This window comes from Pelodiscus sinensis, chromosome 20, assembly GCF_052426305.1.
Source record: "Pelodiscus sinensis isolate ZL-2025 chromosome 20, ASM5242630v1, whole genome shotgun sequence".
Taxonomy (NCBI): domain Eukaryota; kingdom Metazoa; phylum Chordata; order Testudines; family Trionychidae; genus Pelodiscus; species Pelodiscus sinensis.
The window spans coordinates 13655048-13799226 of NC_143071.1; the positions used below are offsets into that span (position 1 = coordinate 13655048).

Below are 144179 nucleotides of genomic sequence, written 5' to 3' on the forward strand. Positions count from 1 at the left end.
GAAAATGAAGAGCTGGCTGGTTGGTACAGCTCTAACTATAAGGACACAACACAACTTTCCATTGTTAAGGAGTAATCAGATCTAAAAATGCACCAGAGTTATAGCAACTGATAAAACTGCTCGTGTCACTTGGGGAAGAAAAGAGGACAGTCCTCTGACTGCAAACTGGCTAATTTGATTCAATAGCATCCCTTTGCTATGCCACACATTTCGTAAGTACTGGATCCCACAGCAAATCCTCAGGACTATATGAATAAACAGACTCCTAAAAGACAAGAATTACAGCCCATCTTGGTCAGTTGAAAAAGCTCTAAAATGTCATGAATCCTCACTGATGTTTCCAGATCATGTAACGTTATTTGATGTGCATGATGACCCAGGATGATTCATTCAGGTCATAAATCAAGATTCTGCATAAGAGACATGGTGAGTGAGGTGGACCAGCTTTTTTTTTTTTATTGGACCAGCTTCTATTGGCGAGAGACAAGCTTTGGACCTTACACAGGGAAGGTCTGACAAGGAGCTGTGTGTAAGTGTAAAAGCTGGTCTCTCCCACCAAGAGAAGTTGGTCCAAGAAAAGATACTACCTCACCCACTTTTCTCTCTAATACTCTGGGACCAACATGGCTACAACACTACTGCATACATATGAAAAGCACATGATTTAAGTATATAGCACAAGTAACATATACTGCACAAGACCAATTAACAGTCAAAGAACACTTAAAAGGGTGTTTATTTTAGATTACAGAACATCCTGACTATCCTCATTCACAACAAAACAACAGCTTGTGACAGTTGAGTTCCTTTTGCAGACGTGAGTGTGTAAAATATAAAACTAGTGATCTGACTCGAGTCTGTGATGACATGTATTTGTGAATATTCTACATATGAATATTATTTATTGCATTGCACAGATAACACATCAAATGCTTTATAATCATGTATAAAGAAGGTTTCTCTGCTCCAAAAAGGAATACACATGAAGGACAGCTTTTTAGCTACACATCACCCTAGAGTATATACAGTAGATGTTAATCTGGCAAAGCAGTCACTACTCACATTTGTTGTTGAGTGGTAAAACAGGTAGCAATTAGTAACCAATGTCATGCAGACAGAGTACTTCCACGCTATATGTCAGGGAAAGGGAACTCTTCATTTATAATATGTAGACCAGAACAGTGTTGATTATGTTTCTTTGAGTTTAGGAGGACTATTCCACAAATTGCTAAATTAGCCATGTGCTTCAGCGCTTTGTTTTATCAGGTCCTTCGCAATCAGCCAAGATCTGCCTGTTTTTTATAATTAATGCAGCAATAACTAACAGAGCTTGTTGAGAATTGTGACAGGGTGAATCACACACAAATCCCCTTGGAGTTGTCCCCCCATGTGCTGATCATGGCACTGACTCCCACCTTCTAGCTCTCTGGGGTTCCCCATCATCCTGTCCTCCTTGGCAGATCCTCTGATCTTCCCTAGACAAGGCAAGCTGGGGTTACCGCCCCCTCCATTAGGGCAATGTAGAGCCTGAACCAGTTCAGCTCTGGAAAGACTCCAATCTTAGGGCTCAACACCCAAGAAACCAACCCAATAAAAGAGATATGCACAGTGGTTGCTTCCCCCACCCTGCAGGTAACAATTACTTACACTGGGCTTGGAAATAAACAAATGTGGTTTTATTAAGTAGAAAAAGTAGGATTTATGTGGTTGCAAGTGAAAACAGGTCAAGGTAAGACACTAAATTGAAATGAACAAAAATGTTTAACTAGTTCTAATCCAGTGTTTCTCAACTTTTTTTTTTTAATAAAATACCTCTTTTTCACACACACAAAATTATAAGTACCCCCAGTACCTACAGTTTTCAGACACAATTTTTTTCTACCATTGCAACACATTTGTTTAAACAACTTAATCGTAGTCAGGCGGGCGATGAAATTTTTGGATGTAAAAAGTACAAAAATAATAAAGTGCTATAAAACTTAAAACAAACATTCAGTTTTCTTCAAATTTCATTTGTGTTGACATACCCCCAGATTTGTCTCAAGTATCCCTAAGGGTACTCCTACCACTAGTTGAGAAACACTGTTCTAATTAATTAAGAAACTAGTTAGATGCAAATTCTTATCCTAAACAGCTAATCTTTTTACAGGTATAAGCTTTACATTAAAGTTGATATTTTACTCTGTTTTGGGTCTACAGTTTCTTCAAAGTTCTTTGTATCCTCATAAGGTGTGCCAGGCAGTTTCAAAAGCCAGATAAAGACAAAAACCTGATTGCTTCCCATTGCTTAAAAAGACTCTCCCCCAGGGCACGAACCCTTTGTTCTACGCTCCCCATCCTCAAGTAAAAAATACCAGGTTCAAGATGAATTCCAGTGCTAGGTGGCATGGTCACATGACTTTCTAGGACCAACCATAGTTTGGGCTTATATCACAAACACAGCCATTCACAATTTGTTGGTTTAAGTACTATGTCATTAAGTACCAGAGCACCAGTAATTATCCCCATTAGCATATTTAGAACTATAAACAGAGCTACACTTCATATTTCAAACTTCACAAACAAGAGTGATACATGCATAAAAAGAGGATATACAGGTATATCAATTTTACAGTTATAATCTACTGTGTTATATGACCACTTTTGAATAAAGCATCCTTGAATTATGCACATCCATAAGCCAATTTTAATAAAGTTTGGGGGAGCTGTGACAAGGATAAATACATCATCTCCCATGGAAAACATCCCAGATCTGGCTGTTTCATAAGAGATTTTCCATTACTAAGGCAAGTATCCTAAAGTCATTTTCAAGTTAGCTTCAGAGTGGCTTCTGTTCTAGCAATGAGCTGCTCGCAACATTATAACAATAATCACTTTGAGTTCCTTCTACTCTCCAATTAAAAAATGCCAAGACGGGAGACCTCAATATTAGTCCTCTGACACTGATCTGCCATTTAATGGAAAACTGACAAAACAAGATTTTTTAAAAAACAACAGAAAAGTTGAGGGGCTTGGGTTTTTTTGGGTGGGGGGGAGGGGTTACTATACAAACTCAGTTCTAGCACTCTATCTGTGGCCTCGTGAGAGCACTCTGAGGGAAGAAAGCAGACTTAAAATACACAGTCCCTGCTAAGAGAATTGCATAGATGGAGTTGATGCACATTAAGCCAAATTTCTGCAGCATCCCCACAATGGGAGGTTGATGGGAGAGAGGTTCACTTACCTTTCTCCTTGTGACACCATGGAGTACTGGAGTTGATGGAGACAACATCAGCAGTCAATTTAGTGGGTCTTTACTAGACCCATTAAATTGAACCCTGGGAGATTGATCTCTGGAGTGTTGAACTCTGTGTAAGTATAGACAAGTCCATGATGTGTGTCTAAATTTTCAAGGGGAAAAAAAAAAAAAAAAAAAAAAGGATGGCACCAGTGCTGCTGAGAAGTGATTGCCAGAGAGGAGTGATCTTTGTTTGAGGTGAGCATTGGTCTGGATTTGTTGGCTCTTCCAAAGACAGGGAAGGAAGAAAGCATATGACTGAGAATAAGTTTTCTGCCTTTAAGGGGCACTTGTACTGTCTTTGCTTGCAGAGAAATAAATAGCCGTTGCTGTCAAAACATTCACAACCACCACTGAAAGCAATTATTAATGAGATCATGGATATCACAGTCTTCCAGTAATGTTAATTCAGCAAAACTGCAAAGACTGTAATGGCAATCCCTTTACAAGTTGGCATAAGGAATCCTTGTGGTTTTCCCCACAGGCTTAATGAAGGACAAATCTTTGTGAGCACCTAAAAAAACCAGATTAGAGTGGTGAATTTTTATATTAGTTTTGTCCCCCTGCTTTTGTTTGCCATAATAAACAGAAGTGGAATGATTATCAGTGGTTGTCCTGGCAGGAAGAGGAAGAACACCACAGCACCAGCCGTGATGGTTAATTGAACGTGGATAAGTGTAAAGTAACGCACATTGGAAAAAATAACCCAAACTGTATGTACAGTATGATGGGGGCTAATTTGGCTACGACAAATCAGGAAAGAGATCTTGGAATTATCATGGATAGTTTTCTGAAAACTTCCACACACTGTGCAGCGGCGGTCAAAAAGGCAAATAGGATATTAGAAATTAAGAAAGGGATAGAAAATAAGACACAGAATATCTTACTGCCCCTGTATAAAAATATGGTACACCCACATCTTGATTATTGTGTACAGATGTGGCCTCCTCACCTCAAAAAATATATTTTGGCCTTGGAAAGGACTCAGAAAAGGGCAACTAAAATGATTAGGGGTTTGGAATGGGTCCCGTAGGAAGAGAGGCTAGGAATGTGTCCCGTAGGAAGAGAGGCTAAAGTGACTGGGACTTTTCAGTTTAGAAAAGAGAAGACTGAGGGGGGGATATGATAGAGGTATATACAATCATGAGTGGTGTGGAGAGGGTGAATAAAGAAAAGTTATTTATTAGTTCCCATAATAAAAGAACTAGAGGACACCAAATGAAATTAATGGATAGCAAGTTTAAAACAAATAGAAGAAGGTTCTTCTTCACACAGCGCATAGTCAACCTGTGGAACTCCCTGCCAGAGGAGGCTGTGAAGGTTAGGACTATAATAGAGTTTAAAGAGAAGCTAGATAATTTCATGGAGGTTAGGTCCATAAAAGGCTATTAGCCAGGGGATAGAAATGGTGTCCCTGGCCTCTGTTTCTCAGAGGCTGGAGATGGATGGCACAAGACAAATCACTTGATAATTGTCTTCGGTCCACCCCCTCTGGGGCACCTGACGCTGGCCACTGTGGGCAGATAGGCTACTGGGCTAGATGGACTTTTGGTCTGACCCAGTATGGCCATTCTTATGTTCTTACTGTGCTTTTACTGCTGACAACACATTTTCCCCTTAATCTCCATAGTCCTGATTCAGCAACACTCATAAGCACATGCTTAACTTTAAGTTAATCATACTTCAGCTTGAGGCCTTTGCTGAATCAACACCCAAGTGTTACAAATACAAATGGAAACATCTCCCTGACAACCAAGATGTGCCCAGCTAAACTTTGTGCAACACTGCTAACTTATAAGAAAACAACATCTCTGCATTTCTATTTATATAGCTGTGTTGAGAAATGGAACCATTAGAGAAAAAGTCCAGAACAGAATTAGGAGCTTTTCTCTCCTGGCTGAATATAAATATTTTTCCTTTTTAAATTTTTCCATTGTCTCCAAGGATGGCGTCAGACCCACATGCTTCCACTCTTTAGCGCGCATGTGCATTTAATAGACAGATGGGGTGTCCCCAGTCTTGATCTGTAAGAATTTAGTTAAATTTGATATTATTAAAACAGCTACCGCATATAGAACACCTATAGGGACAGTAATTATGGGAACACGGGGTGAATAATTATGATATAAGTGCTTAAAAATTCTCATTAATTGCATACAAAGAGAAAGAGATTATTGTCATTCAGTTTCAGGAGATGGTCTGTGTATTTTAACAATCAATATGTTTCACATTTTACAGGGTCTTTAGACTATAATAAGCATGAGGCTCGGGCTTCACATCTGCTGATGGTATTTCCATTTTTGGCAAAAGGGAGAACAGATGCTTTGTGTATATGTTATTGGCAGGTTAATATTAGTGTAGCTAGCATTTACCTTCCCCCGCCAGACCTGGGAATGGTTTATTTCCATTGCATCGAGCAGAATTTCAGCAGAGAATGGGGATGGGTCCTAGACAGGGTCCTCCTTACCCATATGCAGAATATGCGGTGGCATATAGCGCTGGAAAATTTGGGGCACCGCTGGTCTTAATATCTACCCCCCAACCTGCCTCTTCCTATCCCTATTCTGTGGCTCTGCTTCCTCCAAATAGGATCAGTTTAATTAAAAGTGAAAAAGCCTGCCCAACCTGTTAGCATAACATTGAACCCCTGAAAGCCATTTAAATGGTAATGAAGCCATTTAATAGGCATTTGCCATTCTCAGGTATATACACTGTCTGTTACTGTATTTATTGCATTAGTCTGCAGGATCTTAGTTTAAAACTTGCTTTAAAATATTTTATTAGTGTGTTGCTGAAGATTATAAAATCACATTTCTTAAAAAAAAAAAAAAAAAAATCCACTGTCCCATCCTGGCTGCCACTGGGCTTAGGGGCACCAGTTTAATAGCATTATGTAGGGGTGAATAAATTCTAAGGATGGCTCTGGTCCTGGAGACAAATTCAAGCGCTCTGATTTTCATGCATCAGTGCCAGCCCCAAACTATTGTTTCTTCTGGGCAGCTCCAACTTACACCATTGATGCAGAGTCGTTAATGGACCCAACACCAGTGGAGGACTGCTGGGATGGAGGGGAGAGCTGCTACACACACCTTCACCATCCATGACACACCCCTTTGCATTCCCAGCATGACATCTCTCGTTGCAATTCTCGGCTAGGCAACTGCTGCTCGATTTAAAGATCTTTTGTACCACAAGTTGCATAGAGTGGCCATAATAACCCTGAAAAAGCCTGCTCCATGGTCCCCAGATGTGTCTGCCGGAAATACTATACGCCCCGATTAAAGTAATTCTTTTACTTAGAAAAGAGGGAAAGCACTTGACAAAATAAATTGAAAAAGAAGCTTAATGCAAAACTGAACAATCAGGATACATTCCTTTTAAGAAAGTCAGAGTATTTTATGCAGAACAAGGCTGGCTTCTATCAGTACTTGTTAAAAAACATATATTCCTCTCTTGGACAAGACCAGCTCACTGTTGCTGGATTGTGTATGCATGCAAACAATGTAAGAAATTAAATATTGTTCTACCATGGCTAAGAAATACTTTCAAATGCAACAGGTATAATTATATGAGACGGGAAAAGACTTCAAAGGGGTGACCTTCAAGTACTAGTGGATCTAATGCAATGGATTTTAATATTAATTCAGATTGTCCACTGTGACAAGGGTCTAATGTAAATAACATTTTAAGAGTGATTACACCCATCTTCGAGATTTAGTTATGTACTATGATAGTTTTATATGTATGAGTTTATTTTAACCACCAACCAATACCAGGGCTGTTAAATAGCGGAGGAGTGTCCATTTAATGCTCTCAGAGGGCTATTTCATTTTAATCATTTCTGTGCAATAAGATGATTTCTGTAGCTGTTTACCTTCTTGACCTTGAAATCTAAAACTTCCTCAAGCCTTGCTCCAGTGTGAATCTTGTGTTTCTTTTCAGCTACATTGCCATGAGAAAGACGATACTTTTCTGATGTTAACTTGTGCAATGAAACTTTTTGTATAAGACTGAAAATATAAAACGATTGCTTATCGCTTGAAAAGACATTGCATGAGATTTCTGTATAAAATGCATCGTCTGCTGTTACACACTTGACTTACACGTCCAAAAGGTTTCAGTGTTCATGCCCACAAGTTGAGAGTTCCCAGCTCCATATATTGAGTGTGATGATTTTGTTTACATTTATAGCATTGGGATCAGCAGGGCAGATCTGACCTAAATGATGTGCCTTGGTCCAGATTAGGGACATAAGCAATTAGCTGACCATCCAATAAGCATAAACTTATCGGATAATCGACTAGTCTGACTAGTCACTTCTCCCCGCCTTGCTGCCTCTGTCAGAGGCAGCAAGTGCAGGGCCGGCCCACAACATTTTGGCACCTGAGGCAGGGAGCTCAACTGACGCCGCCATGCCCTCTTGCTGCACCAGCAGCAGACACAATTTTCTACACTCTGGGTCCCCCCCGAGTCTGGCACCTGAGGTGGCCGCCTCAGTTCGCCTCATGGTAAGGCCAGCTCTGAGCAAGTGTGGGGAGCAGGAGCCAGTGCTGGGGGAGCTGATTTAAAAGCCAGCTCCTTCCAGCACTATCTCCATGGGAGACAGGGGATAGCGGGGACCAGGAGCAAGCCGGAAATCAGCTGATTCCCAGCTCAGGCCCAGTCCCATATGCTGTGCCTCTGCTTTTTAAATATATTAAAGAGCCAGCAGACTCTTAATACATTTAAAAGGCTGGAGCACAGTGGGGAGGTCCCTCATTTAAACAGCAGACATTCGCGGCTCTTAATACATTTAAAGGGCAGAACCACAGAGGGGTTAGCTCCCAGGATGTGTCTAGACTACAGGATTTTTTTGGGTTTTTTTAAATGGCTTTTTAAGAAAAAACTTCCCCTGCGTCTAGACTGCCGCTGCGTTCTTTCGAAAGTAAATCGAAAGAATACAGCAGTTTTTTTGACCACGGAAAACCTCATTTTACGAGGAATAACGCCTTTTTTCGAAACTTGCTCTTTTGAAAAAAGGCGCTATTGAATGCAAACTGTGCTTTTTCGAAAGAGAGCATCCAGACTGCCTGGGTGCTCACTTTCGAAAAAGAGAGCCACTTTTTCGAAAGAACTGGTTGTAGTCTAGATGCTCTTTTCCGAAAAAGCCTCTTTCAAAAGAGGCTTGCAGTCTAGATGTAGCCCCAGGGCCAAGAACTAACTCCAATGAGGCTCCCCTGCTTATCAACTGATTGACTACTCAATGGAAATTCCATCAACTAGTCAATTAGTTGATTAAACTAAATTTAACATCCCTAGTCCAGATCCCAGAATCAAGGCCCCATTAACTCTTCTGGGAGCCTGGGACTATTACATTTTATGATACCCTTAGACTTTGGGGTGGAGCAAAAATGAGAGGATCAGTGTGGGAGGGGATTGTGGATTGGGGCAGTGTGTTGGGTGCATGGGGAGTGAAGGCTCTGACTGGGGGTACAGGGTCTGGGGTGGGGTTGGGGCTAAGATGTTTGGGGTATAGAAGGGACTCCAGGCTGGGGCCAAGGGATTTGGAGTATGGGAACAGACTCAGGGCCCTGGGCTGCAGCTCCTAAAGACCCTTTCTTAATCCAGCCCTTCCTAGAACCTCTAGGAGGAACTTGCAGGGGACTTTCAAAGACACAATTAGCAGTTAGGCATCTAACTTCTCCTGAAAGGCAATGGAAATATACATCAAACTGCAATTTGTGCCTCTGGATATCTCTGTGGTCTCTATGCACCCCTCTTGGTCTACTCCTTTGCAACTATAGCACCATCAAGAATGCTAATCATGGCTGTGATTTCTATGATGTGGATGGATCCTTAGGTCACTCGGAAGCACCAGACTCATTCCTCCTAGACCACCAATCACTTTTCAGGTGGCCTTACTAACTCTGGACTCTCCAAAGGTTGTATATGCAGTAGTAACTTAAGATGTGGACGACTCTGTAGCCTACTCTCTGCCACAAGTCTATTTACAAGTGTAATTAGAACTCTTTTTATAATTTATTTTTCTCTTCAGAAAATGGCTGCAAACAGATCACTTTTGATGACATTTCTCCAAATTTTAGGTTTTTTCTGCCTAAACACTGAAATTTGAAATTCCAAGTTTAGCCTGGGTGTATGGTGTCACACAGTTATCAGCTCTGCTTCCTGACAGGATGAGTATCTGGTGTGAATGCTTATGGAATTTCAGATTTGCTTTCCAGGAGCATTCTAGCACACAAGCTCAATGTATACTCCCTGCTGATCATTTAAGCTACTAAAAAACAGAGAAGACAGCAAAGAAGTCCAAATGTACTGGAAGTGAAGTCATTTAAGATTCTGAATATTCATGAAAAAAATTTTCATTGTTCGCTCAGCTCTAATTGGGTTCATAAAAAGGAAAGCTTCATTAGTAAAGGCAGTAGCATATTGCACAACACAACAGAAAACAACACACAATCCTAGTTACACGATCCTCTTACAATTTTGGAGTGGTTTCTGCAGGTTTGTCAGTTACTGGTGACAAAGGAAACATTTCAGAGTCATAATAAGCTCATTAAATATTCACGTGAACAATTTAAATTCATAAAAGTGAAAGGCACAGTTTGAGCTTCTTGCAAACCTAGTAACAACACTGCAAACGTTGGCATTGACTATTGAGTGAAAAAAATCAGATGCCTGGAAGAGCTAATATGTGGATAACATTAGAGAACCGTTACACACACACTCCATGTAGTACATTATTGTGCAATGATAATGCCTTCATACAGTTTATGAATGTTTCCTTCTAATAGTTTACTATATATTTTAGAGAGTTTGTTCATCTGTTTGATCAAGAACGCCTCTAAACGGTAAGAGCTAGGACCACCACATTTGGTACACAGCTTCCTCTGCTCATATTCTAAATTAACACACAGGTTTGGTTGTGCCAGGAAAATGGGATGTGTCTGGAATGGGATTGTTTCTCATAAAACCAAACAGAAAAAAAAAAAAAAAGAATCACCAAATCAAGTACAATCCTCAAAACTGACATCATTGAACAGATGTTGAAAGACACTGAACCAAGATGAGCCAGGAAAATGTGAAAACAAGACAACAATATCATTGGAAACCAAATCGACTATAACCTTTTTTTGTTAAAACATAGCCAAAGAGAAAAACATGTTGATGGAATTCCCCTTTTAAAAAATGCAGTATAAAAATTAGATGGATGCATTTTAAGAAGTCCCTTTAAAAAAATCAAAATACAAATTATTTTTATTAAATTAACACTTCATTTTTTTAAAATACAATAATTTAATTACAGCATTTACTTTTTCCTTTCATTTTCCAAAAAAACCCCACCAAACAAAAACAAAAACACCACTTAATTGAGTTAAGGGCCTAAGCAATGCTGGAGGAAATCTGCTAGTTGGCATATAAAGAGGATTTAAGCCTTAGTATTACTGCCTGGCTGTATTTTTGGAGCATATCATCCCAAATTCTGCTTACTATTGGCATATATAGCTAGCCTTGCCTAAGAGTAGGGTTGGAACTTAAGACCTACAGAATTAAGAGCAAGGACCAATGCTGCAGGACAAGGAACGCTGTTCTCCTAGAAGCTTTAACGAAGAGAAAGTGGAGATGCAGCATGATACAAGTTACATTCTGTCAGGACATGCCAATGTTGGGATGCACTCTGATGATTTAAAAGTATCACCAGGCTCCAAGGCAAAAACAACTGACAGAGTCACAACAATGCCACAGCAAACTCATGTTAGACTAATAACTGAAGTCATCCCTTGGAATAAACTCCATAGGTGGACGCTCTTGACTTCCCACACACATGTTGGTAGTTCTAGCTGGAGGTGACCATATATTCATGGACAGGACCACCAACTGGGAAGGTAGTGCAAAGGGGGTGAGTGCCCCACCACTGCTACTGTGGCAGTAGCAGCAGCCGGAACTCTGGTCCCTTTCAATCACTGCCAGAGCCCTGCTCCCGGCAGCTCTGAGGGCTGGTTTGGAGGAGTGACATGGCACAATGCAATCTGGGCGGGGCTAAGGCATGACTTTCCTCAGTCCCGCCCCTTCCAGGAGAACAAAGCAACTTCTCCTCCCCCACACGTCTTGGCCACGGGTCTCACAATTATTGGCCTCCTGTACATGGATATTAAGAGAAGATATGATCAGAGAGGAAGGGAAGACAGGAAATTTAACCTACTCTACTACTTTCTGTGTGACCTTGGGTAAATCACTAAGGATAAATCTGCACTGTGTGCTCAGGGCATGATTCCCCTGCTCATGTACACACATTCATCCTCATCGAACTAGTGCGAGAATCATCACAAGGTAGCTACAGTAGTGACAAGTAAAGGCATAGCATAGCCACTCAATTTCAGGTGAGTTTGTAGTCTTTATCTCTGTGCCTGCAAATGGAGGATAAGTGCCCTGCCCTATCTCACAGTAGTGTTACGAGGATAAAGACCTTAAAAAGCATGAAGCACTCAGACTGCTCTAGTGGAAAGCACATAATTTCCCAAGAGAGCTACACAGACCATTATGATCCTCTAAAATAATAATGCAGGTCATAGAATTTCACCCAATTATTCCTGCAGGGAGCTCAATAATGTGTGGAAAGGAAGGACATGTTAGAAATTCAGCCAGGCTTCATTTCAAGATTCCAAGCAATCAACAATTCCCAGTGTATATGGTGGCAGATTCAAATCTATCTAGCCTACAATTCTTTGTTTTGAGACATATGTTTGAAAGATAACAAACATACAGAAACAATCCCAATTCCAATATAGTGGATCATAAAAATGGCCATACTGGGTCAGACCAAAGGGCTATCTAGCCCAGTATCCTGTCTTCCAACAATGTCCAATACAATGGCCACTCCCGAGGGAACGAACAGAACAGAATCATCACATCCCATTCCCAGCATCTGACAAACAGAGGCGAGGGACACCGTTCCTAGCCATCCTGGCTGATGGTCATTGATGGAGCTATCCTCCATGAATTTATTAAGCTCTTTTTTGAACCCTGTTAAAGTCCTGTCCATCATCATTTTTTAATTTTTTTAAAATACAAATGAACTACACATTTTTAAAATTATTAGTAATAATTTTTGGTTCCTGCCTGAGTTTCTTCCCCATAAATGCTGCTGATGGTAAAGCTTAGATCCAGCCCGCACCTTAAGTGTACAATACGATGAATCCCCTTTTCACCTTCAGATCCCATCCTTGGCCCAGACGTGAACATTTTGAAGTAATAAGCACAAAGCAGTTCACCTAGTAACACATTTCTTATTAATGAAAAATGAGTCAAATTCCAATGTGTTTCCCCCAATGTTTGAAACCAATGAAGACGAACTTTGGCATTTTTTGTTTTACCAACAGCAATTTACAAAAAGAGTTCTGTACTAACATCAGGTTTCAAATGTATTATTGGATAAATGCCATGTCTACGCATCTCTCTCTGTCATATGCTTCCTCTTGATTTATGTTCTAGTTCATATCAGCATTCTGTTTACCATGAGGGAGGAAGCTGAAATGCTGAATTAAATTTTTAGTGTGGATATTTGCCCACAATATGTGCATCAGTTATTTTTATGTGCATTTGTGTTCTGTGTGCAACAGGCTCTCTAAAGAATGATTCTTAGAGCTATGTTTCACCCTAAATGGCTTATTATCTAGGATAAATATTGCCTTTTTCTCTCTTTTTTCAATTTTCCCTTGCTGAGATTTGAGATTCTCATTTTATAATCACATTTGCCTTATTCATCAGGCATTGCGCATATTGCTATGGCTGTCTTTCAAATATCTGAAGCCTTCAGCTTCAGGAGATTTAGGTTAGGCTGCAATTTTATATTCCCAGTTCTATCTGTGTATCAGCTGATATAAGGGGAGGGGGGTGACAAGAACACCTGCAAAGTCTCTCAGTGATAAATAATGTATGCATAAGCCTCATACAACTTCTAAAAAGACAGGTTTTTAGGGAACCATCATATTTTTTCCTGTCTTTCTCGCTTGCTGAATAACCACTCCGGGACAAATTCTTGCCACATCATATCCCTCACATACCAACACTACAGTTAATGGTGTTTGCATAGGATCAGGAAGGAAAAAGCGCTGGTGATTTTAAAATGATCAGGAAGACTGGTGTTGGGATATGTAAAAATTAATACAGGTCTGGGGGGAAAAAAATACAATAGCGGTAAGAAGCCCAGCCAGAGCAGGCATTACCCTTTGAGAATATTTATTCCCCCTTTTCCCTAGGCTGCAAGGACATAAGAACATAAGAATGGCCATTCTGGGTCAGACCAAAGGTCCATCTAGCCCAGTAGCCAGTCTGCTGACAGTGGCTAGCACCAAGTGCCCCAGAGGGGGTGGACCGAAGACAATGATCAAGCGATTTGTCTCATGCCATCCATCTCCATCCTCTGACAAACAGAGGCCAGGGACATCATTCCTGCTGAACACTGTTTTCTTTGGTTTGTCTTCACATTTGCTCTGTAAAAATACTTTCAGGGTCAGAGCTCTTTCCCCCTCCCTGTAAGCTGCTGATTAAAACAGTATGCAATGCTGATTTAACTAACAATCAGTAAACAACAAACAGGGGCAGGAATAATTGTATTAATCACCCGCTTATTAATATCCATTGTATGGGAATTAACTTTGCTAAATAAGGGTTTGTGAAAAGGGATGATAGACGTATGAATTAACATACTAAAATTAATAAAGAAGTGTAACCAGTGCCAAATCATTGACACTCGGAACTTTGTGCAGACGGTCCGAGATAAACGTGCATCAGCAATAAAGTGGTCTGTTTACCACCATCCACTCCTGGGTTGCCTATTTCTTCTCTAACATCAGGCAACAGTGCATTTAATGGCAAATATGCTGGCTCAGTTGGACTCATTTGAATGTAGATACGTCAAAGCAACACATACCTGTATTCAGGTGTGTGTAGAATCAATATTTTATATTGATTTTAATCATAGTGATACTTCACTCTGTCATGAAGAGCTCTCAAAGCACTTTACAAAGGAAGCTAGAATCATTAGCCCCCATTTTACTGAGGGGGAAATTGAGGCATAGAGAAGTGACTTCCAATGGCAAAACCTGAAACAGAACCAGGTCTCATGGTTCACTGTTCCATCCAAAAGACATCCCTGCCAATGTGAATGTTGGGCTGAAGGCCCAGATAGACGGAATCAACGCTGACAACAATAGAGACCTCACCAGCCTTTGTACTGATTACAGCCAGTTGAGTTTATTTGCAACAAATGACTGAGTAATACGATCCTCTTGTCCACTGAGGTGAATCAATCCCTGTTCTAAGGGCCACTCCAACACCGATGTAGCATTTATATCCCACTGAAAACTAGTTTAAAGGGCTAAAGTGAAGGCCAGCTATCCAGGGTGCATTTCACCATTTGAAACAAAAGACAGAACTATGTAGCACGGCTGCATCTCTATTACTTTTCACCATTTATAAATGGCTTGTGAACTGATCCTTACTTGTGCTAATTTATTCTTTACTAGGCAACCACACCTGGTCCAAAAAAAGGCAGGGAAAACAAAATGTTCACTAAAAATGGGAATGAAATTCTGCAGACATTCTTATAATGATTTGCTCACCTGCAGGTCCCTAGAGCAGCTAGTCTTTGCAGCAATGTTTTATGGATTTGCAGACCAGAAGAGATCACAATTACAGACCTCTAGTCTGATCTCCTGCCGCATCTTAAGCTCGTTAGCACATCTAACATGAGGCTGTTAAATGCCTGCCCTGGGCTTTCATATTTTACCCATACCAACAAAAGGAGGAAATGGGCAGAAAGGCAGGTTCTGAGCCCCCCAAAACTTGGAATTGAGTTGCACATATTAGGATGGGCATCTGGGATGAAGAAAAAAAAAACATTCAGTTCATGAGATGGGGCTCTTGAAAACAGCATGAGGACAGACCTGAATTGGAGCATATGAGATCATAAGAACAGCCATACTGGGTCAGACTGAAGGTCTATCTAGTCCAGTATCCTATCTGCTGACAGTGGCCAATACAAAATACCCCAGAAGAAGAGAACACAACAGGTAATCCTCATGTGATTCCTCTCCTGACATTTCCAGACAAACCGAGGCTAGGGACACCATTCCTACCCATACTGGTTAATAGCCATTGATGGACCTAACTTCTATGAATCTATCTAGCTTTTTTTTTTTAATGCTGTTAAAGTCCTAGCCTTCACCACAACCTCTGGCAAGGAGTTCCACATGTTGACTGTGCGCTGATTGAAGAAAAACTTCCTTTCGTTTGTTTTAAACCTGCTGCCTATTAATTGGTGACCCCTAGTTCTTATGAGTTCATCCCCTTTCCCCCATTTGAGTTATAACTTGTCCCCATTATGCTTCTACCACAGGAATATGTTATCTTTATGGAAATAGTAGCTATTCTCTCTTTTTATGAGCATCACTGTTTTGCCATTTATTCTACTTTCCCTCTCCCGTCCCACCTACCTTCAGATGTTATTCTTCCTCCCATGGCTCTCTCCTCTCCCTTCAATTCACCTTTGTCTCAGACAGGTTCATACTAATCAAATCCAGACACTTTCACAGAAATATCTAAAACTAACTAAAGAACCCAACAACTGCTGTGCTACTGGAGAATACAGATTTATTTACCACATCTTAAGAGCTCGGGCATATTGTGCCCTTTGGCATGAACACCTGCTTTTTCCTCAGTCACCGGGTTCATGGATATGGTAAATTTCTGAGGATTTCAGTCTTTGCTTGAGGAAGCACAGACTTTTTTCCCTAGTGGTATTATGCTTTCCTCACTCTCTGTCTCTGCCAAAGGCATTGCTGAGTAGTATTCCTCTTCTGTAGGAGTCAAAAGACTCACCCTGTAGCTAAAAATCATACTCCGAGTTATTTTGTTGTATGCTCACATTTTCTTATTGGTTTTAATTTAACAGCATCTCTTTAGTATGCAATCTTTACGCCATTAAAAAAAAAAACCCACTACACTCCTGTCCTGAAACTCCCCCCCCCCAAAAAAAAAAACCCTGTGTATTTATTTACCAAAACTCATTGTTTATGCTCAATTTAGGCTGCCAGGCAGGAGACATTTAATTTTAAGTCTCTAGGATGATTTGGAATTGTTTGGTCACATCTGGCTCTGAGTTCTCTTTACATTAAGAACATGGAACCCCTCTCTGCAAGTGGGGCTCAAGCCACCTCCCTAATTCATGCTACTTGGCACAGTTTCTCCCCTCTCCACACACACAGACTGGGTTCTGAGTTCTTTTTAATGACACATGATGCCTCCACCGATGGTGATTCCTGTCTGTGCCTGAGATACAATGGGGCATTGTTGCTTGGGAAAGCATCAGCAATGCTATCACTGCTGCCCAACAATATAAAACCTACTACACATGAAAAACAGAGTAGACCAACACAAATCCCCACATCACAGAGCACTCTAATGCTGTGTCCCAAAGCTAAGCTGTCACTGGTTAAGGGTAAGAAAATGGACTTTGCACAGGAGCTCGCTAGGGATCAAGGGATAAACAGATTCCTATACCCTCTTGCTGTAGATCAGAAAAATGGTTCTACAGAGGCCTCTGGATTACAGTAGTAGTTGCTGACCCTTATGCTCTTCCTCCTTGGGTTATGTTAGAGCCAGTGGTCCTGCGTAGCTATGAATCCATCAGCCATGCCCTCCGCTACCCTCAGATCCCTGTACGGTGTGGTAGTGGGAGCTGGCACAGAACTCAGCTCTACTGCATGCATCATCTGGGAACAAGGGTGCTGCTGCAGTTTTGACAGGTCCTTTACTCTCTACTCCATCAAACTTTGAGGACTATGATGAATTGATATTTTGTATTTTCACTCCTCTGCTTGCTCCTCTCAGACATAAGCCATGAAATTTACATATTTTTGCTGTCATCTCTCTTCAGTCACCGGTGAATGGACTTTATCTGACACACGCCTAATGGCAGCTTTCATTTGCCATCAAAAGCCCATTGAGCTCCCAGGAAAGGCTTCTTTTGAACTCCAATGGGAGCTGGAGTGAGCCTAAAAAGACGAGAGAGAAAATCCTGCTTGCCTTTTCAAGCTGACCCATTGAAATAAATGAGATCTCCTGTGAATAAGGTGCTGCTCTACATACACTGAGAGTGGCATTTTAGAAAATGCTTAAGTGATTTATGTCACTAAATCACACAGGCGCTTTTAAAAATCCCACTTGACATGAACTACATCTCCTAATTTTCACAACAATATTTACCTTCACGCCTACTTGTGCAGCTCTCTCAATATAAAAAGAACACAAGTTTGGTCTGGTCTCCTGGTTTTAATTTCAAGTGACATCAGACAGTGGTCTCAGACAACATGTACAAGTATAGATACCATATTTTCTCTCTCTCTATTTATATAAACAAAAAGTGTCCTGTGGGACGACAGAGTGATGTCATCACATTACTTTGACATCATCATGCCACTCTGTCCCCACAGGAACAAGCCCCACCCACTTCCAGCCTGAGCCTGCCCAGGGCCCACATAGCGGGCCAGAGCTGCCTATGACCCAGCCCTCCCCTCTCCTTCCCAGAAGCTGGGGGGAAGCCAGGCCCAGGGCAGTTTGGGCCTGGACCATCTCAGCATCTGGGGGGGGGGGGGGGGAAAGCTGAGCCCAGCTCTTCCTGGTGGCCGGGAGGGAGAGCCTGGCGGTGTGGCTTTGACCCACCCTACCCCTGGTTGCAGGGGGGAAGAGCTTGGGGCAACCTAGTGGCTTGGGAGGGGAGGGAGAATGTAAAGAGCTAGGGCCAAGGAGGGGCAAGAGGCCGGGGGAAGGAGGGGGAGGCTCCCCCAAGAGCTAGGGCGGCCTTGGGACTGGGCCCTCCCCAGCAACAGGGAGAAGAGCCAGGGCCGGGGCAGGTTTGGACCCTCCCCGGTGGTAGGGGAGGAGAGGGAGGACCTTTTTCCCAGCCCCTTTTGGTGGCTGGGGCAAAAGTCTGGCCTGGCACAGCTTTGGCCCAGACCCTCCTGACGTAGTCCCCTAGTAACATTCACATTTCCTTATTCCGGACTTGCAGTCACAATCAGTAACCTGAGATCCAAACTGCATTCACAGTTTTGTAAGGGGCAAATACAGGGAATTCTGGTAAGGTCAGGATGAAAACGTAGCCTTGTGTATTGTACTATTTGTGAAGGACTGTGAAGTGGATTGTCTAAAAGATCTATAGATAGGAGTAGTAGTCCAAAACTTCCTTTCAAACTAGGAAAAAGTTCTCAGTGATCTATCATTAGGAATATTAAATCATAGCTTTAGGATAAAACAGCCTATCTTGTTTCCAATTTTTTTCAGGATATACTTAGAGATGAATTAAAAACATCAATGCTTGTAGCACATATAGAATTGATGGGTGATATTATGACCTCAATTATACCGGTGCAAACTTAGAACTGCTGTACTGACTTAACTACAGTTACCGTGGATTTACACCAGAGTAATTGAGATCAGAATCTGGTGACTTCTGTATTTGGCCTCTATTCCTTAGCGCATGAGCCTTTTGAGTGCTGAAACAACCCCAACCTTTCATTCTGAACATTTTCAGAAAAGCCATTGACATAAGATGAAGTTTCAGAATTGTCTAACAATACCTTCTGATCTTGACAACGAAAATCTTTTTTTTTTTTAAATTCCCATTTTTGTCTTTTGCTGCGTGTGTTAAGTCATGACAAGACAGGTATCCATCCTTGCCAGCTAACTCTAGCGTGAAAATAAGGAGGCCCTGGAGACTAATGCTGTTTCAAGCAGTAAATATTAGCAAATGGCTTCAGAAGAGATGAAAATATTGTATTAAGCAGAACTAGATTTGAGGAAAGCATTCAGTTCAGATGCAATATGACCCAAATTAGAGCTGATCACTACAGCCTGTCAGCTAGTCCTCCTTTTAGTACATTATTAAGAGGCCTAGGCTGCAAGCCTCAAGCAGGACAAGGACTTTATGTTAAACCTTGCCTCTTCTCATGCACCATCCGAAAGCATTTATATTGAAAAATTTTAGGGTAGAAACCATCTTGTCCTTTGCAGCAACATCATCATCTTTTTGTTCTCTGCATCAATGAGAATGAAATTCTGCAGAAGTTCCTATGATATCGGCTCATCTGGTTCACATGGAGGTTTCTAGAGCAGCCAGACTTTGCAGCAACCTTGCATAGATTTGCAAACCAGAAGAGATCACAATTACAGGCCTCCAGTCTGATCTCCTGCCTCTGGTTTAGGTATATAACGTACAGCATGAGGTAGTTGCTATGTGTTTCTACAGCCCCAGCACAATGGAGTCCTGATTCCTGGGTCATTATTGGAGCTCATAGGCACTACCACATTACAAATATAATAGTTACTAACAGATTCATTTAATGAGCTTCCACTTAGCAGTAAGTATGTCACTGATAGAGTGAGTTTACATGACTGGGCCCTCAGTTAGAAACCTGGAACAGAGAATGATATTTCCATGCATAAATAAAATTACATATTGATACCAGGGTATTGACAGAATAAGGAATGCCTTAATTACTAGAGGGCCGTTCAGTATGCTTACGATGTCCACATTAATTGATAAGAATGAGAAATATGCTATTGCATCACGGGATAATTTCCACCTCACTTCTGGTACCTCGGACAAGCAGCATGTGTTAGCTTTCCTGGATACACCTAGCAGGGATGGATGACATTGCTTTTAAGTGGATCCATTCCTAGCTTTCTCAGAAGAGGACAACTGTGGGCTATTGCTCTTCTGTCCCAAAGGTTCTCACATGCCATGGGGTTCTAATTCGTCATCTCTTGAGCGATAAATGTGAACACGAGGCCACTGGCAAAGGCTCATGGGGGAAGAGACGGACTGTGATATATTCAGTATATTGACACCCAGACCTATGTCTAACACAAAAACCAGATGAAGTGTTAGACAATGGCTCACAGGGCAAGACTTGTTGATTGTGGCCCAATCCAGACAAGATGGGGTTAACATTAATCAACTGGGGAAGCTTGGAGACGATCCTATTGGTGCTCTGGGGAGTTTGTCACACTGGGGCATAATCCAGAGGTGCTACTAAACCCTGGGCTGCTCCAGAATATGCAGGTAGCATCCCCAATCTAAGAGTGAGTCTAGGCAGCACCCGGATCTCAAAGTAAGATACACAATTGGTGCTACGCAAATTGCAAAGCTTATTTCAAATGTATTTCAAAATAGCTTATTTTGAAATTTGGTGCCATCTTCACTGTTTTTGAGACATCCCTTAACCCTCGTGGAATGAGGGTTACAGGGATGCTGGAATAGTGTGCCCGTTATTTTGAAATAATGGGCATGTGTAAAAGAAGCAGAATAGCTATTTTGGGATACCTCTGGTATCCCGAAATAGCTCTGCTGTTTAGACGTAGCCTAAGGGTATATCTACACAGCAGCATTATTTCAGAATAACTATGCAAGCATCTACACAGATAGCCCATGATTTTGAAATAATGGGAGGATTATTTCAGCGGTTGTGAACCTTATTCCATGAGGAATAAAGCCTTTTCCGAAATAACTATTTTGGAATAGCAGTAGTGCGGATGCGCCACTGCTGCTATTTGGAAATAGCTGCTCCTGCAAGCCAAAGTAATTACTTCCCAGTGCTTCCTGGGGCTCTAAACTGAGGTAGCACATCCACATTATGGGAGCCTGCCTCGGACTAATTTACAGGCTTCCCTGTAGTGTAGACGTGCTATTTTGAAATAAGGTATATCAGAGTATCTCTTCCGGAATGGCTTATTACGAAATAATCGTGAAATGTAGATGTAGCCTAAGGGTGTGTCTAAACTACACCCCCGTCAGTCACATCGAAAGTGCAAATGAAGTGGGGATTTAAATATACACTTAATTTGTACAATGGTGGCCGCTGCTTTTTTTTTTTTTTAAATGGGGCTTTTTGAAAAAACCTGGGCAGTTTTGAAAGATCCTGTACTCCAAAAATGCCCCATCTAAACTCCCAGGTTTTTTCCAAAAAGCCCCATTTTGAAAAAAAGCGGCGGCCACCATTATGCAAATGAAGTATGGGATATTTAAATCCCCGCTTCATTTGCGCTTTCGATATGTCTAATTTACATCCCTCTGCTAACAGAGGGGTGTAGTTTAGACACACCCTAAGAGTGCTTTATCTCTGCACAGGGGGAGGAAATCATTATTCAACATGGGTAAATGTGGCAGGATCTTGCTCTTAGAAATTAGCCAGTAATAGAATCCCACTCATAGGAATTAGCTAATTTCTTAATCGTTAATGCATATGCATACCTCACAATCACAATAGGAACTGTGTGTATGAAGCAAGCAAAAACATACCGATAAATATTACTCAGCCTTGGGAAAAACAGTATGTTATTTCGGTATGCTGCTATAATGAAGAGAACAGTATGGGAGCTATGCAATATAGAACATAAATATACTTATTGCTGATAAGGAATTCCTCATTATTTGTGCTTGGGCTATATCTAACAATTTATCATTGTATTAGAGGTCTCTTCTTGACACAAATATTGCCAGACCAAACAAAAAAAAAAAAAGAATCAATAAATCTGTTAAAGAACCCAACAGATTTATCACCTACATATTGGATCTGATATTTTCACATGCCCTGTTCTAAAGAGCAAGCTTTTGCCTATTGGCATTTTCTAAATGTGAGACATTAGAGAGAGAGTCAGGAACTAGCATTTCTGAAAAACGGGATGCTTACTAGTTAAATAAAATTAGGCTCACATTACCTCATACAACTAGTGCATGTTCCAGTGCTTACTTTTTGGACACACTAATCAATGAATTATACATTCAACTGAAACATCACTATGAAATGCTTGTTTTAATTAGTTACCGGTGACGGCAAAATGATGGGCTGAGGTTGGGTGGGTCTCTGGATAGGGAGCATACTTTTCCACCTTCAGAACAACATTTGTAATCAGACGGAGGAAGAATCAGAATCTAAAATATCTTCGCCATGTGAAACCAGCTTTTAAAAATGATATTGCCATCGAATGTACACAAGAGATGGGTAGGAGGAGGAGAATAGGTGATGAGTCTTGTTTATAAAAGTCTTTGCAGAACCAGAATCTCTGAGCCTGCCAGGCACAATGGAAACCTCATTGATCACTTGGACACTTGCATTAGACATTGCACTAAGGACCTCATCCAGAGAAGTGCTGAGGGTCTATAACTCTCATCGTTTTTTGGCATTCAGTGCTCTTCAGGCATCCGTAGGGAGCTCTGATCAGCTTTCTAACAGAATGGCTATTTTGTACGTTTATTTGTGTATAAATGTAAGGTAGGCATGACTTATACTCCCACATATTAACCAAATGAATACCACCTCTAACAAAACAGTAACTTTCCATATGAATCAGCATTTACTGACCGCCTTAAAAATGCCATCAAATGAGGGGGAGGATGGAAAGCAAATTGCACTACATAACTCTGGGGGAGTTTGAAATGTTCAGATCCAGAAAACTAGAACAGAAATCACACGGGCACAAGTTTTTGGATACTCTGCAAGTGCAGTTAGAGCTAGAATGTCACGTGAATGGTCTCGTCCGCACTTTGTTTGTTTTGGTGCTTCCCCTTTAGCTCGTGGTCCAAACTAAGAAATGCGGACATACCTGAAAGTAAAAGACAGAGAGAGAGAGAGAGAGAGAGAGAGAGTGTTTTGTAAGGCATTTTGGAGATTCAAATATCATATGTTCATCTTTTAAATATTTATATAGAGAGATTTATATATATTAGAAATGTACATCTCTGTCCAACTGCAAGTCTATTTTTTCAAGAGCTTCATATTAATATGTGCATCTGTCAGAGTCCATCTGTCCGCGTGCCTGTGTCAGCCGACGATCAGGGCGGTGTGCGCGTGTGTGTTACACCCAAGTCTTCAACTGCTGAGATGCAAGGTCTCGTCGCAGTAGGCAACCTAGGAGGCTGGAGGGCGCCCCAAAAAGAGTTTAACGTCCGTGACTTTACTGCTAGGACCGGGGTCCCGTCGCAGAGGGCAGCCAACAGGCTGACAGACGCCCCGAGTTTATAGGAAGAGCTTATTCCATCTCAGATTTCAGCTGCTAGGATACAGGATCCCTTCGCAGCAGGCAGTCTAGGGAAGACTGAGAGATGCCCCAACGGATCTGTAACCTGGGAGTGACACGATCCAAATGCCCAAGCTCTTCCTATACCTGTCCCTTATGACCGGCTGAAGTTCTTTTAAATTGTGCTTGATTCTGTTATAGCAACTGAAGGAGTCAGGTTAAAGCTTAAACAGTTACAGGTTTATTAAGGAAGCTTATAAAATCATATGGTTACAATGGCTATTGCTCTATTTCTTAACTGCTAGCAAATACAGATCTTATGGTTACATAGGAAAAGAAGATAGAAAGTAATGGTACCAAGTGACAGCTTAATCTTTAAAAAGCTCTATTCTATGCATGCACTAAAACAAAAGGACACATACGGGTACAATTTTTACCCCCTTTTGCGTCACTCAGTCCCAGCATGTCAGGCCAGGATCGACCTCAATTCCTCGGAAAAATGAAAATATGAGGTGGGCATCCCTGTGGACCTCGGGAGGTCAAACATCTAACCAGACCAGCAGGTAAATGGTAGATTGACACTCAGAGTGAGTGTGCTGCTGGACCCATCTTTATACCTATGGGGTCACGTATTTCTCTTTCTTATCTGCGATGCCAAATGGTGGTGGTCTGTCTTTTGTGACGCCAGTTCTTACAAGGGAGTTGTGAACTTAATTTACACTTGTAAGGGAGATAACTAAATTGGAAGTACTGGGGATTCTTTTCTCAGTGGGAGATTCCTCTTCCAGGGACGACTGTGTGTGATTGTATCAACCTGGGTGCCAGCCAGGGCAGTTCTCGCGGCCTCAAGGTCAGTTTATTGCCTTAATCGTTCTCTCTCATATCTATGTTTTCAGCTTACTCAGGGTCAGAGAGGCCCGCATATCTTGGTCTCACATCGAAGCTTCCAAGGCTATGCTGACTTTTATTGCTCCTTCTCTGCCCTGTATACAGGCATCTCAGAGGGCAAGCAAGATTGATGTGACGGGGGGGCCTGTCTGGCTACAGTCTGTCTGCGAGCCCATTTGTTCAAGAACTTCTCCTAAATAGTAAGTCCTTGGACCACCAAAATGCGTATGCAGCTTTCTGTAATCTAACTTAAAACAAGGTCAGGGTTTGATTGTTTCAAGAAAATGGGAAGTGCCGATAATGGGACTGCTTTTCAGAACACGGAAAGGGAAGGGTCAGAGAGGAGCAGGACATGATACTGAGAGTAGCCAGTGGGGGAAGCAAGCCCGTAGGCGAGAGCTATATGCAGAGTGGACCCTGGGGAAAGTTGCATCACCAAGAGTGGCCAGCAGGGCTGTGGCTCCACCATCTCCCTCCCTTCCTCCCCCAGACTACTTAATCTGGTGGCAGGCAGAAGGCCTCTGGAAGTTAATGGGGAGGAAGCCCCACCAGATGGCAGCCCTGTCCTTAGACCCTACAAAGAAACCCCACAGCAGCTCCTCTCATTCACATGGCTTTCTAAATTCTCAGCCCAACCACAGGTAAATGAAATAACCTAGCAAATAGGGCACTGGATTGGGAATCAGGACACTATGGGCATGTCTAAACTAGGGCTGTGTCTACACTACAAAGAAAAGTTGGAAATTTTGCGTATTTTTCCGTTTTTCTTTCGGAAGAGACTTTTCTGAAATTTGGCGCATCTATATGGCACCACATTTTGGAAAAAACTCCTCTTTCAGCACATCCCTTCTTCCTCGTACAACAAGGTTTACAGGGATTGTGAAAGAATGTGTCCACTTTTCCAATTTTTTTTTTCCTGAAAAGCGGACGCATTCCTTGGACATGGCATAGCTTTTCCGGGATACATCTAGTATCCCAGAAAAGAGCTGCGTGTAGATGTAACTTAGGAAATTATTTTGAAATAACAAGCTTGGTAGAATGGACGTGCCGCTTATTTCAAAATCAGGGAGGTTATTTTGATATAACTCCTTAGTGTAGACCAGGGCTCTGATTCTGTTCCAAGCTCTACCACTGACCTGTTGTGTAACTTTGGGGGTTTCACTTCAAAACTCTGTTTCTACTCCCATCCCTTGTGTAGGGAACTGAGGCAGTCCATGGTATTTCGCTAAAAACCCCTATTCAATCCTAAATTTGAGACGGGCCTATAACGTAACAGCACGGACAGTTAGACTGAGTAGAGGGACCTTTGGAAGGCACAGTCACCCTGGCAACCACATTCCAAGGGCCACACCAACTGATACCAACACAACCTTGCTAATATGTTTTGCTTTAATCCTAGATAATGGGTCCATAAACTCATGGATCACATTAGCACAAGGCACCAGTAATCCCTTCTCAGATGCATCATAATTTAACTAGACAAAAGTTGTCTTTTAATTCTCTGTTTGTTGATGTTGGCTTATTTAGCTTGTTAAGGAAACTATTTGTATTAGAGATAAGGAGTTTGTTTGGCAATGGGCAGAGATGCTGTGTAACCATCGTAGTTTATTGGCTTACGTGCTCATTTCGTCTTGCCGCCAGACCCTATCAAATTGCTTCTCCTCCGTCCATCTGACGCCTATATAATCTATTGTAATGTTTTGCTTAACCAGTGTTCACCAGGTTAACCTCTGGTTGGCACTCCACCAGCTGTGTGTAACAAATCCTCTGGTTTGTTTTCACCTGCATCCAGAGTGTCCAGAATTATTCCCTACACCTTGTCTATTTAGATCCGTAGTACATTTATGTGGTGTTGCTCGGGTCCTTAACTCAATTAATGGTTTTTTTTTTAAAATAAAAGAAAAATGTACAGGCTTTATATAAATTATTGTATTTGTAAACAGTGTTATTTTGATGAAGTTAATTTTTATTTTGAATTTCTTTAAAAAGGGATTGTTTAAATTTTTCCGTCTAATTGCTTTTTAGTACATTTTTTTAATGGGATTTCCATCAAGTGTATTTTTTCTTCATCCCAAGAAACTCTTAACATTTCCTACGTTTTAACAAAAAAGGGCTATATTCAATGTGGTTTGCAATAATATTAACCTCTAGTTTTTAAACTGTAAACTAATGTGCCAGAACAGAGCACTACTCCAAATTTCTCAGTTTTCTCTCTTTTCTATAAAGTTTATTATGAAGCAATCCTTTTCCAGGTTCATCCTATTTTTCTGATACATCTTGGTTCAGTCTCTTTCAACATTCATTCATTTCAATTCTGAAGACTGTAATTGCTTGGGCGATTTTGTCTCTTTTCTGCTTGGCTTTTATGAGAAGCAATCCCATTCCAGGCACAACCCGTTTTCCTGGTACAACCAAATCCTTAGATTGCTTCAAGTTATGATATGAGGAAGTTGTATACCGCATTTGGTGGGCCTCGCTCTTACCGTTTAGGCATTCTTGACACTCACTCACTCACAGTAGATAGATAAGTTCTTCAGGGCCAAGCCTCTGTGTTACAACAGGCATGTACAGAGCCTCACAAATCAAACACAAGGGCTCCGATTTTTTTTGTTCCTGACAAGGTGTATAGTCACCTTTCATTTATATTTTCATCCTCCACATCTGCTTTAGCATAGCATCTGCTCTCCCATACATAGTGTGCCAGCAGATACGAGATACTGTAGTTAGCAGCAGAGCTGGCAGAGAAACAGTGGTATTCTAAAGAAACCATAGCTGAAACTGTGACATAATGTGACACTTTTTCTTGCCCACCCAGCTCTTTATCCCTCATGTTTCCTCCTCAAACTTCCACTACTCATGGCAGTCCTCTAGCTTAAATATCTAAAATGCTGACTGCCACCACGAGACCTACCGGTATTAGGAGAGATTAATAAACTGGGACTTTTCAGCTTAGAAAAGAGAAGATTAAGGAGGGTATATGATAGAGATCTATAAAATCACGACAGGTGTGGAAAATGTAAATAAGAAAAAGTTATTCACCAAATGAAATTAATAGGTAACATGTTTAAAACAAGCAAGAGGAAATCAACCTGTGGAACGACTTGTCAAAGGATGTTGTGAAGACCAGTACAGGCAGTCCCTGGGTTACGTACAAGATAGGGACTGTAGGTTTGTTCTTAAGTTGAATCTGTATGTAAGTCGGAACTGGCGTCAGCCGCTGCTGAAACTGATCAGTTTCAACAGCGGCTGAATCTGGACACCAGTTCTGACTTACATATGGATTCAACTGAAGAAACCCAGGCGTCCCCAAGTCAGCTGCTGCTGAAACTGATCAGCGGCTGATTCCAGGAAGCCCGGGGCAAAGCAACTCTGCCTCGGGCTTCCTGTAGTCAGCCCCTGGTCAGTTTCAGCAGCGGCTGACTTGGGGACGCCTGGGGCAGAGCATCTGGGGTGCTTCCGGGTTGGTACAGTAGCGCCGAGGAGCGGCGCTGCGGGACCAACCCGGCAGCGCCCCAGCTGCTCTACCCCAGGCGTAGGCAAGAAAAGCCTGGTCTGCTGGGGGAGAGGGGGGAGGTGGGCCACTAGCTGCACCCCTCCCCCTAGCAGACCAGGGAGACGTGGGTGGCGGGACCGCCCGCCTCCTCCACGGTTTTGCTCCGTCTCCCTGGTCTGTAGGGAGACGGGGAGCAAAGCCTTGGAGCACGCCCGCAGCGGGACAGCCCAGGCGCGCCCGGGCTGTCCCACTGCGGTCGTGCTCCGCGGCTTTGCTCCCAGTCTCCCTGCAGACCAGAGAGACGGGGAGCAGATTTTCTCGACCCAGAGGACGGGAGTGGTGGGACTTCAGCGCATCTGGGCGTCCTGCCGCTCCAGTCCTCCGGGGCGAGAAAAGCCCCGTTCGTAACTGCGGATCCGACATAAGTCGGAGCCGCGTAACTTGGGGACTGCCTGTACTGTAAAAGGGTTCAAAGAGGAATTAGATAAGTACAGGGAGGATAGGTCCATCAATGGCTATTAGCCAGGATGGGTAAGAATTGTGCCTGTAGCCTCAGTTTGTCAGAATCTGGGATTGGGTGACAGGGGAAGGAATCACTCGATTCCCTGTTCTGTTCATTCCCTCTGGGGCGCCTGGCATTGGCCACTGTTGTCGGACAGGATACTAGGCTAGATGGACCTTTGGTCTAACCTAGTATGGCCAGTTCTTATGATAAGATCAGTTAAGCATCAGGGTGCATAAAAACTTGGATTTTATACATCGCTTTGTTAATTATAGAACCATGTTTAATTAAATAGTCTGCGTGCCAGAGTTGCTAGGGTTGGCAGAGGAAGAGTGAAATGTGCACTGCACATGAATGCTGACTTTCTGCCCCACTCGAATGATTTAATCAATGTTTAAATAATTAACAACCCATCCAGGTCAAGACTTTAACACCGGCCTTTAAAAACTTGTCTTCTTTTGCCCAGTCACCAAGCCTCTCTTTCCTTAACAGAATTTTTTTCCATGAGTAGGAAGAACAAAAAAACCCACACTTGCAAGATAAGTGAGCTACCATCACATCAGTTATTACTGCTTTATCTTGCTGCACACAAGTATACCATCCTCGCCTTCCAAGGCTCTCAAAGGGCTTTGCAAACAGTGAAGCTTCACAATACACCCAAGAAGTATTATCCCTTCTTACAAATAGGGATCACAAAGAGGGGACATTTCTTGCCAGAACTACACAGGGAGATGAGGGCAACAGCAGCAACAAAACTGGGCCCAGTCATGAACTTTTTTCATTAGGTCACATTTACTTCCTGTACTCCACTGAGATCAAGTTGGCCAAAATGAAAGAAGACTTTTTGTGCAGCAAACTACAGCAGGAAATATTCCCACAACTCTGTTCTAGAGCTACTCCATATTTTGTGTTGCGGTTTGATAACAAAAACCTTAAAGACCAAACCCTGCTCTGAACTTATTTGTGCACAAAATCCCATTTTGATCCTTTATGGACAGGTGGGTCTCTTCATTTGTGTTATAATTGTGACACCAGGGATGGGAGTTAGTACCTGGAAGTTCTTGTATCACTTGTGTTTGTGACACACCTGGAGGCCATTAGACACACACAGTTGGGCTAAGCCCTGCACAAAGATATATATGCTGAGAGAGACAGACCGACAGACAGACAGAGAATCTCTACCAACAGAGTTTACAGTTTGAAATAGACCAAAAGAGATCAAAGAAAGAGGAAAGTAACATTAATCTCATTTTGCAAAGGGGAACTGAAAAGAGAGATTAAGTGATTTGCCCATGGTCACACAGTTAGACTGTGACTGGGCCCAAGGTCTGAAACGAGATCATCTACAGCCTGGTTCGGTGCTTTAACAACCAGGCCTACCCTTCCTACAGATTTTATTGTTCACTGGGCTTCCTGCTGTCCATTTGGTCCCAGCAAGGTCTATCTTCTTTCCTTTTTAGCCTGGTGTTTTAGATAGCTCATTGATTTGAAATGTCTATTACAAGGGATTTCAGGATTCAATCAGTAAAGCAGTAAAATATGCCCTAGCCATGACACTGAAAACAAAAGTTAAAAGCACTAAAGCATAAAGAGAAATAAATAATTCTGGAGAAATAAAACAAAACTAAAAATGATGTTAAAACACGGAGTCTTCTAATGCACAGAATTTAAAGTATACCCGTAATGATCACACATTTCTTCCTTATTATATTACCTCTATTTAACAGCTACTGATATTGTCCTGTATATGTAATTGCTCTCTACTGGCTTCAACCAGACAAAGCTGAGCTTCAGTAGTTTTCTAAAAACGAACTTCCTAGCATCCTCTTTCCTGCTTCAATAGGAGTGTCCTCCCCATAATGCAATATGGACGGCTTCTCATTTGTATGCACAGCTTCTATATTACAGCAGCAGTGTAGGATCACATCCAAATGTCTTATGGGTTTTTTATGGCTACAGTACATTTGATTTGCAGTTTCTCCAGCAAACTGTTGTTTTCATTATCACTGTACGTTGAGACACTTACATCCCTTTTGCTTTTCATGTCCCTTGTATTATTGGAACTTTAAGAATCTCTAGTAATATATCTTTGACAAAATCAGGCTCACATTATATTTTTCCACTTGGAATTAGCCCCAGCTCTCAGATGGAAAATATTTTCTGCCCAAATTGGTGCTGAAGGATGTTTTTATCCCTATTGACACTACAATTCTTGTAAAGTACCACTATTAATTCAGAATAAAAGGAAGTTTAACAATCATTCCAATTCATTGGACTGGACAAGTCATAATGTTTAAGATGTTTACTAACACAATACCTCAGTATTCCCAAGTATGTGTCACAAACTTCAATGATACGATCTACTAGAGTGCATAAATGTTTACTTAAGGTTTAGAGGAACATGTTGTATTCACTAGGGAAAGTAGTTTGCTTATTAGCAGACATACATGTTTTTGTTTGAGTAGCTGATGAGATCACGACTTGGGAACTAACGTAAAATGACATGAATCGATTTGAACAATGAGAGGGTTATCAAACAGCTTTTCAATGCAAGTAGGTGCATTCTTTGAAGTAAGTCTTGAGAGGTCAAGGTGTACTAATTAATAATCAAGTCAATTTGCTTTTACAATTAAACCTTGGCAGGAGCCAAAATTTACTAGAAGTAACCCAGCTGGATTATTAGCCACATATTTCTCAATGGAAAAATGCTAATTCTTTTTAAATAAAAGTTGCAGGATATAAAACCTGATATGTTTAAGTCCAATTTTTTCAAACAAATCTAAGAAAGTGCTTTCATTTGTAAGTAATCCTCATAACTCATCATTAACACAGCGGTTCTCACACAGATGTCCAACACTTTCAGGGTGTGTGTGTCAAGCTGATTTCACAGGGTCCACCAACCAGGGCCAGCATTAGACTTTGTAGGGCCCAGGGCAAAAAGCCAAAGACCCACCATATTGGGCTGAAGCCCATGGTCCCCTGAGCCTTGCCAACTAGGCTGAAGCTGAATTCCTGAGCCACTGAATTGGGTGGGGTCCCTTGTGGTGTGGGGCTCTTGGCAATTACCCTTAATGCTTACCCTGTTTTTCTGCATACAAAAGCCAAAGAGTAGTTGTAGCAAAAGGTGGACCATGGAGTTTCTAAGAGCATGTTGAGGTAGCCTCAGAAAGAAAAAAAAAAACTTTGAGGATACCTAGGTTAGAACACTCACAGATCAAATCCACATCTCAGGAATGCTAGGTCTCTAAATTATAGGTGGAGACATATGGCAGTGGTTTTGAATGGCTTCTGTTGTCCTCTCTATTCCTCCATTTGATTCTGCCCATTCTCAGAGGATGTGTCTACACATCAAAGTTAATTCGAAAGAACAGCCATTATTTCGAATTAACTTTCCTAGCATCTACACAGAAAAACCGCTATTTTGAAATAAAATCGAAATAGCTGGGTGCATATTTTGAATTTGGTAAACCTCATTCTACGAGGAATAACGCCAAATTCGAAATCGCTAATTCTAAATAAGTGCTGTGTAGATGCTTATTCCAAAATAGGGGGCCTCCAGCCCTTCCCAGCTTCCCCTGGTGGCCACTCTGGGCCAACCAGGAAAACTCTTCTCTCCCCCAGATCCGGAGCCCTTAAAGGGGTAGTCTCTGGCCACACTGTATGCCAGTCCCCCAGCTCCCAGGAGCTAACCAGGGGCTGGAGATGGCAGGCTCCCTCCTGGACTAATGCGGAGATCATGGACCTCCTTGAGGTTTGGGGGGAGGCCTCCAATGTCCATGATCTCTGCACAAGACAGAGGGACGTCGCCGTCTATGGACACAGAGCTGGCACCATGGCCACCAAAGGCCACATGCGCACACAAGAACAGGTGTGCATGAAGATCAAGGAGATGCGGCAAGCGTACACCAGGTCCCCTCAGGTCAGCTGCTTAGCAGCAGCAGACGCCTGCTCCTACTTCGATGCCCTGGACCGCATCATGGGGGGGGGCGGAACCGTCCGTGCTACCCCGGGGGGCAGTGATCCGGGACCAGAGGGCCCTGACCAGGGTGCAGAGGAGGAGCCGCCACAGAGGGTACCACGCCGTCAGGACCCCCGAACTGTCCCAGCAGCGGAGTCACCAGGGTCGTCCGGGGAGGCCACATCATTGCTGTCTCCTTCCCCTGGGAGTGGGAAGGGGTGGGAGAGACCAGGGACCGCACATGTGGGCCTGGCTTACTACGGATCACACACCAACCTGTGCACATGTGAGCATGTGCTGTGCCACCCCTGGGCAGGTGGCTCCAGCTGCGGGACACAACAGGATGCCCTCCCTTCACAAGCCCCTTCTACACAGAGGCAAGGGACATCTCCCCCCCCCCACCTCGGCCACACTATACACAGCACAGGGGCATGGGTGCGGTCTCGGTGTAGCTCCCACTCCCAGGGATAGCCAGACATTCTGACCATGGCCTCTGTGCAAGCACAACAGCTCTGATGGTGCAGGGCGAGGTGAGAATGACCATGCACTCACTGTGTCCCCAGGGAGAACTGACCACTTCTCTTCTTTCTCCACAGCCGCACCAGCTGCGCGTGCTGGGTGCACCACCCTGCCTGGGACATTCTCCCACACCCGAGGGCTCAGCTCATGTTATCATCTACATGTTTTGTTAGCCTATAAAGTGCTACCAGACTATTTGTTGTTTTTTAACTTTATCCTGTACAGACTAACTCGGCTACCCCCTGAAGATTCTAGCCATAGCACTTCATTCTTCATTCAGCAGAGCCCTGCACTGTATCATGGAGCAGTGGGTGCAGGATGAATGGGAGTTCCGGCAGGAGCTGCTTGCCCAGGGTCGTGCCATCTATGCCCATCTGCAGACCCTGGTGCAGCGCCTGCTGCCTCCCCAGCTACCGCTCCTCCTCCCACTCCTTTTCCCCCTCCTGCCTCTCCCCCCTCAACCTCCACACTCTCCTCCCCATCCCCCTCGAGGACGCCGAGGCTCCTGTACCCACTGTGCTGGGAGACAGTTGGCGCAGCAAGACCCCCACTCCGAGCCCTGAGATTCCCCTCCCTTCTTCCCTTTGCTTCCCCCTTCCAGCTCCCTCCTCCCAGTTTCCCCTCTCCCCTCTCGCCTCCCCTCTTCCACCTCCTTTCCCCAGTCTCCCCGGAGTTTCATGCCCCCCTCCCAGTTTTGTTAAATAAACAGAGTTTATATTTTTGAAAATACATGTATTTTATTTGACATCAGGAAGGGGGGCTAGGGACGGGTAAGTGGAAGGACATGAGGGAGGGATGAGGCACAAGCCCCCAGTGGGGCAGACCAGGGAGGCTCTTAGTGCTCCTCAGGGTGGAAGCTCTCCCGCAGGGCCCCCTGGATACTGATACCTCCCGGATGGCAGCCTGCAGGAAGTGCAGCCAGGCTTGCAGCAACACATCCAAAAGAAACACCAGAGTGCCCAGAGGCAGCTCTGGCTCCATGTTGCAGAGTGCTCTGGTGTCCCAAGTGAGGGCAACCAAAGCACGCAGAGACAAAATGCTTTGCTCTCCCTCATCAAGGTAGGGAACCAAGCAGGGAAACCTGAGAACTGGCTGTCCTGGGGGAGGGAGGTGTGTCCCTTTAAGCACAGACCTTAGGGAGCAGCCCCACACAGTAAGTCTTGACCTGGTGCCCTGCTGGAACTGGTTCCGGCCAGCCTTAAATGCGATTCAGAGTCCACTCAGTGTGGACGTGCTATTTCGAAATGCATTTTGTATGTAGACGCGTCATTTCAAAATAAGCTATTTCGAAATAACACTGTCGTGCAGACATACCCAGAGTTGATAACAATAGTTATCAGTTACCTGACTGATTTCTAGAGATTGCTATGATCTCTGGACTCAGACAGAATCTACTACAAAAAAAAAAAAAAACATGAAAGGCTTCTTGACTTTGGGGGCTCTGCATTTTCTCTTCATATTTTTACCCCTGATCAAGAACTAAGCAGTCATTAAGACGGCAACTTTTACTGCACACCTCTGAAATTCATCAGAAGAATCTTTCCTCTAGTAATCTTTTTTATTTTAAAGCCTATACTTCAGACTTTCAGAATAATTAGGACCTGTAGGGACTTCAAAATGACATTCAGACACATATTTATTATTACCAAATTAATTAGCCATCTTCCACTAAGAACAAAATAATTAAACTAGTCATGTTTCATGTAATTTCAATGATAGTTAATGTCTTTAAGTAAGAAATCTAGAATACATTAGTTGGAGTAATTTGCTACTAGTTGGGTTTTTACCTAATTAAACTTGCTTTCTTGATTTGTGTTGAACAGCTTTTCTCACTTCACTATTATAAAACAAAAAGGTATCAGAGACCCTTGGTCATTTTTACAGTTGTTTGTGAACTACATTACTTTATACATGCTCACTTCCACAAGTAAGGGGACTGAGTTATTGTCCATGCATTCATTTTTATAGGCATGCTCTTTGCATTAAATTACACTAATTGCTGTGAGGCCAGTGAGCAATGGGTGAGTGACTGTGAAAAATGAAAGCTCAGTAGTCTTGTCATGTTGGAATGGAGAAGAAGCCATATGATCAGAAGCTCAACCCTTACCTTCACAAAAATTGTGTTCATAGGGCAAATCCTCTCCTTAACTACCTTTTTTCCCCTCCTAGGCTTGTATCACCTCATTTGTCTTTCAGTCTCTGCACCTACATTTTATGATGTGTTGATAGGTCCAGCTGTTGCATGTTTCTGGGTGTATTCTTGCTGAAGCTACAATATGGTACCACTTTAATGGGAATAGCATAAGTTTCTAGACTGAGCTTCATTCTATCCTATTCTGTGATATTTAAAATACATTGGGATCAGATTCATAATCAACATGGCACTTTGAATGGCAAATTAAAAGTTATCAGTCAGAATTGAAACTGTGGCAAAATTACAAAAGATGTATTTATTAACATACCAGAGAAACCTCAGGTAATACAGAGCATCAGGAAATGAAGGTTCCTTCCAGTGCTTAATTCCTCCTCTGATGTAAAACATCTTCCCCCTTCCATGAGGCCTTTCTACTTGTCTGGGGAGGAGGAGGAGGATAAATGGGAGGAAAATGTGCAGGGATGGATAGTGTCAGCTGAGTGCATCACCTTCCACTCCCACACTCCTAGAACTGCCCACTCCATCCCCATGACAGGGAGCCCTTGAAAAGAGATAGAAGAGATAGCTGAGGCCTAAGGAGTCCATGGGCCCCTGGCTTCATGATAGCAGGGGCTTGCTAGGGTCCCAGAGCACCTGAGAGGTTTAGATCCTCCATTCAAGTGGTCCTGGTGTTCTACATATGAGGTTTAGGATTAGGCATATTACCTGGTGGCAGACAGGATGTTCACACCTGCTTCACTTTTCTTCCTCTTAGTCATGTGATGGTGCATTCTGACCAATGGTTATCATTCACTGAATCCAGTTCGCTTTCATTGGAAGATCATCCCTTCAGAAGCAGTAGGCTGTTGCCAAACTACAATGCACTGGCAATGCTGTTGAAAGACACAGTTATTACTGATCCATTGATCATCATATGTTGTCAGTCAGTTTTCATGTTTGTTTGTTTTTCAAAACCAATGATGATCTTGGTATGAGCACAGGATCTACAGCAGTTTCTGCACAGAGTAGAATATTTTTATTTCAAGTCTTAATTGTATATAGCAAAGATTGTTTTCCCAGGTTCTATTTGAATACATCAACAAGACTATTATTAGTTGCTTAAAAATATACTTCAGCAATCTCATACTTTCACTACAGAATACACACCAGTGAGTAGAGACTATATGGTATGAAAATAAAATTGATTTTAGAAGACTTTCAAGTTTTCTTTTATGTATTCCTTAGAAATACCTGACCTGAGAGAAACGAATGTTAGTCGGGGTTTAAGATATTCTACACTAACTCAAAAGACCTTGATTTCTTCCGAGCTGTACTAGTCTTCCTGGGTGATCTTTGTAACTCAGTTACCCACTTGTACAAAGGGGGGTAGCATTTCACTTCCTCAGAGATGTTGTCCGGATAGAAACATTAATGCATGAGAAATGCTCAATTACCAAAGTGAGAAGCAAGCACTGTAGAAAAGCCAATTTCCATTTCCTTTAGTATCTTTACCTCCCAAATGGCAAAGTTATTATCTTTTCTCACATCTTTCTAACTTACTTGCTTTAAGTATCTGAACATCTCACAATCTTTAATTCCTTTCCAAAGGCAGGAAGTGCTAGAGCCCCCCCCATTTTACAGATGGAGAACTGTGACACACAGAAATTGACATGTCTAAGATCACACTACAATGTTTGTAGCAGAGCAGGGAGCTGAACCTGGGTCTCCCTTGCCCCAAGCTAACAACAACTTCCACCCTACCATCAACCTCAGCCTGGATCAGTCCACATGAAAAATCCACTTCCTGGACACTACAGTACAATAATGAACAAATTTCCACCACCCTATACCGGAAACCCAGCAACCGCTACACTTTCCTTCATGCCTCCAGCTTCCATCCTAAACACAGTTCTCAATCTATTGTATACAGCCAAGCTCTAAGATACAACCGGATTTGCTCTCATCCCACAGACAGAGACAAACACCTACAGGATCTATATAGAGCATTCCTGAAACTGAAATACCCACCTGAAGAAGTGAAAAAACAGATTGACAGATCCAAAAAAGTACCCAGACACGAACTACTTCAAGACAAACCCAAAAGGGAGAATAACAGAATTCCACTTGTTATTACCTACAGTCCACAACTCAAATCCCTCCAACGCATTATACACAATCTGCAATCCATCTTGGAAAATGATCTCTCACTCTCAGAGGCCTTGGGGGAAAAGCCTATTCTCGCTTACAGACAACCTCCCAGCCTGAAACGAATTCTTTCCAGTAACCATGCTACACAATCACATCATAAGCATTCAGAAACCCAGCCCTTCAATCAGCCGCAGTGCCAACTTTGCCCACATATCTATACCAGTGAATTCATTACTGGAATTCGCCAGCTGGAGCCAACATAAGCTACCAAATCAGAAGATCATTTAACTGCACATCCAGTAATTTGATCTATGCCATCAAATGCCAGCAATGCCCCACTGCTATATATACTGGACAATTTGGACAGTCCCTACGGGAAATAATCAATGGACACAAATCGGATATACGTAAAGGAAACATACAGAAACCTGTTGGAGAGCACTTCAATCCACCTAATCACTCTTTAAAAGATCTCCAAGTAGCTGTCTTGTCACAAACCAGTTCTACTAGTCAAATACACGGAGAGGTGTTTGAATTACAATTCATCCACAAGTTCAGTTATCACGCTGATGGCCTTCTCAATTGAGATAAGGGATGGCTGGGACATTATCAACCTAACATTCAATGAAGGTGCCAACAGCTCTTTGTGTAGATTCTTGCATTAGTACCCTTCCTATCTATTGCTATCCTTTGATCCTTATCTGCTTCCTTTTAACTATCCAATCTTAAAATGCTTATAGATTGCCAGTTCTGACAACTTGTTTTTCCCTTTGATATTTTCATACCCTCTGCTCCTTGTTCCCCACCCTCTCCTTTTTTCCCCCCTTACACTCCCTCTCCCCTGTATATTTTGGGTCTGCTCATCCTAAACTCAAAACTCCAGTCATCTGAAGAAGTGGGCTGTGCCCACAAAAGCTCATGATATCATCCACATGTTTTGTTAGTCTATAAAGTGCTACCAGACTATTTGTTGTTTTTAACTTTATCCTGTACAGACTAACTCGGCTACCCCCGGAAGATTCTAGCCATAGCACTTCATTCTTCTCGAAGATGGCCTCAAGCATAGGTATCAATTCTGTGAGTACTCCGGGACTAAAGCACTCATGGAGAAAAATTAGAGGATGTTCAGTGGGGTAGGGGTAGAGCAGGCACGGGAAGAGGCAGGGTGGGGTAGGGCCTTGGATGGTGGGAAGCAAGTAGCTCCCAGCTAAAGTAGTCAGCTCCAGTAGCCTCAGAGCTGCATGGTATCTTTTGATGAAGTGTGACATCTGAAGACAAAAACACACTGGACCCACATTCTCCCTTGTCTTAGTACAACATTGTGTCACATTGCAAGCACAGCACAAAGTACATCTCAAGCAAGCCCACCAACAGAAGGGATTGGAGGAGGGGGGAACAAGGCAGTTGCCCTGGGGCCTGGCGATTCAGAAAGGCCTAGGGCTCCCTGCCACCACTACCAGAGTGGTGTGGCCTGAGCCCTGGGCCTTTTAAATAACCACCAGAATGCCTCCAGGAGGCTCTGAGGGCTGGGAGGGACAGGCCCAGTGTGCTCCAGGCGGTGCTGAGAATGGCTGCCCAGATCAACCCTTTCTGCCTGAGACTCCAACCGTTCCAGGAATGCACAGCTACTTTTCCCAGGTCCAAGCAAGTCTGTTGGCTCTTATGGTCTCGGGCTTTGGTAGCCAGGCCCAGGAGTGTCACAAAAGCATAATATTTTATGCCTCCCTTACGATGCCTTCATAAGGGAATGGGGCCACCACCCATGGCCTGCAGAGCCCTAACTGTCATGATGAGCTCTTGTGAACACCAGAATCTGACAGAACGTACAGCCACCTTTAGGCTTTGTAGCTGAACGCTGAGGAACCAGGCCAAAATGCAGTCATCCCAGGACTGTGGGAGTACAGAGTCTACAAATGTCACTCTCCTTCAATTATATTGAATTCGCCTTGGCCACAACAGGTAATTGGGAATCCCCATTTGGATTATGCGCTGAAATCCACAAGGAATGGAGGGGACAAAATAGTAATTAAATAATGAGTATTTGTAACCTAAACACCTAGTGTGGTTACTGAGTACTGCAAGTGGTACCTAGACCACTGCAACAATTAAGATCAAGAGACCTCTGCAGAATGGGCTGGGAGCCAGCTGGCTTTTTGCTCAGTGGGTAGAGGCTCCTAGAGTCAGTTCCCGAGGGCCCAGGTTCAAATTCGCCTTGGTAGTGGTTACATATTGATAAGAGGAAACAGATTCCTTGATGTGTGTCTTGAAGGTGGAAACAGAGGAAAATATATACCAATCAATTCAAATAAGATTAAATATTCCAGTCGTCTATTATACAAATGATCTGTGTGGTATTTAAAAAAAAAAAAAAAAAATCTCACCAGGCAGGTAGGAATGGCCTTTTGTAACTAATTTACAGTCTACTTTTCTTGTCAATCCCTTTATTTTCTGTGGGTCAGTGGCCCCTGACTCAAAAAAAGTTGCCCACCCCAATCTAGACCATCCCTGAGAGATGTTTGTCTAACCTGTACTTAAAAATTTCTAGTGGTGGAGATTCCATAACCTTCCTATGCAATTTATTCCAGAGCTTAATTTCACACATAGTTAGGAAGTTTTTCCTACTGTCCTATCTAAACCTTCTGTCAATGGCCCTAGTAGCCTCTAGGTGCTTGTGGGCTGGTGACTCTCCCCGCGTAAGCCAGGGGCAAACCACCCCAGCTTATTTTAGCCCTGTCTCTGTGGGTTGGGCGGCCCAAGTCTTCGCAATGAGGCTTAGTGCCGGTGATCAGGGAGGGTCCTAGCTTCCTGGACCTCTGGGAAGATTCCGCTCCCCCCGATCGCAGGTCCCCAATGGGTAGCCGATGGATGTGGAGCTGCCCGCGCTCTGATTCCTGCTGTGCTACGGTGGGACCATGGGGGTCCCGACCACTGAATAGTCCTCGCCACTGAGGTTCGACGCAGTTCAGGATGGTGTCAGAATTGCTGATGGTGTCGGAATTGGTGGTAGGGGCATTGGCGGGGTAGGTGGGTCCGGGCCCTCCCTCTCCACTGGGCCCCAGTCCAAGGCCCTCAGGATATAGACTGGCCCTTTGGGGGTCCCTCCGGAGCCAATACCGGGCCCACTGCTTGATTCCCCTTGGCTCCCTTCCGCCCTGGGCCGCTTCCTACCCAGTCATATGCTGTGCCTTCTACTACACCCCCGACCGAGGCTCCTGCACCTTACCGCTGCGCTGTGTCCAAGATTCTCAGGCTGAGGTAGAGTCCCTGCCCCCGCGGTGCTTGCTGAGGAGTCAGCTTTGGGGTCCCACAGGCCTCTGGCTCTGCCGCTCCCTCCTAGGGAGCCCCTTGTTGAGATGGCAGCCGCTGGTGATCTGGAAGCTTGCTCGCCGCTTCCAGTCCAGTGTTCCTGGGCCACTCCTTCCTCCCTCCATGACTGGTTGGCTCCTGCTTCTGCTGTCCCTGCGCTCCTGCCAGCCTCCTCAGACACTGGTTCTCCCCCTAACTCCGGGGCTGCTTCAGCCACCCTCTGCAGCTGGTCGCTTGCTGCCTCCACCACCTCTGCGCACCTCCTGGTTTCCCCGGACATCAGCGCTCCCTCTCCTTCCTCCCCGGCTGTGCGTGCCAGCGCTCCCTTTGAATGGTACACTGGCCCATTCGCGCATGCACTGCAGTGTTGCAGTGCACCGCGGCGCCGAGTGCTGCGGCCAGTGCTGAGAAGGGGCGGGGAAAGGACAGCCCGTCACACATTCATGCATGCACTTTAAGACCATTCCTTTTGTCCTGTCATTGGAGGTTATGGAGAATAATTTTTCTTCCTCCTCCTTTATATCCCCTCTCAGTCTACTTTTTAAGACTAAAACTCAATTCTTTTAGTCCTGTCTCATAGGTCATATCTTCTAGATGTTTAAATCACTTTTGTTGCGAACCATCGATTGAAGTGTTATTCCACCAGTTATACACCCATCTTAAAGCACCCCCATCTAGGCTGTATTAGAAGGTCATGCAAGACTGTATCAAATATTTTACTGAAGTCACATCTTCAGTCACCACTTTCCCCTTATTCACAAGGCTTATCCTATCAGAGGCAGCTATCAGAATGGTTTGACATGATTTGTTCTTGACAAATGTAAAGAAGCCATTCTAATCATCTGGTTAAAACAAAAGAAGCAGCATGCAGAAATATAGGTACATGGAAAAGCTCAGTAGAAGCTCCATCTTCTGGTCTGAGGGGTTTCAACTGTAGGTGCTAGGACTGTGGTTCTCAACTGGTGGTCCATAGACCACTGGTGGTCCATGCTGACTTTTTCGGTGGTCCAAAGGAACACTGTCCAAAGTCACATGGCATGAGCAGGTGCCACCATTAGGCTGATTTATGCCTTTTTGTCTGCTCTTATTTATCATGTCTCAAAAAGGTGGTCCACGAAAATTTGATTGGCCTGGTGGTCCATGGACTGAAACAAGTTGAGAACCACTGTGCTAGGTCTTTGTTCAGTGAAACTGATTTTGGTCTAGGTCTATGCACAAGAAATACACCATAGGACCAAGGTGACGCATAATGGAGAGAAGCAGAAGGAAAGCTAAACATGTATACCCTGAATATGCTCACAGAAAGAGTTGGTGCCGCGAGGAAGGAAACTGACTCTCTTTCTGGGCTTCTCCTGCACTTGGAGAAGCAGGACTTCGTGTTCTTTTATGCAGTCTTATTTATTTACAAGGATGTACTGATTCCATCTTAATTTCTACTCCCAACTGGGACAACCTGTAGGGCCCTGCGCTTTAAATATCCACTCAGGCCAAAAGCGGTAACACTGGTTTAGCCAGGACTGATGCTTGCTAACGTACAGGTAATAGACCTGCCTGTTCCATCACTGGGAAGAAGCCAATTTTGGAAACAAAATTCAAATGGTCTAAACAACCTCTCTGGAACTCTCTTCCCCATCCATAAAATAGGGATAATACAGTCTAAGCAGAGATAAAAGACAAAGTGTGGGAGAAAGTAAGTCATTTGGGGCAAAGACTGTAACACTATATGGGAGTACATCGGGGCAGTACAAGATTTGTTGGAAGCTGTAGACTCTCTTGTGATAAAAAAAAATAAAGTACAACAAATGGTGCAGAAAATTGATGAACTACCTGTAACTTTCTCTGATATTAGCCCTCATATTTCAATGAGTGAATCTGAAATGAAAAACCTACTCTTCTCAGTTTTTTTCCATAGGAATATTGCTGCTATAACATAGATATCATTAACTCTGACAATTTGCCTCCACAATTATTATTCCTAGTTCATTGTTCTTCATAATCAGAGTCTGGCATATTTTATGGTTATGTATGAGTCCCATATAACTTTGAATTGAAAAATGTCTCAAGGTAATGGACTTAAAGCAAAAAGAACCTTCAATCAATGGCACAGGCAACAGTGAACGTCTTGCAGTGTCCGCAGGGAGGTAGCTGACAATTTCTAACTGCCTGTTTACCCTTTAGTAACAAAATATAAAGCCTTATTGTTGAACATCCAGAATTCATATAGCACCATTCAATAGTATCTTTAAAATATTGGAGCCAACAATGTTCATCAGCCAGAACTAGGAGATGGAGAGAACTTAATGTAGCTATATATTTTAAATGGCCAAATTACTGAGGCACTGGGAATTTTCAAGGGAACTATAAATACTCCTAACTCTCATTCACATCAAATTTCCAATTAAAGATGGAAACAGACATAAGAGTATATTTTCAGACGGAGCCTACAAAACTGAGAAGAGACTATACTATTCGGGTTCTAAAGCAGGACCCTCTTCTATTCCCAAAGTTACCATGAAAAAGGTAAAATTTAATAACTATTAATAACTTCCCATAAGTGTCTTAATTTAATGGCCCATAACTCCAAAGACGAGATACTCAGTTCAGTTCTATAGGATGATAAAGAATGGGTTTTGAGTAGCTGGTGGCCCAGACTCTCCTTTGTGCCTAGTTTTTGCTGAACATGATAAGAATAGGATTTGATAGGGAACCGAGAATGCCCCAATTCCCAGCCCTGGTGAAGTTTAAAATAGTCAAGGGGCTGATGTAATTTGGACTGGTTAATGATACTCCTCAAGGTATTGTCTGAGAGCTGGTGATAGCTTTAGTGAATTACATTCTGTCCACTTCTCCATTCCATGCCACCTTTGTGTTGGAAAGGAAGGACAGGAATCTGTGAATAAGTCTACATTGTAGTGCTATTTCGGGATACTAGAGGTATCCTGAAATAGCAATTTGTGTCTTTTGAGCATGCCGTTGTTTCTAAATATAACGTGCTCACTATTCCGATATCCCTGTAAACCTCATTCCACAAGGAGTATGGGACGTTTCAGAATAAAATGCTATTTCAAAATAAGCGCTGTGTAGACAGCACTAAATTTCAAAATAAGCTATTCTGAAATTGACTCAAAATAAGCTACACAATTTGCATAGCTCATAAGGAAGAGGAGAAGGGAAAAAAATTTCTACTCTACCTTCCCTTTTGTTTCTTCCTCTGCAACATGTTTTTCATTCAAGTCAGGTCTACACTAATAAAGGGGAAGGTGGAATCAGGATGCATGAGTCCAGGTATGTTAATTACATAGCTGGAATCAATGTACCTTGATTCAAGTTTCCCCACCAGCCCCACAGTGGGAGGCCAATGGGAGCAAACACTTCTATTGGGTTTCCCTTACTCCTCACAGGAGCACCAGCTGCTGATGGGGGTGCCCTTAATGTGATTTAGTGGGTCTTTACTAGACCTGCTAAATCAAATTCTGGAAGATCAATTGCAACAGCGTCAATCTTCGCAGGAGCAAAGACATGGCCTCAGTCAGCATGCATTATAAACCCAGGCCTTTATCAGACTGATGCTGCAGCCAGTTCCTGCTCAATTACCTACAGGACAAAGCTGACTCAGCTCTCAGAAGAGCAGATGGATACCAAGGCAAGCAGATTGATTTAACTGACAAAAATGGCTATGCCCCTTGACTAGAAAAAAAAAAAAAATGTAGCAGGTGCGTTATTTTCCTCACATATGCTTGCTGTACCCCACCTCATCTCAAAAGGCAAGCATTAATAAAAAGAGAACATCTATTTGCACTTTTAAAATCTAAGAGAGTTGTTAGCAGTGGGCCATTTCTATGCTCTGATTAGATGTTCTGTAGTTGCAGGAGTTAAGAATCCTTAGGATTGAGGCATTGGTCCTTTCAATCTTCAAGCCACTTCTCACTGGCATCCTGGCACCACTAGATTTTATGCACATTATTTCTGCTCCCCTCTTCCAGTTCAAGCCAGAAAGTACAGTGTGAAAACTAAAGTGTTCACTCCCAATTTTGCAAGCCTCACTTGCTTTGTGCAGCACTTCGCACCACTAGGAATACTGGTGAAATCAATGAGAGTATTTGTGGAAGAAGGTACTATTGGGTATGAACAAGGCTGGCGGACCTGAGACGTAAAATAAATAATTGTTTTTCAAACCTCATGGCGTGGGATTGATTTCTGTTCTGAGTGAACATTTTGGTGGCTTCTCATCAGAGCTGGCCTCACCATGAGATGAACTGAGGTGGCAGCCTCAGGTGCCAGACTGGGAGGGTGCCACTAGGACCCAGAGTGTGGAATATTGTGTCCGCTGCTGGTGCATATGTATTCTTTCTGTTCTAGATGCACAGAGAGGGGGGAGTGCCATGAGAGGAGTAGAACAGGAAGAAGGCAGAATTGAGAAATTTCAATGCTTTGGCCCAAGCGAGGAGGTATGGGGATGTCATTGGAGCTCCCTGCCTCAGGTGCCAAAATGTTGTGGGCCAGCCCTGCTTCTCATGTTGCTCAAACAGATGACCTGCCCTTACTATAGTTGCTGTTTTATTCTTCAGTCGATTCTCCCATCACTTCAGCACTGCCAGAGATTCTAAGCTTGCAAGGTGTTTTGATGTCCCCCCCCCCACCCCCACCCCCACACATTTCCATGTAACTTCATGCAGTTTGATAATTCTAGATAACAGATACTCCCGTCTCAGCTCCTGACATCATCCCCCCCACGCCCCCACCTGGCACTTTCATACAAAGCTTTCCATATGAATATCTCCACACTTTTGGCAAAATCTTAGGTACCTATATATAGCCCCCATGACCAATTCCAAGTCTTTATTATCTTTCACCACACCCATTTCTCTCAGTTCCGTGTAGTATTTGTGCATATTCACAGTCTAACTTGTAAGGACAAACACCACCTACGTGAGGCAGGAATGCTATTATCCCCATTTTATGGAGGAGGGACAGAGGCAAAGAGGGACTAAGTCACTTATCCAGCATTGCAAAGGGAAATGAATGAGGATGTCCCATGCTCCACACTTGTGCCCTGTTCTTCCTCCTCAATGTAAATTTTATCCCCAGAATCTTTGTTGGATAAACAAGACACATAATGGTCAAGAGCCTGATTGAGCTGAGGTGTTACACTCCTCTGACAAACAGATTACTCGCCTTTGATAGACGTGGCAATGGAACACATGCTATCAAGTCCTCCAGTCAATTTATCATTCCACAGCTGTGGTGATGCACAGCTGGTAAAGGACTAAAGTATTAATGGCCATTCCTTTTCCACTTACAGACTTTTTGCTCTCACTTCTATACATGATGCTGCACTTTAGACCCATCCCATTAGAGTAGCATTGAATTCCTTGCTATGTACTTGCTCATTACGCTGAAGTCATACAATTTATTTCCTTTATTTTAATCGCCTCTCATACTCACAGCCTGGCCACCAACCAGATTTGCATTGGAAATTATTTTAGAAACAAGTATATCCATTAGAAACATTAATGAATGGTCACCCCAGATGCTTTTATTTAGGTGGAGAACATGCTAGTTTGGAGGGTTATATGAATTCTTAGTAGATATCATAACACAAGTGTCCAGAACCCAAGAAGCTAATCAAATTACAGCTTTGGAACACTGACAGAGCTTTGGCTCCTGGTACACCTGCAGACTTTGACTTCTCATTAATCTTCTCCATTGACGGAGCATTTCCATTGGGTCTTAGAATCATCCTTTCTGAGCACAGAGGTGGTAAAAGCAAGAATATTCTGTGTTTTAAAAGCCTTCCCCTTGTAGCCCCTTAAGCCAAAAGGCTCTGGAAATCTGCTTCTAGGCTTGATTTTCATTGCAGCAACATCAGCTGTATTTGTGAAACGATACCAAGCAAGCCGCATACTAATTATTTGGATGATAATAGACTCAAGGTCACAAGATCTCTGACAATAGCAAATGTAGCTCCATACGAGAGGGACTCTGCTTTTCCACGTTAAGAAAAAAGAGTCACATTAAAAGAGTTCAGCTAAAAAGGCATTGAAGTCATTAGCATAGCAGGAAACATGGAAAGGGGGGATTCTTAAGTGCTATAATGCATCCTCCTTTCCTGAGCCTCATCTCTTCAGTTTGTGTGCTGAATACGAATTGAGTGCTTACAGTCCAATTCATAAAAAAGTGAGCTATTTGAGAGAGATTGGAAATGTACAGACTAGTGTTACTGGCTAAGACACTGAATGGCTTTATAAGCCTAATAATTATTATTATTGATAATAAGTGGTAACATGGCAGTGGCAAATGGTCTGACTCAAGAATAGGACCACAATGCTTGGTGAAATACAAACAGGTAAGATGATAAACTTCTTGCAGAAAGGCATGCTGGGAAGTTAAGACCCACAAAATACAATGTTCACAAATAAAAAGGAAATGTACATTGGATGGAATAAGCTGATGGGTTCTAAATAACTAACTGTTCAAAGAACAGGCCTGTGCACATGATTGTGGCCAGTCCAGTGAGAAGTTTTGCCTAATGCCAAAGACAAGCTTTAAGCAAAGAAAATGTTAGTGTTAGAACAGCTGGGCAAATCATTTTTCAGAGGAGAAAAAAAAAAAAGAGAGTAGATTTAGGTCCAATGTTGACTTTGTTTCAGCAAAAGTGGAAAAAAAAAATTCAGAATCGTTGAAATAATTGTTTCTATTTAAGCTCCATTTACAAAATCAGAAGTACAGGAGACCAAAGCGTCAACCCAAGTGTTCCAGGTGAGGGTGCTAACCACTGGGTTCTCTCACCCAATGACTATTCAAATATTTTATACTGGCAGACTTACCCATTTTTACCCGGGTCCTTCAGGGCAAGGGGCTGGTGGTGAGGAGGGTGCAAGAGTTAAGGCAGGGCCATGAGGATGTGGAAAGCACAGGTCAGGAGGTTGGGAGCAGGGGGTGAGAGTGAGGGTTCAGGAGGGGTTGGAGGGGGAGGCTCCCATCCAGCACGGGCATTTTCTCTCTCCATAGCACCCTCCCTGGCTGCCAGGGGCATTTCTCTCTCCCCCAGCACTCCCCTGGCCACCAGTGACAGTTTCTCAGTGCCCAGCCTGCCGTGGCTGCCTGGGGCCTTTTTTCCCTTCCCTCCAGTGCTGTGGAGAAGCTCCAACAGAAGAGAGAGACATACCCAGAATATCCAATATCTCAGTGTTTATGACACTCACCTGGGTGAACAGACTCAAGTCTCTGCTCCAGAAAGATTTGATCCTGGATCCCCATCATCCTCAGGAAGTTCCCAAACCACCAGGCTACTAGGGGGAGATATGGGGAACCCCGGCCACCATCATTGTTGTGAATCTAGGCCTTGATTTTCTTTGATTGTGTTAAAAATGGTTAAAAATACCCAGATAAAAGGTTTTGTTTTGGGTCTAAGGGGAAGCATTTGACACAAAATACATTTCTCCAAACTTCTCAGTTTATTCTGAAAATTAAACTGATTTCCCTTTCAATTCAGGCTGAAGGGATATTTTTTCCTTGAGCTGGTGGCAAACTGACAAGTCATTTATTCACACGGTTCCAGTTAGGATGTAGAAAGGGTGGATGGGAAATACTAGAAATATCATATGGTGATGGTTATGACTCACATTAAATACTGTGCTAAACTACAGGCAGCTCATCAGAAAACAAAATTATAGCAGGCATAGGTGTCCCAGGCAAATGGATTAGAGGCATAGAAAAGAATTGATGTGAGGATAAGGATCATAAAGTAAATTAGGGAAGATGAACAATGAAAAAAAATTGTCTTATGGAGGGACAAAGTTCAATCAATTAAAATCATCTTTGGTCTGGCCAGCTGGCATGCAAACATGGGAGAACATTACAGTGTCTTTGCTATCCATAAAGTTAATGCTTTCCTGTAGCCTATATTCCAGTTTCAAAGGTTATTTCCTTGGCCTTTTTTCCAGGAAGCTAAGTAATAATCCTTTTGCTGTTCACCATTCACTCATGCTTTGCAAGACCGGATTGGAGGATAAATGGTGCCACCAAGATTCTTTAGAAAAAGACACACACAATCATCTTTCCAGGACACCACTTATGTCTGGAACACTCAAATGAGTCGATTTCTGTCAAACTACACTCTGACTGTTAGCATTTTGGAGCCAACAGCTGATTCAGGAGACTTCCTGCACACAAATAAAATTGATATTAATGAGTCGTCACATGAGGATCAGACGCTGTATGATACCATGGCCATTTTACAGTATTTTCTAGTTATGCCCTTTACTAAGTGTTAAAGACAATTAGAGTCCACAAATTTCAGGGAAGTACTATCTAGTAACAGAGACAACACAGGAACGGTAAGGGTGACCACGGCACAGAACAGTTTCGGATGTGCACAGCCAGATTTTTAGGATGGGTTACAGCCTCTATGCAGCACTAAGGTGACAGAAAGGGGCCCTAATCTAGTCACAAATTGCCAATAGACAGGGGAACCAAAAGACTCCATGATCCCCTGGGCAAGGGGTGTGTGTGGGGGGGGGGGAGGGATTGGCTCCACATTCCCGGAAGGGGCAGGGCCTCAGACATAAGAGGTGGGGCTGTGGGCATCCAGCCCTCCATGTTGCACAGAGTGTGGTATCCCCCAACACATGGGGCCTCAGAGCTGTAAGGAGCACATTGCGTGGCACTCTGATGGTGATTTAAAGGGCCCATCTGCCACCACCACCACCACAGTAGTGGCAGCAGCAGCCGGGAACCCCAGACCCTTTTGAATCACTGCACTCTGGGGCAACTGGCCCTCTTCCTCTTCTCCCCGTCAGCGGACGTGGTGAAGGTTCTCTCTGTAGCACTGCCAGGCTATGTGTACCTCTAGCTGCCTTGCTACTCGGGGAGAGATTGTGGGGGTGGGGATGAGGATGTGGCAGTAATGCAGCGGGGAAAACAATGGTGCAATTTCAAACTGCTTAGAAGTAACTTCAGGATTGAGCATTGCTGCAGGTGATAATCCACCCCTTTGTGAAAGAGGCACCAAGACATTCACATACACTAAGAACGAATCCTTTGGATGAATCTAAGCCATTGTCTCCAAATGCACTAAACTAAGGGGAAGATGTAAATACACTGGAGGACAGGAATAGGGTCCAGAGTAACCTAGACAAATTGGAGGATTTTGCCAAAAGAAATCTGATGAGGTTCAACAAGGACAAGTGCAGAGTCCTGCACTTGGGACGGAAGAATCCCAAACCCTGTTACAGGCTAGGGCCCGACTGGTTAAGTAGCAGTTCTGCAGAAAAGGACCTGGGGATTACAGTGGATGAGAAGCTGGATATGAGTCAACAGTGTGCCCTTGTAGCCAAGAAAGTGAATAGAATATTAGGGTTCATTAGGAGGAGCATTTCCCACAGATCTAGAGAAGTTATTATTCCCCTTTATTTGGCTCTGGTGAGGCCACATCTGGAGTATTGCATCCAGTTCTGGGCCCCCCAGTATAGAAAGGATATGGACCCAGTGGAGAAGGTCCAGTGGAGGACAACCAAAATGATTAGGGGGCTGGAGCATATGATCTACAAGGAAAGGATGAGGGATTTGGGCTTGTTTAGTCGGCAGAAGAGAAGAGCGAGGGGGGATTTGATAGCAGCCTTCAACTACCTGGAGGTAGGTTCCAAAGGGGATGGAGAGATGCTGTTCTCAATAATGACAGATGGCAGAACAAGGAGCAATGGTCTCAAGTTACAGTGGGGGAGGTCTAGGTTGGATATTAGGAAAAACTATTTCCCTACAAGGGTGGTGAAGTACTGGAATGGGTTACCTACAGAAGTGGTGGAATCTCCATCCCTAAAGGTGTGTAAGTCCCGGACAGACAAAGTCCTGGCTGGCATGATTTAGTTAGGATTGGTCCTGCTTGGGCAGGGGGTGGGACTCGATGACCCTTGAGGTCTCTTCCAGCCCTAGGATTCCATGAAATATGTGTTCAGAATTTAGATTTTTTAAAACATTTAACAACAATTAGTGGTTAGAATGTTAGACAGCAGCTCAGGAGACCTGGTGTCTGTTCCTAATTTTGCCAAGATCTGGCTCAAAGACCCTGGCAAATCATTTCCCTCTTTCCTGCTCTGTGCCTTAATGTCCCCCACCCCCATCTGTAAAAACTTTATTTTAAACACTTTGAGACCTACCAATGAAAAAGCACTATATACCAGCTAGTTAATATTAATTATAACATCTATATCCTAGGTTCTTCAGGGACTGGAATCTCTGACTTTGTACAGCAACCAGGACAATAGAGCCTGGATCCAAACAGGGTTCGTGCGCATTGCACGAATACAAACAGATGGGCCATTTTAAATGCACCGTTTACATTATTCTATAGAAAGCTATTTTGCAGCATCTCTGACTCTGGCTACATCTATACTGCGCTCTCTTGTGCAAGAAAATATGCAAATGCGGGAAAGCAGTGAATACTGTTGCACCTCATTTGCATACTTAATGAGCTGCCATTTTGAGCAAGGGTGTTTTGTGCAAAAACCCCATCTTGTGCAAGAGCCGTTCTGCCACTTTTTTCAGGCAGAACAGCTCTTGCGCAAGAAGGGGTTTTTGCACAAAAGCCCCTTGTTCAAAATGGCAGCTCATTAAGTATGTAAATGAGGCACAGCGATATTCACTGCTTTGCCTCATTTGCATATTTTCTTGCACAAGAGAGCACAGTATAGACGTAGCCTACGTATATAAAAGTCAGCAAATCCGGATGAAACCCAAAGGTGAGCAGTCCATGCTGGTACACACAGGAGCAGCAATATCTTTTGCTATTTCACAGATCTCTTCACCAAGCTGGGAGGGGTTGCGACTAATCTGCAGGATAGGGGTCATAATTCAAAATGACCTGGACAAATTGGAGAAATGGTCTGAGGTAAATAGGATGAAGTTTAATAAAGACAAATGCAATGTGCTCCACTTAGGAAGGAACAATCAGTTTCATACATGCAGAATGGGAAGCGACTGTCTGGGAAGGAATACGGCAGAAAGGGATCTAGGGGTTATAGTGGACCACAAGCTGAATATGAGTCAGCAGTGGGATGCCGTTGCAAAGAAAGCAAACATGATTCTGGGATGCATTAACAGGTGTGTTGTGAGCAAGACACGAGAAGTCATTCTTCCGCTCTACTCTGCGCTGGTTAGGCCTCAATTGGAGTATTGTGTCCAGTTCTGGGCACCGCATTTCAAGAAAGATGTGGAGAAATTGGAGAGGGTCCAGAGAAGAGCAACGAGAATGATTAAAGGTCTAGAGAACATGACCTATGAGGAAAGGCTGAAGGAATTAGGTTTGTTTAGTTTAGAAAAGAGAAGACTGAGGGGGGACATGATAGCAGTTTTCAGGTATCTGAAAGGGTGTCATAAGGAGGAGGGAGAAAGCTTGTTCATCTTGGCCTCTGGAGATAGAACAAGAAGCAATGGGCTTAAACTGCAGCAAGGGAGGTTTAGGTTGGACATTAGGAAAAAGTTCCTAACTGTCAGGGTAGTCAAACACTGGAATAAACTGCCCAGGGAGGTTGTGGAATCTCCATCTGTGGAGATATTTAAGAGTAGGTTAGATAAATGCTATCAGGGATGGTCTAGACGGTTTTTGGTCCTGCCATGAGGGCAGAGGAGTGGACTCGATGACCTCTTGAGGTCCCTTCTAGTCCTAGTATTCTATGATTCCTATCAAGGATATATGATCAAGTTAATTCTGTACTGAAAAGAGTGTTTTCCCCCTACCCTGTCTAATTTTTTTAAAATGTAAACACCCAAGTTGCTTACCCAAATCCCACTTACAAGACAGTGCAGTACAGGCTGAACCTCTCTAGGTCCTGAAGGTGCAGGACTAATCAGTGCCAAACCAGAGAATTTGCCAAACTATGGGAGGTCAATATTGTCTAGCAGTATTGACAACACTTCCACTGCTTACTAGTCTCTCAGAAGATGTTTAGGGGTAAATTAGAGCTAAACAATTTACACAGAACACCAAGACCCAGGATTGCTGGCTGTAAAACTTTATGGGACTGAGAGAAACTTGGTCATGCCCATTATAAGTGGCCCCCTGGCTAACTAAAATCATATTGGACCACAGATGTTGTGGGACCAGTGTGCACCAGATTACAGAGATTCATCCTGTATACAGCATCACTGCCTAAATCAGCAGTCTTTCTTTTTGAATCAGTCGATCTTGACTATAAAATTTGTATGCACAAATTGTACAGTTCCTGTAAGCAACTTTATTCATAACTCCTATTATGAATAAAGCCCTAGGACAGAAATCAGTCCTCCAAGCAAAGCCCATGCACAAGCTACTAAATTGAAAAGAAATCTGTCAGGTGGAAGTGTTGTTCTGGGACCTTTCATGCAGGTTGTGTTGCCAAGGAAACCACTTCCTTTCTATCTGTTCAAAGCAACTGCTTCATTTGGAGCCTAGCTCTCAGGTATTCCTCAATATGCCACAACATTAGCGAATAAGGGAAACAGCTGGGAATGTCTTTTTTTTTTAAGGCAAGAGAAGGAGGGAGGCAGTGGACCTATTTTTATGAAGCCTAAGGACCTTGGTCATGAACTGATTATGACATGACTCTTATTTTCCAAGACAAGAGCAAAAGATCAAGGGGACTACTCTTTATGCCTAGGTTACTAGTTGAAGAGCAATGTGTAATAAATACCATACATGGTGAAAAAATTACAAGGATCAACAACTCAGGAATCACATTGGAGTTTTAACCAATTATTGTCTCTAATTAGAGCTGAAAGAGGGTAGAGGGAAAATACATTCATTTTTTCAGTTCTTAGTGTTTTGTATAAACTTAATTAGGTCCCAATCCTGCAAAAAGTTCTGTGCATATGAAGGGGGCTGCTCAAAAGGAGTGAACTATGTAAGTGCCAGGCTGAGTCAATTTCCAATATTGCTTGTAAGGATCTTCCACAGATCTGATTGAATAATAGATTTTTTAGTTACATGGCTTAAATGAAAAACTGAACACTAGCATATTTTCATTAGATCTGAACTTAATTGATTCCCCCACCCCATTTCATTACATGTACTTTAAGGGTTGGGTTGCTTTTAATAAATCAAGTGAAATTTCTAGACACAATGTCATTGCAAAATAAGTGAAAACTTTTAGTTTAGAAAATATCAAAATGAAATATTTTGACTTCTGAAAGTTGCCCCTTTTTTTCAGCTGAAATTACTGGTTGAATTCATGTAGTTTAAGCTGATCTAAAACTGAACTTTTTTTGGGGGGGGAGGGGGAGTCAACTATTCATCTGAAACATTTTGCTCAACTTTCAGTCTTTCCTGGAGCCACCAGACAGAAAGAAAAAAATATTTTAATAGGACAATATGACTGTACAACCACACAGATTGGCAAGGGATCCCAGAATCATATGAGGAAGCTGAAATTACTTTTGAAAACTCAAATGTTGGTATGAGGATCTCCTACTGTAGCCAAAAAGCAATTCTGAGCTTTGATGTTTAGTCACAGACAAATGGCTTCTTCAGCCAATTGTTAAGGATCTGTTAGGCTCACTTTATAAGGAAATACAGCTAGTCTCTTTGAGCAGAATATAAATGTTATACTTAATCTATGCAACCAGATTTAGCCGTTTCTAATCTTTGAGCCAATGGAAGTATCTGTGGTACATATGGAAATATACTGAATCTGTCTTTTGAGCTAATGGTTTTTATTTTTAAACTTTTTATTAACATACAAGAACTTTCCATACGTATATTAGCAAATCCCATTCAGAACCTGTGTTTGTTACATTTAAAAGACTCACATGTGCTTGGTCAACTTTGTATTTGTGTATTCACTTTGTTCAAACTGCTTGATACTAATACATAAGGATGTCAGTCATTTTAGCCATTGAAAGGATTTCTCATACTTGATTTCTCCCAGTCACTAATCTTACGCTACGAACTTTTAATTATTTATTTCCTATGTAATCAATTGAAAGTTGCATTACACACAGGTCCCAGTAACTGTAAGTGGGTGGAAGACATATTTTCATGGATTGGGCTAAACTATTTCCCATTATGCATTAGTACAAAACCTAGAGCTTTGAAATGTTTCAAAACATTTCAATTTTCAACTAAAATTAAATTTGCCAGTGAGAAAATCTCCCCATTGTCAGATTTCAACCAGCTCTATCGAAAACATTGATCTGCACAATGTTGAAAAACTGCTCCTGAAGAGGGATGGGAAACATGAAACCATAAACTGACTACACTGTTATCAGGACCAGGCAAAATGATTCTGAAAGTTTATTAACTGAAAATACAGTTTCTGGTCGATTAAATTTAAAAAAAAAAAAAAAAAAAAAGCCTTTGACTGAAATTATTCTTTGAATCAGCAATTTCGTTTTAAAAATGTTTTGGTTAGAAATTTAGCTGGATTTAGTAATGAAATATAAAAAACCATCTAAAATGCACCTTTTCAAAGAAAACTTTGACTACTGAGGGAAACAAAGGAGGAGGGGGTTCAGTTGGGCTACAGAATTGAAGAAAAAAAAAAAAGAGGCAGTTTACACTCAGCTCTGTCACTATTAAATCCAGCATCTCGTTTACAAAATAATATTAATAAAGCTGTATTCTCAAAGATGAGTCAGACATAATAGGAGACTAGGTTTACTCTGTTGGGAAGAAAGAATAAAAAGTGTTTACTACAAATAGATTAATGAGCAAATTAAGGAGAGTGAAACTCATAGCTTTCATTTAATTATTTTAGTATTTATTGATGCTTAGGATGCTTGTTTATGCTGAATAAAAAAAGAGCATATATTTCTTTGGTTTTGGTATGATCATAAAATTATGCAGTAAAAGTCTACAAAGCTTGAAGTACATTATATAATGATTTTATTCAGTAGTAGTACCACCACCAAGAGCCACTATAATTAATTGCTTATTATGCCCATAGTATACACTGTCTTTCAGTTTGGAATGAGTCAAATTGTTGCTGCATGTTGACAATTGAAAAACAGTAGTACAGGCTATTCAACTCTGAACTCAATTCTGTTCTTACAGTAGTGGAAATTAGGAGCAACTCCAGTTAAATCAATGGAGTGAATAAGTTTAAACCCATGGGAGGACTCGAGCCTGGGTATATTTGCCTATCTGAATGGAGCGCCATTAAGTTCAGCAGGAGTATTTATATGTGCAAAGTTACTTGCTTTGCAGGTTTAAGTATTTGCAAGGAGTGGATAATTAGATCTAAAGGCTCAGTGGACAAGACCAGATAGATAAACTGTGCATGGTAAAAAAATGTAGGCTAGGGAAGGCTAAGATGGCATTATAAACACCTTTGTGCCCTCTAGATCCTGCAGTTGGTTGGTTTGACTCTCAGGGGAACAGAGAAGCTTGGAGCTGCTCTAAGTTATGGCCAACCACAAAATTCCACAAGTTGCTACTCTACCCTCTGGTGATAATCAGTGTCCAGCAGCACCCTAATCATGCCCCTTAATACCTGACACCCCCGCTACATTGAGGGATAGGATGCCAGAGTTCTAATTTTATCTCTTCCATAAGGATAATGTGCATCTGACCACTTAGGGTCAATTTTACGTCTGCAGTACACTCCTCTCGCAAAGTGTATAACGATCTTTATCTAACATTTCACTTAGCGTTTCGTAAACAGTTTCAAGTGTGCGGACTTACATGTTGCCACAACCTCCCAGACTCCTGCAACGTTACTACGCTGCTGTTTAACAGAAGTTACATAAGGGCAGGGGGTGTCCAGAACCTCACAAGGTTATAGCTCTCAATGTAGCACCAGACTAAATAGGGAACTATTCAGCTGGAAAGCAAGCTCTGAATTATAATACTGCTGGCATATCTTGTTAACTGCAGATGCAAAAGTCTTTCACGCAGAGCTGTTTTGACCTTCTGGTATGGGAAACTGATGCCATGCACTCAAGCCCAGTGCACATGCTAGTTCCCTGGCATGTGTTCACTCAAGCCCATCTGCTGGACATGGCATATTGCCTAGTCACATTAGATAATGCCAGTTTCAGCTCGATAGAGATACCCACCAAAAATGGACTTAGAAAAATTGCCTGGAAAAAAAAAGGCAGGTGTCCCAAAGGCAAGAAGTACTCAGCCTTCTCGGGTCACTGATGATGGTAATTACAGAACTGATAATTCATTTTTCTAAACTGAAACTAGCAAAGGAATGGAGCTATATATGCACAAAAGCATGTGTGTGAAGCTCCACAAGCTTGATCTGTTCCAGTGCTTCCCAAGAATACATATAGGCCATGTCTATACTATGTGGAAGATCAATGCTGCTGCGGTAGATCTTCTGGGTTAGATTCAGCAGGTCTAATTAGACCCACTAAATGGAACTCAGAGGGTGCCCCCATCGCTGTGGGTACTCCTGTTCCTCATGAGGAGTAAGAGAAGCCAAATGCTCCTGTCGACCTCCAACTGTATGACTGGCATGGAAATGCGATTTAAGATAAGTCAACTCCAGCTACATAATTAACCTTCCACTATAGTGTAGACTAGGAATGTTAACTATCAGTTATTTTACTAGTCGATGGAATTTCCACTGATTACTCAGTCGATAGGCACTTCCACATTCCTCCTTTGAAATGTTCAAGAGCCCCCTGTGTGGCATTTCTGCAGAACCTGGGATCAGCTGAGGAGTCCCCAGCTGACCCCGTGCTCCACATGTGGCAGCGCCACACGGCTGATCCCAGGCTCAGCAATGCAGTGCTGCCCCTTTGAAGTACCTCCTCTCCCCCGACCCCTTCTCAGACTCTGATAGAGGCAGCAAGAGAAGGGAGGGGAAATCAACTAGTCAACTAGTCCTTAACATCCCTAGTGTAGACCAGGGCTCAATATTTTGGGGAGGAGGGGAAGATGCAAGAATATTTTCTTGCTCTGAATAACTTCAGAAGTTGAAGAAATACTATATCTGATTTCTGCACTCATTTATCATATGGGAGTCAGAAGTTACTGAAGTCTATGGAGCAATGCAGCTGTAATGAGTGATTGGAGCATGAGTTCTCTCCAAGTGTCCAAAATAAAAACAGCAAAGAGCCATGTAGGGCAGTGTTTCTCAGCCTTTTTTTTTTTTTTTTTTTTATATAAAGTATCCTTTTCAAAAAAATAAAAATGAATTTAAGTACCCCCAGTACCTACAGTTTTCAGAGAGACAATTTTTTTTCTACCATTGCAACACATTTGTTTAAACAACTTAATTGTAGCCTGGCAGACAATGAAATGTTTGCGTGTAAAAAGTATGAAAATAATAAAGTGCTGTAAAACTTAGAATAATAGAATCATCGAGCTGGAAGAGACCTCAGAAGGTCATCAAGTCCCTCCCTCTGCCCAAGGCAAGGCCAATCTCAACTAAATCAACCCAGACAGGGGTTTGTCAAGCCAAGGCTTAAAAACATCTTGGGATGGAGATTCCACCACCGCCCTACGTAACCCATTCCAGTGCTTCACTACCCTCCTAGTAAAATTGTTTTTCCTAATGTCTAACCTAGACCTGTCCCACTGTAACCTGAGACCATTGCTCCTTGTTCTGCCATCCATCACTACTGTGAACAGCCTCTCTCCATCCTCTTTGGAACCTCCCTTCAGAAAATTGAAGGCTGCTATCAAATCCCCCCTCACTCTGCTGTTCTGCAGACTAAACAAACCAAAATCCCTCAGTCTCTCCTCATAGGTCATGTGCTCCAGTCCCCTAATCATTTTGGATGCCCTCCGCTGGACCCTCTCCAATCCTTTTTATAGTGTCCAATTCTGGGCCCCCCACAATACTCCAGGTGTGGCTTTACCAAAGCCGATTAAAGGGGAATAATCACTTCTCTACATCTGCTGGTAATGTTCCTCCTAATGCACCCTAATAACAGCTGTTATTTCGAATTAACTTTAATAGTGTCTACACAGGCAAACCCACTATTTCAAAATAAATTCGAAATAGTGGAGCCCTTATTTCACATTTGGTAAACCTCATTCTACGAGGAGTAACACCAAACTCGAAATAGCTATTTCAAATTAAGTGCTGTGTAGACACTTAATTTGAAATAGGGGGCCTCCAGCCCTTCCCAGGGAGCCCTGGTGGCCACTCTAGGTGGAGAGGACCGGGGAGGCTCCGAGGGCTCTTCAGGGTGGATGCTCTCCCTCAGGGCCTCCTGGATCCTGACGGCCCCCCGATGGACACCCTGGATGGCAGCGTGCAGCAAGTACAGCCGGGCTGATGGCAACGACCACACGAGATGCACCGGCGTGCCCAGAGGTAGCTCTGGCTCCATGTGGCAGAGTGCTGTGGTGTCCCGAGTGTGGGCACTCAGTGCACTCCAAGACAGGACTGCTTTGCTGTCCCTCATCGAGGGAGACAAGCAAGCAGGGAACCCTGAGAACTGTCTGTCTGGGGTGGAGGTAGGGTCCCTTTAAGCACGGAGCTCAGTTAGCCTCAGGCAGCAGCCCCACATACTATGTCCTAACCTGATGCCCTGCCGGCACTGGTTCCGGCCAGCCTTAGCTTCGGTTCAGGGTCCGCTCAGTGTGGACACACTATTTCGAAATAGCTTTTGTGTCTAGATGCGTTATTTCAAATTAGCTGAATTCAAATTAAGTTAATTCGAAATAGTGCTGTAGTGTAGACATACCCTTAGCCAGTTTGGCCCCAGCCTGTAACAATGATTGTGATTCTTCCGTCCCAAGTGCAGGACTCTACAGTTGTCCTTGTTGAACTTCATCAGATTTCTTTTGGCCCAATCCTCTAATCTGTCTCAGTCACTCTGGACCCTATCTCTGCCCTCCAGTGTATCTACCTTTTCCCCTAGCTTAGTGTCATCTGCAAACTTGCTGAGGGTGCAACCCATCCCTTCAGCCAGGTCATTAATAAAAATGTTGACTAAAACCAGTCCTAGAACAGATCCTTGGGGTACTCTGCTAGAAACCGACTGCCAACCTGATCAGTACCCACTGGGCCCGACAGTCTAGCCAACTTTTTATCCATTTTACAGTCCATTTATCCAATCCATACTCCCTTATCTTGCTGGCAAATTTAAAACAAAAATTCAGTTTTCTCCAAATTTCAGTTGTGTTGACGTACCCCCCCAGACTTCTCTTGAGTACCCCTAAGGGTACTCAAACCTCTGGTTGAGAAACACTGATGTAGGGAAAACATTTCAGTATCTATTATGAATGGGAGAAGTAGTGCTCTATAGCAGCACACAAATTAATTCTGTGGCCAGAAGCACACAAAAATCCTTGCAATGTACACAGATCTTATTATTTATCAAATATCACTAGTGCATTATACTTTAGACAGAGACAATGAGCGAACAATGAATAACAGATGTTGGCGTACTGACAACACATCAAAAACGGGAGACAGCCTGAAAATGTGACCTGAGCAGAAGGTTCAAATCCCAGAAAGATAAACAAAATGGCTGTGTCTAGACTGGCAAGTTTTTCCGCAAAAGCAGCTGTCTATACTGGCTGCTTGAATTTCCACAAGAACACTAACTTCCTACTGTCTGAAATCAGTGCTTCTTGCGGAAATACTATGCTGCTCCCATTCGGGCAAAAGTCTTTTTGTGCAAAGCTTTTGCGCAAAAGGGCCAGTGTAGACAGCCCAGATTTGTTTTGCGCAAAAAAGTGCTTTTGCGGAAAAGCATCCGTGCCAATCTAGACGCTCTTTTCCGCAAATGCTTTTAATGGAAAACTTTTCCGTTAAAAGCATTTGCGGAAAATCATGCCAGTCTAGACGCAGCCAAAGAGCCCCCAACTATTTTAAATCTCATTTTTAAATCCTTCTCATGATGGAAGGGTGTGTGTCTTATTTGTGATACTTGAATGTTTGCCATAGGAAGGGAATACAGTTCTTGGGAAAACATGGATTTTAGAAGAAAGAGCAAAAGATTATGTATATCATACTGATATTATGGGGTTTTTACATACACAGACTAGCACCCACAAGGAAGCCAGCAATCTTAGATTCTATACCTATGATCACATAAGTACCTAAATAAATTACATACATATAGTAGGATGAATGAAACTGGATTCAGTAGCTTAATCAGAAAACCTCAGATCTAGGTCTCTCCTTTGCCTACTTCCTGTTGCTTACTGGCTGGGTCCACAAGATGGTGCTGCATCACAGACACACCCTCTTTTCCTTACGTTGGCATCAGCAAAGGCCCTTGATAATTAATCCTAGAGTTACATTGGAAGACTTTACAGCCAGGGCATTTCCTGAGAAAACCTCTGGAATCTGAAAATTATTCTCCCTGAACAGACCCAGTCTGCTTTCTTTCAGAGAATACTTGTGTCTCTTCACTCAAACTTTTCCTCAGTGAAACTAATGGGAATGGGTAGGGAAGGGTTGCTAAACGCTGGAATTTTCAAATCAATATTAGATTTTTTTTAAATCACAATTTATCATTGATTTTTTTGGTAGTTTTGGCATGCAATTTAAATACATTTATAGAGACAGTTTAAATCATCTAAAGAACAACAGTACAGAGTGGAACTTTCAAAAGACTAAATGATCATCCCATTTAATTTAGGCTCCTAAGTAACTTATTTTACTCACTTGCTATAAATATAGAGAAAGCGTTATAAGAAGTCATCACACAGAGGCAGTGACGCCTTGAGTGGATGACTGTATATTAGCAATTCAGGTTGCTACACCTCGGCACTCCGAGAACAAAAGTGAAGAAGCCAAAGATCAATACAGGTAGTGGATCTCTTTCCTACACTATATTGTTATCATTTAGCTGAAGCAGATCAAGCTCTATAACTATTGAATCACCATTTATAACTTATTTGTAAATAAAAACTTAATAATTTGACTAAGAAAACTCTCATTGGATAGATCTTTAGATAAGTCATCTCTACTGCTTAGCAATAGATGCTTCTAGAAGGAAAGGAAAGAGAAAGAAAGACTTATTCCAAAGTGAGAAGAGAGGGAGGATGGCTGAAAACATGTTCAGTCGTGCAGCTAGACACTGCCAAACATCCAGCTGCCGATGTTTGTACAGGAATAGCAAGAGAGGAGCAAATGTGCACATAGGCAAATGAAAAGTTTCAGACTTAGCAGTAACATCATTAGCAGTGTGTATAGAGGCAAGGGACAAGATAGACCGTTGTTCATCTGCTTCTTTTTGGGGGAGGCACCCGGCATTTTGAAGAACAGACAGAATACATAATTCTCACACTAAGTCTTTGAACCCTAAGTTCTTTAGTCTGCATATTATTAACAATGGATCAAACAGTATCACTCCTATATAGAAGTAACGTGAGATAGAGAGTTCTCTGAAGAACTCCATGGATAGCTAGCTACAGAGAAGCTGTAGGCTGCTGCTGTGATTGTGATTCTCTCTCCTCCCCCTCCCACAGGGCTGGATGACAGCAGAGAGAGACAGGAGATGTAAGCAGCAGCAGAAGTCAAGCATCTGAATCTAGATGTGTCAGGCAACAAGCAGAAGCTTCAGTTAATGGTCTCAGAAAGCCAGAAAATAAGGAAAGATATATGCACTATTGTGTCAAAGTTGCAAACAAGTTAGAGTTTTCTGTTTGCTTGTACCTGCTAATTAAAATCAAACTAAAGGGGTTGCATTTTAGAATCCTCACTCAAATTAATACCAATTAACCTAAGTGGGAGTTTGCCTGAGCAGTAACCTAACAATCTGACCCAAGGCAATTTATGCCCTGGTTTTAATGCATGCCCACTACTTACAGGGACCTTAGTTTTTGGACACTTATTACAAGCCAAGTAAATTTATTCCTTTGTATTTGTTCAATGCCAACAGGCGGAACTGACCCTGGGACCTCTGGAGTTCAGTGTACGAGCTCTCTCTACCCAAGAGCTAAAAGCCAGCTAACTATTAGCTAGGGCTTATAGAGCAGACTCATTATTCTCTATCCAAGTGGTCTCAGTACCATTAGATGGGACCATAAAGCATAGCCGGAAGGTGTGTGGGTTACATTTATACCGCCGCCACCAGCCAAACTTCCCTCTGCTTAAAGTACTAAAGTTATTATTAAAAGTAAACATATAGGTTATGTCTACACTACAAGCTTTTGCGGCAGAGAATATGCTACTGACGGACTCATTAGCATGAGTCGAAATGTCATTAGCATATTTTCTGCTGATGCTTTTTGCGCAAGGGGTTTTTGCGTAAAAAGAAGTAGTGTAGCTGCTTCCGTTTTGTGCCAAAAAACCCTTTTGCTCAAGATCCTTATGCCTCTCCACGCAAGAGGCATAAAGATCTTGTGCGCAAAAAGAGAGTTTTGAGCAAAACGAAAGTGTCTACACTGCTTCTTTTTGTGCAAAAACCCCTTGCGCAAAAAGCATTAGAAGAAAATATGCTAATGACATTGCAACTCATGCTAATGAGTCCGTCATTAGCATATAATCTGCCACAAAAACTTGTAGTGTAGACATAGCCTTAGGGTCCAACCTTACACTGCTGTGGTTTCTTCTGGCAGGCACCAATTCTACATTCCTGCAGGAGTGAATACAGACTGCAAAAGGGGTGAGTACCTCTTGTTCATGTGCCCCCCCCCCATACGGATAATGCTTGGGGATAATGATGCAAAGAGTGGTTGATTTCTTCAGTCTAACCCCCCTGTGACCCACAACCCATGCAGTAGTACCAGCTGAAGGGCTGTTTTAAAAATGCTGAGACTGGGGATGGGTAAAATATTAGAGGGACAGTATTTCCTATTTCTATTTACATCATCTGAGAGCTTGTCTACACAAAGACACCTAGGAACACTAATTCAGATTAACTACTGAAATGGGTTCGTTAAACCACGTTAAACCTATCTATGAGCATTCATGCAGAATGAAAGTGGCCTTAGTTGGTTAATTCATCTGAACCAAACTAACAGAATAAAGGCTGCATTATTTCTGAAAGAGAGCATCCACACAGATTCACTGTGGCTTTACTAACCTACTCTTAATTTCTACTGTTAGTTAATTCAGATTAATCTTTCTGAGGCCTGGTCTATACTACATTAAATGGTCAAATTAAAATACGTTACTCCAGCTACGTTAATTACGTAGCCAGAGGGGACATATCTTAAATGGCATTTCTGTGCCGTCCACACAGCGGGAGATCAACAGGAGCAAATGCTCCCATCCACTTCCCTTACTCCTCATGAAAAACAGGAGTACTGGAACTCATAGGTTACTCCCATCGGTGCAATTTAGTGAGTCTTCACTAGACCCACGAAAATCAAACCCTGGAAGATCGACTGCGGTAGCATTGATCTTCCGCGTAGTGAAGATGTGGCCTAACTGTCCTTGTGGAGACAAGTCCTGATTTGCCACCACTAACAAAAGCAGTAGAGATGACTTATCTAGAGGGTCATCCAATAAGCATTCTCTTAGTCAAATTAAGGTTTTGTTTACAAATAGGTTATAAATGGTGACTCAGTAATTGCAGATATTTTAATAATAGTTAAATAATAATGATATTTTAATAATGGATCAATAGGTTGCTTAAAACCATGACTTGCCATACGTAACACCTACTGATGCTTAAAGACATCTAACACCTGTGCCTCATGCTCTAAACATGATCAGAGCATGTGTTAACCCTTTATAAACTCTGCCAAGTAGGCTTGGTGAATTCAGATTGATTTTAATAGTGTCAATGAATAATATCAATGTTTATTTAAAATAATTTTTTACTTCTTGATTTGAATTGTTCCAGTTGCACAAAATTATGGCAGGGAGGTCAGTCAATAGGGAGCATAAGATAATTATTTAATGAGAGTAGACATTGGGATTAAAAAATTAAAGCATTGTTCTTACTTTGCCTGTCTATAGATTTAGATCACCCACAGTGGAAATATTTTGTCAGCAGTTTCCATGTGTACAGTGAAATCAACATTTACCACCATTTACCAATAAAAGTCTTATCTTTCTAAGCCTACTTATAAATGATGAAATATTTCCTAATGGTCAAGGGACTCAATTGAGACTCAGGAGATCTTGGTTTAATTCCTGATTCTTGCCCGCTGTATGACCTAATGCAAGCCACTTTAAGCTCTGTGCCTCTGTTTCCCCATCTGGAAAATAATGGTCCTGGCCAGTGTTCCCTCTATTTTTTCCATCTAGGTGCAGAATAAATTGTATTATGTGCACCAAGGCTATACAGAGGTGCACCACCATTAAAAACACAAGCTGCTAGTTGTGGGTACTCTGTGGCATTTTAATCTCTCTTGGATGGCTGCTCATGTTACAGGGAACAATGGTCCTTACCTCCTTAAGAAAGTGCTTTGAAATCCACCAAGAAAAAAAAATGCTATACAAGAGCAAAATATCATTTATTTATCAAAAGAGACTTTTTTTTTTTTAAACACACCTGTAACTGTTTTGCTTTGCAAAATCTGCAGAGGAAACAGAGGACTAGGATACAAAGTGCTCGTTAGTAGCATCTTTGTCCACAAAAACACACTGGAAAGTTTAACTTATAGCCCAATCCTCTTTAGCATAAATAGCTCATTGATCTCTCAAGTCTAATTTTAGTGGCATATCAAGATAATTCAGTCTACTGTAACTCATCCCCAGCTCTCTGTAAATGACTCCTCTTATTATCCAAATGTTTTAAGCCCTAATAAAGTTGCTTAGTAAGCCATTCCACAGTTGTAACAGGAGCTCCCTGAGATTTGGCCTGTAAATAGGAGTTGTGCTGATCTCTGCGCTGCTGTGCTTTTTAACTATCAGCCTGGGTAACAGCGGTAGCAACGATATTGTCAGAAAGCACCACATTAGCGGTCGTGCTTTCAGGCCAGTAGCAGCTACTGAAAATTAACATTCAAAACATGCTCATTTAATCAAATGGACAACCCCACTGCAACCGATCACCTTCAGGAAATAGCTGAGCAAATATTATGTTTTATGTTAACTATTAAAACATAATGGCCACATTATATAGTTTAGATTCCAATAAACAAGAATTTCCACACACATTTACTTGGTTGAGCCCACAGTCAAACTCAGCAACATAAAGACAGCAATGCTTTTAGCCTGGCTAAAGAAACATCAAGAAAGGGCATCTCTCTTTAGACTGGGACTTTCATAAGGTCCTAAAGGAGTTTAAAGCTTAGTATACCCCTAAAAATGTAGGTTGACCTAGCTACAGTCACTGAGGATTGTGAAAAATTGCCTTGAGTGACATAATTAGGTCAACTAACACCGCCGTGTAGCTGCAGCTAGGTCAAAGGAAAAATTCTTCTGATAATCACTGACAGGCGATCATTAGATTAACTACATTGATGAAAAACCCTTTCTGTCGATGTAGGAAGCCTCTACACGGTAGCAGCACAGCTGTGTCACAGCGTGGCATTTGTTGCATAAAAAAACCTCTGCCTGAGCTTACTTGATTTATACACATTTATTTTCTGAAGCTACACTGAACTGTAAGGTCTAAGGTTTTAAACTGCAACTCATTTTGATCTTTGTCAAGCATTGCATCTCATTGTGATCTCTGTCAAACTTTGTAATCTTTGTAACTCTCAGAAACTTACTGTAAGCTGCATCTTTGCAACTCTCAGCTACCTTGTAACTTTCTCTAAACTGCATTCTCCCCAGAGTGTAAGAGTGAAAGTGTGTTTGAAGGAGACTGGGAACAATGGAGCACATTGTGATGAGTCATCACAGATGGCTGCTTTTGCTGGATAAAGAGAAGTCTGGGCATGCTCCCTGATGATGAGGTGAATGAGTCACAGGAGACAGTCAGACACTATATAAAGAGAGAGAACACGTGAGACTCTCTCTTTCTTCCCCTGCTCCTGAGAAACTCCTCTCTACAGCCAGTGTCTCTCCTCGGGTATGTCTAGACTGCATCCCACTATCGGCAGAGAGATGCATATTAGACAGGTCAACATTGCAAATAAGGCAGGGATTTAAAGATCTCGCACCTAATTTGCATAAAAATGGCCACCGCATTTTGCCGACTCAGCACTTTGTCGCCAAAAAGCAGCAGTCTAGAGGGGGATCTGTTGAGAAAGAAAGAGTTTTTCGACAGATCCTGTAAACCTCCTTGGCTCCTTCTGCAACCCATATGCCTGTGTAAGTGCCTGAGGGCAGGAGTGAATGGAGGTGTGTGTGTGTGTGTGTGTGTGTGTTTGATAGAGAGAGAGCTCTGTATCTTCTTTAGTTTAAACCTTTGGTGGCTGCTCTCTCCTCTTTAGTTTTACCTAGTGGAAATAAACCCATACTAGTGTAACCCTGGGTGGTCTCCAGTGAGAATATATATATTTATTTTTGGGGGCATAACAGCATTCAGATGTGCAGCATTGGGAGTGGATAACTAGCTTCCTTTGGCCTTCTAAGAAATCCCAACTTTATAAATTCCCTTTATCTGCAAAACAATTGAGAGATCAGTATTCTGTGGCACATCCTTCACTTTGAAACTAAACCAGCTTCCCTTAATGCTGTGATGCTGTGTAAGGTGCAACACTACGCCATTTGTGAGAAGGCCAACATGGCAACGATAAGGAAAGTAGCATCTAAACAGAGCACTCCTCCTCATTCTAGACCAGTTCAATAGCACAGTGGTTCCCAACTACCAGTCCGTGGACCAGCGCCAGGCCGTGAACCGCTGGGCTGCAGCACATTGCCAGGCCACACCCATGCCTTGACAATTGGCTTGGAAGGACTCTGAAGCAAGACCCAATCTACCCATAAACCCCCCTTCTGCTCTCCCCATGATTGTCTCTTCTCCCTGCGCCCAGCACTGCGTTGGCTTGTGTGCATGACGCTGCCTTGATGCCTGACCTGGGGCAGGAGCCACAGTGCAGGGGGTTGCTCACTAGCACCCAGCAGCAGCAGGCAGGAGCTCTGGGAGCCAGGGCTGGTCTTAGCCCCTGCAGCAGGAAATGACTTGCAGCTGCTGCTCACAGTGACTCGGGCAAGGCTCCGGGCTGGATCCAAAGTCCTGGTGGGGGCTGCTGCTGGGCTCCCTGACCCCAGGCTGCAGCCAGGAGGAGGAATCTCCAACAGGGCTAGACCCCCACTGCTCCCCAGAAGTCTCTCCTGGGGCAGCACCCCCAGTCTGGCCAGCTCCTGCCCCAGGACAGGCAGTGCTGGGTGGGGGGGGGGGAGAGCAGGTAAGAGAGGACCTTTCCCGGGAGCGATGTGCCCAGGCTACAGGGGGAGGGTTTGGCTCTGTCCTGCTCCCAGTGGAGCTAGCTGTGATTCTCTGCCCAGGGCCTAGGGAAGCTGTGGCCAGCTCCTAACATGTGGGGGCAGGGGGAAGGTCGGGACGGGATTGAAGAGGGGCAGGGGCAGATAAGGGAGGTGAGGGTGAACAGGGATGTGTGAGGCAGGGGCAGGAGGGGGATACAGGAGGCATTGAAGGGATGTTGGGGGATTCAAGGGAGACTTATGAGGTGGATGGGAGCAGGGGTGCAATAGAGGGAAACTCTGAGGGGGAATCAGGGAGGGGAGACTGTGGGAGCAAGAGCAGTCCGGCTGGGGAAGGGAGACCCACAGGGCAGGGGCGGTACAGAAAGAGATAGGGGACATATAATGGCATCTCCCCCGCTTCATGAGGGGTTTGAAGAAGAGGTGACTGATGGTAGCAGTTGGGGCACCATCTAATACTGCTGACAAAATTTTAGTTGCTAAATATGGTGCCTCATGTACCTTGTGCCCCTGTGGGCGCCCCTCCCTCTGCAGGCACCAGTCGCCCCTGGGGAAAAGGCTGCCCCACCCAGTAGCAAGAGGGGAATTCTTCCTGGGAATTTTTTTTTAGTGATGTAGATATCTGCAAACTGTGATCCATTACATGTATTGTGTGCATATAGATGCGATGTAAAACAACACGCGACCTCTTAAAATTACCATAATGAATATGCAAATAAAATATTACCGTCCACCAAAAGTTTGTGAATGGATTTGCCAATCTGCGGTATAAAAAAGGTGGGGAGCCACCGCTGTAGTGGGCTATTTTCAGGGTAACATGGAAAGTAGTCTGTACCACATCTAGCAGCATACGTAGTGGATACTCAGAAAGCTAATGCTGATTTCCAAGTATGGCATGTGATTTAGCATGCTAATATATTTTGGGCAAAATGTATTCTATTTTTCCTCAATCCTTAGTGAGGCCAGGTTAATACTAGTGTAGGAGGGAGCTGCATTTGTCCCTGTGTATCTTTTCATGTTCTGCTTCTTTGCAAGCAAGGTAACTGTGCAAGAGCAAGACTTCATATTTGTTCACTGAAATGTCTATAAACCCTGTGTTTTTTTATATAAAATAGTTATAACTCAGAAATTATGCATAACCACTAACAAACAGACCACAGTCAGATTCTATCACAGAGCCATTCATCTAGCTCCAACTCAAAGGCCTCTAAGGGTATGTCTACACAGAGGTATCCCGAAATAGCTACCCCATGTCTTTTGAATGTGTCCCCTATTTCGAAATATAGTGGACGGACTCTTTTGCCATCCCTGTAAACCTCATTCTAAGAAAAGTAAGGGATAATTCGAAATAGAACCTTATTTCATAATTAGGTGCTGTGTAGACAGCACCAAATGATGAAATAAGCTACGCAATTTGCGCATCTTATTTCGAGTGCTGTGTAGAATCCAGGATGCCTAGTGCACACAGACTGGGTAATATGGGTATATTTTGGAAGCTAGCCGTGTATAGTCTAAAGATCTCACATGATTAAGAAACAATTAGGTACAACCCTATCTTGCCAACACTCATTTTTATATATATATATATACACATAAATATATATATATATATATATATATATATAAACAATCATATGTACATGCACAAATATTACTTCTTGAAGATTTTACTCTATTACACCTCGTGCCAGTTTGTCAGCATATTTTTCATGAATCTAAAACAAAACTAAGGCCAGGGCTACACTGTAGCTCGAGTCAATGTACCTTAAGCCGAGTTTGGCACCATCTCCACAGGAGGACAGCCAGGAGGGAAGCCTTGACCTCCCTTAGTCTGGCAAACTCCCTGATTCAGGTCCCAAGGGTGCCAGATCAGGGAAGTCCAGCCTGTAGCAGCAAAATTGTTAAAGTAGATAAGGGGAATTTTCCAGATATTGTCTACAGCTAGAATTAAGATACACTCAAGTAACTGAAGACTAGTACTATGGACCACATACCCAAATGCTAACCCTGTAACCAATAACTTCAGTCTCCTTGGGCAAATCAGAGGCAGATGAGGTCCTATCTACCACACAATCAAATCATTCTCCCTCTCTTTGCATGGCCCAATGCCCGGCCATTGTCATTCATAGGAGCAATTTATAGCCATTTACGATCACTATGGATAATCAAAATCAAAACATTTTGCCAAATTTTGTGGATTTTGCAGGACTTTTGTTTCATAAGGGAAAAAAAAGAAAAACAGTGAAAAAGGTCCCATTTCATCCTTTTCAGAATGACGCTGGTTTTCATTTTTAAACAACTTTTCATTTCAATTTGTTTATTTCTGTTATATATTAAAATATATTTTACTGAAATTTAAAAATATATTGTTTGAGCTGGACAAAACTGGGGGTGGGAGAATTTTCCTTCCCAGAGAAATTCCAAACTTTTGGGGTCCATTCCAATTTAGGCAAATTTGAAAACTCAAAATCCTTTTTATAATGAAATTTCCTCTCTTTGCACAACTCTAAAGGTGAGAGGCATGATAAAAGTCAATCACAAAGAAAGATCATATTTATGATAGATAACCCTGGAGAGATGCTGTATTCACATATCTCTTTGGGAAATTAGCCTATATTTCACACCTAGAAAGTATATTGTAATGCAGAGGTTTCCAAGGCAAACATTTTAATGTCAGCAGCTTATCACAGCTAATGCCCAAGGACTACAGTGATCACCCATCCCTTTTCAAGTGATGTCAACATTCATTTATTATCAGAAATATTAGAAGTGTTGTGGAAGTGAATACCTCAACTACATTCACTGGTCCACTAGTTTAACAAAATACATCTTTATGCTGTCTAAATGCCACCTGCCTTCTTCTAAGTAGTGCTGTAGGATGTGTACTTAATGTGGTAAAACTGCACAAATAGGACCATCTGTATAACTTTGTGCTAATCTTCAGTTTATTGGCTCCCAAATATATTTTGCTACAATTATAACCACCTAGGTAATAAAAGCCTTTAGCAACATCCAGCATAAGAAATCACTCGACAGAAGATGGACAATCAAAGATTAAAGTTATCCACCAAAAATTATATATGACGTGCCACACACACACACCCCTCTGGTAGTGCTTTCTTTAGCTGAACTCTCACCAAGTCCTTGTGTTTGATGCCCCCTGGACTTTCAGTGGAGGCCAAGCACTGTCTGGATCCCTAGGTAGGCTCTTGGGAAGCCCCCTGTTGCGAGTTGAGACCCTGTGGTCTAATTGCTGAGGGCCTGTGACTATTGCTAGCCCCTCACAGACTCCAAGTAGCTTAAGCACACACTCTCCCAGAATACCAGACACATAAGTGCTCTTAGTTTATTCTTCAGGGGCACAGGATAATGAAACTAATAAATGCACAGACAGTCTTTGCACAGGAATCTAACAGCTCTATAAAAAAAACATTACAAATTTTAAAATATCCATACTTTTTCCCTGCCTCAGTTTCCTCCCCACCCTAGAAAGGTATGACAGACTATGCCTGTCTCCATGTCAGCTTGCTTCCCTTTACTTTTATGCCTCTGAAACAAGGTCTTCCTTCACTCCCATTATGAAAACCTGCTCATCTCCTCTTACTTGTTGCCCACAGTTTCCCGTACATCTTCTGCGTTTAACAGTTCCCTTATCAATACCTGGCTCATTCTGCTTTCGAAGATTTTCCACTGCATACCTCCCCCTCCCTGCAGAGAACTTTGAGGAACTAGTCTACTACCTTCTGCCAATCTATTCTCCCAAGGTGTTTCCATCTGAATTGGCAGACTTTAAGAATTAATGACCAACTATGTCCCCTTATGTAGCAGAGATGTGTTTAGACCTGATAGCACGTGATGGATCTCACATACACTGAGACTTTCCATCAATCAATGATTTTATAACCCAAATTCATAAATTGTACATAATTTCCCACATCACACCCTATTTTTTATGGCAGAGAATTGGCAAACAAGAAAATTATATGTGAATATAGTTCCTATTTTTTGGATGGGAACTAATCAAGTGTACTGAAGCTGAAGTCAACTATCCATTCAGTTCTGGTTGAGGTTCCTTGCTTTGCTGTTTTCTAATCCTGAAGTTTATTCTTTATTATTGCTGTTTCATATGTAAAAGAACATCCCACATTGTTATTTTATAGATGGAGTCACAAGAAGGCAGAGCCACAATAGAAACCCATATCTTGCAACCCCACTGAACCCTACTGCCTCTCATATGCAAGTATAAAAAACCTGATTCTGCTTTGACATACAATATAATTCAAGATCAACTCCGTTTCAGGCAATTAACTTGTTTCAAATGAAACACCAGTTTTATGCCAGTTACTGCCATGTCCGGATCAATGGAGTAAGTGAGGACAGACAGGGATAGATTTTAAGTGGCAGGCTACGACTTTATGAATGCTAACACAGGGGAGGTACATCACCCACTCTGTCTTCCATACTTTTCTATAACTAGGCATTTTAAGTGGTTCCCATGCAGGTATTCTAGACTCCTGCCATAGAACTCATAACTCTGAATAGACTCTCCTCAGCCTACCCCTAAGACGGCAGCACTCTTTTCTCTCCCTATGAGGAGACTAAATGTGGGGGGACTTGGGCCCATGGAGACTACAAAGCCCATGCATGTCTCATGAGTACAAGGCCCATCAGCAAAATCCCTGCTGGCCTTGTGTGACGTAGTGGGGGTACTTGCTGGGATGTGGTGACCTCTGCTGTCTGGAGCAAGACCCAGCAGGGAAAACCTCACTAGGCAGAGGTAATGCCAAACTTGTTGAACCAGTGGCCAGACACCCCCCATGGAGAGGAACAAAGGAAGGTGAATGCTGCCCTGGCTGGGGGGCAGGGCTGGAAGGGAGGGAGTTGGTTGCTGGCTGTCTGTGAGGATGGAGGAGACAGCCTAGGGAGAGGAGCTGGAGTTTAGGGGCCCAGTCTCCCCCCAACTCAAGGGGGCCTGAGGCATCCTAGCCCAGCTCTGTGACCAGACTACATCTGTGCTATGCTGTATCCTGGAGAGGCAATAAACTTCCTCTATTCCACCGGCTGGTGCAGTCTGTTTGTGCCATTTCGGGGTGCAGGAGACGGGGAACCCCCAACGCGCCGTCACACCTTGCACTTCTGGAAACCAACCCTTTTAGCTACACTGGAAACTGGCCACAAACTGCAGTGAACTAAAATCCCCATCAAATAATACCATGAATGAAATCCTATTCCTGTTGAACCTACCTGTACCTCCAGGATGCTGTGGGGGAGAAAAAAACCCACCAAACCAACATCAGTGTAGTCCCGATGGGGAGAAAATCTTCCTTACCACATACCTAGTGCTTGGTCAAACCCACAGTGTCTCCAAGACACAGCTTTGAAACTATAGTTAGAGACCACGGACAAGATTCCTGAAACAGAGCAATGAAAGCCTCTGTGTAGCCTGGATTAGGGTTTCAATTGAAGAAAGGGAGAGAGAGAGAGAGAGAGAGACCAATCAGCTCTCCTCCTCTCCCAGCTAGTCAATGAACAGATAGAGCCTCTGGAGGAGGAGCGGCTACCCTGCACTCTGAGTGACTGTGCTCCTCTCCCTTTCTGTTAGGACTGCCCCAATCCCTGCCAGTGCTGTCAAGTTTTCATTGAGGCATATGGCTGGCATTGATTTCACCACTCCAGATTTACAGTTTTTGTAAGTGTGAACAAAATCGGGCCCATTGCTTCCAATTAGGGGCCTGATTTTCAGAGATGTTGCTCAGTCACAACTCTAGTGGAAGCCAGGGATGTTCTACATTATGGGAAGCTTAAGCCATGATCTTTGGTCTGTTAGCTAATTTTACTCCTTTTACTATTCTGATTGTTCATTTGTCTTATCTTAGGTTAGGTCTACACAGCAGCATTATTTTGGCATAACTGACATTGAGAAATAAGAGCATGTCTACACAGCAAGCCATTATTTCAAAGTAACAGCGAGCCGCAGGAGTTCTTACTCTGACTCTTGTAACCCTCACTTCACAAGAAGTAAGAGAAGTCGAAGGAAGAGTGTTCTTCCTTCGACTTCCTGCTGTGTAGATAGCATGAATGCTACGCAACTGACATAAGCTACACAACTTCAGCTAATTCGACTTTGCCCTACTGTGTAGATGTGCCCTTAGATACTTCTACAATCCCACAACTGAAAGGCCTGGTCTACACCAAAGCTGAAAGTCAACTTAAGTAAATCCACCTCCCTCCATTCAGAGGAAAGGGAGTTCTGTGACCAGAATGAGAACAGTCTATAGCCTGGGGATCTACAGATTTGCTATGTAGACAGGAAAGAAGTATTTTGCCCTATCTGCAATTGTTTCATTGGCCACCAGGAAGGATGAATGTCAACGGAAAGAAGAGGGCTGAAGGGGACTGAAGAAACCAAGTAGTATATTTTAAGGAAGACCAGTTTTCAAGTTTTTGGTCGCAAAATTCTAAAGGCACAGAACAGAAGGAAGATAATGGAGAAAGGAAATACCTGAATGGAAAGCGAAGCGAGGGAACTGAAAGGTTCTAAGAAGCTGAGTGTATGGTCTTCATAGATTTCATTTTCAAAGACACAGACTGAATTGGTCATCTTACTGATGTTGGTTTCTCTAGTCAATAAGATTTAAAGTATATGTAATTTCATCACTGATGAAATTTTTGCACAAGCATTCCAGCTGTTTTGTGAGCATATGAGTTAGTAATACATGTTTTTTAAATTCTCTAAAACAGCGTTTACAAACATTCAAATTAATTCTAAATAGCTCGTGTTCAACTATTTTTAATCCCCTTGTTCATGAATATTCATGTGAACATGTTTTTATTTGCACAAATGTTTGGGAAATGGCAATTCTTGTACATATATATTCTCATGTAAACAAGAATATTCCTGAGGAAACAAAAGTCACATTTCTACTATTCCTGTGTTTTAAAAGTTTTAGTCATCCGGTCAAGGAAGAGACAATACCATGTGACTTAGGTCAGAAATCATACCTGATAATGTAGGAATAGCAAATTGCCAAAGAAAGCAACTTACTTACTAATGCACCATAGACTGAAATTTGTTCTCCCAAGCTTGTTCACGCAAATGTGTTCTTTTGATATTAACCAAAAATGAAAAGATTAGTAGAAAAATCCAATGCTGTTTGTGAACAGAAAAAAAGGCTAAATTACCAATGACTATTATTCACAATGAATAATTCACATAGTTCTGGTAATGTGCCTTGATTCTGATTCAGAACTCTTGTTCTTAGCTTATTCATGAAGAAAGAAAATGAATAAAAAGCATCCTCATCTCTCTTGACAGTCTCTGAACCATATTCATTTTGCCTTAAAATATTCTCTCTATTCTGCCACCTACAGAAAATTGTAATGTGTTAAGCATAGGAGTCTTTTCTTTCTTGTATTTTAAATTTTTTCCAAGAGGGAATGCAGATAAAAGACACATGAACATATCTGGCTGAAAGGAGTATCAGCTGCCTTGATTTCATGCATGACTTCAGTAGGGTAGGAAAATGGGTAACTAGAGTTGGATATTGCATTCCTGCACTGAACATCTAAATAGCCTTTCCTTTGCCCATCCTGTAATTATTACTTAGTCATGTACAGCTCTCTGCTGTCCCAAGCGTTAACTTGTTTGAGCACAGAGTGCAAGTGAAGATGTTAGAAGTTCACTTGGTTCAGGCAGGTTTCCTTTTGCCATTCAGACAATGTTTTCATAGTCTGGAGAGAGAGGTTATCAAGTGGCTTGTTTCAGTGCCACTCTTCATGTGTTTTCAGCAATCATAAAATAGCATGCAGTAAGCTGAGCTTGAATAAGCAGAGTGACAAATCACAGTGTGTCTCTATGAATTATACTTGCATATTTCTTCACTTGTGCCCTAAAATTGAGCATATTGAAACAGAGGAGCTGGTACTATTGTGTAGATTGCCCAGTCATTATAAAGGTTTGGATTTAACGTGCTAACCCTTTGCTAGGAGAGGAATGAATGACACAAAATAGACAGTTTATTCTTGTTTGTTTACCATAGCCACCATCTACATAAGGAATTTTAAGCAAGGTTTTGGGTAAAATAAAAAACAGTTACTTACCTCATAACTGTTGTTCTTTGAGATGCTTTGCTCGTGTCCATTCCACTTAGGTGTACGCACGCCGCATGCACAGACTGCCAGTTTTCCCTCAGCAATACCCATTGGGCCTGCCAGGAAGACCCCTGGAGTGGCACCGCTATAACAGGGCGTATATGTCCCCACTGGCTCTCCACCCCCTCAGTTCCTACTTGCTAGAACGCTCCGACGCAGGGGATGTGGGTGGGATGTGGAATGAACATGATCAACACATCTCGAAGAACAAGAGTTACGAGGTAAGTAACCATTTTTTCGTCTTTGAGTGCTTACTCATGTCTATTCCACTTAGATGACTCCAAAGCTAGACCCCCCCCCCACCCCACCAGAGGCGGGATCGGAGCCTACCTAGTAGCTGACTGAAGCACAGCCCTACCTACAGCAGCATCTTCCCTGGAGTGCTGCGTAATAGCGTAATGGTCTGTGAAAGTATGGACTAAGGACCAGGTAGCAGCTCTACAGATCTCCATGATGGGCACCTGGGCCATGAACGCCGCAGAAGAGGCCTGCACCCTTGTGGAGTGTGCCATAATGGGTAGGACTGGAACCCGCGCCAGCAGGTAGCACTCCTTAATACTGTCTGAAATCCAGGATGAGATGCCCTGGGCTGACACTGGCTAGCCCTTCATCCTATCTGCTAATGCTACAAACAACTGGGGGGGGGGGGACTTATGGAAGGGCTTGGTCCTTTCCAAATAAAAAGCTAATGCACATCTCACATCAAGTGTGTGAAGAGCCTGTTCTCTCCCTGAGTTATGGGGTTTGGGATATAACACTGGGAGAAATATGCCCTGGTGGACGTGGAAGTAAGACACCACCTTAGGCAAAAATGCCAGTGGAGGTGCAGTCTGACCTCATCCCAAAAAAAGACCATATACGGGGAGGGAGAGGGGGTCTACAACTAGGGTCCTAAGTTCCGATACTTGACTGGCTGATGTAATAGCCATCAGGAAGGACACCTTCCAGGAGAGGTGTAGGAGGGAGCATGTAGCTAGTGGCTCAAATGGGGAGCATGTGAGCATTGAGAGCACCAAAGTTCAGGTCCTGGGGGGTGGGGGCACTGTTTCTCACACCTGGCGATAGACCCTGTCTAGACCCTTGAGGAAGCGATGGTCCAAGAAGATGGTCCCTCCTCCTGAGCCAAAGTGGAAAGCCGAGATGGCTGCTAGGTACACGTTTCCAGCTTCCCAAGAGTACCGCCTGGACCTGTTCCAAGCACTGCCTCTCAGAAGCCGTCATCCATGGAGCTTCGAAGCCATGAGGTGCAGGGAGCTGAGGTTCAGGTGCCTGAGCCTGCCAAACTCCTGTGGAATTACATTCAGCCACAGGGAGAGAGCCATGGGCCATTCTACTGAGAAGGTGAGGAGATCCAGGAACCAATGCTGCGGTGGCCAGACCTATCAGGATCACTGAGGCCCAGAATTCCCAGATCCTGAAGATCGCTCTGGGGATCAATGGGAAAGGCGTACAACAGGCCCCAAGGCCAGGTACTCAATAGTGCATCCCCCAGAAACCCCTGGCCATGTCCCAACATGGAGGAGAGAACTGGGGGCACATCCTGTTGGCGTGGGTGGCAAAAAGGTTCAGGTGGGGAAACCCCCACCTGCGGAAGATGGAGAAGGTCACATCCATTCTCAGAGAACACTCATGTCCCTGGAAGGACCTGCTGAGGCTGTCCGCCAGCTCGTTCTGAGCTCTGTCCCTTGTCAAGTCCAGGGTCGCCACAGGGCATAGGCTTCGAACAATCAGTGCAAAGCTTGAAGCCATGAGGCCCTGGCATGCCCGGCTAACAGGAGGGGAAGGGGATGGAATGGGTGAGCCCCTACCCAATGACTTAACTAACTAACAGGAACAACAACTTGGAGAGAAAAAAAAACAAAAACAACGGGAAACAACTAGGTGCTAACTACTCTACAAGAACTGCAAATACCACTGGATCGCCTGCGGACAAGTGAGAGAAAAGCTCCAACAACCGTCACAGGTGGTAAGAAGGAACAGAGGGGATGGAGGGCCAGCAGGGGTATATATATGCACCGTTATAGCGGCGCCACTCCAGGGTGCTCCCTGGATGGCCCAATCGGTATCACTGAGGGAAAACTCTCCAGCAATCTGTATACATGGCGCTCACACACCTAAGTGGAATGGACATGAGCAAGCACTCAAAGAAGAAATTTGTTTCCTGATGGAAAGTCATTCATGTATGATAATCAGATGTACTGTGTCCCAGAGCTCATGGCCTAAGCATGGCAAGGATTCAAGACATAAAAAGCCACATTCCAGTTTAGTAGCCACAAAAGAAATAATAGAGAAAAGCAGACCCAATTCAGAGCATCAAGTTTGGTTCCCCTGTGAGAGTGCCTGCCTGCCTTCCCTAGGACTAGGCCTCCTTCCCTCTGGGAACTTTTATATCCTGGGAGATGTTTGTCCTGCCTTTAAAGGAATGCCAAGGTATCATACTGAATGGGTGATTAACAACTCAATTTAGAACAAAAAAAAATAAATAAGGACTTAAGATTCTATATGCCATCACTAATAAATGCATTTCCTATAACTAATTCTACTTCACGCATTCATATCTAGAGGACAGGGAAGACTTTTGTTGCCTTTTTTGTTTTTCCTCCTTTATGCTAATACTCATCTATTCTGACTGATCGTTCCCTCTGTAGCAAAGCTTGTGCCAGCAACTTACAAAATCCTTTAGTGCCTTCACAGAATACCCTCCTGCATGCACACACTTGAATCTTAATACACTTATTTAAAGATTATCCAAAGGCACTTAATGAATACCCTGGCTCATAGAACTAGATATTGCTATTCACACCTAGGGACTCCAGACTACATACATATTGAATGGGAATTAATATTTATGCTTATACACATAATTATTCTGAAACATGAAACAAAGATATGAAAATATTATCCTGTTATTGACCTAATAAGACCCAACTCTAAAACTAACTACTTTGCATATTTAAGAGCATGAACTTAATTTGTGAGGAAGATGGGAGTGGCCTTCTATCATATTTCAGACAATCTAGCCTAAATGTTGTTTGAAGCAGTCCAGTTTTTTAAAGTCTGGTTAACATTTCAGCCATAAAATTCCATAAAATTCAGCTTGGACATTTTTTATTACTCTATCCTTCCTGAGGAGTTCATTTCAAGACCTTTACCCATTTAGATCTGATTTATTCATAAGAACAGCCATACTGGGTCAGATCAAAGGTCCATCTAGCCGAGTATCCTGTCTGCCAACAGTGGCCAATGCCAGATGCCCCAGAGGGAGGGAACATAACAGGTATTCCTCACTTGATCCCTCTCGTGTCATCCATTTGCAGACAAACTCTGATGCCAGAGACACCATTCCTACCCATCCTGGCCAACAGCCAGTGACGGACCTAACCCCCATGAATTTATGTAGATCTTTTTTAAACCCTGTTAAAGTCCTAGTCTTAGCTCCTTGCCAGAGGAGGTTGTGAACAGGAATTCATAACTCCATAACAGGAATTCCTTTCCTGTTATGGGAATAACCAGACAGGATTGTCCTACTTTATATCTAACTTTTCCAGATGAAGTTACTGAGTAACTAACTTTCAGGCACTGAACTGAATGTGGATGGTTCTTGGGTCTTTAATTATATATCTTAGAATCATAGAACTGGAAGAGACCTCAGAAGGTCATCAAGTCCAGCCCCCTGCTCTAGGCAGGACCAATCCCAACTAAATCAACCCAGCCACGGCTTTGTCAAGCCGAGACTTAAACACCTCTAGGGATGGAGACTCCACTACTTCCCTAGGTAACCCATTCCAGTACTTCACCACCCTCCTAGTGAAATAGTTTTTCCCCCCAATATCCAACCTGGACCCCTCCAACCACAACTTGAGACCATTGCTCCTTGTTCTGCCATCTGTCACTACTGTGAACAGCCTTTCTCCATCCTCTTTGGATCATCCCTTCAGGAAGTTGAAGGCTGCTATCAAATCCCCCCTTCACTCTTCACTTCTGCAGACTAAACAGACCGAACTCCCTCAGCCTCTCCTCATTGATCATATGCTCCAACCCCCTAATCATTTTGGTTGCCCTCCGCTGGACCCTCTCCAATGCGTCCACATCCTTTTTGGAGTGGGGGCCCCAGAACTGGACACAATACTCCAGATGTGGCCTCACCAGAGCCGAATAAAGGGGAATAATGACATCTCTGGATCTGCTGGCAATGCTCCTCTTAATGCAACCTAATATGCCATTAGCCTTCTTGGCTACAAGGGCACACTGTTGACTCATATCCAGCTTCTCATCCACTGGAATCCCCAGGTCCTTTTCTGCAGAACTACTACTTTGCTGTTTGGTTCCCAGCCTGTAAAATTGTTTGAGATTCTTCCGTCCCAAGTGCAAGACTCTGCACTTGTCCTTGTTGAACCTCATCAGATTTCTTGTGGCCCAATCCTCCAACTTGTCTAAGTCCCTCTGGACCCTATCTCTGCCCTCCAGTGTATCTACCTCTCCCCCTAGCTTAGTGTCATCCGCAAACTTGCTGAGGGTGCAATCTATCCCCTCATCCAGGTCATTAATAAAGATATTCAACAAAACAGGTCCTAGAACCTAACCTTGGGGCACTCCGCTAGAAACCGACTGCCATCCTGACAGAACCGTTGATCACTACCCGCTGGGCCCGGCCTTCTATCCATCTTTCTATCCATCTTACTGTCCATTTACCCAATCCACATTCCCTTAACTTGCTGGCAAGAATATTGTGGGAGACCATATCAAAAGCCTTGCTAAAGTCAAGGTATATAACATCCACTGACTTTCCCACGTCCACTGAGCCAGTTACCTCATCATAGAAGCTAATCAGATTGGTCAGGCACGACTTTTCCTTTGTGAATCCATGCTGACTATTCCTAATCAGTTTCCTCTCTTCCAAGTGCCTCAAAATGGATTTCTTAAGGATCCCTTCCATGATTTTTCCGGGAACCAAGGTAAGACTGACCGGCCTATAGTTCCCTGGATCGTCCTTCCCTTTTTTGAAGATGGGCACTACATTTGCCTTTTTCCAATCATCTGGGATTTCTCCCAATCTCCATAACCTTTCAAAGATAATGGCCTGAGATCTGGAAGCTTCTCTCAGTTGTCCGAAGAAAGCCTCATCTACCTCATCCACCTGATTCGGTGGCCTGTAACAGACACCAACCACAACATCACTGCTGTTGTTTGCTTCTTTAAACTTAACCCATAAACTCTCAACAAGTTTTTCTCCCTCTTTATACTGGAGTTCAGAGCAATCATAGTGCTCTCTTACATATAGTGCAACTCCTCCTCCTTTTCTCCCCTGCCTGTTCTTCCTGAACAGTTTATACCCTTCCATGACAGCGCTCCAGTCATGAGAGTCATCCCACCAAGTCTCTGTTATCCCAATTAAACCATATTTCTTGGACTGGGCCAGGGCCTCCAGTTCTTCCTGTTTGTTGCCCAGGTGCACCCTGCCTCGGTTTCCTCTTTCAGAGGAAGTCTTAGTGCAAATAGCCCTTGGGGGGTGGCTGGTATATAAAACAGGTGCCCCATGCATACAAATAGCTATCGAATATGAAGTCGCACAGCCATATTCCAGAATTCCCGCAGCATAGTCCAAACAGTACATGTAACTTAGGGTACGTCTAGACTACATGCCTCTGTCGCCAGAGGCATGTAGATTAGGCTACAAGACATAGGAAAATGAAGAGGCGATTTAAATAATCGCCGCTTCATTTAAATTTACATGGCTGCCGGGCTGAGCCGACACACAGCTGATCAGCTGTGTGTCGGCTCAGCGCGATAGTCTGGTCGCGCGGGTGGCGACATCAAAGGTATTTGTCGACCACCCAGGTATACCTCATCTCCAGGAGGCATGTAGTCTAGACGTACCCTTAGAGCCTGGCTTCTCTCACCCCGCTCTGGAATAGTCAGGCATCCCTCATCACCTCCTGGCTCTCCAATGCAGCCATCTCCTGTGCTTCTATTACCCCAGTCTTTCCAACTGGAGTGCAAGCTGCTGTGCCCAACAAAACCTCCCACTGCTCTTCTGAAGGGAGTATCCTTGCCAGGGGACCATCTATCACTTACTTGGGCCTTTCCTTGGTTCCTCTAGGTCCAGCTTTCCAGCGCTGTAGATGTCAGTGGGCAAGTTACTCCACTGCTGACTTGCCTTCAGCCTTCTCTGGCCTTTGGATCTAATTTAGAGCCAGCAAGCTACTCTCTCTGCTGCTCTGCCTGCCTTCAGCCCTCTCCGACCTGGACTCTCTGGTTTGGAGATGCCAGCCAGCCCTCTTGCTGCTTTCCTACCTTCATCCTTGGTCTAGCCTCACAGACCCCTAATGGCCAATGCCTCAGAGCCTGCAGAGAGCTTTCTGGGCTCTGCAGTTTGGCCCTAGAGACCTCCTCCAGTCTCAGGACTCTGTCTCACTGCCTGTAAATAGCCACCAGCTGCTGCCACACCCTCTCAGGCAAATGGGAGTCCTTGCTCAGGCACAGAGGAGTGGGATCTGCTTCATTTACAGGGCTCAGCATTGTTTTGCAGCACTTGAGATATAACCAGGCTGCATCATGCTCCACTTTATCTCCCAACAGCCTCCCTAGCCACAAAATACTATAACATTGCCACCTTTATCAGATCTCTTCTGGAAAAGCTTCTTCCAAAAGAAGCTTGCAATTTAGATGTAGCCAGAAACAAGAGAAAGGGCACAGTCTAAAAGCTCCACTAATATCAGAAGCACTGGTTCATAGTGTGTATGATTATGAGCTATCAAGGAGCTTTTCAGTTACTAGAAACATTTCATCCTGTTCTAGACCACCTTTTCTTAGAGAAGGATACATCTGATCTAATTAAACAAATGAGCAAAAAGGTATCAATGAACTAGAATAATAGAATATTAGAACTGGAAGGGACCTCAAGAGATCATCAAGTTTAGTCCCCTGCCCTCACGGCAGGACCAAGCACTATCTAGACCATCCCTGATTGAGGTCTGTCTAACCTGCTCTTAAATATCTCCAAATGATGGAGATTCCACAACGTCCCTGGGCAATTTATTCCAGTGTTTAACCACCCTGACAGTTAGGAAGTTTTTCCATAATGTCCAACTAAAATAGTAAAATAGGGTAGGGCAATAATTTGGATGGGGGGGGGGGGGGGGAGACTACACCAAGATTTTGTTAAGTGGTCAAGTACCAAATTTTTCAATGGAGGGAGTGCGGGGCCTGGGATGCAGGTTAGGTGCAGAGGGGAGCTTGGGGTAGTAGATTTGGGTTCAGGCAAGGGCATGAGGTCTGGGAGGTAGTTTGGGTAAAGCAGGAGGTTGTGACCCAAGGCAGAGGATTGGGGTGCATGCTTGGGGAGGGGGTATGGTTGCAAAAGAGGATTCTGGCCTGGGGGAGAGATGTAGGAGAGGGTGCAGGGTCTGGGAGGGAGTTGGAGTGTGGCAGGGGGTGGGGTGTCAGAGGCAGGTCTGGCTGGGAGGTACTTACCTAAGTATCTCCTGGCCAGCAGGATTCTCAGGCAGGCTTCCCTGCCTCCTGAACTTCAACACAAGCAGCGCTGGACCACATGGCTGGCTGTTCCATGTAGCTCTCTGCACTGGGCGGGGGGGGGAGGGGGCGGGGGGGAGGGGGAGAAGGGAAGAGATAAGAGAGGCTGTGTGCGCTGCCTCTGCCCCAGCACAATATTTCAGCTCCTATTGGCTGGTTTCTGACCAATAGGAGCTGAGAGATTTTGCTGGGGTGGGGACAGCTCATGAAGCTTCCCTTTCCCCCTTCTTTGCACAGCACAGAGAGCCACAGAGAGCATCCAGCTGCTTTGAGCGACGTTGAGCTGTTCCATGCCACAGGAGTGGGCCGCGGGCTAGTTTTAAAAGCTTGGAGGGCCAGACCCAGCCCATGGGCCCTATCTTGCTTGCCCCTGCACTAGAACCGTATCCTCAGTAATGACACATTGATGCCACAAACTTCAGGTAAATACAACACAAATTAAGGATAAAAGTTTCTTCACAGATCTGAAAAAAAGACAACACAGATCATTATGACTGGTTAATTTAAAAATCATGACCAGGGGGGCTTTTTGTAAACTCAAAATCAATAGATTCCTCAAGTAACTGAGTCCTTGATGGTAAATGCAAGAGTCCAAAAATGGGAACTTTTGCCATAAAATGAGAAGGATGTATCTTCTGATCTCATATACAGTAGTAAACAAAGTTCCACTGGATGAAAAGTAGCAATTTCCACTATTTTAACAAATTCATTTTTATGTGGCATATATTTTAATGCAAAGTCACATTAGGGAAAAATAAAGCCCATTAATTCTGATAAACTCACTTTTTTAAAGCTCAGGATTCTACTAGTTATCAAGACAATTACATATAGTTATGAACAAAGCATTAGAGATGTCTTACCTCTCTGCACCCTCTTATCTGAGGATAGGACAAGACAGACAATCACAAGACCATTGCATAAGCAACATACCATACATTTTTCACCCAGTAGTTCTTTTAAACATACTGGAAGAGTGGCAAAAAGATTTTCTCTGTATCTGCCTGGCTACATCTACACTGGACAGTTATTTCGGAATAAGCTATTCCGGAATAGTTATTACAAAATACCTTATTTCAAAATAGCATGTCTACACTGCAGGAAAGCCTCAAAATCAGTTTGAGGCAGGCTTCCCTAATGTGGACGTGCTATCTCGATTTAGAGTCCCAGAAGGAATAATTTAGTCCCGCTCCAGGGCCATTCTATTTTGAAAGAGCAGACGTGGAGCACCTACAAACGCTTTATTCTGAAATAGCTATTTCGAAATAGGCATTATTCTTTGTAGAATGAGGTTTACAGAAGTCGGAATAAGCTGTCCATTATTTCGAACTTATTTCAAAGTAACGGAATTGCTGTGTATTTATTCCAAAATAACTTTCCTGTGTAGACACAGCCTACGTGAACTCCTCTTGCTAGTCAAGCTGGAAAAATTACTGGGCCACATTAATTCCTACTGCAATTTTAGTGGTTTCATTGAGCCTAGCCTTGGGCCACATTTAACCCTCTCTCAATTTTTGCAGGTGAACAACTTTATCGGCTAATTTTAAAATGACAGTTACATAGAAATACCACTATCTGTTGACATGGATAATGGCAGTTCGTAGATTCAGTTTCTCTCAGTCCAAACAGAAGCACAAATTAGTTCTTGTGCTGAACATTTCTGGGAGATCTAAAATGAACTCAAACACACATTGTAATGCAGCTGTACAATTGCTCAGTTGGATAAACGGATAAATAGCTGTCAATTCTGAATGTCTTTGTATTTGAAGAGGGTCACCTTTTACTATTGTACATACGAGTATTTTAAGAACTATTACTGGTAATTGCTAGAGAAAAAATATGCTAGTTTGTTAAGAAATGCCTTACACACTGAGATAGCAATAAAAACACATCAAGAGTAATCTGGGCAGCAGGTTCTCTCTTAAAAAAAGATTGACATGGATCATATTATATCCAGAAAGTCAGGTACAAACTTCAGAAACATTCTGCTGTAAAACCAACTTCTGTAAAACTCAGCTCAAATTATTCTAGGAACTAATAAAAGTTATGTACAATAGAACTGAAGAACAATCAGACTCATTGGTTTTTGCTCTTCCTTTGTAGCACAAATAATGATGCCACTACAGCTGAATTTTCTGTTGGCCAGCTGGTTTAAAAGAGCAATATACTTTGAAAATTTAAAATAAAAAAATTACACTAGATGAACTTTTACATAGAAAACACTGGGGTTATATTTAAAGTCTGAAATGATTTTTCTATTAATTACAGTCCTCGGCAAGACTACAATCATATCAAATAAAGAAAACAAATATTCTCCCTACCAGCATCACCAACATTAAAAGCAAACATAGATCATATAGTAGTGGTCCCCAACCTTTTCAGGTTGTCGGGCGCCAAGGGGCGTGGCCGTTCACCCGCCGGGTACCAGGGGGCGGGGACACGTGCGCGCCCGGGTCCGGCGCTCCCCCCTGCCGAGTGCCGCGCACCCCCGCAAGCGCCCGTGCGCCATGTGCCCGGGGCCAGGCCAGCCCCGAGCACCTGGCGGGCGCATTCAAATGCCCCCGCGGGTGCCATGGCGCCCACGGGCACCGTGTTGGGGACCACGGTCATATAGGTTATACCTCCCTGGTCCAACAACATGCGTGGTCCAGCAGGACCATGGATATCCTGAACCAGAGAGCCCAGGGGCAGGGAGGCCAGCAGGGGGCTGGGGTGGCACAGGAAGTTCTGCGGCAGGGGGCTGAGGTGGCACAAGGAGCCCTGTGGCAGGGGGTTTCAGCAGCGCAGCCAGGAGTCCTGGGGCGGGGGGGAGTGGTGTCCGGCCAGGACCAGTAGCACAACCGGATGAAGCCAAGCCCGGGGGGGGGGGGGGGAGAGGAGGGTAGCTGGGGCTGCTGGAAGCAGAGCCAGCAGGGGGCTGGGAGGTCAGTGGCAGGGGACCACCCCTGGTTTGGCAAATTCCAATAGTGCCAGACCAAGTAGGGCCAATCTGTAGCAAGCAGACTTATACCTAGGATTAGCAATGTTAAGAATAAACCTCTGAATAGCTTTGGAAACTGTTCATCACTATTTATCAATATGAAAACATCTTGTTCAGGCTCTGCTTTCCCTTATTCACATAGGGTTCATGGACACTGCAGCGTTCTTTCAAAATAACAATGCAAGCGTCTACACAGCTATTCCATTATTTCAAAATAATTTCAAAAGAACGGACGACTTATTCCAAAATCTGTAAACATTCATTCTACAGGGAACAACACCTATTCTGAAATAGCTATTTCGAAATAAGGCGTGTGTAGATGCTCCACTGCTGCTATTTCGAAATAGCCCCTCACCTGGGCCATTTAAGTTATTCCTCCCCAGTGTCTCCTGGGGCTCTAAATCGAGATAGTACATCTACATTAGGGAAGGCTGCCTCCAACTAATTTTGAGGCTTCCCTGCAGCGTAGACGTGCTATTCTGGAATAGTTATTTCAAAATAAGTGTGCAGTATAGACATACCCATAGACAGCACTTTCAATTGCACTACTTCTAGGGAAAAGATTACAGGATCCAGCCCAAAGACATTTCATTTGAAAATCTCTCTCGAGTCTTGAGCAGTCAGCCAATAGTGCAGTGGTAATTCACACTCCAGCAAAGCAACCAGCAAAGTTCTAAAAACACACATATTTTATACACTCTCCTATTCCTTGGTCCAGTCTGCATCAGATTGCATAATCTATTAATTTTCCACTGCAGATGCTAGGTAGATATTATTTTGGTTATTTCCAACTTTCAGACAGACTGCTCCTTTGATATCTGTGTATTTTGCAGCTTGATAGCAGAACTGTATCATTTTAGTTTATTGTGTGAAATAAACAGGAAATAATATTTCAGATTGAAAACGACAGGTTTTTTTTTAACTCAATTATACTGTCAGACTGTGGCTGGAGACCCTTTGCACACTGATTCACTAGGCAGCGACATAAGGTAATATAGTTATACACCAATAAAAGGACAGCGTAGCAGATGGAAAATCTATTAAAGAGAACATCAGAGACTGGAAGACTGGTGCCAGTGGTGCAGTGAAGCCAATTCTGTGGCTAGATTGATACTATAGAAAACTTAACTTCACTCTTTTGTCTCAGTAGCAATACTAGAAAAAAAAAGTTTATGCTTGATGAGAAAGTTACATAGAAATTCTCAACAGTGAACAAACACCAAGAGACATTCAAGCAAATTACCAACCAAAAGCTAATATTCTTATTGCCTGGCTCTTAGAAAAGGGCAAGCAGTGAAATATCAGAATTGCTTGGATACCCACATGTCTCGGCAAAATGAGTCTCACACCCACAAATTACTCATTAACTTGTAGATTCACAAAGGAACCATCTTCCCCCAGCTGGTACATCATTCTGGGGCTTAGGCACCACACTGAGGCTATGCATTGCATGCCTACAAATGGAAACAAGCACCCAGGGAATTTGTACTGCAAACATAGGTGTGGGGTTAGTTTAGGTGCCTATAGGCTCAGTGTCATATATAGGATCAGGGGGCTGTGAATGCTGGTGAGTCCTGATTCTGTGATGTAAGCACCTAAGTCTTTTTGTGAATCTAGCACTAAGACTTTAAACCCTTTAGCTGCAAGACGTGCCCAATTCTTGACAATCAGGTATGGCTTGTACCACCTTGTGAAGCTGACAAAGTAGTTCTGCATGCAGGCTTCATACAGAAGAATTTTGCGGGAGCGGGGCGGGAGGGGGACTATAAAATTGTCATCAAAATGACCAGTAATCACTCTGTCAAGTAAAATGCAGGACAATGTAGCACTTTAAAGACTAACAAGATGGTTTATTAGATGATGAGCTTTCGTGGGCCAGACCCACTTCCTCAGCCCACGAAAGCTCATCATCTAATAAACCATCTTGTTAGTCTTTAAAGTGCTACATTGTCCTGCATTTTGCTTCAGCTACCCCAGACTAACACGGCTACATTTCTATCACTATTCTGTCAAGTAAGACTCATTTATCTCTCTTTCTTCTTTACAAGGAGGAATTGGAAGAGACCTGCACAAAAATCTGTTTTACCTTTGGGTTCTTCCCACCGCCTCAGGAGTGCACTGTTTCACTGCCCGAATTCAAAGGCAACAAATCAGAGGCACAGCTCATAACAGGTGCAGAGAAGAGTGGCCAGTTAAAACTCAATTCCTCCAGTCTAATCTGAGTAAGTAGCCAGTTACAGGTGTAACCCCCAAGGAGATGACTTGGATTCCTGGGGCCTTGTCTGCTGGCAGCTCAGGGAGAGGCACTCTGAGTTTGCCTTGGCTCCCCCTCCCTACCAGGGCCAGAGTCTGCCGGGCAACCCATGGGGTGTGAGATGCCCCTCTCAGGGGGAAGGAGAGACCACTGTTGAGAGGAGTCTGGAGCCAGCAGGGAAAGGGGAGGACTGGTTGTGTGGGAGCTAGTAAGCCCCAGGCCTGCATGCAGGGTTCCCCCTGAGAACTAGCCTCTAGGGCCCTGAAGGCAGGATCCCTCAGCTGGGTTTATGTCTCCACTGTTGATTCCCAGTTGTGGAGTTTGCTGGGAGGCTTCCCCAGCCAGGCTGAGTTGGCTCTCCAGTTCCCTGGGTGAGAGGAGTCACCGCATGGTCAGCTCGGCTCTAGCAGCAAGTTCAGGGCTGCTGCCTGCTGTGTGGGTCTGAATGCTGGGCTGGGAGGCTATAGTTTTGAATTTTGGTGCAGTTGTGTGGTCTGCATCTTGAGCCCTGCACCCCTTCGCGGTGAGGGGAAATTCTGGGACCGAAGCAGCCTGGTTCCTGCTTGAAGAGGATCCCTGTGAGAAGAGAGCAGCCCTTTGCAGAGACTGAGTCATCTCTCAACCTGAGGTCATTCATGGAGTGTGTGAGTGCACCAATTTTTAGTTAGTCAGGCAGGGAATTTGTTTGGGGATTTTATTACCTGCAGCATATTAAACTGTGGAGGGATTTACTGCCTTCTCCCATGGGTGAGTCCTTTGGGCTGTACTGGACCTAGTCAGCTCCACTGCTAAACCACTGCAGAGAAGGATTTTGTGGTCAACAGTCATCAAGGGCCCCAACAAAGTACGCGTACCAACAGGACACTAACCTCACAGCTGCTGGGCACCGGTGACCCTAAAAATAGCGTTTTACCCTGTTCTGTTATAATTGTCTCCTGTTTAATATAATTGTGTTTATAGTGTATGTGTTTGTGCTATTTTGTGGGAGTCTCCAACTATCTGGCAAATACGTGGGGATTATCCTGGGCTAGAATTTTCCTCCCAAGCTGCCCTGGTGACCCTGCTAGGAAGGAGTGAGGGGGGTGGAGGCACCGCCAAGTACATCAATCAGAAAGAATAAAATTGAGTGGGTGGCAGGATCCAGAAGAACCCAGACCTATCCATCCAAACCTGAAAGGAGATTGGCTTTAAAAGAAGGTAACCAGGTGGAGAGGGGGCGCTACACAGGGAGCATGTGTCCTACACAAACTCAGGGCTCTGAATCTGGCAAAGGGCTATCCCTCAATAACCTTTCCTAACTGCTGTGCAGTATCTTTCACAGTGGATGAAAAGAGGGATTCTACATACTGAGAACACATTCAAATGCTATGGAAGACAGCTGTGGAAGGAAGTTCAGATTTGGTCATATTTCATAGTACAGTTGCTGTAATTATACCACAGTTACATAGGAATTACTGCATGAAATTACACTGTGGCTGTGCTTCTTGATTCCTATAATTATCACTGATTTCCAGGACTGGAAAGTTCACTGTATGACAGAACATAATTACAGTGTAAGTACAATGCAGTTGGATTTTAACAACAGAGGTATTACAAATAACTTCCTTTGGAGTTATTTAGTCATATAGTTAACTTACCAGCTATATCAATTATCGGTGTTTATGTACTGAAAAGCAAAATCACAGCTTAATTCCACTGTAATTGCAATATAACAACAGTGTAATTACAGTAACTATTATAAAGTGTTACTGAAAACAGTAATAAATTAGTAGAAAAAGAGCAAACCCAAGTTCACTAGTTTCTCTTTCATCTCTTTTTATATGCAGATTGGCCTTATAGGCAATACAGAAATGTATTATGCTACCAGCTGCTAGCTCTCTCCCATAACTTAACACTGCCACATGCTCACACATAAAATTCCTCTTAATTGTGCATTTCCCTTTTGGAAACATGCATACATGGTCTTTTACCGTGCTGGTTTCCACCAAGGCAGTGCAAGTATGAATGGAAAATTCTGGTGTAATCTAACAATGCCACTCTTTAAAAGGAAAACTTGAGGTGTTTGCCTAAAGTGGAAATGGGAGGGCACCAAAAAGAGAAATCGACTCTTTTTTTCCTCTAGGTGCAAATATTCTCATCCTTTTTGAGAGACCACACAGCTACAAATTTGTTAAACTCGCATTGCCAAGAATGTTACAGTTTGTATAAATCTTCGCCATCTGTTGCACCATCTAATTGCAGAGGCAAAACCAACATAATTCACACTTGTATCATAATAAAGTTAGAGCCATGATTTATATGCACTTGAATGTTCTTCATTCAGAACAGCCTGCATTTGTAGCCTTTGCACCTCTTCCAGATACAAACCCAGACAAAAAGCTGCTCTTTCCATATATACTGCACTCTTTACATCAAACAGGAATTGTCTAAAATCAAGTACCATATCACTGTGTATGCAACCCTTAGCCTAGTAGCTTCTTCTCTATTTTGTTACACTGTAAGATATCTTGAACAGTACATGAATAATTCAGATTTTTCATATAAATATTCACCATTTTAGTCTCATCTGTCATTCAAGCAAAGGTTACAATCTCCAGCCTGATCCATTTTTTGGAAGGTCAACCAAATATTCTTAATTATAACCTCCATCTAATGTACTTGTTTCCTTAAAATCCCAATTTACAGAGACATTTCCTGTCTATATTTAAACACGAGGTTTTATTCTGTTCTCGCAGCTCAATCAGCATAACTCCCTGACTTCCATGGAACCACTGCATGCTTACAAGGTAAAAGAAAAAACAGATCAAGCCTGTTTTATCCCTGTCTGATAGTTTTAAATGAAAAAACTGTATTGAACGGATGTTTCAAATGCAGTACAGGAAAACCAAAATAAAACGTAACAAAAGAGGGGAAAAATACCCAAAGTGTTCCCCATAAGCAGAGCACTTGGGTGGTCACCAAAGAGAGATTCAGATGCCACCCAGAGGAATAGCAGAGCACCCAGAGCCAGCAGCATGTGTTTCTACTGGTGGTGCACATCTGCATATTCCTCAGTGCATATAACACAATTTGGTCTACACAGGTGAAAAAAGCAGGGGGAACATTGCCCATAAACCTCCTCAATGCCTACCAAGCATAATGATGGAAAAAGAAAAGCAGAACAGTGTATATATATATATATATATATATAAATAAAAATAAATAAAAAGTAAGAGTCTCAGACAGGTAACCATGGTACTCTGTAACTAACTTTAAAAAAAATGAGTAGCCCTGTGGCAGTTTAAAGACAATATAATAGTTTTACAATGGGGGAAAACAGTGGTTATTTGTGTATTTAAGATAATTTCACCTCTGAGCCCAAAACTCCCATCAAAGTCAATACAAGTTCTTTGTGAGGAATATCAGCAGGATAGGGCCCTATAAATATCAGCTTATTATATGCACCACAGCAGGCCACAATCCACAACATATTCTTCCTTCCACTTTTGAGACAGGAAGGAGGAGCAAAGCATCTGCTTTGAGCACAACTCAAAAGAAACCATCATCAACTTCTGAAAGACAGGCCACATACCTTCATCATTAACTTCAGAGTGGTCAGAGATAGGAATGCAGGTTGCTTAACAGCAAACAAAAGTGACTTTGCTCATTATGAATGTTAAACCAAACTTGAATTGCTACACAAACCTCCCCTGTGCCTACCAGGTCTATTCTTTTACTTGGTGAAACAAACAAACACTGAGCTTTGTGAAGGCTTTTTAAGCAAAATCATACTTGTCACTTTTAACAACATACCAGGTGGGACAAAAGATTTTTTAAATAGGGAAAGCTAGGAAGAGTTGTAATAGGAGTTAAGAATACTTACAAGTTAGAAGAGAGGAGGCTACAGTCAGCAACAACAGTGAATTACAAAATGGCCACCTTTAGGCAACAGCTTGGCTCTGCCAAATTTAAAGGACTAACTCCAGAAAGGAGGCTTGCAAGTGGGCAGCCCTGTGCTGGAGAGGGAGAGGAGTTAATGCCAGGGAGACACGATAAATAACTTGATGACATTTACTGGAGACTTACATTCTAGACCATATGTTTTCAAAAAAACTCTATCAGGTCTCTGGATGTATGAATTGAGGCATTATCTTAAGTTTTTGCACACACAGTTCACACAGATTTCTTCTATTCCCCACCCCCTTTTGCAGGTAAAAGCTAGTGGCCCAACCCTGCAAAGACTATATACATGTTCCGCTTTATGCACTTTGTGTAGTTCCCAGCTTTCTGTAGGATGAGCTGATCCATTGAAGTCATAGGGAAAGACTCTTACATATGGTTAAGCATATACATAAGTCTTTGAAGAATGAGGGTCTTAGGTGCCGGATGTTGTCCATACGAAAATATGCAGATGGAAAAACTGTACTCTGACTTTTGAACAGCATGACCTGTAAGTCTATTTCTGCTGCACAACTGAATCAAGATTCCTGGGGTGTTTTTTCTTTATATTTTATTACACTGAGGCACTTGTCTCTTATTTTTATAGTTTGATTTATAAGCCTTATAAAATTATTTCCAACTTGTCTGTAGGCAACATTTTATGCCTGGATTATTAGCACTAAAAGATGGCAATGCCAGAAGAGGATCTTCTCACACAAAAGCTCATGGGGCACAACTACTCCTGTATTTATTTAATAAATTAAACCGGAGAGTGAACAGAATGCCAACAATAACAAGGGGGTAACAGAGCAAGATTTACCACAGAATTATGCCAATGCACGAAGCTCAACATTTGTTTTTGTTCGGAATTGGGGTGAAAATGAAACCTTTTGAAGCTCTGAAAAATTGAACTGTGTCCAAAGATCTGGTTTTGGATGATTAAATTTCTCTCTCTCTCTGCCACTTCCCACCCTCCCCCCACCTCAGAATTCTTGCCATGACAGATTTTATTTAAAGAGATATATTTCAACAGCCCTTTCGATGAATAATTGTTTCAAAAATATTCCAACCATCTCTTCTGCCAATTGTGTCAAATTGTGTGTCCCAAAATTATTTGCACAGGGGGATTATAGTCAGCATCTAACGTAGAGCTCATGCAGTGAAAAGACCACTGGCCTCTTCCTCCTGTGCCTTTTATTTTTTAATTAAAAATGGATTAAAAATGTCAGGCCATTAAATATGAGCAGCATTATGATAATCAGTTCCCTGAGAACTTGGCCACTCTGCCAGCCACCCCCTTCATCATGTGGGATGCATAAATATAGTCCCCTCTAAAAACCCTCTCAAAGAGACATGGTTCGCAGTGTGTCTAGAAAGTCACCAACTTCTATTTGAGCATTTTTTTTCTTTTTGTCTAAGAGTCCCAAACTTCTCACAGAGAATTCCCTGCTAGCAGATAGGATCCATTCGAACAATTTCTGCTGACAGTATGGGATGGTGAAGGGGCAAGCCCTCAGCTAAGGCCTAGGTCATTTGGAAGTGTAATTTGAGACAAGAGTCTGGAACTCCCTTTCTTCTTACTTATATAGATAGATACTAGCAGATGTATCCAGCATTGCTCAGGTCTTTAGCTGAAGTAATTATTTTCCTTTGGAAAATGAATGAAAAATGTACATGCTTTATTTAAATGACTGTATTTTTTTAAATGAAGGAAAATGAATGGTGGAGTGAGGGGGGTTGGGAGTGTGTGGCGGCTTAGGCAGGGGGAAGGAGGTGGGTGTCAAGGCAGGTGGGAGTTGCAGGACTCAAGGCAGGGGGCTCAGGACAGGGTGCTGGGAGGGGGCTTACCTGGGCCACTCATGGGGGGAAGGGTGGCGCTGCTCTGGCAGTGGCTCCTCCTGGGAGGCCGTGGCAGTGCTCCCCAACTAGCAGCTCCTCCCGAGGAGCCAGGACTGCGCTCCCCAGAGTGCAGCTTCTCCTGAGGGGAGGGATCCGGGTCTGTGTGCTTGCTGGGTGGGAGTTGGGGCTCTGTGAGCTGGCCCGGCCTCCAGCTGCCCACCCAGTCTGCAGTCTATCTGGGGGGCAGCCAATGGCCTGCTGCTGCCCCTCTTCCCCCGGCCTGCAGCTTCTCCAGGAGGGGCCTTGCTTGGGGCAGCGGCCCCTGCAGCCTGTTGTGGAGGGGTGATGCTCTTTGAAATGATTCTGGCCTCCAGCTGTGCCCGTGCCCTGCAGCTGATCTGGGGGGGCAGTACTTTTGGGACCTAGCCCCAGCCTCCAGCAGCCCTCTCCACCCTGCAGCCTGTTTGGAGGGGGGGAGGGGGCAGGAGAACAGTGTTCCAGGCGGCTGGCCAGGCTCTGTGGGCTATCCGCAGCCTTCAGAGCCCCCCTGCCCCCTTGTCTTGGGGGGCAAGCTCTGGGGGTTGCCCCTTTCTCCACCATGTCCCCTCCCCCACATCCTGCAAACCGTCTGGGAAGAGGCCAGGCTTTGGGGCTCTTCTCCCTGCAACTGCTGCCCTGCAGCCTGTCTGGGGGTGGCAGGCTTCAGGAGGTTCTTCCCCCTGCTGCTGCTCCCCCTCCAGTGGCACCCCGTGGCCTGCAGGCTATCCATGGTGGGGAGGGGACAGGCTTTGCCCCCTGGTCTGCAGGATCTCCACCGAGGACAGCTCCTGGTTTGGGTAGGGGGGCTCCTTACTAGTATGCTGGCACACAAGCACTCTTTTGGTGCTGCAGCTGATTCCAGTGGCCTCTCTCCGTATCGTGTCCTTCCTCTCTGTGCCTCTCGCTTTTGTGTCCTTCCACTCACTGCCCCCTCCCTTTCAATTCCCAGCGCTTCCAGGCACAACCAAACCTTGACCCTGGTTTAAGTTAGGGTAAGAATAAGCTGATTTGAGATGGCAAAGATGAGTCATCTCAAAAACTTTTCCCGTCCAGCAAAAACATTTTCTGCCTTACACTACTTGTGAGCCAGATCCTGCACAAATCCAAGCACTTCCTGATAAAGAGTACGCTCAGCAGCCTCCTCGGTTGAAGGTGGTGCTCAGCCCCTACAGGGGATGGCTTTCTGAGCAGCTGATTTACTTGTTAATTAAGCAAGACAATAAAACTTAATGTAATAAAAAAGTTCCCATATAGCTAGCATTGATTATTCATTTTACAGTTTGCTTTAACTGTTAGCCTTCATCAATAGACAGTATCTGAAGCCTAATTACATTTATTGTGAGTTATTTGGCATTATAAAACTGCATCGATTAAGGGATGACTTTCAGTTCTGAATAGAGCTTTGCATTCGCCTCTGAGAAACAAAGAATTCAAATACAACTACAGGTTGAACCTCTCTAGTCCAGCACTCTCTGGTCCCATAACATCCGTGGTCCGACACGATTTTAGGTAGTTGGGTGTCCACTTTATCATCATGTTTCCTGTGATCCTGTAAAGTTTGTTTACAGCCACCAGTCCTGGTTCTCCATGTTCTGCACTGTTATTTAGCTCTACTTTACCCTTAAACGTCTTCTAAGAGTTCAGTAAGCAGTGGAAGTGTAGGTAATGCTGGTAAATAATATTAACCTCCCATGGTTTGGCAAATTCTCTGGTTCAGTGCCAGTCTGATCCTGAGGGTACTGGACAAGAGAGGTTCAACCTGTACTCCTTGAGGCAGCTACTTTCCATCAGGATTAGATTGGGCCAGATTCTCCTACCTTCACACCCATTGCATAGTAACTTACTCTTTTGGTGTCAAGTATCAGAGGGGTAGCTGTGTTAGTCTGAATCTGCAAAAGCAGCGAGGAGTCCTGTGGCACCTTATAGACTAACCGAAGTGTTGGAGCATAAGCTTTCATGGGCAAAGACCCACTTTGTCAGATGCATGACAAAGTAGGTCTTTGCCCACGAAAGCTTATGCTCCAACACTTTGGTTAGTCTATAAGGTGCCACAGGACTCCTCGCCGCTTTTACTCTTTTGGGCAGCCCATTGCAATACACTGGATAATTTGCGGAGCATGTTACTAAAGCCACAAAAGCAAACTTATCAACCAAACTTAACTCCTTGAATGGGTGTTTTACCATTGTCTTCAGTGGGGCAAAGACGTCACCTAGTGTCTTTCTGCTTCTTTTACAATTCTTTATTCTTTTATAATTTCAGCAAAATGAATCTAGTGGTTTTGATACTGGGGGATGGGGACAGCCCGCCCCTGCCTACTTTTTGTATTTTCCACTTTCTTATCCACTCCTGCCCTTTAGGTCATTAATGGACACATTTGCATCAGCTTTGATGGGAGCAGGAGACAGGGCAATGAAGTGATCGATTCAGACTCATGGGGTTCTTTAAATGGTCTCTCTTTTATTAGGTTAGGCAACCAGCATTATTACCAATAAACACACATTTAATTTAAGCCTGGTCTCATAGACAGAGCCTTGGGCTGGGAGCTGGAAGACAGATTCCTGGCTATGCCACTGATGCGCATGTTAGTGACAGGGGATGTCTCTGACTGCGTGTTTGTAGAACACCTGGCTAAAAGGGCTCCAAGTGAGGTCTCTAGGTTCTATTTTAATGCAACTAATAATAAAAATGGATCTTGGTGAAACACTGAGGCTTTTGAAAACAGGAAGCAGCAAGTTAAGGGGTAGTTTCTGTGTTTCTTCTCCCTTTTTACTGTTTAAATCTAATTTCCTGCTTTAATAAAATTTGTTTGGGATGAGTGAGGTTTTCATTATGATTAAGGGCAGTCCTTCTTCATGCTTTGTCTGGCAAATGTTATAGAATAGCTGTGTTAGCCAAATGTGACTTGAATCTAGAGGTCATTACCTACTTCTCTAATGGGCCAGCAGGCTTCAATTAATTAAAGTGGAGAAATCACTGGGGATGATGGCAGGAGAAGGATTTCAATCTTCCAAATGAAGTGCCGAGATAACAAATTAAATGAATTGTGCCAGACGCTAGCAAACAGAGGCTACTGTGCTTGGAAGAGCTGGGCAAAAGTTTCATGGCATGAAATGAATGTCTTCACCATGTAAGTAGCTCAAGAAATGTTTCCAATTTCATTAGGGTTCACAGATCTGTCAGCATAGGGCAGAATTTTTGTAATCATTTATGGAATGTCGGTGTAGTTGGTGCCATTTTCTGGAACATGGCTACAATAGACTCATCTATGGTTTCTATATAGGCATGCATGGATATGCCAGGCAGAGAGCATAAATAATGGTGTGATATAATGGTTTTGTCAGCATGAACTTGGGATGGTGACAAAGAAACAATGGAGATATGCTGATAATATCAATAAAATCTTTATATTTCACCACAATATCAAATATTGTGTACATAGGTTATAGAAAAGTTTTCTTAGAAATACTATGGAGACTATTTCTTTTATGCCTCAACCCCTATACCCCGCTTCCTTTAATACCAAGAATACAGGTGCCTAGGATTTGGAAGGAGAAATATTTTCATTAGAGGATTATGTGTCCCAGTTGAGGTCAGGGCTGCATTGTGGTAGGTTATGTAGAAACACAAAATAAGAGAAAATCTCTGCTCTGAAGGTTGTCAAGTCTAAACAGACAAAGCAGGAAAGTGGTGGGAATGGAAACAGAGGCACGGTGAGGTATAGTGACTTCTCCAAGACCACTAGGCTGGCCTATAGCAATGGGGTAAACAGACTGCAATTCCCCTTAATCATACTCCAGTGTTCCAACCCCAGGGCCATGTTATTTCTGTTAATTTTTTTCTAACCCTTTTCAAATTATTTAAAGTAGTTTTTCCATATACAACTAATGCCATTACTTTAAGGTCTGTTATCTTGGGATAATGTAGGGCACGTCCCTCTGAAAAGTTTGAAATCTTCCTCTTTCCAGTAGTTTGACGGTCTCAGTTCTAGCCATGAATTGTCCCAAGATAGAAACCTACTACTACAGGACTGATTACTGTCTGACTTGCATTGCAGCGTGTTGTGAGAGTAAATTCCATATTTTAACAGGAGGGAGAAATTTCAGTGCAAAAATAAAAGCCATAAGAACATAACATAAGAACATAAGCCATCTGTTTTAATGGCTCAGAAGGTTTGTAAATCAGAATTGGAAATAATCCTAATGCTAGATGAATTAGTCGTAAAGTGACCAGGAGGTAGTCACCTCTACATTCAAACACACAATCCTAGACCTGTAAAATGTCATATGTCTTATAGGGGATTTCATTGAATAATACAGGGTCCCAGTTAAGAAAGAATGAAACTCTGTTTCCTCAAAGCAGGTTAACATTTTGGCTGCGGGGACTGAGATACACAAGTATTTTGCATTTATACAGCAATTTTATCCAAGGAATGCGAAACAGACTAACGAAGCCTTGAAAGAAGACACATATTGTATATCCCCTTTAACAAAAAAAGAAACAGAGGCATAGAGAGACTAATAACTTGCCTAAGGTCAGATGGCAAGTCAGTAGTCCAGCCCACAATACAAACCTTGTCTCTTGACTCTTCTTGTCTCCTCTTCATCATTAGGATTTCTTAGTTTCATCCAGACTGTGATCTATGATCCTTACTTATGGAGACAACCTATGCCTGCAAGATTTGTGCCGGCACATTTCTGCCCAGCAAATAGATTGTGGTCAGAAGCCCAATTACTTGCCGTTCTGGTTATGTTTATGGGAATCAGGCCACTCAAATGTTACTGTGGGTTGTGCAACTGACTTGCTGTATGAATTTAACCTCCCTGTAGCATTAGCAAGCACAAACTGATCATCAAAGCTGCAGCTATTCTAGTTGAGGCCCGCAGTTGAATTGCATCCATGAAAGGGAGGTCACCTTTCTACAAAATGGACTGCTTTATCAGCACGATGTATGAAAAAAAGGAGTTTAAAATGAAGAATTATTTGCATGTGCCCAGTGAAATACAGTGGCAGAAGTACATGACTGTAGCGAAGGGACTTTCTTATAAAGAATAGGAGTCAAAGAACAGTGTCCATCAAATCTAATACAATACCACTTAGGTGGTAGACCAGCTGTGTCCACCCTCATGATAGTGGTTGTAACAAAGTAATTTGCTCATTTGACAGTACACTCCCTGCAGTTTGGCCTGTGGCACTGCCACACTTTTAAAGAGAGAACACTTTGAATTAACTAGAAACAATCTATAATTTAGCAGCATTGGGGCTACTTGGAAAATTATACGTGTCACACACTATTTGAAAGCAATTTAAATAGTTAGAAAGTGGCAGTGTCTGTGGATAGCACATTAATCACTCTATACTTCTTCTGAGGCCAGGGCTAGACTGGTGGAGAAAATCGATGTAAGATACGCAATTCCAGCTATGACAATTGAGTAGCTAGAGTCGATGTACCTTACATCTATTTTTCTGGGATGGCTCCACAGTGGGAGGCCGATGAGAGAAACTCTCCCATCAACTTCCCTTACTTCTTTTGACAGCGAGGAGTACTGCAGTCGATGGGGTGCCCTCAGCATTCGATTTAGCAGGTCTTTACTGGACCCACTAAATCGAACCCCAGAAGATTGATCGCTGGAGCATTGATCCTCCAGTATGCAAAGACAAGCAAATGCATTCTGATACCCTGTGGTAAAGTGTGCCCTCTGATATACGTAATCAGAACTGCTCAGTGGTATGTCAGAAGCCTTTTATGAATGGCAGCTGCTGGAGATTCTCTTTTAATTCAAACGGTAGAACTCTGATGTTGGAGGAGGGTTTGAGTTTTATATCCATTGCCACTGTTAACTTGCAAACAGCAACATGGTGAAATATTTGAACTTCTATTCTTATTTTACTTTGTATCTTCTGTTCTCATTGTGAGCTGTGTTACCTGCTTTTCAGAGAGTGGAGATAGTGGAGGTAGTTCTTGAAAGAGTAGACGTTCTACTTAAGATTTAATTGGGGTAGATGGGTTGGGTTCACCCCAGCTGCTTTATACCACCTTGCGTATGTGAAGCAGCCATAAATGTGGCTTTGTTATCTTGGTAGGCCATGTTTACAGCCATTTTGTAGCATAAAGCAGCTGGTCCATGTATGTCATTTGGGCCCAATTTTCCTTCGCTGCTTTTAAACAAAATAAGCAATTATTTCCCTCTCCCCCTCTTTTTAATTTAGTCATTTACTGTGTCTATAGTGTTTGTGAATGATGCTGGATGCCTGGGAGAGACAGTATCATTAAGGCCCAGGGGACAGGGCAATGGACTGGCAGTCAGGAGAGCTGAGTTGTACTGCTGGCTCTACAGGACTGCTGATGAGGGGGAGCAAAAGGAGTAACTACTCCAGGGCCTGGTCATTCAACAAGAATCAGGACTCTTGACCGCTGCCACTGCAGCATTAGTGGTAGCCAGAGCCTTGGGCCCTTTTAAATTGCCGCTGGAGCCCCAGGCAATGCACTCCTGACAGCACTAAGGTTGGGCTGGAAGGAGGCATGACACAATCCAGGCAACGTTGAAGACTGGCTAACCACAGCCCAGCCCCTTCCGTCTGAGGTCCTGCCCCTTACAAGAACATGGAGCAGCTCCCCCCACCCGCACCCCACCCAGCTTGCCTAGGGGCCTGGCAATTCTGTCAGCCCCTGTCAGTGAGCTATTGCTGTACTGCTTGGGAGAGTCTCTTCAACTTTCTGTGCTACTGTTTCCCCTCCCACCCTTTGTCTGTTCTATTTAAATTATAAACTCTTCAAGGAGTAGGCTGTCCCTTACTGTGTGCATGTATGCTGCCTCAGACAATGGGATCTGATTTTAGTTGGAGACTCTAGATACCACCCCAATACCATAATAGTTCTATGGATATCATGCGTAGGTGACACAAGAGGCCTCACTTCGCCCTATTCCAAGCCTGCCCAGAAAGGCCAAGCTCTGGATAAGAGAATAATGTAACTTCTATTCGCGGACCTCACTGCTGAGAGTGCCAACCAAGCTATAGTACTCCATCCATGACTTCAGACTGGATGCTTCATGATGTAAATAGAAGTTTTGCATGTGACATACAAGTAGAATCTGTTCTCAGGATGTTTATGATTGCCAGTTGTTGGGAGGTTTTGTGGTGTCCACACACCTGGGCTATGTCTAGACTGCAGGTTTCTTTCGAAAGAGGCTCTTTCAAGAGCCTCTTTCGAAAGATCGCGTCTAGACTGCAGGCGGATCTTTCGAAAGAGCAATCCGCTTTTTCGAAAGAGAGCACCCAGCGAGTCTGGATGCTCTCTTTCGAGGAAGCCCTATTTACATTGAAGAACGCCTTCTTTGGAAAGAGGAACTTTCGAAAGAAGGCATTCTTCCTCGTGAAACGAGGTTTACCGCCATCGAAAGAAAAGCCGCGTTCTTTCGAAATTATTTTGAAAGAATGCGGCTTGAGTCTGGACGCAGGGGAAGTTTTTTCGGGAAAAGGCTACTTTTCCCGAAAAAACCCCTGAGTCTGGACACAGCCCTGCTGAAAACTGGCCTGAAAGACACCAGCTTGTTTCCCACAGACGACAGCTCTGCTATCATACAGCAGGATACAGGAGAGGGTCCCAACGCATGGTCCTGGGAGAGAAGAACAAAAACACATGCTCAGCAATTTAGATAAATAACAAGACTATCTGGAGTTATGCAGGGACATTAAACCTTCATGCTTCAGAGCTCTAGCTAGCCTCAAACAGAGGTCAGGAAGGGATTGACTGGGTTGCACAGATGTTCTCACTTCCAGTTGTTGCAAGATTTTTAACCATCCTTGAAGCATCAGGGAGTGGCCTCTATCAGTGTAGGGTAAACTGAGGCAGCCCTAAATGTGCTAATAGGCCTCTAAACAGCATGACTCCATCTTGGGATCAGGCCTGGGAACACCACAGTCAGGATAAGAGCTACAGGCAGTAAAAAGACCCTGGGTACCATAGCAACCACATTCTAAGACACTCGGACAGGATCTCAGTTAGTAACGTAACACATTTTGCTTAAGATAACATTAATAAAACTTGCTTAACTGTCTTGCTTCACTCCTAGATAATGAGCCTGAGAACCAAGCGCTGCACCAACTCAAAGCCATACCCGCCTGCTATAGTAACATCATCATCTATGCAGACTAAAATGTTATTACTGTTTTGCTGACATGTTTTGGCATTTGAACAGTAACTACCTGTATATTAATTAATGAGTTGTTACTTTGCAGTGGGCGGAAATATTATGTAATCTTTAGTTGTTCTATTGGCTTATGTGCTCATTTCGTCTTGCTGCTAGACCTAGCAAATCATTTTTCCTCTGTCCACCTGCTGACTATATAACCTATTGTATTGTGTTAATTAACTAGTGTTCACCAGGGTAACCCCTGTGTGTCACTCCATCAGCTGGTATATAATAAATCCTCCGCTTGTTTTCACCGGCATCCAGAGTGTCCTGGATTATTTCCAACAATCAGAGACAGAATAATTAACTAGATGGACCCCCTCCAGTCTGAACTAGTCTGACAATTCCTACATTCCTACCTTTTATTGTAAGAGGCACTCACTGTTTTTAAAGGGCTGTGGCCAGAGCTCTGACCCTTTGCTCTCTTTGGAACACTATATGCCCAAAATAGTCCCTAGAACAGAGAACCTGGTCCTTCTGGGGAGTATGCAAGGAGCAGGGGAGATGACTGTCAACAACACTGTAGCCCCTCAGAGTGGCCCAGCAGAATCAGCTCCTTAGCAAAACAATTGCACACACACACCCCCATCCTGCTGCCAGGCCTCCTCACTATTCTGCACACATGGTCGGAACACTCTGAGTGAAACTTGTTCAGACAGATACGAGGAATTATTCAGGACTGATTCCCTCTGAAGGTTAGAAGGTTGTCAGGTTATGGGGTTATAGGAGATTAGAACTATGATCAGTGCTTTTCAAATCTTTGGCAAACTGTTCCTGGCAGCTCTATAAGCTGGTGGCCTATGACTTATTAATTCTATCCCACTGCGTCTGTTGATCTTAAGATTTCATAAATTCTAACTTGAATAATTCTCCTGTAGTCACTGTGGAAAGCGCTTCCTTCTACCCTTGCATTTGAATTAAGGATCAGCATGATAACAAACAGCACAGGGCCGTCTAGCCCACGTTTACATTTGTACAAACCTCCTACTGACTTCACTGGGAAGCCTGCACTTGATACAGTAGCAGAATGTGGCCCTTAATAAATCTCAAGCATCTTTTTTTTTTTTTTTTTTTTTTTTTTTGCCACAGAAAGCTATTACTCCAGAATATGCAAGTGGCCGACATTTCAAATGTTGAGGCCCATTGACCCCAAAAGAAAGCATAATACAGATACAAATTAAGGATGGGATTTTCAGAAGTGCTCAGCATTCGGCTCAATGTAACAGCTGGGAGTGCGAGCAATACTGAAGTGCCACCATGCATTTTAATTGGCACTGAAACTTACAGAGCTAACAGAGAGCTGAAGAAAATAGTAATCTTCCTTCTATGCTCCACAAGCACAGGGTTTTTTTTTTTTCTACTATTACCCTTCTAGCCTATCAGTGCAGGAAATTTGAGGAGTCCGAGATTTACTCTTATTTTATGGTTACTGTAAGTCTTTAAATCAGTGGTGAGCAACCTACGTGTGGCCATTCCGTGTTCTGTGTGTGGCCCACAAGACATTTTGTTTACTGTTGCCCACGCACTGGTTTCTGTCATAGTATTTTTCCCACCAGTATTACTAAAGTGATATGCATCTAAAACAAAGGCATTTGAAGCCAGGGGTGTGCAGACTGCACACAACAGTGACTGTGAGAGCTGTGCACCCCCGTTGAACCATAGCAGCGCTTTGATTGGATGCAATCCACTAATTCTAGGTATGCAAGGGCAGTTAGTAAAACTACCTAATCCTGGGAGACCGTCTTGGTTACAGCAATCTTGCAGCCTACTGAGATGAAGGAGGGCCACTCATGAAGCTCACTCACTAGCATGTTAATCAAAATCTTCTATTCATATCTTAGCCTCCTCCTACCCCTGGCAAGATGTGACACTTAAGAGCACTTCATATCCTGGACAACTTTTGTTGCCTTCCGAAAAAAAATGAGGATTAAGATCCCTGGCTGTTGTATTTTGGATGCTTGGCTGAGTCTTCACATCCCGTGCTTGTGGAAATCCTATTTTTCTGGGTTCTTTGTGACTGTACAACAGGGAATCGAGGAAGACAGAAGGTGAATGGTGTTAGGGGTACACAGTGCTGGAGGGGAGTTGGCCAAAAATAGAAAACTGAATTTGGTTTAGGGATATTCTGAGAAATAAAGGCTGAAGTGAAACAAATATATTTGTGAGCTATGACAGAGGGGGACATTAGATTTTATATTTCTGCCACCTTAATGAAGCTTATTTTGTGTCAAAATCCATCAGTAAGTGCAATGCTGTCCTAAGATTTTGGAACCACAGTGTACAACCTCCTAGGTCTGTCGGGTGCTGTCTTCAGGCCGAAGGCAAAGCCTACCTGGAAAGGGAAATGGATTGTGTCACAGGAAGGGGCTTTCTATGCGTATCTAGATCTGTGTTTGCAGATGAATTAAAAATTCTCACTCCTTGTCTCAGCTGAGGAAAATCCTCACTTGCCACACTAGATATTGCTCCTTTTCTTTTCTGAATGTTGTCCAAGGGAGTGACGATGGTGTCCTATTTTCTTGAGTAAAAGATGCAAGTGCTGTGCAAGAACAATAAACGTAAATAAAATATGAGGCCTCCAAAGGACGGTGTTTGAGGTTTATCTAACCTGAATGCTGACTCAACCTTGAGCCTAACAGCTGGGAGAAAATGCTGCACAAAGGCAACAGCCACTATGAGAACGGGGGAAAGCTAATTTGCGGACTTAGTGCCTGACACTGATTTGAGACTTGAAACATGTCTCATGTAGGTTGATGGTTTGGTGACTTTATTTTTTTTTAAAGTCAAGCTTTATGCCCTTGAAGATTGTTAGAGCACCAGTGCTGGAATCCACAGAGGAGGGATGGAGCAGGGAGAGTAATACACAATTCCTTAGTCCGCCAAAGTGCCTGTTCTACAGGAAAGTGAGAGAGTCATTTAAGGCTTTGCTGAGGATGACCACAAAGCAAAGGTACCAAACCCAGGGTCAGATTCTCAGCTGATGTCCTTTGGCATAGAGCCACTAACTAGAATTGGCCTACAGTTTCTCACCAGTGGTGGTGGTGCTTTTCATGATATGGACAACTACCCACTAACAGCAGCTCTGAGCTCACCAAATCATTGCACACACATCGCAGGGAGAATGGACCATGGACCAGACTCTGCAATGCAGTCCGTGCTGGTGATTCCTCATGCTTGCCCGGAGTCACATGGGCTTCAACTGATTTCCTTTATCAGACTGTGACCTATAACTGGCTTCATGATAGGAGGAAATATAACAAATTGGTACAAACATCAGTCATTTACGCCCTAATCCTTCAAAGCACTGGAGGTTATAGACAGCTTTGCTCAAACAGGGCCCCACATTGACTTTGATGACATTATTTATGGGAGCAAAATGGAATCATTACTTTTGTCCCAACTTGTCTCTCATGCTGAGATCCAGTCAGTGCTTGGGGAAAAGGGGACAGTCAGAGAGCCATGACCAGTTGTCTGCTTCTCATGATGACCTGCTGTGGTCCCGTCCTGGAAATAAAAATTAGGATAGGGTTCACTGTGATTGGTGTCATGTTTAAATACCTTGGTTGGCTGAAATGGACACACATGGCTAAATACATCCTCGAGAAATAACTATCCTTATGTGGCTTGAATGTCACAAAAATGCTTTGTTCTGTCACTCCTCTTTAGCTGCAATTCCAGTATCTCTCTCTCTCTCTCTCTCTCTCTCTCTCTCTCTCTCTGTCTTTAGCTGCAATTCCTGTGTGTGTGTGAAGAGAAGCATCTTTCAGTTTCCAGTTCATGAGGAATTAATCCTGTTTATATGCAATCATCAGCAGATAAATGTTCTATTGGATTCATGTTCACTTTGCCAAACATTTATCTGCTTAGGATAAAATGAAAGCAATTTGAAAAACTGGGGATTTAGGCTAATTAATTATAAATCATGTTAATTGTAAATGATGGCTAATCCTGAACCAAAAAACAATGTTCACATGTTGTCCTCATTATCTTGGTTTTGTAGATTTAGTCTCATAGTTGGAGAGTTCACCTTTTCTCCTGTATTCCTTTTTGTTATAGTGGTAGCCTTCTTCTAGTACTGTATACAAATCATCTGTTCCACCACAGTATCAAGGAATACTTTACGGTGCATTCATATTCCCTGGTTTGGTTTTAGTTTGACAGATTAACACTGCTGATGTAACATTGGACAAAATAATATTCTGATTCAGGGATTGATTCTGAACCTCTTTTGAGAACAACAACAACAAGCCTATTGATTTTAACAAGAGCATTGAAACACAAAGAATTCTGGATCGGATTCCTCATTTTTAAACAAGAATTAGGAAAACCGAGCAGCACAGTATGATGGGGAGGGATCTGACTGTGCCCACGTGTGAAGCCTTTTTTACACTTCTATTGACAGACTGATCACACTGCATCCCAGACAGCTTCCTTGCTGGGGGATCCCACCTGGATGAAGGACCATTACTGAGAGCCATCAAAGCTACAATCTGGGGCTATAGATTTTGACTTTCTTAACTATGGGCAAGAAATGTCTCTGTTAACACTTTTTTCCCCTATTACCCTGTCAAGGGGTTAAAGAAGGAACCCCAAAGTGGTCCACAACCTAGATGAAACCCTAAGGAAGTGTGTTTAAGTGAGTGGGAGGGCTCAGGCAGTTTCAGACACTGGGTTCAAGGCAGCTGGATGGGGGCAACCCACGTTCCAGGGAAGGGCATCAGATGAGACATGCTGCGGAGTCCCAGAGCTAGAAACAGTGACTAGACCCTACCCAATCACCTTACAAGCACACGGAGACCAACGAGGTGACTGATGGCTGTGCAGTGGATTGCCATGCCAGTTTTTAATATATAGTAGTTGTCATGATTGATCAGATCAGATCCAAGTTCCACCTGGTGCAGAATCATTCCTCTGTGGCCAGTACCAGATGCTGCAAAAGGAAGGTGTAAGGACACTAGTATTTAGAGATTAGCTTAAACCCTGAAATATGAATTGTAACATCCCTTCACATTTTGTTTTTAGCATTAACTATTACAGCTCTGGATATTCTTGTCACCCACATAAATGTCCAGACTCTTTTTTGAATTTTGCTAAGTTTTTGTGTCTCAGCAATATCCTGTTGCACAATTTAATGACACAGAGGGAGGGGGCTTCAAGAGGAAACAGGAAGCCAAGGCCATTTGAACACCAGAAGGATCCAAGTTGAATTCTGGGATCAGAATGGACTCACAGAAGGAGTGAATTTTCCCAGTGTTTTGATGGCTTGGATTAAATAGGCACATTTTAAGGACAACCACCAGCACAGAAACCGAAAATTCAGTCTCATGTGAAAATGGTCTTGGTTGGTGGGGCAAGAGGAGCGTCGAACCACAGAATGCTTAGAATTTTTAGGGGAAATGTTCATTTTTAAGCATTCCAACCCGCTTACTATTTTGTATAGCACAACGCTGAATGCCTTTGTGGAAATACAGAAAATACGAGACTCTGTTTACCTCTTCATTCATTAGACTCCGTGCCTGTTTGAGAGGAAAGTACAAATCTTGACAACAGTGGCCAGAAAAAATACGTCAGGGAGCAGCAAAAACATATGGCAGGGCATCAGAGGAAGAGTAAACCTTTCCCTTCCCTTGGGACAAATCTAGTCTTAAATCAAGACTGTTCAAAATATAACATTTACAAATTGCCCATTCTTCAGAGCACGTACCAGGTTTGGCCGTCATCAGATGTAACGCACCCCAACACTAGGGGGCACGCGTAGGCTTCACAGCAATCTTAACAATTACTCAAGCCCATGTAACTGTTTCCAAAGCTGCCCATTTCTAATGCCATTTATTGCTTTCCCAGCCACTGATGCAGACTGTGGAATGTTAAGGGCTTCTGTCTGGTATAATTTGCAGGGAAGGGGATATGGCCATTCCTGGGAACTTCTTTCTCAAGAGACATTATAGATAGAGAACTGGATACACTAAAGCAAGGTCTATGCTATGAAGTACCTTTGGTATAACCACATCACTCAGGGGTGTGAAAAATCCAAACCTCTGAGTAATGCAGTAATACCCTGGTGTAGACAGCACTATTTTAACAGGAGAGCTTCTCCCATTGACATAGCTACCACCCATCACAGAAGTAGATTAACTCTTCCATTGGCATAATAGTAGCATCTTCACTAATGTGCTACAGGGCAATTGCAGTGTTTTAAGTGTAGACCTAAGCAAGGTAAGCAGTTCAAATTCATTCCTCACTTGTATAAAGTATACATCAAATTATAGTAAGGGTGGGTCTACACAGCACCCTTACCACAAAATAAGCTACGCAATTTGCTCTATGCAAATTGCATAGCTTATTTCAAGGTAATTTTGAAATAAGGCACTATTCCAACAAGTCCCTTAACCCTCGTGCTATGAGGTTTACAGGGATGTCAGAATAGTAAGCCCATTATATTTTGATATAATTGGCTTGCTCTTAAGATGTGAAATAGTTATTTTAGTATACCAGAGGTAACCCAAAATAGCTCCACAGTGTAGATGTAGCCTAAGTGTCTGCTACAATCACTGTCAGATTCTATGTGAGTTTATCTCAATAAAATTAAGTTATGGGACCAAAGTCTGCACTGGCTTAACACCATGCACCTTTTGCTGAATTGTTCATTGTTGTTAGTGGAATTATTGGGATGAAATTCTGAATCTGCTGAAATCAGTGGTAAAACTCCCATTGAATTCAATGCAGCTATGGTTTCATCTGAGGTATAGTCAGTGAAGAATTTGCCTATCATTTTATCAATTGCTGTAAGTTTTTTTTGTCAAAATTAAAGACCATTATTTATACTTTTATAAAAACCTAACAAGTAATTTTGTATGAAAGTTTATCAGTATTTTTTCCCCTGTGGATCAAGCCAGAATGATCCCATTTCTACAAAGTTAATCGAAATGAATAATAATCTTTCTGTGGACTTCAGAGGATTTTGGGTCTGGTTAGCTGTGGGCAAAAATTCTGTCGAACCATGTGATTTCCTTGATACCACATAAGAGTTCTCCATATTTTGGGGTCCACAAATGCCCAGCCTGCCATTTAAGTGATTCAGTAGTTATCTAGGAGTAACAAATCTGTTCAAAATAGGAAATCGGATGGAACTTAAAGCTGTGTCAGAAAACGTTAATGGTCCTATGTGCAATCTGACCTTGGAGAGCTAGTCAGGTCTCTCATTGAGCCCATCCATCATTACTCTGAGCTGCCATCACCAAGCTTCTCAGCCCAGTAATTATTCATTAACCCCATTTGTGGCTTTTCATCGCTCACTGATTTGGGGGGTTTAAAACTCAAGTAAATGTGTGCAATAGTAATAAGGATTATACCTGTGCAAGAGTTTAGGGCATCCAGCTGCAGATCAAAAATAAGTGACATAAAATTAATTTGATGGAAAAAATTAAGCTGTCTAAAAACAATATCTGCTGTATGAAGTTCTTTTATGTACAGCCAATAGAAATGTTTGTTTTCATTAGCAAAGAGGATGAATTTTCTTGGCAAGCAAATATTGCTTATTTGATTTGTTTTAATCTGTTGGGTTAGTGTATTTAAATAAGGACTGATGAAAAAATCAAATAAGGTTCTCCGCAATGCTATGGCCCCTTTTCTGCTGGCAGACTCTGCTAAATGATGGTTCTCTCCCCCTCCCTCCCCCCCCCACCCCCCGCACTCCCTGCACCTCTTTGAAAGTTTCCCTCATATGTTATAGGGATCAAGTCTTCAGGAAAAATGGGGTATGGGCAATGCAGAACTAGGTTTTGGTGAGTCATAGATGATGTAACTATCCCTAGAGGTTATAACAATCCATAATAGGCTGTTTAAGATAAAGATCCAGTCTACATACAATCACTTGGAAGACCAGGCACTGTAAACAACTTCCTGTGCCCATCCATCAGCTGCATCCAGTATATTCTGGATCCATCACAAGATCTAGCCCCATTCCTAGAATTTACATGATTTTACTGCACAATTTAACAGGGTATGTCTACACTACAGTATTATTTCAAAATATCTGATTTCGAAATAACACGTCTACACACAAAATGCATTTTGAAATAGCCTTTTGCTATTTCGAAATAGTGCATCCACACTGATTGGATGCTGAATCGCATATAAGGCCAGCTGAAACTGGTTCTGGCAGGGCATCAGGTCAGAAGTTACCTTGGGGCCAGGGCGGCCAGCAGAGCACCCTGGGAAGGGCTGGAGGCCCCCTAGTGTGACATAAGCGTTTATGCAGTGCTTATTTCGAAATAGCAATTTCGAAATTGGCGCTATTCCTCGTGGAATGAGGTTTACCAATTTTGAAATAAGCCCTCTACTATTTCAAATTAATTTCAAAATAGCAGTTGGCTTGTGTAGACGCTAGGAAAGTTATTTCGAAATAACGGCTGTGTAGACATACCCACACAAAATCATTCTCCCCATAGTTAAAAGTGTTTTACGGTCACTGAATATTGGCCACCTTCGTGTCTGGTTTCAGAAGATAGTTCATTTGGTGGCAGTTGTTTGTCGTCACTTGGAAGTGCCCATGTTTTTAAAACAGGTCTGACTCAAAAGAAATGCTATATCCCACCAAGAAATGAGTGCTTTCCATATAACCCTTTCGGCTAAAACAATGTTTCTTCAAATATTTAGGGAGTTTTTGACAGTGGCTACGTCAATGAGACTTATATCCCTACATTACATTAAGTTCTCGGGTATAACTCACAATCCTAACTCAAGGCTTTGTCAGTGTTTTTTTGTTTTTGTTTTTGTTTTTTTTTAATGGAAGAATTTAACCTGGAGAAGATCTGACTGATCTGAGGTGAGTCTGACGAACCTACTAAGAAGAGTGGGTATCCAGGAGTGTATCAATATTAAATTACCTGTCATACTACATTGAGAATTGAGGCGCAGTATAGATCATGTGTTTGGAGCCTGTAATTCAAAGAAGTCTTATCTAAAAGGGAGACTGAAAGATTTTGCACTAGCTTACAAACCCATTTAACAATGTCCAGAAGAATGTATGCTGCTCCCAGCCTTGCTGGAAGCTGTTTTACATTGCTCTTGATTCTGACCAGGTGTTTCAAAGGAACTGAAGAAAGGGAGATGCCCAGGACCAATTGAAATTCATTGGGAGTTGCATCCCTTAGGTCCCTTTGAAAATCCTACCCTATGAGATTGGATACATTTTGTCACAACTCTAATGCGATCTGTATGTTCCACATTTTTGAAACATATCCACGGCATTTGGACATTTTTAATGCCAAATCCCTGCCTTTGGCCTGAACACCCATGGAGTTTACTAGGCGTACTGCCTGCGGGTAGGCTATCCCAGCTCATACTTTCAGCTCTGAAGTGGCCCTGGTTCAATCTCCAGGATGCTGGCCAAGAGGGAAGCCACCACATGTGCACACACAAAGCACCTTTCATCTGAGACTCTCGAACCACTTAGCCAACATTAATTAAGCCCCAAAGGCTTGGTAGCAGGGTGAAATGACTTTCCTCAGCTGTCCCTCTGGTAAATGCATGAATAGCAGTTGGTTTTGTACCTTGAAAAATCTGTTTTTACGGAAATTGCTAATCTGGATATAATAAAAAAGTATGATTATGTGGGATGGATTTCATTTGCATTGAAAGGGAAAAGGCGATTACCTTGTCACTTTTCTCAGTAATGTATTTCTTTCTTAAACTAATATTACCAAACCAGGCCATTCAGTCCTAAATAGATTACCAGCAACTGTGATTATCCAGAATTTTACATTTTTTTCTTAAATCAATTCAACAAAAGTGAGCCACCAATAATGATGGGAAATCAGCATCAGATTTACGAGAAGTTGATCTATTTTCCATATTGAAAATTATGTTGACTTGTGAATACTAAGGCATTATTAATCTGAGCCCACTAGACATTACACATGTTTCTGATTTAATGAACACATGCAATGGATTAAATCTTTTAATTTAAATGCTATTTTCAGAAAAAGATAGGTTGAAGCAAAAAGTCATAAAGAAAGAGAACTTGAATAAAATTGGAAAATCATTAAAAGTCAGGGGGAAAAAATGCATGGACAGGCTATGGCTGGTGTTTTCCCATCACATTTTGATGTCCACACAAAAATAACCTTTTAGTAGAGGCCAAATTAGTAAAATCTGGTAGCATACAACAGCAGGCTACCTCATCCCTGTCCAGCTGCTCCCACCCTGGCTGCGGCTCCTGCCCACCCCCCTGCCTTCAGGTGATGCTATCTCTGGTGCTGGGAAGGCTGGTGGTAGCTGCCTGATTCTACAGTGGGGTGTGTGTGACTTGAGACCACAATCCCAGGCTCTAGAGACAGATGTCTTGGCCATTAGGCCACTGTGACCCTACTGCTTTGCCTTCAGCTGCTGCCTTATCCTCCTTACCTTCAGCTGATGCCAGCTCCAGCCCTGGGAAAGCTGGTAGTGGCTGCCCAGCTACTCTCAGGGTAGGCTGCATGGCTGGCATCTTGTTCAATGTGCCGGAGCTGGGGCCAACAATGGCAGAATCGGGCATCATCCTGACCTTGGCCCCAATCCTGGGGTAGGCCCTGTGGTCCGGTCCCCATCTAGCCTCAGGAATGGCTGATGGCAACCCCCTCCCTGCTGTGCACGGATAGGAGGGGAGGCCATGATCCAGCTGTGGTGATCCTGGCCTGGGTCCATGTCCAGCCACTGCTGCCTGGGTGCAGCAGCCCAGCCCTGGCCAGATAAGGTAATCCATCCCCAGGAGCCCCCACATACTCTAATTCCCACCCCAGTACCCTGCCCTACCTCCTGAACCTCCCACACATCCCTGCCCTGAGCCCCTCAACACTGACTCCTACACTCCACGTCCCCAGCCCCTTGCCATAAGATTGACAGGAGACAGCCTGAATGCGTGCATGAGGCAGTATTTGACCAGTTATGATGTAAACGTCAAAGAAATGTGCAAAAAGATGCACCTTCTCCCCATTAAATAATGTCTGTAAGTGCAATGTTTCATTTGTGCTATCATTAATCATGTCAATTATCCGTAATATTAAGTTGTATATTTTCAATCATGCAAATGGGCATTCTTATATGTCTCTTTGTTGACCACTTGTTCTGAATTTTGCTGTAGTTTGGCTCCTTGGCTTGAAAAGGTTGCCAATCCCTGTATTAAACCAATAGGAGTCTTTCTGTCAACTTTTAATAGGTTCAGACCCTATGGATATGTCTACACAGCAGGGCTAAAGTCGAATTAAGCTGTGCAACTTCAGCTTCATCATTTATCAGCTTAATTCGGCTTTTGGTGCTGCCTACACAGCAGAAAGTCGGAGAAAGAACACTCTTCCTTTGACTTCCCTTACGCCTCATAAAATGAGGGTTATAGGAGTCAGAGTAAGAAGTCCTCCAGCTTGGCGTTATTTCAAAATAAAGATTTATAGTGTAGACACGCACTTTGTTATTTTGGAATAATGACAGTTATTCCGAAATAACGCTGCTGTGTAGACGTACCCTATAAGTTGTCTCCATTTTTCACCGCAATCACTGGGATTTTTGCTCTCACTTCAATGTGAGTTGGATCAGGCCCTTAGTATTATCCTATCTGTACCCAGTGTTGCAGTGCTAGCCACCTATTTAACTGATGTTCCGTGTGTCAATCTTGCTCAGTATCGTGGAGTACTTTTGCAAAGAGAACCTCCAGGTTTTCTCTAATGGAAATCTTCTTATTTATGTGGAGTGTTTAGTCCCTGAGATCTAAGCCCTAGTCTACACTACATACTCCCAGTGCTTCCTGGGGCTGTAAGTCAAGGTAGCATGCCCACATTAACGGAGTCTGCCTCAGACCAATTTCAAGGCTTCCCCATCATGAGGACATACTAGTTGTTATTTTGGGAGTTATTAAATTGATTTTAAGTATTTCAAAATAGTTTGCCAGTGTAGACATGCCCTATGTTTGTCATTCCTTTACCGGGTAGCTGACAACAACCTGCACATTAATGTACTCCGGAACACGTACAGAATCACTAGTCCCAGCTGTAAGAAATCTCTTTAATAAGTGCACTGGCATTGTTTAAAGTAGTAATTTGAGTTGCTGTGAATGTATTTTTTTTCTTTCAAATTTACTAGTTTGCATAGTTGATCTTCGTTAATGGTTTTCTAATGAGGGTAAAGCAGGCAAACACATTGCAGGATATATTTATAAAAGAAAACTACTTCAGGAAGTAATTTTTGATGATTCTGCAGGAAATTCACGGGGTTATTAAGCCCCCTATTTCCCTCTTTGGAAAGACTTTTTAATGTACGTTAAGTGTCTGTTTGAAAAGGTACCCAAAAATGAAGGCTGCCAAAATCACAAGTCTGTGTTGAAAGTCTTGGTCATAATACATGCAAGTGCAGTATCCTTTGTGGTCAATCCTTTGTGGTCAACATCTTTAACTCCTTTCACCTGGCCATAGTACTGGATGGGCAACCAAGACTAGTGAGTGGGGCCACATGACCAGTGGCGGGCAACCTGTGACCCCGCTGGGATTCCTCTTGTGGCTCATGCAGCCCCTCCCCACTCCCTTCTTTCAGAGCCTTCTTGTGCACTGAGGCACTAAAATCTGGACTTCCTACTCCTCCCTCCCAGCGCTTTCGGAGCACCATGAATCTACTGATTTGCACTCGTCCCCACTCCTCCCCCTCCCTCTCATCGCTCGAACAGCTGATTTGCGGAGTTCCAGCTCTAGGTGGGAGGGGGAGGAGTGGGGATGGAGCGTGAATCAGCGGATTCATGATGTTCCGAAAGTGCTGGGTGGAGGAGTGGGAAGTACAGGGTCCAGTGCCTGAGTGCACAAGAGAGGAGTGGGGGATGCATGGGCTGCAGGTGGAACCCCAGTGGGACACAGGCAACTGTCCATTGCTTTTGGATGTGGATGCCAGTAATTGTCCACCATCGAATAATAATGACTTTTATACAATCCATGTGTTCTTCCAGACCAACTCTGACAGCATCAGAAAAGATATTCCCTTTTCAAGTTAAGGCCTCATTCAGGCCAGCTGTGACCTGAATACCATACGCGGATGGTGTGATGGTGCTAGTTGTTTTAAGCCGCTTTACATGAATTTCTTCTGTTCAAGTGCACAGCGTTTTCCTTAATTATTTTTGACTTTTCATCTTGCATGTTATAAGCTTCTTAAGAAGAAGAAAAAAATCTGTTTATATTTATTCTAGGAGGAGACCTTAGCTGTTCTACGCTATCCTTAGAGAGCAGACTAGCTGGCTGTTCAAGACATAACTTATTAGAGCATGACGAATAAACCCGCACACAATAAATATCCCTTTCACAATGGGGATGGGGAATCCCTGGACCATGTTTTAGGCAGAAATCTGATGCTGGGACCATGCCCAGGTCTATCCCAAGAGGTCAGGAAGTTCGCTTACACTCTTGCTGGTAGTTGTAAGCCAGAGTCTGGGTAACAAATGTCAGTGTAATCAGGAAAACAGAAGTCAGGATCGAAGCCAGGCGTGTATTAGACAGTGGATTGATTCCCCATCTGCAAGCATGCTCAAGGCTTTGTACAGAGTACTCAGAGAAGAAATCTCTCTTCTGCTCCTTAATCACTTAAAGGCCCATTTACACGCATAGGTTCCCTAGCCTCACACAGGAGATGTCCATCCCTGGGCTAGAGCTAATCTCCATGGATTATTAAATTTGCTACCATAGGGGATGGGTATAGTTCTTATACAAGAGCTGGTGGTAGCCTCAGCAAGGAAATCTTTTGCTATACCTATGATTTGCTGCAATCCTATTGGAAGATGCATCCCTATTTAACTTAATTTAAATCATGTTAATTTCTATAGATCCCATTCCATAGACCCAAAATGGAAGGGAAAAAACTTTAGAAATCTGTTTACTAGGTGCTTGTTTTCTCACATTGTCTGAATTCTGCCCGTCAGGGAGCTGATGGAAGCATTTCTCCCACCTCTAGCGCAAGTAATAGGGGCACAAGGTAGCCCTTTTAACTTACATCATTAACATAAGGTCCTTCAGGGATTCAGGCATAAGTGAGTCTTATTCATCCCATCTGATCCTTCTGCATCCTGTCCACAGTCCATCTCAGAAGACCCCTGAGATACAACCCTCGCCCACCACCGCTGCTGTCTGAGGCCTTGTCTGCACTGGCAAGTTCTGTCAGCAAAAAAATGCACCTTTTTTTGGCAAAAACCTGGAGAGCGTGCGCATTGCAATGTGACATAACAAAAAACGCCCAGTTTTGGTGACAGAAACCTTCCCCCTCTGCAAGGGACTTTTGTCTCTCCTCCTCCCTTTACTATCGACAGTCATGCAGGGTGTGCTACCGTAGGTTTTTAGTCAAGTTTATTGAACTCCAGTATGGTTCCTACAATCCCTGGTTAGCCACTCTGGTCAGCGCTTTGAACTCTGCTGCTCTGCAGCCATATGAACAGATGCGTCCCTCCCACCTGCAAACCCCAGGGACTTTAAAGTCCATTTCCTGGCACCTGGCTCATTATGTTGTGGTCCTCATGGAGTCTTCTCAAGGAAACAGGGGTGACTATTGCTCAAAATGCTGTGTGGGGCGAAGAATCAGTGCAATCATGGCTGTGAGCGACCTGTAGGAACTGGAACACATACGGTCACATTTCTCGAGCCCTGTATGAGAAGGGGTATGAGCGAGATGCCCTACAATGCAGAGCCAAGAAAAAAGGAACTCCGGCAGGCCTACCAGAAGGTGAAGGAGGGAAACAGACGGTCTGGTGCTGCACCCACAACCTGCCATTTTTAGAAAGAACTGGATGCAGTCCTGGGTGGGGACCCCACCTCCACATGAACGGAAAATGTGGATACTTTCCATAGCACAGAGTCAGAAACAGGAGTTACCCCGGAGACAGAAGTTACTAAGATGGAATCAGTCGAGGAGGCGAGGCTCAATCTGGTGACAACCCGTGTGCCAGGCAGTGAGGAATTGTTCTCATGTCCCATGTATTTGTGAGGGCTCCCAGCAACTGAATGTGGAGCATGAAGCAAGGGAAGAGATGCAGGGTCATGTAGCAAAGAAAGCGAGCCAGAGTGAGTTGCTATGGAAGCAGCGGGGATTGTGCAGGCAACAGCCATGCAGGGTGGTACTTTAGTGCAGCCAGGGGAGGGAGGAAGGCCATGGCAGCATGGGGCAGTAAGTTGCTGTGTATTCACAGCGGTATGGGGTGGGGTGGGCAGTGGCAGCATGGGAAGTTGCTCTGTTGCAGCTGGGCAGAGGGAAGGATGCAGCGACATAACCAAAGGTTGCATGGTTGTTTTTCTGCGAGCTGGCTAAGCCCTGCCCGGGTCTGTGTTATGTCCAAGCAGAGCATTGCTGTACACAGAGATACCAATAGAATCTTGTGGGTAGATGGTATTGAAGCATCGCCTGAGGTATTTACTAAGTGACGCACAAGTAAGCAGGAAGCCCCCGGGAGGGATGGAAAACAAAGAGGTGGCTGACGGGACCTTTTTCACATTCCCAAAATGCATAGCTCTACCTTGCACCTTCCCACAGTGCTTAGCGATGGAAGGTGACGCCAGGCACTGCAGGATGCTTACCCACAGTGCTTTGCTCTTTCTGTCAACAGGGGAGCCTAACAGTGAATTTCATCCTATGGGTTTACATGAGACTTTAAGAAAAGTCTTGTTTTCTGCTTCCCTTGCCCATTGAGACATCTCAAATGAGTAAAACCAGTCGCATTTAGTCCTGAGGACTTTTGCCCCATAGGTTAAAGAAAGAAAATAATCTAGGAGGAAGGTGTGAACAGGAGCAGAGAGAGGCCTCTTTCCAAAGCCACCCTTCCTGCTACTTCTTCACTGTCGAACGTGGGCATAACAGGAAGAACTGAACCTCTGTGATTCAAAGTCAGCGTAACTGTTTCACTGCTCAAGGCCCCCAGCAGCTTCATTGTACAGGCATCTGGCCGCACTCTTGGAAGTGCCGACCTTACAAAGGCATGGCAGCATTTCAGAGAGAACACAGCTGAGGTGGGTAGCAGTCATAGAAATGCATTTTGTTCCATGTCCCACTTTAGGCAGCCCCAAAGAGATCGGGGTGTTTTCCTTGTTTGAAAATGTTTCACAGAACTATAAAAGCTTTGAACGGTGGGCAATGGAACACTGTGAATTCAACCCCAGGAGATATTTGAGCATCTTGCTTGATTAGAGATAGCACCACGTGTCACCAAAGTGCAGGTTAGAGTGTCTGAATGGGAAGTAACCATTCATCTCACCAACGTGGCCTTGTTTTCTAGCCAGTTAGCAGTCTAGACATGGCTGCACAGATTGTTCCAAAGGTTATTGCTCCACCAGCCCTAGTTAATTGACAGGTCATCTAATGGACAATAAATTACTCTTCTCTGCTCTGAATGGGGTTGCCTGCCTGTTGCTAATGCTGATTTCCAGAGACTACTAGCATTCATATCCCGCTTTTGCAGTTTAAAAGGATGTGGGTTCACAGGCAATAAATAAATACATACGGTTGAGATTTTCAGAGGCGTCTGTGAAGCTTAGAATTTCAATGAGTCTTTGGCCCCCACGTCTCTGAGGCACCTTTAAAAATCCCAGCACAGATAAAACCAGCAGGTTCATCTTTTTCTGGCACGTATGTCAGAAGGGTATTGTCACACTAACCCAGGGGGAGTTGGCATTGGCAGCTCCAGATCATGTGTTCATCCCATTCCCCTCTTTTAATCACAGGGTAGGCCTACACAATGCAGCTTTCAGTAAGAAGGCTATGTCAGCACAGGCCTGTTGCTATAAGTCCCTGTGTGTGAACACTGGTTGTCGGCACTTTTGAAGACAAAATACTTCCACCCCCCACGAGAGGGTTTTGCTTTCTCAGCAGAAGAGTTCTCGTGTCGGCAAAGCAGCATTCCCACATGCACTTGCAAAACTTTGTTGTTCATGGGGGGTTTGTTTTTTAAGCATCCACGGACAACAAATGTTTTGTCGAGCAACAGCAAGTGTAGACAGAGCCTCAGCGGAGGCGTCCTGTCAGGCAGCAGGGAAGAGGAGATGGGGGGCTCAGAGACCCAGTAGAGCAGGGCTACTCAACATGTGGGCCGCGGCCTGTTTGTTTGTGGCCTGCAGTGCGATTTGGGTTTACTCAGGGTTCAACACGCAGCCCACAGGTGGGATCCTTTGAACATGGCCTCCACGGGGAACACGCTCCATAATGGCAAGTCAATATAATGGTCTTCTGTTGAGATGAGTTTTAGTAGTTAAATTTCTGGACTGTCATTGCTCATTAAAAGTGTTGTCATATGGGTGGAAATTGGGTAAATGTTACATTTTATTAATATCAGCAGAACTGACTTAAATGGGGGCTGCATGTTGTATAATCTTGTCTTAATTTTTGCCCATTAGTGTGAAGGAAGCTATTTGCTTTTTAATTTCATGGACATGCAACAACCCTTAAGTTACAGCCCTCAGCGTGTGCGGTGAGTATCATTGTGGTTCCTGGGGCTTCCATAGTTGAGTAGCCCTGCAGTAGAGGCACACGGCTCTTTACCGCTTGTGTAGCCCAAGGGATGCCTGGGGCATGGAGACCGAGTTTTGGCCTGTTTCACAAGGAAGGCAAACTCTGTCCCTAAATGGGATGGTTCTGAAGAAAACCCTTAAGTTGGAACTCATAGAGATTTCCTGTGTATAATGACTTTCTGCAGGATTTAGGGCAGGAGGAAACACGGCCTGCCCTGATCTTAGCTTTATTTAGTCCTTAAGCATTCTGGCTCCCAGTGAAATACTAGCTTGAATAAAAATGTAATTAGGGCCTCAGGGTTTGGCCCAGAAAGAGAAAATGAAGCAGAAATGGAACTTTCTTGGTTGCAATGACCAGGTTTAGTTAGGGCAGCATTGTGGCTTTGTATTTAAGCCTTTGTATGCACTGAGGTTCAGCGACTCGTCTCGGATTTCACTATTGGCCCAGTCACTTCCATTTAATTTTGCCATCTGTCAAGATACAATTAAAGATGCATTTCACTCCTTCACACTTCTCTCAGCTTGTCATCACTCTCTGGGTTATGGGAGTTTGGTTGTTAGTGCCATTCATAGAATCTTTGGGCAGGAAGAGACCTTGAGAGGTCATCAAGTCCAGCCCCCAACCCAAAGCAGGGCCAACCCTAACCATTGCTAGGGGCTGCACGAATACCCAGAATCTATCACCTCAGCTTCCGGTTAGACAATGAAATTAAGTGAGCCTTGTATTAACAAGCTCAGGACCAAGCATTGATCCATCCAGTCTTATTTTAAAATGTAGTGTCTGCCTATGGTCAATGCTAGGGCACAGCCTAGTCCAGACATAGTCTGGGAGGTTTCCAAGAGGTTTGAACCATAATCTTCAACGAGTGTGAATCACCACTGAAATGAATGGAGCTATCCCCATTTAGTAACAGCTGACAATCTGAGATAGCCATGTTTTCTATTTCTAGTCTGAGTGGAACACCCCCTTCCTCTCTGCATGTGGCACACTAGGGAATTTCAGGATTTTATTTTAAATGAGCCTCAATGCAGCAGTTCTGTAGCATTACTATTGCTGAGATAAAATACACAGCACTGACACAGGGGGTAGGCATCTGATGTAAGAGAGAGATTCTGTACCCTCAGCCCTACAAAGCTTCCATAGATCTAGACCTTCAGGTTTTTCTTATTAGATATGTGGATTGGCTGGCCCGAGTCTTAAAAACACTTTGATTTTATGCCCCTTAGAGACAGATCTGCCCATAGGCAACTCACTGCAGGATCAGGAGCCAAGTCCATATTTTCATCTGTCTTCAATGATGGTCAGAGTGGTCAGTTACATTTCACTCATGCTTAGAGTCTCAATTTAGGAAAGTACTTAACCACCTGCTAAAGTCCATCACTAGTCAAAGTAGCACTTTAGCACACTAATAGACCTTCAGCACATGATCTAAGTTAAATACATACTGAAATGTGGTCCTCCATAGAGGTGCTTTTCTGAATCAATGTCCTATTATTAAAGCCACTTTCCTTTTCTCCTGGTTCAAAGAGGTCAGAAACAGCTCACTTAGTCTACCACTACCTCTCATTTGTACTGAGATTAATTGCTATCCATAGTTTGTTTAGATGAGAAATCAGGTTGCTAATCCATTTAGGGTTATTAAAAACATCCTTCCACATCCCCATTCTTCCCACTTCTCCTCTAATGTTCTGAGTAGCGTAAAATAGTAATGAGCATACACAGCCGTCTGCTGTTTTCAGAGAAAAGGCAGTTAAAGAGGCAGCTGCTGTTCCCCTGAGTTCTAACTCACGAATCAGAAAGTCAAATCAGCTAGCAAGTGATAGGCACACTAGAGAGCTTTTGCTGTTTCATTACTGCTATATTAAAAATCTTTACTTTTAAATTTGTATTCAAACAGAGAAAGAGAGAGAGAGAGAAAGAGCAGAGACAGTTGGGAGTGGGGGGGAGGGGTGTTTAAATATCCCAGTTTCCAATCTCAAATTTCAAAATTAAAAGCTTTCAGTGCAATAGTTACTCAGAAAAATCCATGAGAGATGTTTGGACCTTCTGATGTTATTACAGATTCGTGGCTCATTTTGTTAGAGTAAGGGTTCTGAGGTTTTTAACACAGGTAACTGCATTCTCCCTCTCCCTCTGCCAAGTGCAGTTTCAAATAGCTATGATGTACTTTTCCTCTACCAGTCCCAAACTGTTGCATGGCGTTGCTGTTCACTGTTCACCCCAGAAGTGGCTGCATTTCAGTGGTAAGTGGACTTAATAAATCAGCTTCTGAGCTCACAGGGTTAAAGAAATGCAGAGAGTTATAAGTAATTACTATACAGTATCAATTTACAAAACTGATTTCTTAGAAGTCCATCTTGGGTCTTCCTAGCCTCTGACTACCTGTGTTATGGAAGACAGACTATTCCTTTACATCACAACAGCATTTCCAGCAATATGGCTAATACGCAGGTTTGACAAAAAACAAACCTATTTAGGCAACCAGTTCACAGGCATACAGCGGTTCTTTATGAGCCTCAATCCACTGTGATCCTATAAATCACTCTGTGACAAAAAAAATGAAACATTATTTGATAAAGCGGCACAACTGTATTACAGCAAATATTGTGGCGCAATCCTTTGAATCAATAATTTGACTGCAAATACTTGTATCTTATCAAATGGGAAAAAAAGAGAGAGAGAAATGCTAGCAAGAAGCTGCTTGAGATTTTACAAAATTAGTTTACATAATATTGAACAATAGATGTCACTACTATGCCAATACAAATATTTGGAAACATTTGAGTTTATTGGTCTTTCTACTTGTGCAGAGCTGATAAGTCAAAGAGGGACAATAGGATATCAGGGAGTCCACAAACACCATGATACATTTTTTAACACTACCCTCTCATTGGTATCTATCTGAAATGTATGTCTGTCTGTGTGTCCATGTGTGACTCTGTTTGTCCAAGAACTCCTCCTAAATTATAAGAGCGAGGATCACCACATTTGCTATGCAGCTTTCTTTTATGCTAACTTAAAGCAAGGTCAGAGTTTTGTTGTGCCAGGACAATCGGATGTGCCTGGAATTTGATTGTTTCTCATAAAATGGAAAGGGATGGGTCTGGTAGGAAGTTTTACTGTGGAATGACCACAGCGGGGCAGTATGCACCCAGCAGGAAGCCACTGGCTGGCAGGGCTGACACCTGGCCTGCCCTGGGGGAGCAGTTGGCCATTGTGCAGCCCCTGCTTCTCCCAGGTTAGCCCCAGATAGTGCCAGCTAGTGGCCTGTGTGCCCCCCACCTGTACGGCCACTCCTGCCTATGCCTAGGGAGCCTGTTTTCTCACACCCCTTCCTGGCTGGACTGGCGTCAGGGGCTATGTCTACACTCGCAGCTTCTTGTGCGAGAAATATGCAAATGAGGCTAAGTGTGGAATATTGCCGGGCCTCATTTGCATACCTAATGAGCCACCATTTTTGCAGAAGAGGCTCTTGTGCCAGAAGGAGCTGTCGACACTGCCTCTTCTTGCAGAACAGAAACCCTCTTGCGCAATGCCGTTATTCCTGAAAATAACCAGCGTAGCGGCATTGCGCAAGAGAGTTTTTGTTGCGCAAGAAGAGGCAGTGTGTGGACAGCTCCTTCTGGTGCAAGAGCCTCTTCCACAAAAATGGTGGCTCATTAGGTATGCAAATGAGGCTCGGCGATATTCCATGCTTAGCCTCACTTGCATATTTCTCGTGCAAGAAGCCACGAGTGTAGACATAGCCAGGGAGCTCTGGTGGGTGGCCTCTGTGACCCACCCCCTGCTCTGCCTGAGGTGCATGGACTCCCCCCACTCCAGGCCAACCTAGGGAGAAGCCAGCAGCCAAGGCGCATGGTCCCACCCTCACTCAGGGCTGGGCCCAGACAATGCCAGGTAAGTCTTCTAGTACATATATAGTTAAAAGAATAAGTACTAATGATTAAAAGGATAATGCAGATTATCTTTTGACTATGACGTCCATAGAAATTCTGTCATAGCAGAATAGTGAATTTATTCTCCTCCCTGCTTAAAGAATTACTACTGCGATCATCAGGGAGGTATGTTTTAGGGAGCTCGTTGTATGGGTTTGAAAGGCTGGTAAAACTACAGCAGCTTGATTTCTTCTCTGTAAAATGGACACAGGGATCATCTACTGCAGCTTCACCGCTGTGACATTTCAATGTAGACACTCATAGAGCAACAGCAATAGTTAGTCCACCTCTGTGAGAGATGGTAGCTAGGTTTAGGGAAGAATTCTTCTGTCAGCCCAATGCTGTCTCCACCGGGGATTCGGTTAGTTAACTACATTGCTCCGGAGTGTGGATTTTCTTTTTTCACAATGTAGCTGAGTTGACTTTACCTTTTAAAAGTAGACTGGACTCAGGAGGCCGACAGACTTGCCGGGCCCCTTGGCAAGGTGGGAGTGGGCTAGCTTTGTGCTCCTGGAAGGGGCGAGGCCTTGGGTAGGGCAGGCCTCGGGGCAGCCAGTCCTCAGTGCCACATGGACTGTGTTGCAATGGCCCCCCAGCCAGCTCTGAGAGTTGCCAGGAGCACGTTGCGCAATGCTCCACGGGCAATTTAAAGGGCTGGAGCTCTGGCTGCCACTGTTCCTGCAACAGTAATGGCAGTGGCCTGGTGCCCTGGGCCCTATTGAATCTCCAGGCACGGGGACCGCTGCCCTCTTTTCCTCCCCCACATCAGCAGCCTGGACCTGACCTTATTTACACCAAGCCCTAGGAAGCAGCCATTCCAAGTGCAGGAAGGTGAGCTGATTGGCATAACCAATCACAGGACGGAAAGGACTATTGGGTAATCAGTGGTGTCACAGAGCATCAGAGGTGACGGCATGGCATCGGAAGCAACTCTACAAGGCAGCAGGAGAAGGGACAAAAAAACACCTGAAGATGGGACCATGGATAGAAGCAAAGGCTCCTGTTGCCCTACACCTCACGTGGCCATTTACACGACTGAAAAGTGAATCCTGGATGTAAAATGCTACCAGATTAGAATGGTACTCCTTTTGCTCTGCAGTACTCCTTTTGCTCTGCAATAAATGAGTGCACAAGGTGAAGGGCCATGGACAATTAGGTCTTAGGTGATGAGCAAACAGGAAAGCCTAGTCAAAGTAAATGTGACATGGAAGCTGTGGGCACAGGTTTTAGGGGCAGACACAAAGAAAACTTGGCGGGCTTTTAAACAGTTTTTTACACAGCTGTTTCATCTTTGATACAACAATAAGCAAGCCATTGCTCCAGTGCACGGTATTTCAGACTGTTGAAAAGGTGGTAGATCTTTGCATGCTCAGTTGTTCAGAGGCTTTGAATAAGCCACTGTTACCAGAAGTAAAGAGAGGAAGACTTTTTATGATCAACAGACAAATCCTGGAAAACCTAAAACAAGCTTTTCAGCAGAGCCACATTTCCACCTGCATATGGACAATGGTTGAAGTGCAAATGCACCTTAAACCTTCCAGGCACAGCTGCCCATTGTATGTGGAGAAATGACAGGTTTGCATCCACAAAACTAATTTACTCACAAATGTTGTGCACACAGTTAAACGTCCCCACTGAAAATGGGATCGTACGTAGCAGCATCTGTGTTAGAGGGAAGCCCTTCCGCTGAAGGAGGAACAGTCTGTTCCCACACACCTCACTGTGCCCAGCTTCAAGAGCCTAGAGGAAATGGGCTGATGGTTTTCCTTCCAAAGGGGCTGGAAATGCGGCCGCCAGTACTTGCTGCTGTGAGTTTTTGGTGGGCCCCACTACCTCAGTGCCTGGCCTCCACATATTCTTTCCTCCTGAGATTTGCTTTCTCTTGTGTTTGAATTGAGCATGCACCATTAACTACTATGAATGATGTGGTTTCTCAGAGCACTCCGCTGCCTCAAATTCAAGGTGCAACAGAAAGCTTGAATGAGCCCCATGGCAGTTCTTGAGATGCTTCTCTTGCTCTCTTGTCTGCTGAATATGTACTACTTGGAGACTGGCCATGGAACTACAGTTAGTTTGGGAGTGAGAACTCAGCAGTGCAACGAGACACATACTTAGGGCGGGCCATCCGAATGTGTGGTCACTTTAGTAGCACGATCAATAATATTGCAAACACTACAACATAGTGATGATAGACGTCTCCAGAACTTACAAAATCACGTGGGGAGCTTCAGGGTAGGTAAGATGACCCACAAGTGGTCCTTGCCTTGTCAGTTTCCAGGAAATCTCCAGTAGTGCATAGGCCAGACACCACCTTTTCTTATAGCTTGTACTAACACCCATTATGCCTAATGCATATTCAGTTGGGGTGACAAGTCCCTTTTCCTCATCTGTATTTCCTAACCATACTCATGTTGAGGTGTTCTTGCCCATAAGTTACTCAGCCTTTTACTCAGGCTCATTATGATACATAGTTACTATGAGATAATGTCTTTTATTGTGCCAACATCTGTTGGTGAGAGCAACAGAACTTCCCTGAAGGAGAGCTCTGTGCAAAACGATGTGTACCAGTCTCACCAATAGACGTTGGTTCAATAAAAGATATTACCTCCTCCACCTTGTCCTTCTAGAATCCTGGGACCAACATGGCAATAACATTGCATACAATTAGTTACCATAGCATTCTCGTGGTTAGACATCTGTTGAGTTTCTAACTTAAAATGTATCAAGCTAGTATAAAAGGGCACCTTGTGGTTACCTGTTAGAAGTTTAGCAACACTTGGTTATAAAAGCACATTAACTTGTGACATCTGGTGATAGAGGGTCTCCGACAGGTTAGCTGCTTTTGTCAAGTCTTTAAGTCTTAGCTTGAGTTAGTTTGACTAAGTGGTTGTCTTATAGGCTTGAGATCTATAGGCTTTTGTATTACTGCCTTAATCCAGTGGTTCTCAACAAAGGGATACATGTACCCCTGAAGGTACACAGAGGTCTTCCAGAGAGTACATCAACTCAGATATTTGCCTAGTTTTACATTAGGCTACAGAAAAACCACTAGTGAAGTCAGTACAAATGAATACACAATGACTGGTTTATACCACTCTATAAACTATACATTGAAATGCAAGTACAATATTTTTATTCCAGTTGCTTTATTTTATAATTATATGGTAAAAATAAGAAAGTCAGCAATTGTTCAGTAGTAGAGTGCAGTAATACTTTTGTATTTTTGTGTCTTTTTTTGTAAGAAAGCTGCTTTTAAGTGAGGTGAAGCTTGGGGATACACAAGACAAATCAAACTCTTAACAGCGGTGCAGTAGTCTGGAAAAGTTGAAAGTCACTGTTAGCATATGCTCATATATTCATATCAAAATAGCTGGCTACAGCCAGTAGCTTGTGAACCTATCATAGCCTCCTATTTTGACAATTTTGTGATACAGCTCTTAATTTGATTAACTATTCCTCTTGCCTGTTTATTAATCAATTGGGATTTTCATAAAAAAGAGGATCCTTGTATTTGAGACTGAGGTTGCACCTAATCTTACTTCCGTTCACCCCAGGGAAGCCAGCACTACACTGGGAGTAGGCAGTGGGACTTCTCAGGGATTGGGAGAGAATAGGGGATGGGGGGCCCTGAACGCCTTGCGATCCACTGGTCGAGGCCTTGCGATCGATCGACCGGTTGGGGATCGCGGCTTTAGGGTGTAGACACAAGAACAAATGGATATAAGATGGTTGGTAGGAAGTTTAGACTTGAGATTAGACGAAGGTTTCTAACCATTAGAGGAGTGAGGTTCTGGAACGGCCTTCCAAGGGAAGTAGTGGGGGCAAAAGATCTATCTGGTTTCAAGATTAAACTAGATGGGTTTATGAAGGGGATGGTTTGATGAGATAACATGATCTTGGTAACTAATTGACCATTCATTATCAGTGGGAAATAGGTCAAAGGAGGGATGATAGGAGTTAATGGGTGTCTGGCTGACGAGTCTTGCCCACATGCTCAGGGTTTAGCTGATCGCCATATTTGGGGTCGGGAAGGAATTTTCCTCCAGGGTAGATTGGCAGAGGACCTGGAGGTTTTTCGCCTTCCTCTGTAGCATGGGGTACAGATCACAGCTAGAGGATTCTCTGCATCTTGGGGTCTTCAAAGTATCTGAAGGCTTCAATATCTGAGATGTAGGTGAGAGGATTATTCTAGGAGGGGTGGGTGAGATTCTGTGGCCTGCACTGTGCAGGGGGTCAGACTAGATGATCATAATGGTCCCTTCTGACCTTAAAGTCTATGAGTCTATGAGTCTTGTTTTTTCCCTCTCAGCTTGAAAGTCATATCCTTGTATGTCACATTACATTGCAATCTGCCACTGAGCAAATGATTGTGAGGGCACAAGAAGAACTGAAAATGTGAAAGCACAAACAAGAGGGAAATCTTCAAGGAATATCCCGAGGAATAAAATAATTGTTTCAGTACACACATTTCTAGTAGCAATCAAGGAGGATGAGAGGCACAAGGTAAGGTGAATTGTTGCAAAATAGAATGTCCTTCAAAGTTCTCTTTAAATGTCACATGATCTTGTCGACAAAAGAAGTATGGAGTTAGAAACACCTCATAAATCCTATTTTTAGATTCAAACAGAGAAAGGATTGTTATCTTATGATGCCAAGTGGAGAACGTGGGAATTTGAAAAGTAATGTGTTCTAAGAATGTTTTCAGTAATGCCTGTTAGTACAGTGGAATTTCAAATATAACCTGCTAGCATATAAAATGGGAGGGGCTATGAAAAATCATTCATTTAATGTGGTTTTATTGTATTGCCAATAGAGATCATTTTCTTGGCTTTGTTGAAATTAGTTTAAGAATCATACATCTCTATAATGCAAAATCCTAGCATCTGTGAAAGTAAAAAATATTGATGTGCATTACTAAACATATGTTACTGGCTGCAACTATTATTAGTTCCATCTGTCTTGGGGTTTGCCGGAGCAGAAAAACAGAGACAAATCTCATGAAGGACCTCTAGTTTTAGCACAATAATAACAACATGATGAGCTATAATAAATACTGGGATAGTATAAAAGCAAAGCACATAGGGATAAATCCACAGAGTCTTAGTTCTAAATTGAGCAAATTGCATGCAGGGCAGAGGAGAGGACGCACACCACCTCAGACGCAGCACCTGGAAGCACTCTGTCTCCCAGCACTCATGGATTCATGAGGGCTGCATATCTTTTGTAGAGTGCCGATTAAGCAGCTCCCCTAGTTAATGCGTGACAGTTACCACCTTGGCTGACACACTGGGGACTGGGTTGGACCTTCACTGCTAAAAGCAGAATCAGGGTGGTAACAGACTCATTTCCTCCGCATTAGAGCAAAGTAGGGAACTTGTAATACACACTCATCAGAGGGTTGCAAACACCTTTGGTTTGATATGGCTGGAATGGTGAATTCATGGCTCTGACCTAAGGGTGCAAGTAACTTAAATTTTCTTACAGGTGCTGTCCTATCACAACCCTCCCTCCTTAGAGGGGGAAGGGGAGTGAGCTCAGGGCAGAATGTGTGTGTATGCGTGCACCTGTGCAATATGGCAGTGCCTGTATGAAATTTAAGTGTGGAGTGCAGGAGGCTCAGGACAGAGGGTTAGAGTGTGGGGGACACAGAAGTCAGGGTTGGGGTGTGAGGGGCTTAGGTCAGGGGGTTGGAAGTGTGAGGGAGGCTCATGGCAGGGGGCTAGGAGTGTGAGGGGAGGTGTGGGACAGCGGAGGGGATGACCTGGGGCAGTCCCGGTCACGGCTAAGTTATGTGGCTGGTGCACAGGTCCCTGCCTTGCTGCTCCTGGTCCTTGTGTTGCCACAAGGGAGCTGTGGGCTAACTGTGGGAGGGGCACTGTTGCTGGGAAACTGGCTGTGGTGTGAGAGACCTGTTGACCTGCCATTCCCTCCCCCTGGCTTCTTCCTTGGGGTCGCCGGTAGCAGTGCATGCCACACACTGCACATGCGCTGCCCAGCGACCAGTGAGAGGGGCAGCAGGCCAGGCACAGGTGCACCAGGAGCCCGGCTGGGAGTGGAGGTCCGGGAGCCTGGCTGGGACAATGCACCACAAGCAGCGTCATAGAATCCTAGGGCTGGAAGAGACCTCAGGAGGTCATCAAGTCCAGCCCCCTGCCCAAAGCAGGACCAACCCCAACTAAATTGTCCCAGCTAGGGCTTTGTCAAGCCAAGACTTAAACACCTCGGCGATGTCTAGACTGGCATGATTTTCCGCAAATGCTTTTAACGAAAAAGTTTTCCGTTAAAAGCATTTGTGGAAAAGAGCATCTAGATTGGCACGGACGCTTTTCTGCAAAAGCACTTTTTGCAGAAAAGCATCCGTGCCAATCTAGACGCGCTTTTCCGCAAAAAAGCCCCGATCGCCATTTTTGTGAGCAGAGCTTTTTTGCTCAAAACAAATCTGAGCTGTCTACACTGGCCCTTTTGTGCAAAAGATTTGCGCAAAAGGGACTTTTGCCCAAACGGGAGCAGCATAGTATTTCCGCAAGAAGCACCGATTTCAGACCGTAGGAAGTCAGTGTTCTTGCGGAAATTCAAGCAGCCAGTGTAGACAGCTGGCAAGTTTTTCCGCAAAGGAAAAATTTGCCAGTCTAGACACAGCCCTCTAGCGATGGAGATTCCACCACTGCCCTAGGTAACCCATTCCAGTTATACTTTCCTTGCTTATAAAGCTATAAGATGTTGTACACCGAAGGCTCATCCCGCAAAGTATTTCAGTTGTTCAAATAAATGGCTGATTTTAATATATTAAGTGCTTCTCACTTGTCGTCATTAGAGCACTGCCAACCTAAAACCAAGTAAAACTCATCTGATTCTTGGGTTCATTACACTTTCAGTCAATGTGGAATAATGTTTGTGTGTGTTTGTTGGGGTTTTTTGTTTGTTTGGTTGTTTTTTAAATATGCTTAATCCACAGTTCCAAACCCAAAACACAAAGTGAAGTTTAGCTGATGAAAATTCACATGCAGAAAAACCAAGGAAAAAACTTGGACAAACTCCCAGAAACCAAATGAATGAGTTTTGCTCCCTCGCTATACATGGTTGAAAGATTTCTGAGGGTACGTCTACACAGCAACGTTACTTCAAAATAACTAGCATTATTTCAAAATATCTTATTCCGCACCTACACAGCAGGCAGTTATTTCAAACTAATGTCAAAATACTGTCAAGCTGGAGGACTTCTTACTCTGACTCCTGTAACCATCTCTGTATGAGGAGTAGGGGAAGTTGGAGGAAAAGTGCTCCATTTCGAAATAAGTGTTGTGTAGACTCTCCCAATTTTGAAATAAGCTACGCAATTGTTCTAGCTCAATTTGTGGACTTATTTCAAGTTATGCCCTGCTGTGTAGACACGCTCTGAATATGCTATGCTGTGGAATCCTCCTTCTTCTCTCTTTCTCTCTCTCACATTCACACTCACACACAGAGGCTGTGTCTACACTGGCACCCTTTTCCGTAAAAGGGATGCTAATGAGACACTTCGGAATTGCAAATTCCGCGGGGGATTTAAATATCCCCCGCGGCATTTGCATGAACATGGCTGCCGCTTTTTTCCGATTCGGGGTTTTGCCGGAGAAAAGCGCCAGTCTAGACGGGATCTTGCGGAAAATAAGCCCGTTTCTGGAAGATCCCTTATTCCTACTTTTTGAAATTTGCAATTCCGAAGTGTCTCATTAGCATCCCTTTTACGGAAAAGGGTGCCAGTGTAGACACAGCCTCATGGTATTGCAGAGAGAATACATATGCACCAGCAGCAGACACAATTTTCTACACTCTGGGTCCTAGTGACGCCTCCTTCCCCCCCAGAGTCTGGCACCTGAGGCGGCTGCCTCAGTTCGCTTCATGGTAAGGTCAGCCCTGATCTGGTTCCTCTTTCAACTCCACCTCTCCATCACCACCTCTCATACAAGAATTCAGAGGGAATGCCAGATGGGGAAACTCAAAGAATTTTCTCTTACATAAAACCCAGGAAGCAAACATCGGAGAGGGGACAATTCCCCCATAAAGTTATCTTTGGAATACTGGGAACTTTTTTCAACAGGAAACTGCAATCTTCCAGGGTTTTGTACTTGCTCTTGGAAACAGCATCTCTTAATTTGCCACCCTCATTCTCTTTTAGGTAGCATTAGTTGCATAGGTCATTAATGCTGGAACAAGCATGCTGCTAATACACAAAGGTTTGAACATGGCTTTGCAGATGAAAAGTCCTGAGCATGACAATTACTAATTGTTGATCAGCCTCGAAACATTTGCATCTAACAAACCCACCTCTGTAGATACAGCTTCCCTTCCCACAGCTGGAGGGACAAAAAGACAAATCTTCTACCAGACACAGAAAGGGAGCAATAGAATTACCGATGGCATCTGAACTATGAAGGAGACTATCAGGGGCACCAGCTTCTAGTTCTGAGCCTGTTCCAAAGGCCACAGCAGCCAACAGCAATTCTTCCGCTGACTTCTGAACCAGGACCTCTGATGTGCAATAGGATAAACTGGTTGATGGTATCAAAAACGAAGTGGGAAGAGGCAAAGAGTGGAGGGTGCCATCAATTAATTATGTATTATTTACACATTTTAATCTTGCAAATATTTGTTGCCTTATATTACTAAAGAATTTAACCACTTTTTGAAATTAATAATAATTACAGGCAACCCCTGACTTACAACCGTCCGACTTACAACCCCCCGCATTTACAACCATTTTTTTCATGAGAGAGAGCTTCTAAACCCCAATTTACGTCTGCAGCTCGCATTTATGACCGTGTAGGATCCAGACTCCACGCATCATCCCAAAACAGGAAACGTACAAAGTCAGATTCTCCAGTCTGAAGCTGCTGCTTGAACTGCATGTGTCTCCACCACATCTGTCTTCACTTTTTAGAACTATTTAGTTCAGTTTTCCTCCATTTCCATGTCAACTTTGGTATTTTTAGGGCATGAAATGGATTTCCAGGAACAGAACCACCATTTATAACATTATGCTTATGGGAAATAAGGGTTCGACTTACAACGGCTCAACTTACGATGGTTCTCCAGGAACCAATTAGGTCGTAAGTGCGGGAGTCGCCTGTATGTAGGAAATGCTTTAGCATAACTGCTATCAAACAAAGAGCTGCATAGGTGGTGTTTCACATCAGAGATGATGCAACAATCTCTAGCTATCTTTCACTTTATGCCTTTTGCATAGTAATGTGCACTTATCAGATAGAGTGCAGCTTTCTGGCCCTTTTGTCTAGCACATCAGCTCTCTTCAAGGCCTTTGATACAGGGCACTGACGCCACCGCTTCTCTCTCCAGCCCTTGAAGGCACTTTACTTTTTGGTTTTGAATTTCTTCCCATAGGACAGTCAAGTACCTTGTTGCCTGGCCTGATTTCTGGGAAGGAAAAGACTTTTTTTTTTATTATTTTTTTCAGTGACTCACAAGAACACAATTTTGAGAAAAAACCTGTAACTATTTGAACTATCTACTCGCTGTCTCTCTTTTTTCCTCCTCCTCTGCTCCCTTTTTTATTCTTGGATCTGGACTTCTAATACTCTTGTCATCTGAAGATGTGGGCTGTGCCCCTGAAAGCTCATAATACCATCTACATGTCTTGTTAGTCTTTAAAGTGCAGCTATACTATTTGTTATTTTTTTAAATTGTGAGAGAAGGAAAAAGGAACATATTCTATATGCTTGTGCGACACACAGAATAACCCACATTCCCTAAAATATCATTTTCAGAAATGACCGTGCTTTGCTCTCTAACACCTTTTTAAATCACTCAAAATGCCTAACTCCCCAGACATCTGTTCTCAAGTTGGTACAGATTGACAGAATGTGGGACTCGGCAGTATAAAGACAGATACAACCATATATTTTAAAGTGATATGAGGGAATTCCTTATGCCTCAAAAAGGAAGTATACAGATCTTGCACAAAAGTTTTTTTTTGCAAAAACCTATTGCGCAAAAAGCATTGGAAGAGATTATGCAAATGAAGCACAAGAAAATGCTAATGAGTGCTTCATTTGCATTGCCTCTTCCGCAAAAAAAACCCCCTAGTGTAAACATAGCCTCAGTGATTAACTTCTACGCTGCACGGTTCTGCTATCTGCAGTGAGAAACTACTTGGAGACCTCCCAGGAGTGTTTTCACACCAGCCTGAAATGCCACTCAAGAGAAAAACAAACAGGACACCCCCACAGACATCTCTTTTAAGTATCCTTTAAGCAATCAAGCTGTTGGATGGCTAGAGCCACGGTATCACAACAGTTGCGATCTTACAGTAGTTTACAATCTTTCTGCTCAATTTACAGAACACGGGATCTCTTTACGCTGATCTGGTTGCCGCCATGTTCTTCCTTACGTAGGCTGGACCGGAATGATCTCACTTTATCTTGGATCTCACTCAGAATGCCAATCTTTTGCCCCAGGACTGCTTCGAACTGCGCAGCATAAAAATCCACATCATAGTCTATCTCTTCAGCCACTTCCAGGAAGACCTTCAACCATCGAAGAGACTCCTGGTGCTCCTCTATAAGTGCTTTCTCGTCCAACTCTTTCCTTTTCTTCTGGGCTTTCTCTCTGGCATTGAAAGTAAACAATTGAGGAGAGACTTCCTCTTCTTTCTGTACACAAAATACTTTGAACTCATCCGTCTCAGGCAAGCTCTGTACAGTCCACGGTTTCTTCAGGTCATCCAGCTGATATGGAAACTGTGTGATAACTGGATGGGACTGTCCAAGAACATTAGGATCTACAGTCAGTTCTTTCACCCTGTTGGCGTACCTTAGGGTATTAAGAGTGTGCTCACTGGATCTCATCCCTGGGGAAATGGTGGCAATCATGCAGGTGCATGAGTTCTCCCCTATGAACGAGTCTCTTAGAACTTGGGTGAGTTTGCTAGCCCTGAATGGGGTATGGGCTTTGTTGCGTCCTAAGGCCCTGATGCATTCCTTCAGTGCCAGGAGACTCTTATTGATCTCAGCCCCTTCCAGCCTCGTCCGTCTGTCTGCACTGCCGGTGTCTGCTCCTCTCTCATTGCCAGCCAAGTCAATCAGAGAAAACTTGCCATGCAGCTTCTCTCTCTTCCGGAGGATGATCTGGAAGACGGCATGGCTGCGGGAGGAGTGGGTGTTGGCCGATGTCTGGCCAGACGTCCGGCACCTGTTGCCCATCTCGATGAGCTTCATGACATCCTCCACGCTGGCCACCTCCTCCTCCTGCAGCCCCACCACCTGGATCTGCTGCTTGCCGTCCTCCAGCACCTTCAGCCGGTTCCTCCAGTTGAGCAGGTCGTACACCTTGCCCCCGTAGATCTCGAAGAAGGCCCCGTAGACCTGGAGCTCCAGTTGCTTGTAGCTGGGCTCCTGCAGCCAGCAGAAGACGTCCTGGGCCGCGAGGGTGTAGATGCCCTTGGCGCAGGCCTGGCCCTTGGCCAAGAGGTCGCCCATCATGGTGTAGGTCTTGCCGCTGCCCGTCTGGCCGTAGGCGAAGCAGGTGGCCATGCCCCCGCGGAAGACGCTCTCCACCAGCGGCTGGGCCGTGTGCCTGTAGACCAGCTCGTTGGGGGCGCTGTCGTCGAAGGCGTGGTCGAAGCGGAAGGTCTGGCTCTCCAAGTAGCGGCTGAGGTCCAGGCGCTGCCTGGCTTCGTGCACCACCACCACGTCGCGGCAGGGCACGGTCACGGCGTCGAAGTCCTGCAGCCCGGCCTCGCGCTGGCTGAGCGGCCGCTTGCGGACACACACGCGGATGCGGTGCGGGGGGCCCGGCTCGGGGCCGCCCACCCCCCCGCCGGGCAGGCGCCCCCGGAACTCGCGGATCATGCAGATCACCTCGTAGTCGGGGTGCGGCGAGCCGGCGGCCAGGCGGGCGCGCTGCTCCCGCTGCTCCCGCTGCTGCAGCCGCCGCCGCTGGCGCTGCTCCTGCAGCCGCTCCACGTGGCGCACGCAGGGCGATTTCCTAGCCGGGCTGCAGCGGGGCCGGCTGCCGGGCTCCGGGTCCCCGCCGTCCCCGCAGGGCTGCTCCGGCTTGGCGGGCGGCGCCCCCGGCAGGCTGCGGTCGCCCGTGGCCGAGGGCGGCGCGGCGGCGGCGGGGGCCAGGTGGGGGTTGAGCGAGAAGGCGAGCTGCAGCTCCACGCGCTTGCCCTTGCTGGCCCCCTGCTCCACCCACTCCACGGTGACGCTGGAGCTGTCCCGGTGCAGCGCCGTGACCAGCGCCGGGTGGATCCGCCCATCGCTGCGCTTGATCTCCAGGTAGGAGCCGACCAGGATGCCCCCGAACGGGCCGGCCATGCGCGGCGCGGCCCCGATCCCCGGCAGCGGAGGGAAGCGGGAGAAAGGGGCGGCGGGAGGGAGCGGGGAGCCCGAGGCAGGCGGCTCCGGAGGGCACAAGGCGCCCCGGGGGCTGAGAGCAGCTGGCCTGCGCATGGCTCCCCCGGCTCGACCTGCCCGCTGGCCAGCGCCTGGCGTCACAATGAGCCGGGGCCGGGACGTCAGGCTGCGGGGGGCAGCTGGCCTGGAAAGTAACCCCCCGTGGGCGAGGGGGGGCGACCCTTGCACAGCGGCCCAGCAGGAGGCGAGCGGAGCCCCCCCTTGAACAGCTAGTCGGGGACCCCTGCAGGTGCGATGGGCAGGCAGGGCCTGGCAGCCTTAGGGTGAAAAGTTCAGAAGGGAGGAAGCTTCAGCCTTCCAGGAAATCGCTAAGATCCTGTCCCTGAACCACATTCCATCCCTTAGCTAATCAGGGGCCTTTCCTCTTTCCTACCCATGGCCCAGTGTGGCAAGAAAACCAGTTGCCAGATGCCTGCAGCTCCCACTGGGTGTAGCCTTGACCTTTCTTTGGGATTGTTTTTCTTAAATACCAGGGGGAGTGGAAACAACCGATTCCATCCTTCCAAAGTCCCACACGAAGTTCCAGGCTAGCGCACCCAATGCTTTGACACATGGTAGAATCATCGAACACCAGACCTGAAAGGGATCTCGAAATGTCGAATTAGATCAGTCACGGTGTTCGGTGAGGGGGCTGTTATGGTTTAGCACCGGGTCTCTCCAGGGCGGAAATTCAACAAAGCAGAAGGAGAGTAGTGTGGACGTCAGCCACTGCAGTAATTAATACAGTGGCTGTAAAGTCGACTTAACATAGGTCAACATATCTTCCTAGTGTGGACATAGCCTTAAATGTTTGCCAGGCCCCATTTGAAAAGCACTTGGGCTTAAGGGTTAGCAAAGGAAAAATATTTGTAGTGGCTCTATTTCAACCACCAGAGGAGGAGAAGAATTACATATGTGGATAACATGAAAGAAAAAAAGCACCTATTTTTAATCCCAACATTTGTATCGTGTTATTCAGTCATCTAAAAGTTTTTGTAAATAATTCATCACCAAGCTCTGGTTACACAGAAAACATTTTTAACAGTCTGATTTGTTTGAAGAAATTTGATTCATTTTAACAGGTTGATTCAGGCACTCAGTGCTGACTTCACTGTTTTCAAATATGACAACAATAAAGCTGGTATAAATGTCTATTGATAGGTAAGTATGTAGGTTTGTTTTGTAAGTTTATGCCTTCACATTTAACTGATTTTAAGGGGTTTGTCAAATATTTATTCAAGCTTATTTTTTTTTTTAGTGGTAACTTGAAGTGATTATGACAATACTAAATATAACAAAAATAATCAGAACGTAATGATTTTATCCCCACACACCCATTTTGTAATTTCTTTTGGGCCAGTAGCTAAGAGCAAAGACAGCACAGAAAAACTTTCGTGTGGCTTTGGTTTGGTTGGTGGGACACTGAGATATATTTTGAGGTGTGGGGTGTTCTAGAACTTTTCAGAACGTAGTGTTGAAAAAAATGATACCTTATAGTAACACAATGGACAGTGTTGGAAATTCCCTTTTCCCCGGGAAAAGTATTTTTCGTCGTTACACCATTCTCTATATTTTAGTGTGTGTGTGTCTGTCTGTGAATCTGTTTGTTCAAGAACTCCTCCAGAATGGTAAGAGCTAAGGCCACCAAATTTGGTATGCAGCTTCCTCTTTTCCTAACTTAAAGCAAAGCCAGGGTTTGATTGTGTCAAGACAACCGGAAGCCCCAGGAAAAGGACTGTTTTCTGTAACATGCAAAGGGAGGGGGCGCTGTTCGGAGGCACACAATATGAGAGTGGCCACGGGGGGCAGTGAGAGCAGGGGAGAGCTCTCCTGAAGAGTGGCCACTGAAGGCATCCATACCATCAAGAGAGTGACCAGCAGGGCTAGGGCTTTGCTATTTTGCCTGCCAGCATATTGAGTAAGTAGCCCCTCTATTCCAAACCTTTTCCCCCCTTCCTGGCCCTTGGCTGCAGTACTGGGGTGGGGGAGAAAAAAGGCCCCTGCCAACCGGAAGGGAAATTGGGAGGAGAGAACACCCCCGCCCCCGCCTTGAGACCTTCTTCACCCCCAATCCTCACTCTCACACATACCTTCCTGCCACCAGCCTCCTGCACTCAGCCCCCTCCACATCTCCAAGGCTCTGACTCCTGTACCCCCCCCCCCACCAGCCCCCTGCCCTGAAGGACCCAGGCAAAAACAGGTAACTCTTCTGGTACAGGTATATTGTAATTGCCCACAGAAGAACATCTGTTAACTTTCAAATTGTTGAACCTGGACATAGCTGCATAACAATCACCGCATTTATTTATGGGTGCTTGACTAAATCCCCATGCCTCTGCTTGTGGTTTCAGATTCATTAATCTTATAGCAAAATTATATCCTCCATGAACTGACCTGGTTCTTGATTAGGGAGGTAAATTATGATAATCTGAAAACACCTACCTGATGAACAAGGTGGTATGGCAAGACTGCACTAATTTTCTTGTGGAATTGTAATAAATTGCCAGCTCTACTGCTAGATAAGTCTCGGGATGAGCACAGCAGCAATATAGAAGGGGAGAGAAGAGTCCTGCTTTTAAATTGTTATTCAGGTTTGCTTGCCAACATTACCTTTCTTAATGTTAGGCTTAATAGATACTCGGCTGTCAGATCCAGAGGTCAAGACATACTGGAGTAGCAGGCTGAAGTAATACCGTCAAAAAGGCGATAGGGACATTATGAAACCAGTCCTCGTGGAAAGTGACTTTTCTTTCTTTGTTTGGAGAGCTTTCTTGTCTCACAGGGACATCTGAATTCAGACACGCTTCTGTCTGGGGAATTTGACATTCACAATTGGACAGCCTACATCTTTTATCCATTTGATGTTTCTAGAAGATGTTTATTCTATTACATGTGCAGCAGAAATCTCCATCCTGCTGAGTTGCATAAGCATTTGCAGGATCTGAGTCTGAATTTGTGTCATTGCTATCATATGATATTACTAAGTTGAATACAGCCCTCGCCATAGCAATGAAAAACAATAAGCTAAAGTCATCTCCTTTTTGGATCTTAGCCTTGTTTCAGGCCTGTCCAGAAGGATGTTCAAAGGAATGATGCTCTGTCCTGTGAAATTTCAATGGAATTTAGATCCCTAATTTCCTTAAGCTCCTTTGAAAAACCGTAGCCAAATGAACGCAATTAAACAATTCTGTGCAATATATTGTTTGGAATGGGAACTTAGCTTTTCTATCTGGAACAAATAGTTTGACTGCAATAGCAGCCAAGGATGCTATCAATCTGCAGGGTTGGGCCATATGATGGCTATGGAAATGGACAACAGGATGTTAAGTACTAATTTCTTTATCAAATCTGCAATGCGTCCGTTGCACAACTTTTTAAAAAGACTGGAAAATGAGCTCTTAAATCGTGCCATTGTTCAGAGGTAAATTTTTGACATTTCAGCTCGCAGGCCTTTTTCAAGGGAGTGTTCTGGAGAATATTAAGTAGCTAGTTGTATCTTAAAGACTAATCTCCTAAGAGAAAAAAAAAATCAAATCAGTTGTTTTTTAGCATTGTTATAAATTGACACCTCGCAGCTGTTCAGTTCATTTGATCACAGCAGGTTCTCTGCTTCTCCAGCACATCCATACAACCTGAACTTGATTTAGTGCTTCATAAGAACTGATCTTATTTCCCAGACTCACTTTGATAGTGAGCACCCGGGAATTTCCCCTTTTCTAAGGTTACCATTGGTCACTCTCTGTTGGGAGCCCTTATAATCTGTCGGTGATTTGAGTCAGGTTTATAACAATAAGGGTGCACATGGACCTACCACCTTGTCTCCTTCCAAAGAAGGTTGGCTCAATTTTCAAATTATATCCTGGCCATTATGTCACAGATTTGAAATGTTGACTGATGCAAAACAATAGGGTTTTCAGAGTCAGTGACTATCTGCCAGACATCGGTTCCAGCAATGGGTTCGCAGCTTCTCTGAAAATAGGGCCCATTGGGTGGTGGGAGGGCACTCAAAATCAGAAACAGCTTTGGTAAGTGTTGACTCTGCATCACCTCCTCCCATTCCATAAAATGGGATCATACTAATAATCGAATGCAAGCAGTCTGGGTTTCCCATGGACTAGCAGAACCAGTCTATGAACCCATCCTGACAGGCAGATACAACGGCTAATGGAGAAGTGAACTGACTAAAAATAACTTTCAGAGATATTTGCATTTGATTTTTTTCATTAATTTAACATTTTGGGGTGCTTCATGCAGCTCCCCTTGGCTGCAAATGCTGAACCAGAGCTGTAAGGGGGCAAGATTCAGATGCTGCTCCTACCCCCAGCACAATCCAATTGGCCAGTTTCTGGAAAGATACTGGGCAATGGCAGGTGCCTGTTAAAATAATAGGCAGCCATGAAGCATAACCCTCTTGCTCAGTTTCTCACTCAAGCATATGGCCCAGCAGACAGAAACGTTTTATTCTCTGCAAGACTTTAGCTCTGCAGACAGGCAGGCAGGCTGGTTTGGCTGTTGGCTGGTAAGTCTCCTGGCCAGAACCTTCCTCTGGCATCCCAATCCCTCTCTTCCCCAACCCTCTGCCCCCCACTCCTGCCCCGCTACTCCACATGCACCCATACCCCCTTCTATATCTGGTACTCCAATCTCCTGCCCTAGATCGTAATCCCCTCCTGCCATAGGTCATAACTGCCTCATTCACCCAAACTCCCTCGTAGACTCCATTCTCCCTCCTTCACCCCAATTCCTTACCCCACGCTCCCTTCTACACCCAACCTCTATCCCAGACCCCACTCCTCTTCCATTAATATCACGGAGGAGTGCGTCCCTCGACCACTTTCCAAAATTTTGGAGTGTTCCCCCCATCAAAAATGATTGTCCACCCCTGCTCTTCATTAATGCTGACACGGAGAAGTGTGCCTTAATAGGTGTAGTAAATCCATGAGTATCCTAGCATTCAGAGATTCTATAATATGTCCATGCTGTTTAGGTTAGCATATAAACCTAAACTTTTACGAAGGAAAGCTCACAATGAAAAACAAAGGTCATTAGAAGAATGCTGCCCACAGACATTAATAATTATTTACATCAGGGTAGCTCCTAAGCACCAAAGTAAGGGATCAGGACTACGTTGTGCTGGTCTTTCTAAAAAAAATGTTTGAAAATAGCTCTGTCACCTCCAAGGACTAGGCAGCCTGGGTTACAGCAGCACATAACAGGCTGATGAAAAAGATCCATGAGGAAGGAAGCAGCGACTCATCTGCAGAGAAGGGTGGGGACCTATGTCTCCTCTTCAGTGTTTTTCATTTATCTGCAAGTATAAGTTTTGCAAAGGATTTTCAGAGGAAATGTCCCCAAAATAGTGCAGTGGACCCAACGCCATTTTAAACCCCAATACCGTCTTCAAGCACTCTGTAGTTGATTGGCCAACACTCCTCTTCTTGACTCATTTCCCTATGTACATGTGATCAGAGCTGTCCGTGGTTCTTCACTACTTGTTCTGGTCCGTGGCATGGGGTTTGTAGCTTGTGGGGTTCCATGCCTGTTTTCTTCCAACTTCTCTCGATAAAGTCTTTCTGTTATGTCTTTTCTTCCTATATCCTTTTTCTCCCATGCTTTGTTTGCTGGATTGTTCTATTTTTATCACTTGTCCAGCCATCTATAAATTTGTCAATGTAAATTTTTTTTTGTTTAAATCTCACCACAAATGGCAGCAGTAACATCCTCTGCAAACTGGCAGTCATCAGAGTGTACAAATAACATCCTGCTGTGATGGCATAATATGCTATCTGTCATAAGGAGGCTATTATACATTATAGACAGAGTCCCACATTTCTTAGTTGGATGCAATTTGTCGCTGCAAATAATCAATATGTCTGACTAACTCAGTGAAAATCTGTAGTTTCAAAACCAAACGTTGATTCAAGCAGTCAATCCTTCATGCTAAAACCAATGATAAGATTAATCATGATAATGCTACAAATGACGATTATAATATTTTACCCTCATTGCTCGTTGGAGCTGTATGGGAAATGGGATCTGCCCCCAAATCTGCCTGCAGAAATGGAATCCGAATTGCCGGTCTCTGAAAATAGGCTTGATAATGGAAACAATTATTGATCCTTAATTATAGCAGCACAGATGGGGGCCGCTATATTAGAGGAATGTGTCCCCCATATAACATTCCACAGAGGAATGGAATCATTCCCAACCCACAGATTTTTAAGGCAGCTATATTCTGGCTTTCTGAGCAATTGAAGATCTTTTGTTCACCTTATGAAATAATAAAAACCAAAATAATTATCAGAGCTATTATAAAAGAGAAGATAAAGACGAGTAAACCCACTAAAGTTACGCATTACAATGAGTTACAAAAATGAAAGCAATCTATTTGCTACTCAATATTTTAATGAAGCACTATCCATTTTTATTATTATGTATCTACTAGCAGAAAGAAGTATTTAAAATTAATGTAACTAATCCAAAAATCATAGAGTGAATACTGTTAATTCAAACAACAGTTTAGTTGGGGCAAATTCATTTTGTGGTTAGAAATACTAGTTTAATTATTTCTAATTACTAAATCTCTCTGATGATCCTCAAATGGCTGAAAGCATAGGTACATCTCTGATTATACTTTACAGTGGGTGTACAATACCAATTGTGAAGCTATGAAGTAAAATATTTTAAGTCTGAAAATCTCAATGCATTTTAGCAACATTACTAACTAAGGGTATGAAGATACACTGGTTAGAGGATCTCTGAATGTAGTGCTGTTCCAGAAGGCTATATAGGGATATCAAAATGGTTAATTGGTTACATGATAGTACTTAATTGGTTAACCATTTTAATCTAGGGTCCACTGCCTGGCCCTGCCATGGCTGTGCAGCCCCTGCCTCTGCCATCCCATGGCCTTGCGGACAGGGGCATGTTAACTGATGAGCATACTGGTAAGCTTCATGGCCTGAGGCTTACTGGTTAATCATATAACATCCCTTATAGCTCTCAGCAGAAGACTGAAGTCTAAGGCAGGAGTGGGCAAGATCTGTTCCACGGGGGGACTCTAGCCCACCAAGCCTTTGAATCTGGCCTGTTCCACCAGGCGCCTGAGGCAGGGAGCAGCCCCAAGTCACTCAAAGTGGCTGTCTGCTCTAGGTGCCTCTCTGCACTGCACGCCAGTGGGGGAGGCTTTGCTCACTGCCCCTGCCCACAGCACAGTCTCTCAGTTCCCATTGGCACCCAGGTCACAGCTCTCTGCCCCTCTCCTCTACTCCTGCACCCATATCCCCTCCCAGATCCTGCACCCCAGTGCCCTGCCACAGGTCACAACCCCCTCTGTCTCCAAACTGCCTCTCAAACCCCGCACACTCTCCTGCACCCCAGTGCCCTGTCCCAAGCTCCCTTTTGCACCCCCCCCCCCATAGCAAAATGCAGCCCTTGCCCATTTACCAAAATCTTGGAGTGCCCCCCCCCCTCAAAAATTATTGCCCAACCCTGGTCTACGGGAACATCTACCCTACACTCATCATGGGATATGATTGCAGCATGTGCAGACATTCCTGAGTTAACAGTATCTCGCTAACTCACGTACTGGTGCAAGGAAGCTATGGCAGCATCGGCTGTACAGGTCTGCCCAGAGCACTAGGTAATTGCTGTAGACCAAGTGTTCTTAGATGCGGCTTCACTTCTACTGGTATCCAAATTAGCTAGCTCTTCCCTTGCTTGGGGGTGTCAATATGAGCAGCATCACCTCCAGGGACTGAAGTGTAGATGTACCCTAAGACTCAGAAAACTCAAGAGCTAGGAAAACATTCTATCCTTTGGGCAATTGGGTAGACAGATAAAGCACAGCGTTAAAGCCAATATTGTCAAATGTGGGTTTGCCTAAATAAGTGGCCATGCTAAATATGAGTCAACAGTGTGATGTTGTTGCGAAAAAAGCAAACATGATTCTAGGATGCATTAACAGGTGTGTTGTGAGCGAGACATGAGAAGTCATTCTTCTTTAAGCAATGGCTTAAACTGCAACAAG

At 43.6% G+C, this 144179-nt stretch overlaps 1 protein-coding gene and 1 long non-coding RNA gene across 2 annotated transcripts; both read right to left on the reverse strand.

The window, feature by feature from the left end:
• Positions 1-35129: 35129 nt before the first annotated feature.
• Positions 35130-92263, reverse strand: LOC142819170 (uncharacterized). The gene is made up of 3 exons (XR_012896966.2): positions 92204-92263; positions 35574-35740; positions 35130-35409 (listed from the first exon to the last, which is right to left on the reverse strand). It is a non-coding gene; the product is annotated as an uncharacterized LOC142819170 (long non-coding RNA).
• Positions 92264-133987: 41724 nt separating this feature from the next.
• On the reverse strand, positions 133988-136208 carry KIF2B (kinesin family member 2B). The gene has a single exon (XM_075903816.2). It carries the CDS (start codon positions 136205-136207, stop codon positions 134090-134092), a length of 2118 nt encoding a protein of 705 aa, XP_075759931.1. The 5' UTR covers position 136208; the 3' UTR covers positions 133988-134089.
• Between the last annotated feature and the right edge of the window lie 7971 nt (positions 136209-144179).

Excerpts from the sequence above, each read along its gene's own strand:
- KIF2B (XM_075903816.2), bottom strand. The coding sequence starts at position 136,207 with ATGCGCAGGCCAGCTGCTCTCAGCCCCCGGGGCGCCTTGTGCCCTCCG.